Raw genomic sequence first — 120,987 nt, forward strand, 5'->3', positions numbered from 1 at the left:
GGGGAGCGACAACGCAACCCTGGAGCACGGGTAACGAGCCGGTCGGTGGGCAACGATCCGGGTTCCTCAAACCTGATGGATCAAAGTGGGAAGAACCCCAAGCATGGCCAGGAGGAAGATTGGCAGTTTATAGGGTCAACCGGCTGCGGGCGGCTCTGATGGATGGGCGGCGCACCCACTCGGCTAGCCCAGCGCCAGAGCCCGCCCTCTGGGAAAGCCAATGCCGGGGCAGGGAGGCGGATCTCCCCGAGCTCCCTTGGCCCGGTTCCTCCTCCCCTTCGCCAGCAGCTGCGCTTCGCCCGGGACTGGACCGAGTTAGAGTTGAGGCGCCGGAGGAGTAGCGCAGAGTGCGTGCGTCCCCCGCGGGGGGGTTTGTGCCCGCAGGCGGTGGGGAGCCGGGTAAGGCGGGGGCGCGGGGCGCTGCGCCTCACTGGGGCGGGCTGGCGGGGGACTGGCGGCGCTCAGCTGCCCCCAGGGCGGGGATGGGAGAGCAGCCGCCGTGCCTCCCAGCTACCCGGCCGAAGTACCCCGCGGTGTCGCTGCCGTGCCGCCACCTCTGGCGGCAGGGGCGCGGGCGGCACCGGGGGCAGTCCCGCGCTTAACCATCGCGCCACGGAGGGGAGCGGTGGGGAAAAATGGGGGGCGCCCGGGGGCAGCCCCGAAGGGGGGGGCAGGGGTATTTGGGGGAAGGGCCGGGTCTGCTCTAGCGCCTCCTATTTTAACTCCCTCCCTTCCCCGCCGGGCCCTCGGCTGTTGTTCTGCCCCGGTGCCTCCCCCACCCACCACCCTCGCAGCCCCCCCCCGCGGGTACCTCCCTCCCCTCCTCTCCCCTCCCCTGCCCGGCGCTCCGCGGCTCCCCTCCCGTATTGTTCGGCTGGGTCCCTCTAATGGCGGACAGGAGGCGGTAGTGCTGCTGGCCGACTGCAGGGGGGCAAACCCGAGACCAGGGGCAACTGCCGCGCCAGCGGGCAGGGAGCGCGGACGCTCGCCCGGCGCCGGGGCCGTGCCGCTGAGGGCCCCGCGGCCCCTCCGGGCGCCGGTTCAGGGCTGATAGGGCAAGTTCGCAGGTAATACTCGCTGTTCCCCGCCGTGGGTGCCACCGCTGCCCTGTCCCCCACACTCGCGGTGAAAGCCCCCAGTGTGGCGGCGCCCGCGAAGGGCTCCTTGTCCCTCCTTCTTTCAGCGGGGACAAGCTGCGTGGGTGTGCCGTGAGGTGTACCCCACCGCCCTCGGCGAGGGCAGTGGATTTATTTGTTTGTTTATTTATTTATTTATTTGAAAGATTGCGATTAAAGGGAAGTGGTGAGTGATGCAGGCAGTACCTGCCCTGGCCAGGCGATGGAAACGCTCCTTGGGGGCGCTGCCTGATCCTCGCTGCCCCGTGTTAACCCCGTGTCTTTCCCTTAGGCTCCAGCCCAGTTTGGTGCAGCCTTGGCAGCGACCAACAAGGCGAGGGAGCTCCATTGTGAGTGCTATTTGTGTATCTGTTTCTGCCTTGGCTAGACCTGCTTCCAGCGAGCTTCAACCATTTCCCCCGCCCCGTATTCTCCGGGGGCAGGGGTGAAATGAGGTCCCTCCAGGGATGGGTGGGGAAATTCCTGGGATCAGTAGCTGCTGCCCTGGGGCGAAGCCCCAGTAATGGCTGTGAGGCGGCTCCTCCTCGCGGAGTGGGCGCTGCTGCTGCAGACACCGCTCCTGCAATACCAACTCCGGCAGGCAGAGACGGGCTGCTGCCGCTGCTCACGTTACCCGGCTCGGGAGGGAGGAGGAGGAGGGCATATTTCGGGTGCCCTCTAGAGTTCTGGAGCGTGTATGAAAATCCGTGACAAGACACCTTCAGCCATCTTGAATTTTCTCCCCCCCCATTGCTCGAATCACGTGTCCCCCGTATCATCTCGAAGCTAAGAAGAGGCATGGGAGGTTTAAAATCACCCAGCAGTTGCGATGGAGAAGCGCGCTCCATCGTCTCTTTGTGCATTCACACTGGTTCTCTACACCCGTAGATTTGTTTGGGTGGTTTTGTTGGGTTCCTTGGCTGGGCTTCTGAGCAATCCGCTTTGTCCCTTCCCCAGGAAGCTAGAGGACACTGGGGAAACCCACAGGTTCCCAATAGCGAGCATTTTTGGTGTTTTGTTTGTGTGGGATTTTCAGAGCAGATTTTGATCTCTGTTGGGTGCTAGGTTGGCTTAAGGAGATGCTTGTTGCCAATCCCTGTGGGTACGGCTAGGACGTAACTTGACTCTCTTTCCTGCCCTTGTCAATACTGGGGCTGTTTTTGAGCTGCGTGGGGGATTCCGGGATCGCCAGGTAGCGCAGGGAAGGAGCGGGCGAGGCTGCGGGCGCCCGGGAGAGGCTCGGAGCTGCCGCGGCGGGCCCGGGCGCGGTGCGCGGCCTGCGCCGCCAGAGGCGCCGGCGGGCAGCGCGGCGGCTCCGCTGGGAACGTGCAGCCCGAGAACAAAACAAAAAGGCAGCGCCTCTCTCGCCTTCTGGGTCTCTCGCTTGGGTGCAGCGCGGATTCAGCTGGTGCGGTCTTCCCCACCACTCGTATCTTGAATTTTTTTCCCACTCTCTGTTTCTCTCCCTTGCTGCTTTACGTGGTAGATTTTCCAGATTTGCAGAGCTTGCAACTTTCTTTGTCACTTTTTTGGTGGCTATACAAAGAATGAGTGGTTCGCTGCAAACCTCACTGCTTAGGATGAGGCCATCAGATCTGTATTTGTTCTGGGCATCTAAAATTACGGACCACATCAAAGACTTGTAAGAGTTTACATGGCACGTTTTCTTTAATAAAGTCGTCTGTTGCAATCCTTCACTTGCTACAGCAGTTAAACATTTTTAATTGTAATTTTTTAACTCTTACCAAATCTTGAATGCAAGACTACCATCTAACTTTACTTCTGATTCATTCATTATGCATTCCAGTCTAACAGCTGTTCTGTTTATTTCTGATGATCCTTCATGTCAAAAAAAGTTACTTCTAGGAGCAATCAAGGGAAATGACGCTTTGGAAGGAGGGAGACTGTTCTGTACTGGTGCTAGTTCAACAAAAATTATTGCAGCTTTGTGTGGCTGCTTATGAGAAGATGAGAATACTGCCAAGAACGGCCATATAGCTAAGATTCAGTAGGTCTTTGTAAGACTTAGTAAATGTCTTGCACAAAAGCATCCTGGTAGGTGTCACATTGTCCTCCTCCAGCTGTGAGGATGGTGGTACAGCCTTCTTATGGCATGTGGTAGGACCATGCTGTTCTGGGAGGGAATGTATGTGGTGCTTACTGCTGCAAGGTCATCTCTAGCAACCAGACTCATCAGCCATGTTATTTGGTGGTTAAACTAAGTAACTTGTTTTAATAGAAGTCTCTCTTAATTAGAGCAATAAATTCACTTTATTATCTACTAAATTGGCTTTACATTGTTGTTAATAATCCTCTTTGACTTCAAATATATGATTGCATTCTACTGTTGCTTACCCTGTAATAACATGCTAAGAGGGATTTGCATCAGCAAGAATGTCAAAGTGGCAGTGGAAAAATGAAAGCAAGTTTCTCTGTCTTTTGTAGAGCTTGTTCAAGTATGTACAGAGGGATGTGGTACAAAGCTGGTACAATGTCTTCCAGATTTTTGCTGGGGTTGTTTGGTTTGGGTTTTGGTTTTTTTGGTCCTGCAGAAGCGTGAATCGCCTTGTGGTGTTTGAGAAGTTTTCATTTTGGTTTTGAGGACTAAGTACAGAATTACTGAAGTTCTGTCACATTGTTTGAGTTTGTACTCAATTGATGTACCCTGCAACAAAAGCAGTATGGGGGTTCTGTTAAGAACTTGTATCGAGAATTGTTGCTAATGGAAAATTCACTGTTCATGGAGAACTGTTTATTTTTCCATTACAATTAATAATGAACTCAACCAATTTGTGGAAATGGATTGGAATTTGAAGTTCACAAGAGTTCAAAAGACTGCTCAGGTGTCCAGTGTGAGAAGTTTAAGGTAATACTTGCCTCATGAGGGCCTTAAAAGCCCCCTGTGTTGCAGTGGAGTTCTGTGTCCGCTGAAATTGTGTTCAACTCTAGAGCTGGAAGTGTTTTCTTCTCAACTTCTTAACTTGGTTTCAGTGGTTTAATCTTAGTAGTTGAATGCTCTTGTGGCTAAGTGCATTGCTTGCTTACACGTTAATGTTCAGACGAAGCTTAGCTTGTATTCCATATTTATAGCTTGCCCTATGTGCTGCTGGCTTTTATGGCTGGCAGTACATGCCAACTTGATGTATGAATAATTTACTCAATTTAGATGCTACTATTTACCTTCTTCATTTTGTACCAAGATTTGCAAGTTTGTCAGATAGTGTTTTGTACTTCTAAGAGAAATTTTTGGTAGAGGGAAGAAGTTGAGACTTCTGGAATGCAGTTGCATGTAATGGCCTCTTCAGCTGGGACTTTCACTGTATTGATTTTATATCATAGTTTTTCAGCTGCACAGTGAATTATCCCAGCTCTCCTGTGTTGCCCATGTTGTGTGTATTGGTGTAAATGCACTTTATTGGGACTATTCATCCTGCCACCTATTTTTGGAGAGAAGTGCTGATTCATGTCTGACTGTTCTCAGGTGTTTTTGTGGTTTCTAATGCGCAGTCAAGCTTTGCATCTTTGCTGTCATGTGAATCTCCATCCCTTACCCCCTGCTCAGATGGTTAAGCAGCATTCATTGCTGCTGTGGTTGGCTCCATTGAATACAATCCTGTGTGTGCCCAGGCGGCCCAGAAGGCCGATAGCATCCTGGCCTGGATCAGCCAGGTGTGGCCAGCAGGAGCAGGGCAGTGACCGTCCCCCTGTACCCAGCACTGCTGAGGCCACAGCTCCAATCCTGTGCTCAGTTCTGGGCCCCTCAGTGCCAGAGAGACATTGAGGGGCTGGAGCGTGTCCAGGGAAGGGCAACGGAGCTGGGGAAGGCTCTGGAGCACAAGTGCTGTGAGGGGCAGCTGAGGGAGCTGGGGGTGTTCAGCCTGGAGAGAAGGAGGCTCAGGGGGCCCTCATCACTCTCTGCAGCTGCCTGACAGGAGGGTGCAGCCAGGTGGGGGTTGGCCTGTTCTTCCTGGTTACAAGTGGCAGGATAAAAAGGCCTCAAGTTTCACCAGGGGAGGTGTACATTAGATGTTGGGGAATTTTTTTTTTCATTGGAAGGGTTGTCAAGCATAGAAGCATGCTGCCCAAGAAAGTGATGGAGTTGCCATCCCTGAAAGAAATTAGAAGATGTGTAAGTGTGAAACGTAGGGACATTGTTTAGTGGTGAACATGGTGATGCCAGTTCAATGGTTGGACTTGATCTCAAGTGTGTCTTCCAGCCTAAATTATTCTATGATTTCAATGTCACTTATTTATACTTAAATGATTTTGACAGTTGAAAACTTTTCCATGAACTTCCAGAAGTTATGAATTTTATATGTGGAACTTTTATGTGTAGAACTTTTATTTTCCACATGTTTTATATGTGGAAATTTTATTCTGTGGAACTCAGTGCCACTAGAGTTCAATAAGACACACACACACACAAAGAGTTTGATTATATGTGTGTGTTTAAGAGAACATCAGCAGTTGTAGTAGATGAGATCAGTGACTGTCCTTTATGGACAGGGTCCACTGAGGGTTTCTTATCCCTTTACCTGCACTATCTCTTGGACTAGACATGTCAATGATGAAAGTTATTTTCTTGATCTGGTTTGCTGTCAGAAGAAAATTATTTCAGTCAATGGTTATAATACAGATTTTATTAGTCCACATAAGTAAAATCTACAGAGATTGGTAATTTTGTCTTCTAGTGACAAGATTGCCACCAACATTTTTTCAAATTGCTCTTGATTCAGAGGGCATTTGCACTTCATAATTTGTTGTCAAGCTTAAATGCTTAATTTTTGTCCATGTTTCCTAAATTTTTTGGGATTAGCTTTACCATAATTTCTTTCTCTGCCCCTTTCTCACCATCAGCTATTGAGAGAATGATCTTGTAGGGATAGCAGAGACTCATTACAGAGGTGGGGTGCAGAAGCAAGTGGTCATTGATCTTAGCAGAGTAGCTGCAATACTGGTTTGAGACACTCAGGTGTTGTCAGTGCTCTGGCCAGCCATACTGAGTGTCAGTAGCACAAGAGGATTTGGGTTGGGTTTGTTTGGGTTTTTTAAGTTTGTCTGAGATGAGACTACTTAATGGTGTTTGCTGTCGTGCAAAACTATGTGTTTGGGTCTCTAAAAAATATAAGGTGTAATATGTTACTCCTTTGTTTAAAAGGTTTATGAACTTTATTGTACAGCTTCTTTAACCCTTACAAGACTATCAGAATCCTTCAGTTAGCATCACTGTAGTTTCCAAAGGCTGTAATAGCGACATTTGTGTCCCTAGTGCTGTACAGAAGTCTGTTCAGGCATAGTCCCTGCTCATCAACTTTACCCTCAACACATGCTAAGCAGGATGTCATCTCAGTTCCACCTTTCCCCCATGGAATAGTTTGTATAATAGCCATGTGTTCTTGGGCACATGCTGCCACATGGGCACTGATGGGGACAAAAGCTGCTTAGACATTTGAACCAGAGCTACTGATGTAACTTCTGCTGGGCCAGATCATTAGGAGAGATGAGTGGCATTATGGAAGTTTGTGTTGTGTTTGTGTTGGTTTCTGCATCTAGTTTCCTCTAATCTTTTACTGTGAAAGATGGTATTGAAGAAGATAGAAAATCATGCACATAGAATTGTATGGGTTATGACAAATTTTACTTATTGAGGGCTGCTTACTGCTCACAGTCAGTCCGAGGAACTTTTGGACTGACTGTGAGCTGTAAGCATGGACATCTTTGTTTTCCTCCTGCAGGCTTTTGTTGGAAGTGTACTGGCATCTTACCTTTCTTTAGGCTCTTCTGTGCAATGCAACCATACTGAACATTAGAAAAGTTAATTCATGTGCGTTAACTCATAATGCAGCTGTGCTTTTTTTACTTTTGCTTTTTGTTTTCCTCTCTCCTTGAAAGTAGCCTTGGTGAAAACCTTACTTCTTTTTGCAATTCCTTTTCCTTAGATCTGTGTAAGATCATTCCAGCTTGGTATTTACTCCTAGTACTACGTCAGATTTCTCTAAAAGACATTTTGTTCATCTCATTCATAAACTCAGCTGTCATGCCTGTATGGATGACCTTCAAGTCACACTCTCTTCGAGACTTGCTGCCCTCTAAACTAGCTAAATCTCTGCGTGTGCTTTTGGCTTCTCTTTGTGGATGTCTGACCTTTAGCGGGGGCTGCTATTGCAAAGGAAAACTCTCTGTGCTGTTGCTTGTAGACAGCAGTGTCATGAGATCTTTGGGTCTAGCCCTGGTTTTAGACACAGCACACACTCCTCTAAGAGAGACTGTAGATTTCTCCCACGTATTAAGTGGTGTCTTAACAGTTCATCAGCAATTAGGTGTTTGTTATTTAGTTGTGTTAAAAAATCACATGAGTACAAGATCATGCCTTTGACCTCTGTATCGTGTGGTAACAATTTTTCTTAACACATGTGATAAAAATGGTACTGCTCTGTTGATAGGAACTCAAAATCTTATACCAGAGTGCTTTCCTGAACTTCTCTTTTGACTATCCAGTCTTTTTGCCTTTTGCATTTTATGGTGGTAAAACCAAGGGGTTTTACTTACCTTTAATCTAATGTTGGGATTTAACTGTGAAGGGTACTATCTGTTTTTTGTTGTTAATGAGGTTGTAAGAGCTGTTTAGGAAGTGACATCATGGGCAGTTAAACAATTTCATTCATTCTCCTGTGATGCTCCTCATGCTTGGGGAAGTTCTGCATGTGCACCCTTACAAGCAAGCCAGTTGCAACCTGTTAATGCAAAAGAACCTGACTTTAGGAAATAAAGCCTACTGAAAACAAACCCCAACCACCACCTTTCCTGTCACCCTGGGACTCAAACACACCATCCTTAGAACAAGAGCTAATCATAACCATTGTTTATGGTGGTGCTGTTTCCTTGTATTCTCATTTTTGTCTCTCTCCATCTGTTGCCCCTTATGTTTAGATTGTTTGCTCTTTGAACAGTTTTACTCTATGTTTGCACAGTGGCTAGCATGATGTGGTCTACAGCTTTGGCTCCTGGGTGTCTGTGATAACAGTTGTGGTCTAGGGGTGTGGTATTGGTGTCTTTTTTTTCTTTTTGTGTGTGTGTATGGAGAAGGGAAGAAGACCTAGTGTTCTCTTTTACCTGAGCTAATGCCATCGTTTTGTTTGAGCAACAATTAATTGCTAATATACCAATCTGTAAGTGTTTAAGAATTCTTATTAAGCTGGCAGAATTTACCAGACATCTTTCGAGTTTATAACCAGTGCTTGCATATGTGCGTATTTGGGATTTTGTTTATTATAATAATTATTAGTAGTAGCAGTAGTTTTTCTTTTAAGGGTGGTTATGTTTTTTGGGAAAAAAAAAAGTAAATTCAGGAAATGTTTTGTTCTCATAGGTTCTCATTCCTCATTAAGGAAGCCAAGTAGTATCTAGAGGGGCCAAGCAAGAAGTCCTTTGTACTCCATGTAGTAAAAAAAGCAATCACAATTTGGAAATGAAGGAAAATGGAGAGCACAACAAAGGTGATTTGTTTTTTGCCAGAAGCAAAAGTTGAAAGTTGAATATTTGCCATCGTCACTGTGTTTGGCCATTGTTATGTATACTTCTATCCAAAGAATCAGCAAATAGAAATACTGAGATGGTCTGACTAATACTGTGTATAGTACAGTACTGATCTGAACTAAATTCAACTAAATTTGATTACTAAAAATACTTTTTTTAGTAATTTAAAAGAAGCATAACACAAGAAGATACACAAGAAATGTTTGGAGAACATACACAAGAATTACTTAAGAAGGTCTGTTCCTCAATAAAAGAGAATCGATTACAGTGTGACTTAATCCTGCTCTAGCAAAGATGGTGCACCCAATAACGTGGTAGATAAGTGAGTGTGCTTCCTTCATCTCCCTTTCCATCTCCAGTATTAAAGGCTGAATTTCTGAGTGTCAGTTATTGCCTAAGCAGTACAAAATCAAGCAGAAAACAGTGTGTAGCCTTTCAGCAGGTACAAGAAGGTGGAATAGCTTATTGAGGCATCACTTTCTTCTTCTTAGGCAAAAGTTCATAGAGGATTTGAAAAGCTCCCTGCTAGGAAAGTTAATAGTTTTTGGGTTTTTTTCCAAGGCTCAGACTATACTTCCAGTTGCATATGTGGACTCAAAAGATGAAATACTGGCTTAAGACAAATACTACTTTGTATATTTTTCATGGGTTTAAATTGAATGTATATATCCTTGGTTGTATGACCATTTAAACCAAACTAACTTAGGTTTGTCATTGTCCTTTCCTGTTTGTACCAACATCAGCCTTTTCTGGCTTTTTTGATTGTTTTATGTTTTTAATTTTGGGAGTCAATTTAGGTCCATGAATCATCACAATGAGATTTGGGGGTGAGCAGCTGTGTAGGTGTAGAGTATTTGCTCTGATTTTCTTTGTGTTTCCACTTTCTACCATCTTAGCTCCCATGATGGACTGGCTGTTAGAATCCTTAAACAGCTAGGGAGAAAGGAGAAAGTAATAGGAATTCAAAACCACAGTAGTCCTGTCCAGGACTGGATGTGGTTTGTAGTTGTGGAACCGTGGCCTTAACAAATACTGCATGCATCTTACTTAAAAATAAGACTACCTTTTACACTTTAGAACAGTTGGATAACCTGGAGTCTTGATTGCATAATGTAACTTGCAGCCAGCCAGCCAGTGCAGCTGTGAAAACCTATCATACTTGCCTTGCTGACCAGATCTATTCTTGCCTTGGATTCTGTTTCCCGTCAACCTTACCTCATATGGAGCTTTAACTGTTTTGTGGCTGGTTTTTTAGTTTGATTTTCTCCCACTTCTTTTTCTGTCTCATTTTGTTTTTGTGGTGATAAGTTTTTCTTTCTTTTGTTACACTGTAGCTTCATTGTCTGTTTACTTGGTCTTAGTCTACATGGGTTTCCCTCTTACATATAGCATATTTACTTAGTCTTTTAAATTCAGTTTTCTTTGTTCTGAATTACTTGATGCGTTGAATACTAATCACTGCAAGTAAATTTTGTTGAAGAAGCTTGTCCATACCAGGCCCAAAATACTAGGTTGTTAGCCAATACTTGATTATTTCTCAGGGATAAAAATTCTGTTTGAGGCTATTAGCTAATGCTGTTTATGCTAAAGGCAAAGAAAATGGCCTGTCTGCAAACTTGTTCATTTGCAGACTTTGGCATGACAGTTGTTCCTCTTTCTAAGCATATGCAAAAATAAAGTATTTTAGAAGCATTAGTCAAAAAGATTTGTGCAGTAAGGCACTGAGAAGTGGTGTGCCATTAGGCATGGTGGATGCTAGTTACCCACACAGAGCTACTTGTTCATGGGTTATACATGATATGAGTGTAGACTGAGTGCTAGTTTAAAATAAAAATTCAAAAATCACAACCAATTAAGAAGAAGCACTAATGAAGAACAGTGTTAAAAGTTTGTATTGTGAGTTAAAATTGTCTGCATTTCCAGAATGTTTGGGAATACTACAGTCTGGGCACTAATAGGATAGAAGACAGCTTTGGCTAGTTCTGGTGAGCAGCAAGTTAAACATGAGTAGTGCACCCTAGCAGGATGAATGTGAACAGAATACTGGATTGAAATCAGCAAGGTGGTAGCCAGCAGTTTAAAGAAAGTGATGGTTCTGCAGTGTCTTATACTGGGAGAACCCATCTACAGTGTTTAGTCTGGTTTTGGTTAGACTCTGTCCTAATGAAGACAGGGATGTTCTGGAGTAAGCCCGGTGTGAGACCAGGGTGATAGAACACATAACAAAGGAAAAGCTGAGAAAGAGAGGTGTGTTCAGTCCAAAGAGAAGGCTGAAGGGACAGGTTACTGCTGTTTTCAACTAATTAGTGGGAAAATAGAAGACAAAGCCAAGCTCTTCTCTGAGAAGAGCTTTTGGTAGAATAGCAGGTAATAGGCATGAGTAACAACAGGGGTAACAGTTGTGCATAGCTAAGATAATTAAACATTGGGAAATTCTTGCTGTTGAGATTTCTTTCTGGTCTCTAGTTACTTGTTCACATTTGGTTGGTTTATATATGATTGGCTGTACATCCAATTTTTTGTAATTTGACAAATTTGAAAGATTGTGTGCTATTTGTGCATACCAGGCTTTTTTTTTAAATGCTAGCAAAAGCTAGGGACTTCATAGATTTGAATTCTCAGTTACTCTTGGCTGCACATGGAGCAATGCAAATTAAGGCATGTTTTTGCAATGTGTGCTGTGAGCCACTGACACCAATGGCCTGTGTTCTATTGCTCAGACCTGACATCTAATTAAATTTACTGTTCCTGGATCTGTTTCTGATCTAGTCATTCAGTATTTGTTTTTCTTATTAAGTGTTGCATTTTTTTAAAGTTAAGATCCATCAAATGACAAGTTGACTCTTTTCATGCTGTATAAATTCCACTTTATTTTTCAGGATTTTACATGTCCTTTTCCTGTGTTCATGTCTCTGGCATAGTGTTTCTCTATTGTTTCTGTATTCCCTTTCCACTTAGCCATCTTTCAAGTCTGTTGCTGTGGTCTAGTGTTGCCTATTTTCTGGAAATAGACACATGTTTGGATAGAAGTAATGGATAAGCATTTTATTGCAGGTCCTTTGTTTTTCTGTTTTGTTTTACCTTTCCGTTCTATTTATAATAAAGGACATCCTTAAGCAGCATCTTACTGCATGAGTAGTAGATAAAATTTACTGTCTACCACATTGCACATAATGGCTTTTAAGGGTAGAAGTGGTGCTGTGCTCTTGCTGATCAGTGTGTTTCCAAGATTAAACAGCCATGAAATACATAGAAAGTGTGCAGATGAGGAGACACATGTCAGTGTGGCTGCCCTAAAACACTGTTGGTCAACTGTCTGATTTTGATTTGCCATGAATACCTATGCCAAGTGCTGCCCATTCTCTGAGTAGCCTTGAGAATTAGTGGTGCTTGTTTTGGATACCCCTTCATAGAATTAAGTTTGAAGTTGACTCTGTATTTTTGTTCTGTTTGTGCATGCAAGGAAGCATTTCTTAGCATTCATTGAGTAGGAAGACTCAAGGAAGAAGCTGTGTTAAGCAAAATTATTCAAATATTCCTGGAAGCATCAGTTGGAAAACAGATGTCAGCATTCACATTGAACAGTGGTGGCTGCAGTTCAATTAAGATGCTCAGAAGATATCACAGTTTGCATGCTTTTGGTAAGCTTTAGCTGTGTGTAAATAGTTAGTCTTGTGAATAAATCTAAAATTTACTGACTTGCTTCAAAATATTTCACTAAGTGGATCTTGCCCTTCTACTGTTCTTAGTTAGTGTCTCTAATGGATTACAGGTCTTTTAGGTCTTGCTTTTTTGTTGAATTCTCTGAAATCTGCGTGACAAACACATTTTGAGTCTTACATCATGACTTTTAGTAAGCTAATTTCTTCAATTCATACAAAAAATCTGAGAAAACAATTAAATTTGAAGCAGCTCCAAACCTACTGGAAAATAAATTCTGAAGTAGTGTCTCAAAACTGAAGTAATGAGATATACCAGGCTTTTGTAATGATGGTACTCAGATGAACAGGTAAATTAGATTTGTGAACCTAAACTTAGTATCCTGTTCCTGAAAGCTTTTACCCTTGTTCTGAAACACCAGCAATATAAATGGGTTTGTGTTAAATGTTATTCAGACACTTTCATGAGTTTGTGTAGTAATTTAAGATCCTTGTTTTACTTTGGTGTTGTGAATATTTGCACTTGAGGTTAGCCCAAAATATGCAAGTATTCCTGTTGAACTCATTACCATGATTTATGTGTGAAACTGGCAGATGAAATAGTTGAGTCATTGTGGCATTAATGTAATGTCTGAGGCTTGCTGAAAGCCTTGCTTGCTTCAAATACACAACTCAGTGTGGCCAGTGGATATACACGTTGTAAAATTCAGCCTGACCTGTTGTCACTGCTTGCTGTGTTGTCAGTGGGCACATGCATGTTGGATTGCTTTATGTGGTAGTTGCTATCAGGGTAGAGCATTTCTGTCTGTGGCCATCAGCTTGTCACGACTGTCCTGTCTGCTGAAATGATCTCTGTGCTGAAGTTAAGAGCTGTGGCACCAACATTGATATGTTCAGGCACAGCTGTAGTGTTCTTGCACAGAAATTTTTCATTTGGGGAACTGATTTGGCTGGAAAGGATTCCAGCAGGAAAGTCTCTTTTGTCTGGTAATGTGTGTGGTTGCAGAAACAGCTGTGACACATGATAGCATAGCAGTGAGGCTGTGGACCTGGTAACTAGGCAGACCTTCAGAAGTGTTTAAACTTTAGTTAGAGGTGTAAAAGTTAACTGTAAATCAGAGCTACCATGTGTCCAAGGCATATCTGAACATAAAAAGCTGATGGCTGAATACCCCTGAGCAAGGCTATAAGGAGGAAAAAAACCACAAACCAAAACAGCCTGTGTGTTGCCTGTGGTAAGAGTTTTATATCTGGTGACTCAGAAGGACCCTGCAACTGCTTTATATCTACCTTGGAGTTGTATTCACATAGGTAGGAGTCTCTTCATACACAGTATACATCATTTACTATGCCCAAATTGAGACTGTAGTGGTAGCATGCAGATTTAGCTTAAAGCTGGCTTAAATTACAGCCCTTTAAAAGTTTTTGGCTACTTGTGCTTTTCTAGCACTTTTCACTTCTTATATGTGGATATAGTTGGTTTACTAGTTTGCTTCAATTGCAGTGAAAAAGTGCTACTTTTAGGTGATTTTAATTGGTTTACTTTGTTTTTGGGGTGAACTGTGGCATACACATTCAGCCAGCCACTGGGTTGATGGTTCATACCCCAAGAAAGCTGTGGTGCATGGGTTGCATCTGGCTGTGTAGGGAATGAGTGTTCCTGAGCTGTAGCAAAACATTAAGCTGGAGAGCTTCTTGATAGCTGCTTTGTAGATTGTCTGTACTGAGCTTGTGATCATCAGACAAAAGCAAAGTCAAGTGATAAGTGATTTTCTGTAATAAGGAGAAGGACTTCAGAAACTAGCAGAATTAAGGAATTAATTGATATTATGATCAAATCAATGTCAGGGTCAGGAAGTGACCATTAGAACTGGATAGCCTCACAAGAACATCAGGACATGTTCAGTAAGGCTCAAACATTATAGCAAAATGTTGAAACCCAAGCCTCTGAAGTCAGCTTCAGAGCCATGGGCTGAAATTTAGATTTTGTGGGTAAATGGGTAGAGTTTCCATGAGGCTAGTGATATTTCTTTTGTATGTAAGAAGATTATTGTTGCTCTCCTATGTTAGGGTAATTGCTGTACTAGGCAGATAGACAATTGGGTAACTTGGTTGCAGCAGGGATGTGTAGGAATAGAAGCTTTTCAGTTAAAGGCTGATTTTTCTGCAGGTGTATTCTGGTTTTCAGCTGGCTGGCCAAAAGTTTTGTAGTTTCCTTTGAACCACTGTGTTTTAAGATATCAGTGCATTTATTTCATGTTTGCCCAATCCCTGTTTGAACTGGTTGCATTTCTAACCTCTGTAGCCTTCTACAGCAGCGACTCTCCCAATCAGCAAAATGTTTTCATGCACAATAGATGATTAAAGCTTCTTAATGATTTATTTGGCACCTTTTTGTTCTTGCAAAACACTGGGCAGCTCTTATCATCTGTATTTTTTTTTATTCTTTCAGATTTAGGATCTTCCTTGAGTTGTTTTCGTTTCAAAGAGAAGTATTTTCCATGAGTATAAATTGTTCATGTAACTCATCTGTTTCTCCCTTTCTCTGAAAAGTGATCTGAACATCTCACGATAAGCAAGATGCTGGTGAAGTATGTTTGTTTTGTAGTAACAAATGTGCTTTGTTTTATTTGTTTCTTTTTTTCCCCCTCTTTGGTTGTTGATGATTGAGTAGCTTTGATTTGAAAGAGTGAGAAGGTTGCAACTGGGATCTCAAATTATGCGTATTCTTTCCCCCTGTTCATTACCTTGCATTTATCACTGCTGATTTTTCCTGCCACAGTGCTTTACAATCAGTTCATGTTTTCAGCTGCTGTGAATAAGTTTCTATGATTAGGAAGCACTCATTTTGGGAGTCACTATCTCTTGGCTGACTTATATAGGTTGATCTGTGTCATTTTATTTTGGAATCCCTGTCATAACTTGGGGTTGTCTTTATTGTGGTAACAATGAACAACATATGATATTTTTCTCTTTAAATAATTGCAAATCCCCCAGAGAATATCTTCTCAAAATCTTTATTGTAGATAATTTCCACAGCAGTCTTCACTAAGTACAGTGTTTGAGTGCCTTTTGGAAGACTTCAGTGGGATATCCCTATTTAATCAGGGTTGGTCAAAAAGTATGTGAAGCCTTCAATAGATTTTGGCAGTAGTCCTGTGAGACATTACCTTTTCATTTCAAAATTTGTATTACTCTCCTCCCCTATGTTTGGTTTTTTTTGTGTATTTATTCAGTTGTAATTTCTATCAATTTATTTAGTGATAGAGATAGGACTGTAGTCTGAGTAATTGTTCTGCCTTCTGCTTAAGTAATTGGTTGCAGATACTGAAATAAAAAATTGCTGACTGCCTTTAGAAATCTTAAGTGACTTCCACATGGCCCTGGTGATTTGTTCTGAAATCCTCCTCTGTTAGCACTTTGATGCAACATTTTTCCTCTGACCTGACCCGTAGAAAGAGAGCTTAGATATGATCTTCCCTGATCTCTTCCTTACTGAACATCAGTGCAAAGAATTTATTCTGTGTTTTCTGGTTCGGGCTTCATGGATACTCTTTTACTTCAGGAAAATTTTACGGATGGTAAAATTGACAAGAATTGGGATTTTAGACAAACTGTTGCTCTGACATAGGTCTGTAGCCTGTTTCTAACCAAAAGGTGTATGAAATGTATATAAAACATCCCCCCAGTACAATTGCAGCACTTTTTTAGGTCAGGGACTTCCTGATAGTAGTCTCTGTTGGGTATTTAGAGTCTTTTTGGGCTGGTTCTATGCATAAACAGTGAGTTTTTTAAATGACCTTTGTGCTTTCAAGCTTTTTGTTCTAGCTGCTCCATTTCTTCTCCTCCCACCGAGGTTGTTCTTTCTGAAGCCAGATGTTGAAGTAATGAGGTTTTTTGTATTTGTTTTTATTCCCCTGGGAATTGAAATATGCTTTTCTGGAGTGCTGTCTGGATAATCACACCTTGAATGATGTTGTGTGGCCCAGAGTTAAACTAAGATTTGCTTTTTCTTCAGAGAGTTCTCTAGGTGGTTGAAGTTGACTGAGTTGTAAAAATTTTTCCCATCATTCGGTGGTGGGCTGATTTTACTTCCCCCCTGCCCTAGTTTGCACAGCAGTAGTTAAAAGTAGCTAAAACAGTAGTTAAGTAGTTAGGGTGAGTAATTATCTCACCATAGTGAGATAATGGGAATGAGAGTACTTTGCAGTCTCATGCTCATTATCTCACCTATGGTGTCACTGTTGAGTGGAAGTGATTGGTAGTATACCATTAATGGGCTGTTTCTTCTGCTTGGGATGTGGAATTTAAAAGTAGCCCAATACCTATTGAGGTAAATAATTTAGTTATGATACTGTGCTTTCCTAGCAGAAAGTAGTAATCTTTTGCCGAGGCAGATAATTCCCTTTCTTTTTGTTCCAGTATTTGTTTCTTAGGATACGGTCTCCTAAATTTTGTTTATCTGTTCACATCTGAAGATGTCTCAGTTATGCATTATTTCCAAAGTAGTCTTTCAAGTTTTCTTTTTTGTTTTTAGGCTTATAGCATTGATAGGGAAATGTGTACATGGTGCTCCTAGTTTGGATGTCTGTTTTGGTGGAACTGCAGTTTTAGCCAGATTTCAGTGACTCCTCTTGATTTCTGTGTTTTTGCACCAAGGGTGCACAACTGTGACTTTGATCTTCTGTCACCTTCATTCCATATGTTATTAATGGCACTTGGTAAAGGCATTTAAATTCCAGTTTCTGCTTTTGTTAAAGCAGAGTTGATGGGTTTTTTTGAGGTACTGGTACACCTCACCTGGGTTTCTGCAATTCGTGGTAACTTTAACTCTCTTATCATTCATCAGTGGAGTTGACTCTACAAGTATTACTTAAGTGTTTTAAGAGCTGTTGTAGTTGTCATCATTCTGAAGAAGTGCCTACATTTTGTCTCTTATTTCTTCCAGAAATTAAGCCTCGAACAAAGCAATGGAATCGTAATTGATTTCAGCGTGAAGACTTTTAATAGGTGAGTGATGTAGCTTAAATTAAGAGGGACACACAAGGCCTGGTTCAAGGCTGTTGAATTTTGGTAGTGCTTCTGTTTCTGTCCAGATGTGATTTTGGTGTCTATGTACCACAACAAAGCCTTGAGCTTGTTCTTCAGCAGTATTGAAAATGTATTTTCTGCAAACTAAGTTTCGCTATTTTGTGGGTTGTTTTCTTGTTGTTGTTGGTTGGTTGGAATTTTTTGTTTGAGGCGTTTGTTTGTTGGTTTTTTTATGAATTACTGGTTTTGTTGTTGTTGAGTTGGGGTTTTGTTTTGTTGGTTGGGGTTTTTTCTGTTTCAGTTTAGTTTTTTCCCCCTAAATCTCAGCAATTTGTCCAGTGATCAGTCTAACAAATCTCATGAGTTTCTAATAATTGTATTTCTGTTGTAAAGCATCTTTTGCTGTTGCCTGTTTTGAGGTATGAGTTTTTCCCAGTTTTCCATTCTAAACTTTTTTTAAGTCACTTTTTTTTTGGGTAATTTTTCATTTAGAATTACTGACTGTGACATTGACTACGTGGTTTTTATGTTTCTCCTTGCTGTTCTACTTTCAGAAAACAAGCAATCTCATTTTGCACATTTTATGGGTAATTTTGTTGTTGGGAGGTGGGAGTTATTTGCAGGGAAATATATGCAGATTTTGCTTATGACTTTACACTAGTAGTTAAACACAAATTTTTATTTTTTTAATACTTAGCAGTACACCTCATTAAAACCTAGGAGCTTTGTGGACAAAGTAAATAGATTTAGGCAAAAAGATACGTGTTTTGAGTCTTAACTTTGCATGTACTGTTATACAGCCCAAGTCTGTCTTTCTGCTAAGGATTTGTGAAAATAGGAATCACAAAGGTTGAGTCAGGCCTAGGGTGTAGTCTTGGCATGGTGTCATTTTTTCCCTGCTCACATCTGTTCGAGTATGTTTGAAACTTTATTAGAAGCTTTATGGGCTTGTGGTGCTTTTGTCCTTGTAGAAAAAGAAAATATATAGAATAAACCTGTGAAAGTTTAAAAATTAAATTAATTCTTTTCAGCAAAATCTGAGATGCAGAAAAATCTAACTTTAAGTTATTCAGCCCTAGAGGAAAAAGTAAAAGTGAAAGAGAATATTGGATTAAATTAATTTTCAGTGTAACTGACTGATTTCCAGAGATGCACATGCCAACTACATTGATAATACAGTTTTCTTGGTAAGAAACCTTTCATTCCAATTCAGTGTTCCCTTTATTGTGGTTCAAATGCTATTACATCATGGCATTTGTCTGTGAGGCTGACATAGGAAGGAATTTAAAGGTGGTCGCCTGCCTCTCCTCTAGGATTAGTCTGGCTCACAGATTTACTGTTTGGTCCTGGTCCTGCCCTCCCTGCTCCTGCTCAGTTGATGGTCAGCAGGGCTTGAGTAGTGCAAATGTGTAGAAGAATATTTGAGCTTTATTCCTCTGGGCATTTTTACTGTTGGGGGTTTTAAGGGCTGTCCTCAAACAGTAGATAACTACACAAGTTGATGCTCTGTCTTTTAAAAATGCTGCCAAGTCTGGAAAACCTAATGACTGTTATAAAACCTGAAGAATAAATAGATGCTTGAACTTTGAACATTTTCAGTCTCTTGTGAGTGATCACATGTGTTAATACAGGCTACGGATGCCTGAATCTGTGCAAAGTATCACTGCAGTGCATATATACAAGTTGAAGAATATTAGCAGTGTAAGGTTTATATTGCATTGTAGGCCTGATTTTTATGTCCTGTAGTTTTCCTTTTATATTTTAATTTTAGCTTAGTGTATTCTGCTACAGGCAGCAAGGAGGTTGACACAATAAAAATGAAGGAAGTGTAGCTGCCAAGATTTTTTTTCTCAGTTGCTTAGTTTACTTGAATAATTTATTTCCTTAGTATTCTATTACAGATATACTTCTTAATTCTAATGTTTGATTACTCAGTTGCAGTTATGTATGTCTGTCTCTTACCAAACATTGCATATTTTTCCCCTCTATAAAGCCTTCTGGATGTGTAATGTGACAGAGTAGAAGATCTCAGAGTACTGTTGCTGCTTTATTCACAGCAGGGATTGAATAGACTCACTTTCTCCCTTAGTGGAGGATCATGGTGCTAAAGTCAGGTTTGAACTTAAACTGTAAATTTAGAAGAAAGTTGGTGTAAGGAACATAGCTGGCAGATGATGCTTGAGATGAGGAAATAGTTTTGGGTAGCTAATGTTTGTTTTAACCCTGTTTCAGACCACAGTACTTTTGTGAAAGGCAGCAAGTTGGTACAAGAGCAGTTTCCCCACAGGAAAGAAAATAAAAGTGCTTGGAGCAACTTATTAAGGTAAACAGATTGCAGTGGATTTCTGGATGGGTAAGTATAGATGAGCAGGATATTTCTACTTCTTGTATTTACCTTCCTGTAATAAAGGTTTTATAAAAAAGCACAGATAGCTGCTTCTAACCTTCCACACAAACTCAGTGATGTCACAGATCGGTGTTTACTCCAAGACATACCCAAATTATAATTATGTCTGTATTTTTCTTATAGTATTGTATCAAGATCAGTTTAAGTTACTGATCTTTAGTACAGATGTCTTTTAGAGCCATCCTAGGTCTTTTAGCTTTGATTATATCCAGGTTGACTTTTATATTTTTTAATTCATGGTTGAATTGACATTAATGAAGAACAGATTCCCCAAACTGAACAATTACTAAAAGCAAACAGATCTCCCCAGGCAAAGTAGCTGTTGGGAAGTAGCCTGAATAAACACTGCTTACTCTACAAAGTCACTGAAAGTTGCAGGAGCATGAGGTAATAAGTCAGGACTTCAAATGAGCTGCCAGTCTGTAGTGGCTACAAATGAGAGGTTGCTGTCCCCTTTCTGCTGCTCAATAATGTATCTGTTTTTGTCACATGCAAGGGTTTCCTATATATCTCTTCCTTACTTCTTTGTTCCAATCATCTTGTGGCCCCTAAGGAGCTTTGGCACTGTGGGGTTGGGGGAAAATCAGTTGAATGTCAAAGTTGTTAACGTTCCTAATAGGGCCAGAATTTAATAGGAATTCACTTTTTCTTTCTGTGTACCTAACTCTTGACCTTGCTTTGCCGTCTAGCAAATGCAGTGCTAGAAGATAATTGCTTGCATACATGGGGTGGGAAAGGGACTTGAGAGATTGGGATCATTTAATAAATAGCACTGAAAATTCTGTTTCCTGTGTGTAAAAGTATTGATAAAACATTGTGATGTGTAGCGATTGCATATTTTTTGCTAGTCTAGGATTAGGAAGTAAATGGATGTTAAGACATTAAAAAAGGAGCATAGAAAAACTTAATTTTTCTTCATATTATCTCAGGAAGAAAATAAAATCTGGAACTATTAATTCAGTAGTTATTTTTAAGAACTGTTACTGGAAAGTAGTATCTTACTCTGAAGTTGGATGTGTTCTTTTCTTGCTTTGTGTTTTTCTTCAAACAGCAGATCTGGAATGGACACGAGTCCTCTGGGAGGATTAGACTTGTCTGAAAATACTCCTAGTCTGCTAGGGAATACCACCATGGCAGCAGGTCTTGCAAATGTAGGAAATACATTTGGAGGGCCACCAAGTTCTTTAGTTTCTAGACCTAATAAATTCCAAAACTCGCCTATAGAAGATGATGATGATGTAGTTTTTATCGAGCCTATACAACCTCCGCAAAATTCTACGTCGCTGGTGGCAGACCAAAGGAACGCTGCATTTACGTCATCTAAAAATGAAGAACTTAAAGGAAGTGATTGCAAAATGCTTCCATCTCCAAAAGACTTAAATTCTCGAAAGGGGAGTATAAGTGAGACTATTATTATTGACGATGAAGAAGATATTGAAACAAATCAAGGACAAGAGAAGAATGCTTCCAGTTTTACTGAACGAAGACTTCCAGACTGTAAAAATAGAACCAACGAAATGGAATTCTCACCTTCCAGTTTTTCAAGAAGTAAGGTAAATTCAGGGATAGGTAATAGTGGTATAACCACAGAACCAGACTCAGAAATTCAGATTGCTAATGTTACTACATTAGAAAGAGGTGCTATGAGATCTGTCAGTGTCGGTCGTTTAGAAAATGATGGTGACGGGCGTGACATGAACCTAATGATTACACATGTAACGTCACTGCACAATGCCAGCTTGGGAGATGTATCTAACGGACTACAGTCAGATAATTTTGGTGTTAATTTGCAAACATACACCCCATCTTTGACTTCACAGACCAAGACTGGTGTAGGACCTTTCAATCCTGGTAGAATGAACGTGGCTGGAGATGTATTTCAAAATGGAGAATCTGTGACTCATCATAATCCTGGTAAGTTGCAATTTTGAATTTTTCCTTAAAGGCTGAAAATAAGTTGTGAAATAAATTGATTATAGAAGTTTTGATTTAAGTATTTTTGGCAGTGGCACTGCTTAGTCTTTTAGCTTAATATGTATGAAGGATCTTGATTCCCTTCATGCCCGTCACTACCTTATCTGTGACTAGAATAAAATAGGCTCAGTGGCATAATACATTAGGAAACATGCCTTCACCAAAAGGATTATTAAGTAATGGAACAGGCTGCCCAAGAAAGTGATCTCAAACCCTGGAGATACTTAAAAGGGGTGTAGATGTGACACTCAGGGGCACAGTTTAGTGGGAGTGCTGGGTTAATGGTTGGATTTGATGATCTTGGGCATCTTCTCCAACCTAAATGAATCTGTGATTATATATGTGGTTTGGAAGATTTCTTCTGGATCAGTGTTAGTCTATTTTCCTTGAGTAGGTACCTCTTCTGTATATGAAGCAGTAGGTGTATAACAGAGACACTTGTGTCCTACACATTAATTTAGAGTCTGATGTCCCCAGTAGGCATTGGCATACCTATGATAGAATGGTTTGGATTGGAATGGACATTTAAAGATCAGCTTATCCAACCACCCTGCCGTGGCAGGGACAGCTTTCCTTGCTCAAAGGAAAGGTTGCTCAAAGCCCCATCCAACCTGGCCTGGAACACTCACAGATGGGGCATCCATAGCTTCTCTGGATAACCTGTTCCTGTGTCTTGCCACCTTTATTGTAAAAGAATTGTCAGCTCTGTCTCACGACCAATATAAACGTACCCTCTTTCAGTTTAAAGGTACTGCCTCTTGTCCTGTTACTCCAGTTCTTGTTAACAAATCTCAGTGCTTCTTTTTCTGTAACCCTGCTTTATATGCAGACCATACTGCAATATGGTCTCCCCAACCTTCTCTTCAGACAGAGCAACTCCCAACTCTTTGCTTTTCTTCACAGGAGAGGTGTTCAAGCCTTCTGTCACTTCTTGTAACCCCCTTCTGTGCTTGCTTTCTGTCTTGTACAGGGGACCTCAGAGCTAGATGCAGTATTTTGCAGGTGGGCTCTCAGCAGAGCAGAGGGACAGAATCACCACAGACCAGGATATGAGTGACTTTTTGGTCTGTAAGCACAGGTTGCTGGCTTATGTCTGGTTTTATATCTATTGGTCCCCCACAGTCCTCCTCCACAGGGCTGCCCTCAATCCATTCAGCCCCCAGTTTGTATTGGCATTGAAGATTGCCCTGGCTGACCTTGCACTTGGCCTTGTTGGGCTTGGAGTTTTCCATGGGCTCATTCATCCAGGCTGTCAAGATCCCTCTGGATGGCATACTGTCCCCTCTGGCTTATCAATTGCACCACTCAGCTTGGTGTTCACAGCAAACCTGCCGAGAGTCTGCTTAATCTCACTCTCTGTGTTGTTGAAAAAAAACCTAAATAATATCAGTCCCAGTACAGACCTTGGAGGACACCACTTGTTACTGTGTTACTGGTTCCCACTTGGACATTGAGCCATGAACTGTAATTCTTGGGGTGCAGCCATCCAGCTAATTCTTTATCCATGAGATATATATGTCTCCAATTCAGCAGCAAGAACATTGTGGGGTGACCATATCAAAGGTCTTGGGAGAGGTCCAGGTAGATGAAGTCCATGTAGATGTGCTTTGGAGTAGAGCTTTTGTTTCTCTCAATGGAATCTAGTTTTTGTGCTTCAGAAATGCTCCAGAGAAAGAGCCAACACCTAACAAATTGAGGATGCAGTTTACAATTGCCCTGATGTGAACCAGGTGTTAATCCAACTGTGTGTAGCTCAGTGTGTTTCAAAAGCTGTAAACCTGTGTAAAACTTCAGTACTGACTTCTTTCCCACCTCTGCCCCAAGATGTGGGAAAGAATTCTTTTCAGCTTTTTAAAAAAAATAATTTTTGCCAGATGACTCTGTAATAAAATGGTATGAATGACAGGAAAGGATAATTTTATAGCGCTTTAGAGCAAGAATGAGTAAGAAGGAAGGAGACCAGCCTGAAAAGCCATAGCAGTAACATGTGGTTGAACATGGCACTGTATAGTCACATAAACTTGGCCATTACAGAATTGCAGGTAGGAGCTTGAAGGATGAAGACATAAGGCAGTGAGGTATGAAAGCTCACCATGAATTAACTAAGGAAGTGTGATACACCTCAGTTCAAGGACATGAAAATTGGATTTTTCAGATCCTTTATAGAGAACTTTAAACAAAGGAGGTAGAATGGCTGAGAAGTGAGATGTGAAGAAAAGGCATAATATAAAATGGGTATCTATGAAGCTGGAATATGGAAAAAGTAAAAGAAAAAAAAAGTCAAGGTCTTCTGATGCTTTTCTTGTATGTTTATGGAAGGGAAAATGCAACAAAATATCAAGGGAGGCTATCTGAGGCCTTAAGAAAATAAGGAATAATTGAAATAACCTTAAAGAGATATTATTACCTACTTTAATTAGGTATTAGTCGTGTTGAATGTTTCAAACTGAAATGAGTGGCAAACTCAAGTTTTCATGACTGGCAGTGGAGCACTACTGTAGCTGTATTGCACATGCTGTGTATTCCTGATAAGATAGGCAATGTGCTTTCACTTGAAATCTAAAAGAAAAGAATGTTTTGAGGTATTAAGGTGCTGCCAGGATAATAGTATATTTGAAGTAGTAGAAGTACAGAAAAGTTTAAAGAGGGCACTTAATTCTGAGCACTCTGGTAGCTTGTCTTAGTTTGTCAGTAAGGATATTCATGCCTTCAAAGGTAAACACCTTTAACACTTTTAAGACAAATGTGTTTTGTTTTGTGTCCTTTTCCCTTCACCTTTTCCTTCCAGCTCTTCTGTTCACTCTCAAGCACTACAACAGGTAAATTTCTAGATTGTCTTAAATGGCTGAGTAGTAGGACATTCTTGACAGCTAAAAAGTCACACCTGAAAATTATCTTTTACCTTCTAAGGAATGTATGTTGTTTCTTGTACTAACAAGTGTTCTTGGAACTTTGTCCCTAAATGGATTTTAAAGCTATGCATCAGAATATGTTGTTAATAGAATCCTTTGGGGAAAGAAAGAAATGCAGAAAACAGGAGGAAAGGGTTCCTTTTATTTAATAAACAATTATGGACCAAAATAATGTCTCTTAAGGTGTGGGCAGTTGCTCTAGTCTGTAAGTTAATGTTTACGTTATTTGAAGTCATAGAATTTAAAATTATCTGTCTTACGTTTGGGTATTAGTTGTATTAACACTCCAGAAATACTCTCAATCACTCCAGTAAAACATTCAATGCTAGGTAAGTCCCAAGGGCTGCCACAGTGTTTGGTATAACTATTGAAAAATTGTGCAAATGGTTTTTATCATGCAAAGTTGTTTTTTTCAGTTTTAATTCAGTCTTCAGAAGGTAAACATTTCGAAATTCTCATGATAATCACTTTAAATGAAAGCTCAAATTCCAGAGAAAAGCCTAGAAATGACATTTTGTTGGGGGATTTCTTTTCCCCCCCAGAGCTGTATCTTCTGCTTCAGACCAAGATACAGAGCATGTAATTTAACATATGATCTTCATAGATGTATTTCTTTCAGAAAAATGTCTTGCTTACATTCTTGTTATAGGAGTTACTTATGCTACAAAAGATTGGGCAAAGATGACTTTGTTCCATGGTAGTTTATTTTCCAAATAAGACGGATTAAAAACTAGTGGAGTCTGAAACATGGGGACATGGATCTGGTACTGCCAGAACTTAACAAAATACCATTTTCTAGGTTCACTGATTTCTACTGTGGAAGTTGTTTCTCTCATGACTTTGGATGTTCACTGCTATACAGTATAGTTCTCTTGCTGCAGGCTGGACTAGGAGCCAGTTCTAGGGTGTATCATGGAGGCTGGACACATTATGCTTGTTAAACCTTTCAAACAAAATAACTAATGAAAATTTTGGATCTAAATTTGCAGAGTTTGTCTCAAACATTGGTGTAGAAATTCTGTGTTGTCTGTGGGTCTCTTTTTTTTTAATTGCAGTTGTTTTGTTTGAAGATAAGATTGCCAGCTTGCAGACTCAGTGCAAGTGAATTGAAATCTGCAAAACCTGTCACTAGATGTAGGATGGGAGCATCCTGAAATTTGTTCATGTTCTGAAACTTTGTAGAAATGGAGAGTGGTACCATCAAACAGGATTTTTTACATTAAACCTGAAATTAAAATATCTTCTGTGGTCATTCCCACAGGCAAATGAATTTATGATGATACTTCTGTGAATACTATTCTGTACATGCATATGTGTCTCTTGATTTACTTTTATATTTGGGTTTTTTGTCTTGAAGATTCTTGGATATCCCAGTCAGCTTCCTTTCCTAGGAATCAGAAGCAACCAGGTGTGGATTCCTTGTCACCTGTAGCATCCCTTCCTAAGCAAATTTTCCAGCCTTCTCCCCAGCAACAGCCTTCTAAGCAGGTTAAAGTCACGTGTGCAAACTGCAAAAAGCCTTTACAGAAGGGACAGACTGCCTATCAGCGGAAAGGATCAGCTCACCTTTTCTGCTCCACTACCTGCCTCTCTTCGTTTTCACACAAACCCACTCCAAAGAAACTTTGTGTCATGTGCAGAAAGTGAGTTTTTTATTTTGTTTTGCTCTAGCACCTACATTCAGTACTTTTAAGATTCTTGCATGTGCGTGAGAATTGTTCCATTAATTATATAAAATCTGATTATATAAATGCTTTATATAGTGTTGCTTTAGTGTTTGGAAATGTTGAATTCTCTGTGTCTAACAAAATAATACCAGCTTTTGAATTCAGAGTATGGGACATTATTTTATTGAAAGCCAAGACAGTAAAAATAGCTGATTTTTTTTTTAAGGTAAGGTGTCCAAGTTGTGCCATACTTTGTGACAAGATATACTTCATATATGAAGTCCTTTCTGAAAAATGGACCGTGTGTTGTGTAGAAAGCACTCATTTTGATAGATGAAGATGTAAAATCAAGAGACCTTAAAAGGATGACACAGTCATACTTGCAAGAAGCTGGAAGAAACTTGGGAGCTCTTCCACTCTTGGTTATAGGGGGATAGGAAAAGCCTTAGGTTTTCCCCGTAAGTGGGTAGTATAGAGGGAGTAAAAAGCATAGCTAGAAGTGGCTTATTTTTAATTGCTCGGTAGGTTTGACTTGCAGTTTTTCTTAATTTGCCAGACTTGAAATTGCCAAAGAGAGACCTTCTGTAGTTGTGTTGTTGTAATGTTAAGTATATAGACTGGCTGTACTCTTACTTTCAGTGTACTGTTAAATGAGCTTTTTGCACTTTTTCATATTCGCAGTCTGGTACATGCTGCAGTGACACTGGTTAAAGGATGAATTTTTGCTGAACTAAAGAAGGCTTGCAATAAAGATTGCCTTTGCTAGTGTGTGCTCCTGAGAGCTCAATCACAGATTTAAACTAGTAAAAAAATCTTTTACATTACTGTCCAGTGTGCTGGATTAATGACTGCCATTGGGATGCAAGCTATTGGTCTTTTTTCTCCTTGGCACTCAGTAAAAATAAGCTATAGAAAACATTGATATCCTGCATACTCATACTATGGTACCCTGAAAACCTAGAAAATGTAAGATATTCTAGGTTTTTTAAAAAAATCTGTGTTAAAAGCTCAAATTCTCTGAACCCTTCCCTCTACAGGGCTAGTTAAAAATAATGCTTCTTCTGTTGGCTTGTTACGTGTTTATACACTATTATTTTTTTTTAGACATAATCTGGTGTCTACCATATTCAGCTAGCTGCGTGATCTGTAAAGATGAAGATTAGAAAAATCTTCTCTGTCTGAAATCACGGCTAAACCCATGCTCCTTTGCCACTTTGGAGATAATTGAGCTGTGTATTGCAAGAGTCTATGTACAAAACTGCCCTAAATGAAAAGGCTTTATTTTTGAATGATGAGGAAAACACCTTATTTCTAGCTTTTGAGATTAAAGAAAATCTTTCTGAAGTCACCTTTGACAGTTTTTGAAGTGATGTTAGTCTTAGTATGTGCACTAAATTGTTCCTCTTTGCACTGTTCCTCTGTATAACTCAATAAGGAAAGTCAAAATTCTTAGGTATTTTATTATAAATCCCTTTTCTTGTATTCCTCTAAAGTCTTCTGCAACTACATAAATAGCAAGCTCCACAGGGCAGAAGCTCTGCCTTTGTTTTGCAGAAGAGGGATGATGGCAATCCCTGACACAAATCTTAGTTTTCCAAAGGGTAAGCCAAACTCTGCTGGCTTCCCCTTGATGGGAGAAGGCAAGCTTGCAAGTGTTGATATCAGGGCTGTACAAGTGACTTTTCAAGGAAGTATCTAGGGAAACATACCTTTTCCCTGTTTTCCCAGTGGTTTTTACTCATCTTGGTTTTAAAACTTATAGGTATGAGTGAGTGGGGCATGTGTTTTCCAACTGGTGATCCAGATGTGCACAATAATTGTTCTTATATATTCTACCCAGTAGCATTTCCTATATGTCAATAATAGATTTTAGATTTTTGTGGGTTTTTTACTTAGAAGGCAAAGGAGGAGGCTTTTATTTCCTCTCCTTACTTCTTGTAATATATGATGTGTATTGGTTTGGGACAGTGTAAGTCTGTTGGTTAGAACAAGGTTTGTTCAATTTCAAATTACTTTTATTGGTGGTTGGTTTTCTGGTTTAAGGTGTTAAATTGGCACAATTCCATGGACAGCTGCATGAACTGCTCAGATGCTTTGGAACTTTTTAAAGGAATGATGGAATTAACTTTTGTAAATTTTGAATGATAGAACTTCTAGGCACATTTGTGGTAGAGTTCTAAGCTTTTTGGTTGTTTATAAGTTTCAAAATATGAAAAAACAACTTTCTTCCTCTCATCCTGTCCTGAGATTAATACTGAAAATACCTACAAACAAAATTTCCTGCTTTTTATTATAAATCTGAATTTTTTGTATGAAACTTACATACAGCTTTTTTGTAAAAGGAAAAGCCATTGTAAAATAGCTAGCTCAAATTTGCTGTGTTAGTTTTTTGGAAAACACTGAGTTTGCCATAACTACATCTAATGGTGCATTGATACTACTTAGTTCTAGAATAATTTAATGGGAAAAAATAACTCAAAGCTAAAGAAAAACATAAAGGTTTACACAGTATAGACTTAGTTACAATAGTTGTAAAAATATCATCAAACTTGGTATTCATTTTGTGGCTAGCAACTGTACACTAAAGAAACTGTTTTGAAATGTAAACCTTGAAAGGAAGAATGGCTCTTACAACATGTGAAGTGTTCCTGTTTATAGAAGTCAAAACATAAGCACTTGTATTTTTTATTTATTTATTTATTTCAGAGATATAACAACAATGAAAGGTACCATTGTTGCTCAAGTAGATTCAAGTGAGTCTTTCCAGGAGTTTTGCAGTACATCATGTTTATCCTTCTATGAAGATAAACAGAATCCCTCAAAAGGAGCCTTGAATAAATCAAGATGCACGATCTGTGGTAAACTAACTGAGGTCTGGTTGACTGTTTTTTGTCTTTCTCAGTAATGACATATTAATACCTTATATTCTGAAATATGAATACTGAAAATAAGAAAATGTAAAATCTTGAGGATTTTGAGATACTAAAATATGCAGGTTTAATATTCACAAAGAGCAGCTGAAGGAAGAAAGTATTCCAAGAGCTTGATATTTGTTTGAGAAACTTGAACTGCCTTTTGCTGATAATGTGTTCTATTAGGCATAGAATCTTGTAATTATAACCCAGATCTCTAACATAAAAGAATTGCTGATGGGAAAATGTCAAGATCCACTGTATTACCTATTTTTTTTCTGTATGTTTTGAAAGGTAATGCAGATGGTTTTAGAGATCTGTAGAATATGTGTCATTTTAAATTCTCATGAATATATGTATTTATTCTTGATGTCTTCTTGATTAGTGAGCTCAGCATAGTTCAGGCTACTGCTTTACACAGCATAATGTCTGGCCAATCCTCATATGCCAGGTTTTTCCATTTTATAAAACTTGCATAAATTGGCCTGCTCTCATATGCAATTTCCACACCCATGCCTCTGGGCTAAAGTGTAGATGAGTCTAAGAGTGTTTTCATAGTACGTTGGAGACAACAGAAACATCTCTTTCTGTTTGTGTATTTCATTGTCATTTCAAGGTTTTAAGTAGTGAGATGGTTATTTAAATGTAAGACTTCTAGCCAGTCTGTTAGTTTCAGGCAACTTTGTGCTTGTCTAGTGATAGAAAACTTTTTTGTTTTTATGTTTTAGATTCGTCACGAAGTTAGCTTTAAAAATATGACTCATAAGCTGTGCAGTGACCATTGCTTCAATAGATACAGGATGGCAAATGGTTTGATAATGAATTGCTGTGAGCATTGTGGGGAGTACTTGCCCAGCAAAGGAGCTGGAAACAATGTCCTTACTATTGATGGTCAGCAGAAAAGATTCTGCTGTCAGAACTGCGTTGGTGAATACAAGCAGGTAATGACTTCTTTACCTATAAATTAAAGTTAAATAACCATTAATTGTTCTTAAGTTTATCCTGGTACTAAGAGCATGGATTTACTTGTCCTAAGAAGACATAAATAACGAAGACTTACAAAAATTAAATTAATTCCAGTGAGAAGAAACTATCTGCAGTGGACCTTTTACTACTATATCTTTTTGATGGTGCTGTAATAGTGATACATATTTGTTCTTAATGAAAGTACAGTTGAAATTAAATTTTCTTAATAATTTCAGGTTTCTTCTGTTGGTGGTATCTGAATTATATTAATAGCAAGCACACCACACAGGCTTTACTGGTCCTTAAGTTATGGGGGTTTTTTATATAAAAGCTCACTTGGATGCAGTTTTGAAACATTAAAAATTACTCAGAGCGTAACAGATTGGTCAGTGCTCTGAGAAGACTCTAACTGGTTACAGTTAGGCTGTGTGCTTGCAGTATGTCTCATCTCCATTGTACAGCACAGGATTCAGAAAATTATTGTCCTCCTTCCATGTGTCAAATTTCATGCTTTCATTTTATTTATTCGGTTTGTTTTTCATTTATTTTTAAGACTGTTAAGATAGCAGTAATTGTGTTCAAATATAAAGCCAAATCAAGAAGTCTGATGCTGATGTCTTTTATATTTTGCAGAGCCAGCTTAGCTCTGATCTGCTGCTAATGCTGGCTAGAAAGTTTAAATGTTAATCACAGTATTTATAGTATAATAGGATAGCTCTGAAATATTAAATATTTCAGTGGAGGAAATAGAATATGGGGATTTTGGGGGTGTTATTTTTTGGGTTCTTCTGATTGGTATGTTCTGCTTTGGGGTTACAGGGGAAGTGTTCTGACAGGGCTCTTTTGCTAGAAAATTTATGTTTCTGATTTTGAAATTCACACTTGAATATGTGAGTGGCCACTGTGCTGCACATTGCTCAGGGCTCATTCTTCATCTCTTCCCATTTTTAAGAAACCAGTGGTCCAAGAGAAGAGGCATTGCAGTGCTGTGTTGTAAAGTTCATTAATGTTGCATCACGTGTGCTTGTATTTTCTCACTGGACACTGAGCTCTGGTGCTTTTGGGGATGGCTTTTCCTGTGTATGTGCTGTATTGAGAAGAGCAAAGCTGGAAATGTGTAAACAGCCTCATTGGAAACATAACATAAGCATTATTTTTTTGCCACAGCTGTACCAAAAGGGACAGGATAGGTTTGCAAGCTACTAAAAACATAGGCATGCCCAGGAACCATGGAAAGACTTGAAGAAACGTTGAATACTGTCTCTTGAAGAAACAGAAATGCAGGAGATTAACTTTGAACGTGAAACATTCCCCCACAACCAGTATAACTTACACTGCACATGGAATTATGAAATGAACATGGAATTTTGAGGTTAAATGATGTTTGTATTTTAATGACAGAATATACTGTATTTGTTCACAAATTCTTGTATTGTGTGTTTAGATATGTATTTGAGAATGAGAAGAATATGGGTAGCAGGTTGTATGTTCTAGTTTAATTTGGGGAGGAGGAGTAGTTTTGAGTACCAAGGATCTTCACAAGTAGTGTCAAGTTGGTGCATTATTGTGAGAACCTTTAAAGTTGAGACACGTTGTTTTGGTTCGTTCACTTCTGACAGCAGATTTTATGCAAGCAAGTTCTTAATTCCTTTATCAAAAGAAGTGGTACTGTACAACTATAATAGGCTGTGAGAACGTTAATTTGAGTGCTCGTGTGCGTCTGTTTTGGAATGGTGATTAAGTGTAATTCTTAACTGGTAGATTTCAAATATTAATGGAGTGTGAGGAGTTTGGAGTATTATTAAGAGAAGCTCTTATGGGAGAATCCCATATGACCAGCCAGGTGCCTTTCTGTTATGAAGTAACTACACCAGTGGATAAGGGAAGGACTATAGATATTGTTTATCTGGACTTTTGTAAAGCCTTTGACATGGTTCCCCACAATATTCTTCTCTCCAGCTTCGAGAGTGATGGATTCAACAGGTGGACTGTTAGGTGGACTAGGAATTGGTTGGATGGCTGCATCCAGAGGGTAGTGGTCAATGATTCAGAGTCCTGCTAAACGCTGGTGACAAGTGGTGTCCCTCAGGGGTCCATATTTGGACAGGTGTTATTTCATTAAGGAGTGGACAAAGGCACCAAGCGCATCTACAGCAATTTGCAAATGACACCAAGCTGAGGGTGCAGTGACACACCTGAATGACAGGATGCCCTCCAGAGGGACTGGACAAGCTTGAAGTGAGTCCGTGGGAATCTCAGCCAAAGGCTTCACAGAAGTCCAGATAAAGCACAAACACCAAGTACAAGGTGCTGCACCTGGGTTGGGGCATCCCCCAATGTCAACACAGGCTGGAGATGAACAGAGAGAGAGCAGCCCTGCTGAGAAGGACCTGGGGGTGCTGATGGATGAGAGGCTGGCCATGAGCTGTCAGTGTGCTCCCACAGCCCAGAGAGCCAAACGTGTCCTGGGCTGCATCCAGTGTGGGCAGCAGGGCCAGGGAGGGGATTCTGCCCCTCTGCTCTGCTCAGAGCCACCTGCAGGGCTGTATCACCTCTGGGGCACCAGCACAGGGAGGACAGGGACCTGCTGGAGTTGGTACAGAGAAGGGGCACTGGGATGATCAGTGGGAGGGAGAGCCTCTCCTGTGAGGAAGAACTGAGGGAGTTGGAGTTGTTCAGTCTGGAAAAGAGAAGGCTTCAGGGTGACCTAATGGTGAGCTTCCAGGAACTGAAGGGAACTTAGAGGAATGATGGAACAAGACTATTTACAAGAGCACATAGTGATGGGATAAGGGGAAATGGGTTTAGATTTAAAGAGAGGAGGTTTAGATTAGATAGTAGGGAAAAAAAGTTTTGCTGTAAATGTAGTGAGGCACTGGAACAGGTTGCCCAGGGAAACTATGGGTGTTCTGTCCTTGGGAGTATCCAAGGCCAAGTGGAATGGGGCCCTGAGCAGCCTAGTGCAGTGGAAGGTGTCCCTGACTGTGGCAGAGGGGATTGGAACTGGATGATCTTCTCAACCCCCCCTAGACCATCCTGTTGTTCTATGAGTATATGAAAGTCAAACTATACAAGTGGAAGTTCTTCTAGTATTTGTTGTGGGTGTCTGAAGTTGCTCAGGACACAAATACTTGAGAATATTTAGTTGATGTAATATTTAGGTTTGAAGTTGGTTTAGGAATTTTTTGCTAAGTATGTTTAAGGAGTTGTTTTTTTAGAAAGGTTTAAAAAAGACTGGAAAATGTCACTGACAACACACTGGGCTGCAATTGGTAAATTATGGGTTGTTTCATTCAGTTATAACAGTGTTTCCTTAGAAATTAGTAGATCTTGCTTTAAAGGAGAACTGCTGAAGGAGACATTTTGGGAGAGTCATTATTGCATACTGAAATAAACTTCATGAAAGAAATAATACAGAATAAGTTAATGTCATTTGATTCCAGCATTGTGTTGTATTACTGTGTGTCACATAAGAGTTTTAGCAAATGTTTTCTTACAAACAGCTGTACAATAAATAGGTCTTACTGGTATGAGCTTTGTATTAAGCAGTTTATATTGTAAATGTCATACACCTATCAATATTGGTATATATTTGTAGTAGTAATAAATGAAAACTCCTTATTACTTGTACCTATCTATATACTTAATCACAATTTTAAAAAATAAATATTACACTGATTTGAACACATAATTTTTCAATAACTCATCATGGACTTTTTTTTCTTCTTTTCTTGGAATGAAAAAATTAAACTTGTGGGCAATAAAAATTATAATGGCTTTCAGAATGACAGGTAATTGGATTACTGCAGGTGATCCATCTGCTGCAAAGTGTGTCTTTGCTCTGCTTTAGGCTGTTCCGGGCAGTAAGAAAAAATGTTATTCCTGGGATGGAGTAGAATTTTTCTCAAATGTCCTAAGTCACCTTTCAAGGTGATGGATGCACTTATCTTCCTATGTACCAATTTCAGAACATGGTTTAAAAATGATGCATACATAATCTTTAATATTGCATTATGAGTCTTGATTTTCTGAGAGGTCATTGTTGTTTTTTCTTTCCTAAAATTTAAAGTAATTGCAGATCTTGGGTGCCTTTTAAAAAGTTATGAAATACAAATAATAATTTCTAAAATTATTTTAAAATAAAAAATTGGCATAACTAATGCTCACTATAGTTACATGCAAGAGCAAGTTAATTTCTCTGTGATACAAAAGCCATGTGTGAAGGCAGCGAAGTGCAAGTCAAAAAAATGAAACAATGATAAAATAATTTCTCAAAAAAAAGGTGTGACAATCTGGATAAAATGTGAAAACAAAGCTCTCATTGGAAGTATTTAAATTTTTTAAAACCTGAAGATGACAATTACTGCTAGATTGTACACTCTGACACTTTTGCACTGAGGTTCAGACTCTTCACATGTAGAGGGTCAAGAGGAACTTTAATAATGACCCTAAACAAAATGGAAAAAAACCCAAACAAACCACACTAGAAGAGAAGGAAATTATATCTGAACAGGAACTCACTAAAATGGTCTATTATTTTGCAGATACTGAAGTACCTTATTTCTTTGAGCAGATATTTTCTATAGTTAAAATGAAAGTATAAGTATTTATAAAATTACTGTAATGATTTATTTGAAAATGATGTGTGTGGTAAATTGGAAGTGACCTCAAGTATAGCTGTCATAAAGGTGTTAACCTCAGGCAGCACATACCCAGGTTGCTTCAGTATTTTTGTTTCTGCTACTGTTGCATGTTTTCTGTCTCCACAAAATTACTTAACTTCCTTTCCAAAGTAATTCCCATGTTTGTGTCCTGGTTTGCTGGATTTTGGTACAGGCTTGACAGCCTTGTTTTAAGAAACAAGTGGACTGTTTCTGTAAATTTATAATTTAGCTTGTGCGGCCAACCATGCCTTTTAATCTTGAGCTTTCCAACTAAGCTAGAGCAATGTCTGTGTTTGCTTTTAAAAATATTTTGCTTCCTTGCCTGATCAGTCCACGGTGCTCTTGATTCTACCAAGTATTTAATGCCTTCCTAGTTAAAAATGTTCATTTACCTTGTCTACTGTGCTTCTGTAACTAAAATTCTTCTTAGAATGTGACCTGGGATTTGCTTGCTTTGGGCGCTTCTTAAAGTGATGGTCTTTATCCATTGCCAAAAAGGAGGGGGAGGAGGGTAAGGTGGGTGGGAAAGCAGCTTTAGCTATTTCTTCATAGGCTTTTTGATAGCTCTGGACTGAAGTGAGGCTTAATGAATGTAAGCCAAATGAGAGTTTTTCTAGTTGGAGAGGATGCTTGCAGTGCCTTTTCATTTAGCGAAAAAATCTTTCATTACTGCATAAAAGTGCATTTGGTTACTTCTTGATTAGATGAAGACATACTACTGAACTTGCTTCAGGAATAACAAGGCTATGCTGTGCCCCTAAGTTATTCACTTACAAGCAATAGAAAAAAACACCCTAGGCAGTTATGCTTCCTTGTTCAGTTTCTGCTCCTTGCCAAGGAACTGCTTTTGTGAAACTCTTAAAACTCATTTGTCTATTTTATCTCTTTGCAGGGTTTTAAGAGCCTTCCCTGTATACAATAATATGCATGTCAGTTCTGCAGCCAACAATTAATTGCTTGCATAGAGTTTGTACTTAGCCTCATAATGTGTCTTGTTATCTACTGGTATAAATGCTGTGATAGAATGTCCTGCCACTTAGCACTTCAGTGAAGCATCTAGGGTTTTCAACTTTGTCCTGTCCCGTGCAGTGTCGAGGTTTTTTTTCTGTGCTTCTTTGCTGTTAAGACAGAGTGTCCTTCCTGTCTTCCTTTTTATCTTGGTAGTACAATGAACTACAAAATCTACCACTTCCTGTTGTTTTTACTGTTTTATAAACTCTAATTTCCAAGTGTCTGTTTCAAGAGTAAGTACTCTTGACAGAATCAGTAATTGTTAGAATTGAACAGCCCACTTACATTGAAATGTTAAAAATACTGACTTAGTTTTTTTTAATTTTGGTCACTTTTAAAGAGAAGTTCTGTGGTTTCAGCCAGATCAAACTGGTGTAATAGTGGAGTTTCTTCATCATATAGTAAACCACTTCTGTTAGGTTCAGGTAATACTCAGTTTGGTATTAAGTAATCTCTGATCATACTGTTGTCTCATACTGTGCACACTTCTACAAATGGATATGGCTAGATGCTGTTTGTCCCATCTAACATGGTTAAAAGACCAAAGTCTTTATCAACCAAGGAATAATCATTTCTTCTTTCTTCCTGCTTAGTGATATGGGGAGCTTTTTTGAGACCTCTTGGTATTTATGACCCCAAGTGTCCTGCATCTCTGATGCAAACTGACTCTTAGAAACTATCCTGTTCTGCCTTCTCTTTTACTGTTTATTCACTCCTGCTTTCTGGGACCATTTATTTTGCCATTTTTTCTTTAAAAGTCTTGTCTTCCAACTGTAGAATTTGCTGCTGTTCAGTAAAAATTGTGGTACCAGATTCCTTAGACACCTGAATATAGTTCATCATAACTGTTAAGAATACTATTATGTAGCTATTTTAGAGGATAAAAATAGATGGGTCCATCAGAAATGTTAAAATGGCTTTGTAGTTCTGAAGAAGGCTACATAGCCTCTCAAATGTGAGCTGTGATTTGTGTGGGAGCACTGGAGCTTCCTGGAAAGAGGAAGCAAGGACATTGCATGACTAGGTATCATAGTTATGGTGGATATAACCACATCCATGCACTGGTGTACCTGGGGTAATTACCTGTGTGGGGTTGGGGGAAAGAGTGAAAAGGCAGGACAGAAGCAGCTGAAACATTCAGTTAATGTAGAAGTAACTTGCTTTTTGAGGCAGGTGTTTTCAGCTCTGCCTTTCTCAGAGACAGGAAGACAAGTGTCTTGAGTGTGGGATCAAAACCAGCAAAAAGAGCACTGGCAGTTGGGGATGCCAGGGAAAAGTACTGGACAAGTTATCGATGGTTTGCAGAGTTCAGCTGATGGAATGTAAACATAACTCACTTGGTGTTCAAGGCCCACAAAAGCAATTGCTTCATCTTTTCCTCTGAGGACTTGGGCACATGCTTTTGAGGAAGAGTTTACACTTGTTACTCTTGGGGGAGGGATGATTTGGATGCAATATTTTAAGAGAAAATAAATTATACAATGTCTTCTTTCTTTGCTGGTACAGATTCTACTGATATCTGGTTCTTTTCTTGGACATGCATGTTGCCTCAGGTTCCATCAAACCATCCTTTCAAATGAATCTGAAGTAGTCTAGCTGCTATTTTCTCAATGACCTTTCTGAGGGATCTCAGTTATCATAAAATTCCATGTAGCAAATGCATCTGCTTTTCTACTTATAGAAAATGCTGTTTTCTTTTTCCTTTTCTGTTTGAATACAGGCATACTAAGTTTCTGTCCTGGAATCTCTTGGTGTTTTTCTTCATTCTAATCCAAACCTCTTATTCTGCTACCCGGGAGGTTTGCCTGGATTGAGAAGTATTTAACAATGTGTTTTCCCATGGAGTTTTGACTACAAAGGATTTTCTTTAACTGGAAGCAAATCTTAGGGCTGCTACATAGCATTGTGGCAATCAGCTGCTGTTCTGGTATTTTCTGGCCCTTGCATGGGAGAAGCTGTAGCAAGAATGCTCTCTTACACCTTGGCATATCCTTCATCATGCTCTCTTAGCCTTGCCAAGGCAGACAAAGCAGATGATACTGCTCTTTTTTAGTCAAGAATAAAAGTGTCTAGCACAGATGCCTAGATTCAAGGCAGTCGTAGCTTTATTGAAGTACTGTTGCAGCCAGAAGGTTGAAGAACAGAGACTCTCGTTAGTCCCAGTTACAAGCAGAAATGAGGCTTCTGATATGCTGTGAACTTATGGTATTGGTCTGACATTTGTTTTGGAGCTTGATCTTTATTCTTTGTATGGTACATGCAGCAAGAGCTCTAGACTTCAGCTTACATGATCCTTTTCAGTAAGATGTAAAGGAAGGTCAAGATTCCTTCTAAAATCATAGTTGCTGATAGTAGCAAGAACAAAAATTCCTCAGAAACCTTTTAAGTGAATTTTTTTCCCAGGAATTAGTATTTTTGTTGAAACAATTCTTTCAGTTCTGGAATATGCCACGTTCATCTGCTTTGTCTTGCATTTGGATAGCTGCTTCTGCAGTTGCCCATTTGAGTTGAACACTATCCTAGTGAATGGAAAAATATATCTACAACTCATGACTTGCAAGAGTTTTCATACCACATTGTTTAATGTCTGGTATCTCTCATGAGATACCTATCATGAAATAGACTTTTTGGAGTTAAGTCTCTAAGGATATATGAACAAGTCATGAAAGAATGAGTGAGTTTAGGATCAAATACAGTGAGAAGAATTTTCAGACTTCTTCATCAGCCATGGACTTTATGCTTTGGAAGAGGTCAAACATGCAATAAGATCTAGCCAAAATTAGGTCATCTCAATGCAGAAACTAGGTGTAGTAGTGAAGGAGAGATGTAGTCAGACTACTGTGCATCAGGCTTTCCCTCAGAGGACACCGAGCCTTTTATTAGCTTGACATTTTGCTTCTGGATTAGCTTCGTTTATTTATACTTAGTAGCTTAGATACAGTTTTCCTTACTAATTTGATTGTGTTTTAACTTCAGTTTTTCTTGAAATCACAGTCCTCAAATGTCCATGTTTTCATAGGATGCTGTAGGTAGATGTGAATTTGCAATGCTTGATACTTTCTCTTGCAGATTGGTTTTGTGTTAATTTCACCGTTGAAGGAAACTTGAAACTGAAGCTAGTTTGAATTTGCAGGTTTTGTCAAGAGGCAGGAGCACAAGATGAAGCTAATACTTGATCTGAAATGGAAGCTAATTGCCCAGAAAGCAGCTTTGGAGAAAAGACTTGGGCATCCCAGTGGAGAAGCTGAACTGGGGTTAGGAGTGTGCCCTTGCAGGAAAGATGGCCAGCTGGGTCCTGGGTTGTCTCATAAAATTCCTGACTTCTGGAGGTCATCTTGTCCACCCCTAGCTCAAACATGGTCACCTGGAGCAGGTCCTCCAGGAACACATCCATATAAGTTTTTTAGTGTCTCCAAGGATATTTGCAAGAATACAGCCAGCAGGACAGGGGAGGTGATCTTTGTGGGCCACCCCTCTATCCTTCTGCTCTTGAGACTTCATCTAGAGTACAGTGGGCAGTTTTGGGTTTGACAGAATGAAAGGCATTGTCATGCTGGTGGGAGTTCTGTGGAGGGCTACCAAGATGCTTAGATGGCTGGAGAACCTGACTTGGTAGGACAGGCTCAGGAGAGGTTGCTTTGTTCAAGCCTGAGAATTATGAAGGGGGATGAGTTATCTAATGGGAGGAGACAGAGGAAGACAAAGTTGAACTCTTAACAAGAGACACAACTTGAAAACAAGGAGAAACTTACTTAGATAAAGAAAAATGTGGTTTGTTTTTGTTTTTTGTTGTGGGGGTTTTTTTTAGTTGGTTGATTGGTTGTTGGTAGTGGGTTTTTTGGTTTTTTTGGGTTTTTTTTTTCTTGGGCATGTGTTTTGTTTTGTTTTTTCCTCTCCTATAAGGATGGTGAAATCCTCCTGAGGGGTTTTGGGAGTGTTTGTCCTTGGAGATGGTCAGATTTGACTGGACAAGATCCTGGGCAAACACCTCTGGACCTGCTTTGAGCAGGAGGCTGCATTTCACCTCAGGAGGTCTCCTGCAGTCTATATGACTCTCTGATTTTCTTCTTCTGAAACAAAGAAGGAAGCAGTGATTTTTAAAACAAAGCCTCAGGAGTTTTGCGTTATTTGTTCCCTCTTTGCTTAGTTACCAGTGAAGATTTTGGTATTTTGTTCTGGTTTTCCTCTGCCGGTGAAGATCTTTTTGCATCCTGCTGTGAAGTATCAACAACATTGATACAATTATAAGTTTTCCTTCATTTCTTTTCTAAACACCCACTTCTCCTTGAGGATAATTAAAATATTAAGTGTGCACTGTAGTAAGAACCTGAGAAAGCTGTAATGGTTCTGATTAGGGATTGAAACTCCTGCAGTGACGTAAGTGGGCATAAACGGAAGAGTAAGACCAGGGCAGGAACTTGGAATATTTTCCTCTGAGCATTCTCTTGGCTTCTGACTCTCTAAGGTCAGGGCATCCCTTGAAATTCATGTGATGTTCCTGTATGCTATTTTTGGCAAATCTCTTTAATTAGTGCTTGTCCAGTCTCCTTGTGAACACATACAAACAGTTCTTGTATCCATGACTCTCTTTGGAAAGAGGTTCTGCTGACCTGCTATTTGTCACGTGAAGAAATGTCTCCTGTTTATTTTCAAATTTCTGTTGATATTAATGTGATTTTTTTTTTTTGTAGTTTTTAATATTGGAAAATACACTGAGCAGTTGATCCATCGTGCCCCACGTAATACCATTTTTGGTTCTGTCATTATTCTCCTGAGCTATCTTGTTTCCAGGCCAAAAATCCTTACCTCGTAAGAATGCTCTTTGACCCTCTGTGTTTCCTCTCCTTAATTTTAGTGTATCTTCTCTTTGTTTGTGGCAGCTAGAAAGATGCTTTGAGAGAAAGGATTCTCAAATGTTACTTTTTCTGCAGAATGAAGTTAATACTGCAGATTCTTAGAGATGAAAGAGATTATGTTGGGAAGAATTTGAGAGTAGAAATGTAGGTTAGCTGAGAAATTTGATAGTCTCATCTGGAAATTTCACACTTATGAACAGAATAAAAATTCTTGGTTTGCATTATGAGTATTCAAAAACATTAGAGATACAGTGAAGCTCTCTGTTGATGTTGTCAGTGGAGGAAGTTGTTGGGTTAGACTCTTAAAAAAATAAATGTTTGAGATACATGTATAGCACTGATTGAATACTTTCAGGTATGCATTAATCTTTCTTTAATAATAGTGTGGTCCTCCCTGGGTTTTTTAAAATTATTTTAATGTTTGAACTTGGAAGTTTAGAGAGTGCTGGAAGGATAATAAAAATGCAAGAAAAATGTTTCGCTTGAGGGAGATGATGATTACAATGTTTTGGGAGCAATACATTTAAAGAAGGGTTGGACCTTCTAATTTTCTTTTTTCCCAACATGTCCTGTCTTCTTCACTTGTGTAACAATATGTTTAAATTTCTAATAATGTAGAAATGTTCTAATATTCTTTTTAGTTGTTATTACAAGAATAAAATGACAGCTTTGTTACTACATATTATTTTGCTCTTACCCACAGAATCTTCTGCATAGTTGGCATGTTGTGTGGAAATTCTTAGTCTTTGTAGTCTTGATAGACTAGATCTAGGTTTTCTAGGTTATTACTAGATAGAAATAATTTTTTTTCTTGCTTTTAAATCTAAAGAGATGGGGTGAAGTCAGTAAGTAACTCCTGTATTTAGAAGATGTATGAAATTCGGAAGTGATTGACCTGCTGTTGCACTGTTTTTTCTATGCATGATCCTTTTTTGATATCACATAAATGAGGAGGTATTTGAGATGATAGTTAGCAAAAGCTATTTCTGCTTTCAAGGAATTTTTGTTGTAACACGTAGTTTACTGACACAATGAATTTTTTTCTGATTATGCTCTGATCAGTTTATGATAAATTCATTTATTAAAACTTATACTTTTGTCTTGCTGTCTCTTGAAATCACTGTAGCCTCTGTTGGATTTCTCTTTTGGATATGGGACTTGTGAAAGCTTCATTTGCCTGTGTGTTGTTTTCTGATCATATTGCTGAATGCTCTTAGTTATTTGCCAGCATATTTGCATCAATGCTTCTAGGTTTACATTTTGGGTTGTTCTGTGGCTCCCAAGGCTATTTGTGCAAGCAGATTTTTTTGTGGTGGTTGTTCATTAAGTATGTTCCAAGGAATCCTTTGTAAGTTGTAGCCTCCTCCTGTATTACTAGCAATATAACTCAGAGGTTTCTGGATGCCCTGCTTTTGTTTATTAGCCTGCCAGAGGAGCTGAATGTATAGCAGCAGAAGAGTTCCAGCTCACTGAACAATATAACTGCTACATTTTGGTCTTGCTACTAAGTGTGAATTTTGCCAATTTTAGGAAGATAATGATGTCCTGAGTAACTTGCTTAAAGGCAAATGGAAAAAAATTAAAATAGGAAGGAAGTATCCTAGAGTTGTATTTTATACCTTCTTCTAGGTAGGAGTTTGGTATCTTGACAGGTACTCCTTTCTGGAGGAAATCCCCAGCAAAGGTTTCATCAAAACAGCATGTGGAAATTGTGAACTTGTGTGGGAATTTTACTGAACTCTGCAAGGTGCTACATCCGATTTTGTGTCACAGGCATGTGTGGATTTGCATGTTTTTGTATGGATGCTCTTAGAATAGGAAAGATGACATTATAAACCCAAAAATTTCATCTCTAGTTGTCTGTAAGATTGGATTTAACTGGTTTTCAAATTTAACTACTGAAAAATAGGAAGAGCAAAGATATCCTCTGAAGCTTCTCTCACTTGAACAAAGGGGAGCACCTATGAAACATGCTTTGTCTTTCCTTCTCCTTTCCATCCTTGAGAATAGGGAAAGAGGGAGAGAGAGTGCTAAAATAATTTCTTTGGAAGGGAAGATATCTTAAGTGCTTAAGTGACAATTTTCTAATACTTAGTAAGGTGAGAGTCTGTCTAGTAGGTGGCCCATCATGTTTGGTGAGGAATTTACTCCATCACTGTCAAAACCATGATACTATTTCTATGGGCAGAGAAGGTGTCTAGATATTTTTCCTGAAACCTGCTTTATCATGCTTGAGATATTTGCCTAACACTGGCATATGTAATACATGTAGCACATCAGAATTACTGATTTTGTATGTTGACTGTGTCATTGGTATTCCTGCTCTGTGGAGCTTTTTCTGTGCTTTTTATAGAACGTTTGTTCCGTTCTGTGGAAAATTGCTGATGAACTGACTGCTGTGTTGAGAGATGTCAAAATCGAGTCTGTTATCAGGTTCATGGAGTCACACTTGAGCATAGAACCTCTGCAGTGTGTTCCTCCTGCTTGGAGGATTGGGGATAGAATTTTTTCCTCCCTAGAGTTTGTTTATTCTTCATATTCATAACTTTGCTGTGCAGGTGGCTGCACAATGGAGCAGATTGCCCAGAGAAGTTATGGAGTCTCCCTCACTGGAGATATTCATGAACCATCTGGGATGTAATCCTGTGCCAGGTGCTCTGGGAAGACCCTGCTTGAACAGGGAGGTTGGACCAAAAGGAGTCTTTTCTAAGCTTACCCATTCCATGGATCACATTAGCCATGCCAGATTCCTGTTACTTTCCTTACAACCACTGTCCCATCAACAAGGAGAGGGGAATAGAGTTCTTTGAAACTCTTCAATTCAGCACAACTTGTTGCACACTCTTTCCACAGTTCAGTTTGCAGATGGTGGGATTTGGGATGGAATTGGGATGTTTTGGTTGGTTAGAGTTTTTTGAAGGGTGTGTGTGTATGTGTGTGTCTTTACACAGAAGGTTATTTTTAGCTAGCTTTTTCCCAGGAGTAAAAGTCACAACTTGAGTGCTGATTGCTCTTGAGGGTATGATCAGGAGAGTTAATATAGGAGGGATCTGATGAGAGAGCAGATGACAGAAATAAAACTTATAATTTGTTTTGGTTTTTGGTTTTAGACTATAATTTAAGTTAAAAGCCAGCATAGTTTTAACTAATGCATTGTTTTGCTTTGTTTTATGTTTTAGAAGTGTGGCCAATTAACATCTTGTACTGGCTGCAGAGCTCAGTGCAGGTTTTTTGACATGACTCAGTGCATAGGACCTAATGGATATATGGAGCCATACTGCTCAACTGTATGCATGAACACACACAAATCAAAATATGCAAAATCACAAAGTAAGTGGAAAGGATGATGGGTTTTCATCACTGCTAAGAGTAGACTTTTTTAAAATTTGAACACTGGGGGTGGGTGCATTTGTTTTACAGTTATAGTCTCTGCAGATGTGACTTTATTGTTTTTAACTTCATTTTAAAAAACCCAAAACATCTTCTGTTGAACACCAGTAAATGAACCCATGAGGATTTATTTTCCTCACTGGGCTTTTTTTTGTGATGTTGGAAAGAATTTTCAACTGTCTTAAGGCTTCCTGTGAAAAAAATGCTGAAGCATAATGTGCTCTGCTGTGTCACAGGCTGGTAGTGCAGGTTTTTGGCATGTGAATTCATATTCTCTGAATTCTCATATTAATCCCACCCTGGATTTTTTTTCAGTCAAGCAGGAGATGGATAAGAACGGAGATAGTTATAATGCATATAGATATTCTCTAGGTAAAGTTTTTGATCCAGTAAATAATTCAAAACATGTTTTCTTCAGTATGCAAAGCAGATCTCAACTTGAAGTTGAAAATGCTCCAGTGAATTTTACGGAAGAAGGTGTTTTCATATTTAGTACTGATCTTTAGTGAAAGAGTTTATCCAAACTTCTGTAATTTTTTTTTGCTTTGTGTGACTTGTAGAAACTGACTGGAAAACAGACTTTAATCTTAGTTTTCTGCATTGAAAAACCAAAAAGGGCTCACCTGTAATACTCTTTTTTTCCTTTTATTTTGTGTTTATTTTGTTTGTAAACTGCGTTTTTCTTTTAGGTATGGAAATTATTTGCCACTTTTGTAAGCGAAACTCATTACCTCAATATCAAGCCACAATGCCTGATGGAAAACTGTACAACTTTTGCAGTTCCAGTTGTGTAGCTAAATTTCAGGTTAGCTGTTGTGTTAAATCTTTTCCTCCCTAAATATTTGTGTGCCTGTGTTGGTGTTAAGTATTTGAATATTAAGCTAACTTGCTTGTGTATACATGCTTGAGAGTTACAATTAACATTGCAGGTGCTCCTGGCTCATAACATTTTCTTTGATCAAAAGGCTGTTTCATAATAACACTAGCTGCTGTCTTAAGCTTATAAAAACGTACCAATTTCTGCTTTATATTGTTAGAAAGCACAAAGCTGTATCACTGCTCATCTTCCTTTTTCCACCTTAGCACCTAAGCCTCTTTATAGACGTGAGCCTTGCTGTTTTACATTGAAGGTCAACAAATTTAGCTTCTTTTGTACTAAACCAAATAACAAAATTCTCATATTGCATGTAGAACTAACAAAGGTTTGCCATGGAGAAAAGTGATTCCTTCTGAAATGGAAGATTAGAGCCTCAACCATTTTATTTATGGACAATACCAGCTGTTTAAATTGTGACCCAAAACTTGGGGGGGGGGGTTGCTAGGCTAATGACATGCACTCTGGATGGTGCTGCTCTGCTTGTTGAAAGTGTCATATTTTCAGCATGAATCAAGGTTAAAGCATAAGTGAAATGTTTCATAGCCATTAATCTCTTGGTGATCAAAGGATATTTTAAAAGAATATGTTTCAATTTTTGTATGTAAAAGCATTTTTCCCAGATTTACACAGGATAATTGATAATTGCTTCCTCATGTGTTGCTGAAGAATTACACCCACACAGGGTTTTCCCATTTGTCATTGAACTTTGCTGTTTTCTGTCAACTGGACAGCAAATTGGTCTTTCAATTGCTTCTTTAATATACCGTGGGTAGGACCTCTGTCATGTAGCCATGTTCTGTTTCCATCATAACCAGTTTGGTAGGTGTCTGTCAGTGGAACTGATTAACAGAATCCCTGTGTATTGTTAGTATGTGATGACAGACTGTAATACTCAGTGCAAACTCATCTAACATCTATTTTATTGTACGTGATTTTACAATCGGTTGCATCCCCAAGAACTCTCAGAACAAATCCAGCCAGGGAATGACAAATTCAACCTGGCCCTTCTTGGATTTGCACATAAGTCAGCATTAAGCAACATTATTGAACTGCCAGATCATGTAATGCTGGCTGTGGGTTCGTGGTCTTACTGAGTCCTTGTGCTCATGCTTCTGTTGCAGTCTCAGTGCTGCACGTAGATGATCTCCTGTCAGGGCTGTAGTGAAATTTAACTGAAGCAGCCTTGCAGTCTGTGAGTTCTCAGTAAGGACCAAGAATGAGTAGGTTGTTATTTGCTCACAGTTACCACCATTGTTGGATTTTAACTTTTCATAGCTTTTGTATAGTCACTGTGTAAAAAAATAGAATGTATTCACCATGAGGCTAGAGTTGAATGTATGAGAACAGCTTCTTTGTTCTGTTCATTTGGTATTTAGGTGGAAAGGATGGTATACCACAATGTGAGCACTGTTAGTGTTCCCTTGAGGCTTCTCTTGTACCTAAGTGACACGTATGGTATTGAACCTAAATTGAAAAAATGGTCAATTTACTATGGTGCTCCATATTTTTCAGTGTTAATGGAGATTTTAGTTTTCTGGCTTCATATTCATCCCCTTTTGCTGCTTTGCCTGCTCTTCCTAGACTTTTTTCTTTAAGGGTTGTCCTTCACAAAACAGAATAAATGCTATCTCAGGCCTGTCTTTCTTCCCTTCTGCAGAGGTTTTAGTCCTTTTGGTTTACAAATGGGTACGTTTGTTTTACAGAACTTCAGGATTGATTACAATTGTGTCTTACAAATAACCTTTTGTTTCTAGCTAGTTGTTCTTTTAATGGATTGAAATATTGGGAAGATTCAGCTGAGCTGCATGTTGTACAGTGTATGTCCATATCTGCATTCTCCTTTGAGCAGCCTCTAAGAGCATTTAGTCTTGTAAGAAAGAGAGTAAAAGAGAGATAACAGCCTGCTTTATGTGTTTTTGTTTGGTAGTTGGTGGTAGAGCAGTGGGACTGAATCTTGTCTTCCACACTCTGTCTTGGAGGTTGTTAATGCAGAGTTAAAGATGGAACTGTTCCCAAGGTGTTTTGTTTTAAACCAGTATTGATACTGGTACCTTTACTGGGTCAGTTGAAGATCTTGCTGTTAAGGGAAAAATAAACTATTGATTATTTATTGTGAACATGGAGGCAGAGTTAGCAGCTGTGTAAATGTCTGACAGTACAAGCTGTCTGGCAAAACACAAGTCTGTACAAAATTTGTGCTCAAGTTTTAGTTGGTTTGGGCTTTGTTTCCAGTTTGTGGATGTATTTGGAGAATTGTGGGACCGGTATGGGTAAGAATTACAAGTACAATAGTTTTTATCAGGTTACTCTCCCTGGTTATTCACTAATGCTGTTCTCTTACACCATTGTGATGGTGCCTGGAAGTGTTCTTGGCTATATATGTTGCATGTCTCTTATACATATGTGTGCACACAGACAAATACTCTTCTAAGTTTGTTAATAATAAAAATATGCCTTCCATGCATAAGCTGGAAAGTCTGTGTGTGCATGAGTGCAGGGGAAAAGTTTATTTCCTTCCCTATTTAATTTAGTTCCATTGATTATGCTTGTGGAACAGTCCTAATGAATGACAGCGTGTAGAAGATTTCTCCTAAGTGCTTCTCTCATGTGCATTAAGAAAAACTTGATTCTTTCAAAGCTTTGAGGTTTTTTTTTCTCAGCTGGAAAAAACACCTAACCTCAGTTTGGCTGCCTACTAGCTCTTCACATGTACACTTGTGTACAGAAATGTTTCCACAATTTGATTTCATGTTGCTGTGAGCAAGGATAACCTTCTGTCACATAAGCTGCAGGGGCAGGGCAGAAGCTGTGCAGCTGTGGTGGCCTGCTCAGAGGATCCTGGGCTGTGCCTGCCCAGTGTTCATCATTAAACTGGCAGCTTAGAGCAGTTTGAGCTGGTTGCATTGAAGGCTGAAGAGGGCTTGACAATGGTTTTTTTGCTTTGCTTGCACTTCTCATGCTTTTGTTATTCAGGGCAGGCTCTCAAAAGAACAAACATAGGTACATAATTTCAAAGATGTCTTTGATACAACACAACATAGATAAAGCTTTGTGTTCAGGGTGACTGGTGAAAGATTTTAATGAATTTATCATCTTTTTTTCTTTTATTATTCCTTATGTGTAATTATGCCCCCAAATAATTCCTGAGGGTACTTTAAGTACCTTGTAAGTTAGAAGTAAAGCAAGATGGTGAAAATATTGCATGCATGTCATCTTGGCTCAAAATATAATGCAGAAGCAGTCTTTAATTGTAAGCAGAATAACTGAAACTTCAAAGAGGCATACAAAACAATGTTTTCATTAACTTGATTTAAAAACCATCTTCTGGTTGGTTTAGAACTTTCAGCAATATAAATTCAGTTCTTTACAGATTTTTCCAGAAAAATATTTAGTTAACCAGAGGACCTCATGATAAAAAGAATTGATTTTGGTTTTTTTTTTTAGAAGTAATAATGTTTAATAACTTACATTTGGTTAATCTATAGTTATGCGTAAGTTTCCTTTAAAACAAATACTAATTTGAAATAGTCTCAGTCTTTGTTGTTCTCACTTCTCTAGCTTTTTGTTATTTTTCAATTATCAGCTCCCTAGATTTTGTGAGTCTGAGTTTCTGCCTCAGTAAACAGTAATGGAAAGAAATAAAAGAAGGTAACTGTGGCATACCTCAGAAAATAACTGAAAACTATGTTTTACTTTTAACTTACAGCCCTCACAATAGGGTGGTTGGGTCCCACCTTTAAAAATAACTGCAGATGTGAAAGATAAGGATTGCTTTTCATTTGATGACCATTTAGTATATTTTATCTTCATTCCTCCCTCTGTCTTCAGTGTTTCTGTACAAGTTGTCACATCTGCTAGTTCTTTGCACCTCCTTCATTCCTGAGCTGGAGATGCTGGGTATTCCTGAGTTCTTCTCATTTTCAATGAGAGCTTCTAGGGCTTCCATAAGCACAGAGCAGCATGTGTCAAGCATGGTGTTTGCTCTGTGAGGACACCTGCAGAAGCAGAAGTGCGCAGATTGGACCTTGCAGTTAAACGTGCCTTTGTGGCTCTCATGTTTTTGCAAGTCTTCAGCTATTTAGAGCAGCCAAAGTGAAGCAAACCTTGCTGAGCCACAGGGACATTTGCTGGGTATAATGGGAGAAATGTGGCAATATTGTGTGTAGGCATCAGAAAAAAGTTGTTGTAGACGTTATATATATAAAAAGTTGTTACAGGCTGATGGGCCATTGAGTAAAGGTGTCATCTTTCTGCTGCCTGGCAGTTGGGTCTCAGGTCCTGCCTGTGATTGTGGAATATGCATGACTACTTAATGTCTGCAGACTCTTGACACAGAGTTAATGCATCTGCATAAAATGATACTGTTTGCACTGCCAGCTGGCACTCAGCAGTAGCAGCCCACATAGATCAGGATTTATATCAGCAACAAGTCTCAACCTAGTTTTAATTTATTTTTTAGTGTAGGTGAACCCTTACTAACATGAGAGCCTGAAGAAAAGTATCCTGTAACAGAAATGTTTTGAATTTTCACAGTTACACAGTGGAGAGGTAGTAACAAATCTATCTGAAGAGAATTTGTCTTTAAATATATTTGTTCTCTTGCAAATAGTGTGGGAAAGTTTGTTGAGAAGACAGATGTAAGAAGGTTGTCCTGGATTCAAGTGTCTGTGATTCCTGCTGATTCAGATCTTTGTCTTGAACATCACATCTATAATACACCAATAGTTCTTGCTTATTTAGGGAATTTGCAAAAAACACTCTATTCTGTTGGCACATATAAGACATACCGAAAGATACAGGTACTGTATAATTGAGTTCTTTTATCTACTGATTGCTGCAGAAATGCACTTAAGAAATTTCTCAATTACAGAATTAAATTCTCATACTACATATGCAGTCTTTAGTTTTTTTTCTCAGTTTTAAACCCCTGGATTGTTTTGGGGGTGGTTGTGTGAATAATTGCATCTTCCTGCCATGGGATTGAGACTACTTAGGACTGTTAGCTAGTTTATTCTTAAACTGAGTTGATGTGAGGTTTCTCACTGAAAGCCTTTTACTTTACTAGTTGTATTTTCAAGTGATATGCTTACATAAGATGTTGATAATCTGCCTTAGTGAGGTTTGGCTTTGAAAACATTTGTTTGTTGGTCTCTACTGTCACCAAAACAGTACAAGCTGTGAAATGTTTTTATCTGAAAGTGTGTTTTGTGATTAACAAAAGCATTCAGTTTGGGGATATTTTGTTGTTTATTTTTTCAAAAAATGTGTTAACCCTTAAATAAAAGGCATAGGAAAGGTAAGGTAAAAAAATATGACTTAAAGTAATTATGGTGGAAGTAAGGGTAATGATTCAAAGTTGAGAAATCTGAGATGACATGGGAAAAGGAATTAAGGTAAAGAACCAACCTGCTGTGCTTTTGCCAGAAATGTTCTTGAGTTTATAAATAAACTCCTGAATTCTCAAAACACTGTAAGCTTAATTGAAAAAAACCCACATTTTAAAAGTAACTTGTTTTTCTTAGTGATGTATGTATATATATTTATGTTTTTCAGACGCTCAGTGTTCAGTCTTCAACAAATGGTCAGTTCGTCTCTCCCAGTGATATTCAGTTGAAATGTAATTATTGCAAAAGTTCTTTTTGTTCAAAACCAGAAGTACTGGAATGGGAGGTAAGGGGGATGTTGGTGTTATTCTTAGATTGATGATGTGTTTTAAAAGTTTAAACTTAGAACTTTAATACAGTTTTTCTAGCTATTTTATAAAGTATTGAAGTTTCTTTTAAAAAGCTCAGTTAAAATCTACCTGGTTCTGTAGAATATAATTTAATTTCAGTATGGATAAAAGCAGAAGTCTTTGTTCATAAATAATATCTGTGTAATTTTAAAAAACGTATTTTCTCAGATGAGCTGTAAGTCTGGAATCTGCTTTCATTGTAGATATGAAATACCATTACTACACTTCTTTATGAACTGGAGAAGTATCTAAAGAGGATATGCTGAGATTGAGTGGCATATTTTCTGTTCAGTGTTTTCATGTGAAATTATGAGTATTTGTAGCACTGTCAGCTTAATTGGGATTTCCAAATTTTTAGCATTAGAAGTCACACTCTAATTATGTGTTCGCAATTCATTTTACTTTATAAATTGTCTTAATGGCCACTATTATTTCAAGTTGTACTAGTTAGACCTTAAGATTTTATCCATTAACCTTATTCATGATGCTTTGCAACTTTTGCATTTAGAACAAAGTGTATCAGTTCTGCAGCAGAGCATGTTCTGATGATTATAAGAAACTGCACTGCATAGTTACATACTGTGAATACTGTCAGGAAGAGAAAACGCTCCATGAAACAGTGAATTTCTCTGGTATCAAAAGACCCTTTTGCAGTGAAGGTATGTATGTGTTTGGTTTTTTCCTGAGGTATTGGTTATTCTACTGCAGTTTACTTACTTTGTTTATATGTTAAGATTCAAGGTTACAACTCATTCTGTTGTACTTGAGGGTGAACTAGAAGTCTCCTCATTACTGTTATTGAAGTCATTGTAGCTGGTGTTATTAGTGCAGGTACTTTTTAATTTATCTGATCTGCCTTTAGAGCTTTTCTAAACCACTTAGTCTAGGTTAAGGGTTAGCACTTTTCAGAGTGTATGTGTGTGTAACTACATACACCTTTATGCCCATTGCATACATACATATGCACAAAAAATTACACATTCTTTTTTAAAAATGTATGCAGTAGTGCATACACAACATTACCTGCACTGATGAACGCCAAGCTTTCTCTTTGATAGCAGTTACTAAATTTAGTATAACAGTAGGAGTTCTATGTTGGCTTAGAATGGATACTTAAGCAATAACTTGAATGATGCCTATTGCTGTGTGTTGATTACTGTCACTACAGTTTGCTAGACTAATTACTTGAATTCTCAAAACGAAAACAAAGTAAAAGGGAATTCCATGGGCCTAGGTTTCTTCTAAGTTGCATTAAAGCATGGTTTCAATAAAAAATAGAAAAACAGATTTTTAACAAGGACCTATCCTTTCCACTTCTGGTGAGCTCTCCTTTGATACTGGTGTTTAATCATGATCTTAGAAGTTTAACTACAAGTTTGGATGACCTGTTATTCACAAATATGGTGAATATGTTTTTCTTTAGTTACAACAACAACACTTCCAATGTCATTTGATAAGACCTCTGTGGAAGATTTCTACTTGCTGGCAGATTAAATAGTAGATATGAGAGTTTACTTGCAGGAGGATCCTGTTAAGCTGGGAAGGGTTGGAATGCAGGGCTGAAGGCAATCTTCCCTCCATGCCATTCCCTTAGAGCTCAGGACTCTGAAGTCTTTTGTTTTTGAACAATGGAGTGTGTTGTTCTGAACTGGAAAGTGATAGCTGGAGAGTAAAAAACATACACATGAAGGCCCAGCCTTACAGTGTATCAGTGCATTGCTTAGCAACCTCTAGCTAGAAATTGTTTCTGTAAATGAAACAATTCCATAGAATACATTCAAACAAGAGCAAGATACTTTTCTGAAGATTAAAATATGTTTCTATTACTGTCAATATTTATTACTCCTTCAGTTTAAAGCCAGGTGGCTGTCACAAGGAAATGAGTAGGATTCATAATGCCACCTATGCCATTACTACTTCTGTATGAGTAGTAATGGCATAGGTGGCTTGAAGTAAGTGAGGACTTGTGTTTCCTATGGGAAAATTTGAGGAAGAAAAGATATAAAAACTCTGTCTCCTGTTTAAATAGAGATACTGAGTGGGAGGAATATGTTGCCAGGTGTATCAGTGCGGGTCTTGAGTTTGCAGGTGCTGAACTGCCAGCTCGAGGGTAAATACCACATTTGTGATGGTGAACGTGCAAAATGTTACCATAAAGAAAAGGTTTATCAGCTTGCTGCTGAACCACTGAGTAATAGAGAGAAGATAGTCAAAAGCACCATTAAGTAGATCATAACTTGAATAAATACAGTGTATACCTCCCAGCTGTAGCTGAGGTCTACTTTGTGATGCATATGACAAAGAGCTGTATGTGTTCCTCTTGCAAATAAACCAATGACCTGGACAGAAATTCTGAAGGAGCTATTGACCATTTATTTTGAAGGAAAACCATCAGTTGTCATCAATGGCAGCAGAAACAGTACAATCCAAGAATGAATCTTGCTTAAATCTGATGTGGGAAGGACAGGGCCAGGACTTTTGGTGGACTTTTGGAGGTCAACAAATAGAAGTTCCATCATCAGATGTGATAGATTTTTTCCTTCTTTTCCAGGCACCTAAATATCACTGGTTTGTCCTTAATTTCAAAGTCTTTTTCCAGATATATGTCCAACTGTTTGTAAGATAACAAAACCAGTACAAGTACCAAATGTTTTTTGGATGTGGAGGCCATTCCAGTTTTGATATTGCACATTGTTCAAGGAACCTCACCAACACAGATTATTTTTTTGAGCATGCAATTATTCTTCATCAGAAGACAATGTATCACAGTTTGAGAAGGAATAGCCAGAGGTACTCAGTCACAAAAGTTGCTGGCATTTTTGGAAGAAATTGAACCCTCAAGGGAAAATGTGGAGAATTTTCAAGGGAGTGTTTGTAAAAGGCTCCTAGATAAATTCAGAAATTAAACACATGTTGAAATTTCTGCAAGTGTACTTACTTGTTCACCTTTGTGCAGACTGATGGGAAAGCATATATAAGATCAACCACAAATATCCCTTGACTGCTTACAGCTGCCCAGCTGGAGTACTGAAGATGTCATTTCTCCCATTCTTCATACCTGAAGGGTTTTTTCACACATGCATATTCATATATATTTACACACAAACCCTGGCACCCACATTAAAGTCTCTTGGATCAGTATTTCTGTGTGGTTTTATTCCAGCTCTGGTTCTTTATATGTTTCTCTTGAGACACTTCAAAATCTGTGCAGGAGGTAGCTGAAACCTCCATAATAATAAGGTGTGATTAGAACTGATCTAGGGTTTGTGCTGAAGACGGTTATTAATTTCCTTCATGCAGTATAAGATGGTTTTTGTCCAAAAATTGGATGCTATGTGGAAAATGAACAACCCTAACAGAGTAGATGAAAGAGTTTAATCTGTTCCACTGGTGCTGAGGCTGTCCTGGTGTTTTGCCACTAGAATGCTGCATTCCAAAATATCTATGTCTAAATTGAATGTGTATTATGTATGCTAAAGTAAGAAGTAGCTTGTGGATTTTTATGTATGTGTAGTTGCAGGAGTGACAATTGAGGATAGGCTGTACAAGTTTTTAATCCTGAGGAAATCTTCAAATTACTGTGTTTGGGATATTTTGGGAGTGGTTTTTTCTTTGTTTGTTTTTTGTAATACATCTTCCTTCTGAGAGTCTGGGAGAGCAAGTCAGTCTTTGGCAATCCAGCAATGAAACTATTTTATGACGAGTATCACCATAATTTTATTTTATTTGTAGACTTATTTAATTCATCTTTCCAGTAGAACTAAGTGCTATGACTTAAACAACACAGGCATAATAATTTTATAATGCAAATTTTAATAACACTGATTCATATGTGGTTGTCTTCTTCTGGGAGGGAGAAGGTCATTAAGCTGTTGGAGTAGCTCAGTTATCTCATGCTTGGGAATTCCTTTCAGATGGATAATACAGATAAAAGACAGCAATTAGCAACTGTACTATCACCCTGATAGCCTGCTAGTAAATATCTGGGAATTATGGTTTCTACAAATGAAACTCAATGCAGACATTGAGTTTTCTCTGAAAACACCTCTGATGTTTCATTTTAAGAGGTTATCTCTAAGTAGAGATAACCTTTTAAAATACTGTAGAGTCAACAAGTGGAAAAATAAATTTAGGAAATTAAGTAATTTTACCTTCTTCTAGGAAAGGTTCCATTAAAGCACTGTCAATTTTAGAGTGAGATTTTCCCAACCAGTACTGCACAGTGGACTGTTTGTGAAAGTATACTATTAAATGATAAGCTGATTAATTTTTAGATTTATATGAAAATACTACAGATACTGAGATACTGAGATAGCTTAAACACAGGTGTGTTAAGTTTTGTAGAGGTTCTTACATTCCAGTGTTTCACAATCAGTTAGGATACTACCTGATATTTATAGCAATTCCTCTTGTTATTAGAAACAGGAAAAAGTTATGTAAAAACTGATGTGTGATATGAAGTGTTGCTGAGACTTAGTTAGAGTTGCTGGGCTTCTGTGGTGGATGGGCTGAGGAAGAGTTGGTGCTGTGTCCCTGCCGTGCTGAGCTGCTGTGTCCCCCTAGACAAGGGGAGTTGCCATCAACCCTGTATGAATCTCTTCGTTCCTGATGTTTGGTCTCATTATTTTTAAAGTGAGAGCTATAGAAACTCTCAAACACAGCTTTTTTAATAGTTTACATTAGCAACTGTCTTTTTTAGAGGCACCAATGCTGCTTTTGAAAATAAATTGTACAGAATTTGGGCTCGCGTACAGAAATTTTTGAAGACAGTGTGAAATCACCCTTTTACACACTCTAGGATTTGTGCTTCACAGAGCTCTTATGGCCCTTTCAACAGGTCTTGATGGAGGCCTGCCATGTTGAAATAATTTGCTCTTGCTACGGTGCCTAGTTTGGTTTTGCTCATGACCACTTCTTCTGGCAGTGTCCCTCCTGAGATAAATTCTAACCTGAAATGTCACTTTCCTTGTGGCTTTCATTTAAAGCTTTATTTGGAGCTGAGTTGGGATATCGTGGCAAAAAGGGGCAAGTAAAAAGCAGAACACATCTTAAATACTGCAAAATGCGTGATCTGTAAAAATACTCATTCGCAACTGCAGGGGTCATGTTGTTACTGCAGGAGGATATTCCTTTCCTGCAAACTGGGTTAGTGGAAAAGTAGAAGTGAATGTTGGAGGTATTCAGAGATTCCTGGGCCTGAGACACTCTGACATCCTTAGTCTGCTGTGGACAGAAGTTAGAATGGGACGTTCCTGGCATCTCGTTGAGCCATGGCAGTTGTCTTTATGGAACTCTGGTGGCACAGAGGCCATGGTTGTGGCCATGACTGTTCAGGCCTTGTCGTCTGATTAAGTAGTCTGGTTTTAAATCTTTGAGCCACAGATGAGTGTCCCAAACAAATTTTGTTACTGTAAAAGCTAAAATAATATTTTTTGCTTATAGAAATGAATTAAGGTAAAAGAGACAGCATATTCTATTCTGACAAGTCCCTTAGGAGATATTTAACAGGCTCCTTTGCTACAGAAGCACCAAGTGAAGGTTTTTGGCTGTGCTGAAAGAAAGCAAAGTTCTGCACCTCCTAGACAAACACATGGAAGAGTTGGACATTTGGTTCTTGTGGTATTCCACTCGTGGAAGAGTCTCAGTGTAGATGTGGTTTCCAGTTAGTGCTTCTTGGGTGCATCTCTTTTGAAATTACTGGACAGTTTGAACTTGTTAACCTGGATTTTGATATTTCTTACAGTATTCTTGTAGCTGAGAAATGGAAAGGTATATGCTTTGGAGGAGATTGTTTATCTTCCATTCCCTTTGTAGAGGGAGAACATTGATAGTGTTAAACTAATATAATTTAAAATTTCCGTACAGATATTGAGTCTTGAAATTTTTGTTTTTCTTTGTGGAGAGATAATTGGTAACATGGTATAGAATATCAAGTGAAATCCTGTGCATTGTTCAACGCCAGTGGTCCTTGTTAGATTTTCATTCTTCAGTGTTAATTCCACTGTTGTGTCTTTTTTTAAAGAGGTTTGATATAGTTCTTTGAGCAAAGACAGCATTGAGTGGTGCAGATAAGGGGTGATGCAATTTAATGTGCTGAGATTATGAATACAAGAAGAAGAAAGATGTTTCTTATTAATGTGAAAGAATTATTAACCTGAAAAGATTTAAGAATAAGCAAAACATGAGTAACTGGATTGGAGTAGGAGGGAGGAGAATGGAAGGAGATAGTACCTAATATCAGGAAATAGTAGGATAAGCTGAAGTTGTATAAGGTTGGATTGAATAATAATAAAAGGTTCCTGAGGTGAAGACAAGGAAGGAAGGGGTATACACAACTTCTCTTCTCACAGAAGAGGATAGGGTCTACTTTAATAGTAATCCAAGCAGGACCCAGAATTTGGATACATTGCTTCTGTTTTCCTAAAAATAATAATGTTTGTTATGAATCCAGAGACAGCAGGTGATAGCAGTGTGGGTATGGAAGAGGTTTTGCATTCAAATCAGTACAGAGGGAGATGGAGCAGAAAAATCTGGAAGGAACATAGCTCCAGAAAGCTTCCAAGATGTAGCTTGTGATGCTGAAGGCCTGTTGTTATTCTTCTCTAGAACAGGTAACAATTGGAGTTACTACAAGATGAGAGAAAAACAAGTTTTGAGTGTTACTTGAAGGACAAAGGTAGTTTAGTAAGGGCAGGATTTCAGAGGTAAAAACAGAATTCTTTTAGGGTGGAACAATTACTTTTTATAAAATATATTAGTCCCTGTGGTAGAAAGGGTTTGGTGTTGAGGACTCAGGATTATTTCTAGTTCAGCATTTCTTTTTACACAGCTACTTGATGTAGAAATGTACTGAACTTCCTGTAATTCAGGTAGGTGCTGCTGGTAGAGTTAAGACCATGTTCTTAGTAGCTTGCTTGCACTGAGTCTGCAGTCAGTCAAGTGAAGCAGGGTTTTCTGCTGTGGGCAACTCTGCTGGGATGAACCTGGCAGAGATCTTGGATCTGCCAAGAGAAAGGAGGTTCTCTTAACCTGGAACTTCCCTGTGTAAAGGTTTTGAGGAACTGCCTGGATGCTTTCTTGTCAGCAATCTTCTCTTGTATGTGTTCAGATCATTTCTTTCTCTACCATTTATGTGGGGGACCAAAATTCAGGGCTCCTAAGATACAGCTTTTGTGTTGGGTTTTGCTTGGAAGCCAGAATTCTAATAGTGTAATTAAGGATATGGTAAGTTAGCAGATTCTCACCTACTTGGTTTTTGTTTGCTTCAGATTTTGAGTTGGAGATACTTCTAAAATGGTCCTTAGTGGTCTTTCTGAGACAGCCAACTTGTGAGATGGTGTTAGAATTTTAATAAAGACCGTAGTTAATGGCTGATGTAGCTTGAGCCAGATAACCTGTGCTTATAATTTCTTTCAAAGTAAGAGCTGTTTTCTCTCCAAGGCACTTTAAAACAGTAGAGGTTTTTATCTGATCACACTGTAACTTGTGGGTCTGGTGTTGTAGCAGAAATCTTGAGGAACTTACCTGAGTAAAGTCAGATGTCTTTGTTCAAAATGTTGGGACTGTCAGCTGTCTGTTTTAGGCAGGCTTATACTCATGAACCCCAAGTCCCCAGGGGAGTTAGGCTGAACAACCCCTTAGGATTTTAGTGTTTATATTAGAAAGGTCAGACATTCAGTGCTTTTTGTATTGCTCATTCACAGTGTGCTGTAAATCAAAGCCATCTTCATGGTCACATCTACAAGGCCAGCATGGTTATTACTGTTATGTTGATTGAGAATTTCTCTTGTGCAAGAGAAGACCAAATTGTTGGAGCTTAGAATCTGTTTTGCCAAAGTCAAATACTTTTATTCATACAAACAGTCTTACTCTTTCAGTCAAAACCATAGCATTGTAATAAAAACATATATGCTGGACCGCAGGCTACCAAGGACCTCAGAAAGGCATTTCGGCTTCTCTTTCTTTGAAGTCACAAGATCTTGAAGCTGAGCTAGTATTTCCCTGGCCCCATAGATTAAGTTACCTATTATAAATACATAAAAGAGTTTCAGACAAATCTGTAGAATTTTGCTCATGATGTTGCAAAAGAAAGAATTTGTAAAGATTCTACTTTAGCAAGTTTCATTGTTCTAAGAATCTACTCAACATCCAAAACCAGGTTTTTTATCTTCTGTAGAGGCCTCCAGCAAGAAGACCTGCAGTCAGTGATCTATAAAAAAACCCCATGCTTTCCAGGCATTTAGGTCTTAAGGGCTGGAATTTTTTACTTTTGTTTCCCCTTATTTAATGGTCACTGATAATTTTCCACAAGTCACAGAGATGTGGGAGATGTTTGACTGTAGAGTGGAAAATTTCTTACCTGATAACTTTTAAGAATAAAATAGCTGCATCATCTTCAACTTTACTTCCTGTAGTTCAGCAACCAAGAAAAATGTTTATTTTTTCCATTCCTTTTTGAAAACTATTTAGCCAGATGGACATAGGTTGTCTGGTTGGTAGTAGAAGAGTGTTTCTAAGTCTGTAGTTTTGAAAGTGTGATGCAGCATTGGGTGGCTCTTCTAAGAGACCACTGAAGAGGAGGATTGTGGGGCTACGATATCTCTGAAATTTTAAAGAAGTGGAAAGAATATGATGCTCCATGCAATAATGAGAGATACAGCCAACAGGAGAAAATACTGGCAAGAAATTTTGCTTTTAATTGGTACTTTTAACTAATAGCTTGCACACACTGTTATCTTTAAGATTGTCATTTCCTTCAAAGCAATGTATTTAAAAGTCCAAATCGTTTGCACTCTAAGGATGGTTTCTGGATATGGCACTTTCCATCTGTGCTAGTAATTTTTTTATTCTGTTGTTGAAGAACTTAAAAGAAAAAACCCAAAGAACAAACAAAAAAACAACCCCAACAAAAACACTTTAAACCAAATTACCTACAGTGTCTTATTTGTACAATCTTCTATAAATGTCTTGTTTTGACATTACTAGCAAATTTAATTTGTTAGCAAAGCTTGTTGCATTACAAGTTTAAGTTCCTCAATAACCTTTTGTTTTTGGAAGATTGAGTCTGCTGCATTTTCCATTTGCATTCTTGTGCTTTTAGTGATTTAAAAATAGTATCTCAGTTTCACACATATTAATTCTGCCCTAATAGACAATAGCAGAAGTCACAAAATTTAAATTACTGAATACATTATAGTATTTTTATATTCTATATGGCAGAGGAAGTACAGCTTGTATCTTACATACTGAGTTTCATAACTTACCACAGGTACAGAAGTCTGCATATGTTAAATTACATACACATATCGTAGCAGAGTGGACACTTGGAAAACTTGAGTTCTCATCTTTGGTGGTGCTGTGATATTTGGTAGATCATAAAAACAGGTGCAGTTTCTTAGTTAAAGGTCTGTGTAAATGTTACCTTGTCCCTCCAGTGTTCAATATAGAGAGTTACTTCATCTTCTCAGTCTGTTATCTCCTGTAAAATTGGGACAATTACAGAGGTATACAGTATATGATTTGGGCATCAGCTGGAATAGGCACTGGATTTGAGGTGATTTAAATACAATATATTCTGAAAATAGCCTATATAATAGCTACAATATTAATCTTTTAATGCATTTAATATGGTAGAATGTCTTTCTAAGTTGCTTGAGGGAGGATCAGATTATGCAAAAATATAGCTGTCATTATTGCAACCTTGAAAGTATGACTGCGTAGTATATGAAAAAAACAAAACCAAAAAAACCCCACCAAAAATCAAACCAACACAAAATAACCAACCAAAACCAAAATAACCAGCATCTCCACCCCACCCCAATGTGGAAAAAAAATTATAAATATTAATTGCATATAAACTCTTCTCAAATTTCATGTGTAATTTCCTGTCATTGCATAACTCTCACTATTGACCATTTCTTGCTTTATTGTTACATTTTTAAAGAAATCCCTTAGTTCTGAGGTCATCTTATACATATTAGTGTTCTTAAATATTAATGAGTTATTTTAAGTGGTTTGTTGCATTAATATAAATAAAGGTAGTAATAAAATTTAAGTTGATCCATGAAGATAGGTATTTATTTCATAGATGGCATTGTCTGGATCTCTAGCATTTTGAGGATGTGTAACTGAGCAATGTAACTCCAAGTCAATGTTTTTGCATGGGTCTATATTAAAAGAAAATTATGTATTTTTTTTCCTGACTGTTTATTCAGGGATTTGATAGAAAAAAAATCAGCATAGGGTTTTGAAAAAGATGAAGGCATCACAGGAAACCATAGAGTTGTGTAGGAAAGGTATTTGGGTAAAAATGTCTTGAAATATAGTCTTACTGTGCAACCTCAATTTGTCTGAAGCCCTAGTTGTTAGCTGCTGTTGTATTGACTTAATTTTCAATATTTAGCTCTTAACTGTGATATCTCTTTGTGAAAGTTACTTTGTTCCTAATGTTTAAAATCTGTTTCCAGGCTGCAAGCTGCTATATAAACAAGACTTTGCAAGACGGTTAGGACTGAGATGTGTTACTTGTAATTACTGCTCACAGCTGTGCAAAAAGGGAGCAACTAAGGAACTTGATGGTGTAGTGAGAGATTTCTGCAGTGAAGAGTGCTGTAAAAAATTTCAGGACTGGTACTACAAGGCAAGTAACTCAGAATTTTTGACGAGAGCTCCACAATTAAAAAAACCAAAAATGCACATGTGAGGATATCTCAAGGACTGTGCAGCAAATATGGCTTACTTCAGCAAAGCATTTGCTATAGAATAAGCAAATGTATTAATCTCATAATTTCATTTTTTGTAGATCTTAGAGCAGCATTTCTATCATCTGATTTTATTAATTCGTTTGGCAAGGAAGTCTTGAGTTACAGAAAATAAAAAAATTAGTATGTATATTGTTACTTTGCAATTCCAATTTTTTCTCAGTTAATGCCACATTTTTCTTGTCAAAACTTCTTTAATGTGTATTCAGAATGTTGCAAACACTGTTAGTAGCAGCTGGATACCTTGAGTTCACTGACATTAGCAGAGTTTTTCTTGTTCCTGTTTTTGCCTCCTTTTTTGCCTTTTCCCTTCTCTCACAGTTTGAACTGCAGAGGCTTTGATTGTTCAGTATTTCCCAGTGGAAAGGATGCCAAAGGAAAAAGCAAGACCAAATGGATTTCTAATAACAGTTTAAATCAAACAGATAGCATCTATTTCTAAGTCTCTGGAAGCTTAACTGCCTTGTGAAGCACCAGCAAAGACTTCACAATAAGAGTTTTTTTGTTTACATTTTTTGAAAGGAAAAGATGAAATTGGACTGGGTTTAACCTGCGATTAGTGCCATGGATAAAATATTTGATGTCTGGTGTGAACGTCCTGGAAAGCTACACTGATAATTTCAAAACAAGAACTACACTGTGGATGCAATTGCAAAAAAGACAGTACAAAATTCATCACCGTACCAAAACTCTGCACACAGCCTGGAAGGCAGTAAAAAACTTGAAGTGTTAGAGGGCTAGATACAAGTCCTGTAATTCAAGATGATCTACCTACCATAAAAGAACTGAATATGAAGAAATATCTGATATTTTGGAATGTCTGGTTCCAGAAATGTTACAGCCACACACTGTAAATTCTTTATTTTGAGTAATGTATGTAGGGTCTTATTTGACATTCCTAAAAGAAAACTTCTGAAGACAACAATGTGTTTCTTTTGTCTCACATGTAAATAGGGTGACAGAGCTTGGCTGCAAAGTTCTTAACTGAAATACTAACTTCATACAGTCATATTTAATCTATCTATATGCCTTAAAACATAGGGTGTGAGATTAAATTTTTCACTGTGAAAGAAGTGCCTTCTGGTAGAGAACTTAAATCTTTGGTGTGCTTTAGAAATCTTTTGATGATTCAGCAAAGAATATAGTCTGGAGGCGTGCGTACCAAACTACTTTAATGTACCTAAGCTTCTGTGGAAGCTTGTGCTGTGATTCAGCTTTGAGAACCACTTGAAAACTTGGGCTTCACATTATCCTGATTCATGGGATAAGGTAATAACTGGCCCATGAAGTCTGCATAAATGCTATTGGTACTGTGTCACAGCAAAGTTAGATCTGATGTCATAAAAAGGCAATTTAAACAGATTTGCTGGTAACTTTTGACATTTGATAATGTTGATGTGTTAGATACTTCTACTTTTTGAATGTTACACTTGCTAGTGTAACTGGGGTTCCAATTAAGAATTATTAATTGTAATTTTTTTCAAGTGCTTCTTAAAGCCTTAATGCAATTGAGTTTTGGTTAAAAAAGCTTGAGATTTATTACATGGGAAAGACATATAATAGGTTTTGGGAAATTGTGTCTTTTGCTAAAATTCTCTTTTTTATTTCTTTGCATCCTTGCTGATAACTTCTCCCACTTTATGGAAGTTACTCCAGATGCCTTAGGTCTGGTAGTGCATTGTTAGCTCAATATTCTTACATAGCCAAAATAGACAATGATCAAAACATGGGAAGACAGAATAGATAAGGACCATTCTTTGAATTTGTACTTCATTAGCTGTTTTGTCTGTTAGCTTCTTAAAAGAATAGTTACATATGTATGAGCTTTGTCTCATTTTGCAATGTCCAGTGTTATTTTGGAGTTTCAATGAATGTATACATGAAGAGAATAAGTAGCAATAACTCAGTAATGTTTTAACACCATCATTGTGTTCATTAAACAAGTGTTTGTCTCCATCTTCTTTGTCTACTTTTTTTTATAGACACATCTTTCTCATGTAGTATTATCTGGAAAACATTGTAACCTTTTAAAATAATCAAGTATTGTGGGAGCACTTCTCTGAATGCCACAATTCTCTTCTCAGAAAGCCCAAAGAAGTTAGCATAGTAGAAACACAACAACTTATGTAGAAGTATTAAAAGTTCATTAGACTTACCTAGGTAACAGTCATTTAAACCTAATATGAGGCAGTGAAATGTAAAAGAATAGTTTTAGTCCTGATTTAGTTGTTGGACAACAGCTGCACTTGGTGCCAAGTTCTGAGGAAATTTCTACTCTTTGGTTCCATGCACCTCTAAGCCAAGAGGCAAAGTTGTAGGTGTCTTGAGGTTAGCTCTCTAAGTTTTTAGAGCTCCTCCTGTAAAATTACAGGCAATGGTTTGGATGTTAATCCAGAAAATGCCTGGGAAACGTCAGTATAAATCTTTAGGTAGCCTGATGTTTGATGACAGTTTCAATCATTTAATTAATTAGAGCATTGAAATTACCTTTAAAAAGAGTATACAGTTCTGAGAACAGCACAGAAATCTGTTTCTTTAAATACACACTGAGAAACATTGGTGACAGGACTGCAGCTGAAGTACTGTCTGGTTCTCCACTGTAGCCTCACAGGTCACACGAGGCCACAGTGGAGAATTGATCAGACTCAGCGTGTGCAGTGATGGCTCTGTGTTCAGTGGGGGTCAGGTGTCTGCAGCAAAGAGGAAGGAGGAGGTGGGGAACTACAGTCTGAGGCAAGGAAAAGTCACTGTGGCTGGTGAGCTCAGCAAAGATTGTCAGCTGTGGTAGAATTTGAAAGTGGAGCTAGCATTAATCGAAATGGTAAAGACAGCAAGACAGCCTTGTGGAATTTCTGTTGTTGGAATTCAGCCGTTCTCTGGTTAGACATCTCAGCCTCCAATAAGTACTCTTTCAGAACAGCTGATCTTCTTTTATACTCACTCTCAGGGAACAGCTTTTGCTTCCTGTTTACTGCAATTGAAGCTGGAATAGACAGCTAAGATTAGGTGAAGTTAATAGCAGTCCACACCATTGGAGAACATTAGGAACAGTTGATGGAGGAATTAAAAATGTAAGTAAAAGCCCCACATATATAAATTTTATTCTTTAACTCAAATTTGGGGCAAACATTAGTGATTTACACTAATCACCATGCCCATTTGAACAAGTTGAAGTAATGGGAAAAGAAATGTACCAAAAAGCAGTTAGGAGTGGCAAAAGACTTGTGCCGTGCAAGCACAGCAAGCAGAGAGGGGCTTTTTGGAACACAGAGATAAGCAGACTTGAGGCAGGTATTTTGGAGATTCAATTAACATTTAGTGCTACTATCCCAGGTGAAAACAAATGAAAAGGGGAAGAAAGAAAAAATCATGAAATATCCCGAAAATCTTTAATTCATTTTCACTTTCAATAAATTTGATGGTCAGGGAAGTGGGTGAGCAAACAGCAGGAAACTTCAGTGCATGGAATGGTGTATAAAATTGACTGTAAACAGAATTATGGAAACAGTAGAATTCAAGTGTAGTAAATGTAGAGATGAGAAGTGAAGCATCACTATAAAAGAATCCCATGTTTCCTGAGGAGTAGTAATTTCCATGCAGAAGCAAACCGATTTTTTTTTAACCTAAAGAATTTAGTAGAAGCCTAGGAGAGACAATAATATGCTTTTTCAAAATGAAAAAGGAAACCAGGGGAGGGAGAGAACAGTTGCAGGAATGAGGCAATCACAGAATAGTTGGGTTGGAAGGGACCTTTATGAGGCTGAGTAGTCCCAACACATCTGCAATGAGCAGGGACTTCTTCAATGAGATCAGGTTGCTTGGAGTCCCATCCCACCTGACCTTAAAAGTTTACCTATCTATAACCTCTCTCGGCAATGTGTTCCAGTGTTTCACCCTCATTCTGAAAAACTTCTTTCTTCTATCTAGTCTAAGTTGACCCTTTTTATATCTAATCTTAAGCTGACCCTCCAATTTTAAACCATTTCTCCCTATCCTATCACAACAGACCCTGCTGTAGGAAGGCTGTAGTTGCTGGATTTGACAAGATTTGACCCCTTTTTCTTTCTTTGAAGGAGAGAAAAGTGAGCAGAAAGTGGTGCTTTGATAGTCAAGCAGCGTGCAGCAGGTCAGAATAGATGGGCTTTTCTGTACGTGAGTCAGCTGTCATTCTTAATCAGTGTTAGGTGGGTTTGAGATTTAAATTTAGAGTGAATTGTACCTTTTTTTTTTCCCTACTGGTATTTCAGTCTTTTGGTGGCTTTGGAAGTTGCACCTGCCTTAAAGGTGTGAATTCACAGCTTTCCTGAACTGATGAAATCTACAGTGTTTTGGCAACGTTCTATCTACATATATTTTATCTTCTTCCCCACTCCCTTGTAAGAATAAACCTTACTTGCTCTTTTGTCCCACTGAGGTGATCTGCAAAAGGAACTGTGGATCAGCATCAGTGGAAAGTCCAAGTGACAAATGTAATAAAAATTGAGAGAGGATGGGGATATGCAGTGCTGTAAGGCCTCTGACCTTGTGTGCTTTACAGGTGCATAAGCACTGCTGCTGCTACCTGCACAGAGACGAGAAATACCCGTTCTTCCAGGGCCACCTGATGCTTAGTGTGAGGTGATCTTGAAGCTGCAGCTTCAATTGCTCCCAATTTAAGCTGTTTGTACTGTTAGAAAAGAGCCTCTCTATGTATCATCTTTAAATACTTGAAAATTACAACTGAGAGCCTAATTTCTTACACTGCTAGGGTATGGTATTACACTGTTCAAATACAGAGAAGAAATGAAACATTTAATTATTTTTAAAATTGGAACTAATTGGCCTGTTCATACTTTTTTGGAGCCACAAAAACTACAGTTGGACTTTGTTTTGTTTTGTTTTGTTTTGTTTTTTTGAGCCATCAGAGCCTCGTGCATAACTGCAATGTTGTGTATGGTTTTATGTATTAATGTTTTATGTTGCATATATTATAACGTCCCTCTTCCTCTCCTGGCTATATTCTTAGATTGACTTACTTTGGATTCCTGAGCATCTTTAAAGTTTTTAATTTTTTAATGTCTGCTTTAGGATAGAGGTTGCGGACAATACCAAGGCAAGCTGTAGTGCTTACTGGAAGATGTGAAATTGAGGCTGCCACTGTTCAGATAGTAATTTATAGCATGGCAGATGAAATGCAGTAGAATCTATTCTGGAGAAGAACATTGCCTTAGTAATGCCTCATTAAATTAACATGCAAGTTCATGAAGGATATATTACTTAAATGTTTGAGTTTCCAAGTTACATGCTAACTAAATTTTGGGGGAGTCCTCTTTTTTTTTGAGAGCAAATGTTGTTTATAAATCATAGAGAAACTTGGATGAACTAAAGAATTGGAATTTAAAATTGTTGCCAAACTACTAAAGTAATGGAAATATAAAAAACATTTATGCTAATTTGATACCTGGAGAAGTGATTCTTTTGGTGACTTTTAAAAACTTTTGATTCTTCTTTAAAACAAACATAAAAAGCCTGCCAGATCTTGAAAGTAGAAAAAATGGCTTGTGTTTGTCCTCAGTTCAATAGAGTCATTAAGGAGCCTAACACTTTCTGCTTTTGTTTTGCAGAATGCTTCAATGAAATTAATTAAAATGCACAAAATTCTTTTTTTGATGACTCTTTAAAAGTGAGCTTTTTTTTTTTTACATAGTGACAAATGACTAAAGCAAAGCAGATTTATTCTGGGTGCTAACCCCCAGTAAACAGTTGAAAGGGAAGGGAGCTCAACTGTTGTTCATGAGCGAGACTTACCTGTATGGTGGTACTGAATCGTCAGTACTCCTAAAATGCAGCATTGTAAAATGTAGCAATAATTTTTTTCCCAAGGCCTGTTTAAAAATGTGGAATCTCCTTTGCCTTAAGGCTGTTCGGTGTGACTGTTGTAAGTCGCAAGGAGCCCTGAAGGAGAAGGTGCAGTGGCGCGGCGAGATGAAGCATTTCTGCGATCAGCACTGCCTGCTCCGCTTCTACTGCCAGCAGAACGAGCCCAACCTGGCCACCCAGAAAGGGCCTGAGAACCTGCACTATGGTAGGTGCTGCTTCAGGGCTGCACAGGTGCCAAGCCAGAAGCTTCCTTTCAATGAAAAATTGAAAGCTGCATGAGTTATTTATTTGTTGTAATAAATTGTGTTAGGTGTTATCTTTTTCTGTGTTATCATCAGAGCTGTTGTCAGCTGTTATCATTGAGCTGCTCTGGGTTAAGTGTAATTTTAGTGCTGTATCGTCGTGGGAAGAGAAGATGTTTTCCTCTTTTGTTGTGCTCCAGTTTGTCATTATTTGCTCTGTGGAAACATTTCTCAAAATGCCTTTTGGTCACAGAGAACAGATGCACTAGGAATGAAAAAAAAGAAATTAATTAAATGGAATGAAAGGAAAATAAGTGAAATGGAAGTGAAAATACAATGAAAGTATCTAGATATGAGGAATACATTGCTTTTTTTCCCTTTCTGTTGGCAGTAGGTACTGTGTAAATTTGCTCAAGGACATGCAATACATGTTTGTGTGGTTTAAGTGGGAAGTCAGGCAGAGTTCAAATAAACCAGCCTTTAAATTAATGCAATTATACCAGCTCAGCTACTTTGTATAGCCATTTTCATACTTGAATGTTTTGGTGTTTACTTTTCTGAAAGAGGCTGTATTCACATCTGACTAGAGCATTGATTTATCATTTGCCTTTGTGTGAGGCTCAGTACTGGAGTGTTGAGGGAGTTCAGTAGGGAGATGTGCATGAAGGAAAAGTCTTGTGTGCAGTTCTCACCTGCAATATGGTTCTAATGAGTTCTCTTGATTTAATGTTATATTGATGACAGGTGTTATCTTGAGCTGCTTACTGAAATTTGCTTTGATTGTGAAAAAGGAAAAAAAATTCTAAAAATGTTTCCTTGTACTTTTAGATCAGGGCTGTCAAACTCCCCGGACAAAAATGACAGTAAGTACATATATTTAACACACTCTTATATCTAACTCTGTCTCTCTGACTCTCTCTCTCTCTCTGTATATATACAAAACATAATGAGGTGTACTTAAAATGTGAGATCCCAGTGAATTAGAGGGATGCTATTAAAAACCAAAAATCAGTGTCTTTGAATGATCCTAAGCTAAATTTATAAAGCTTTTTGGTCTTTTTCACATCTGTAGGTGAAATAAAAAATTCAAATATTCATACTTTCTTTTCAGTGTCTTCTGGGAAACTAAATCATCAACCATGTGTTTTACATCTATAGTGCATATAAATGTTGCTTAAAAGTTGATCAACACACTATGTGTCTTATTCGTGTGTTTAGACTAACTAGTGTATTTATTGAGTATAGAAAAGGAAGAGAATTTCACTGTCCTGTTGGAATATTAAGGTGGTAGCTCAGCTTTAAAAAGCTGAAAATAAATCTTCAGTTCTTAAATTTTATCCTTCCCAAGAGAAGAATTCTCCAGGTGCTCAAGATCTGATTGACTTTGTTACAGAGTAGGGAAGCAGAGCCTTTTGCAGGATCACTGTCTGGAAGGGTGGGGATCATCAGTGGAGCAGCAACCTTCATCATTCTGAGTTACAGTTTTTCTCTACTTGTCAAAAATACTACTATTAATATTATTTTCTGTTAGCTTAGTGCATTTTGTTTGAAACTTAGTTTTGTTTTGATTTGTTTTTTGCATGGAAGGTCTGAGAGAATTGCCTTTTAAATGCAAATAGGCTTTAAAGATAAATCTTAGATGTAAGTGAAAAAGTGAAAGTTTTTGATGACAATATAAATACATGTATGAGAAACAGAAAATTGCTTAGGTAACTAGAGACATCAGACAAGCTAAGCTGTCATGTTAAAAACTTTCAGTATTTTATGGTTAATGATGTTAATTCAGTGATGTAAAGATCATGTCAAAGCTATGTGTGATACAGTATTTTTTAAATACATTTTAGGGAGTGTACACCTGGTAGAGCATTTTGCTTTTCTTGGGACTGGGCTTTCTTTCCCTATCTAAATGGACATATGGGGGTAGTCTTCCTATATATGACCAAATAAAACTGAAAGTTTGTTTCTCAAATCAGGTTCTAAAAGAGGTACAAAAACCATGTCTGGAACAAGAGGGATTTTTACCTCTTGACCATAAGATGCAGTTTGAACCTTCTAGGATGTTCCCAGGTTACTTATTGTCACTGTTGCAGAGCCAGCAGGGGGAGCTCGAAGCTCATACTTTAGGTAATAAAAAAGCATTCAGAGAATTTTTATTCAGAAAATAGTCATCTTTGAACTGTGGCATAATTCAAGAAGATCTAAAGTTTGTGCATGCTGCTCATAATGAACTTTTTTACAGCTAAAATTATTTTTTATGTTATAAAATTGCTTAAATGGCACTTTCACTTAAAGAAGCACGTTTTAAAAAGTGTTTACCGTACCTTCAATTAGAAAAAAAAAAGGAAAATGAGCCAGAAGTCCTAGCCCTCCTCTCATGATCCTGGGGCAGTGGTAGCTCAGTACTAGGAATGTAGAATAGCTTGCAATTTTAGAGTAATAGTTGGTGCTGCTTTGTTATGTTTCTGTGAGCTGCTTCTTCGGTATCTCGTTTATGAAAAGTATCAGCTGATACATTAACACAAGAACTTTGTGTTGGAATCAGTGTGGTCCAAAGCACCTTCTCTTATTTGCTTGTCTGCAGGGCTCAGCTCCACCACCTTCTCCAACACCTAACAGAGAAATGAAGAACAAGGCAGTTCTTTGCAAGCCTTTGACAATGACAAAAGCCACGTACTGTAAACCTCATATGCAGGCAAAATCTTGTCAGACAGGTAACTCCTGAACTGTGCCAGAACTAATTTCCTCATTGCAGCTTTTTCTTAACTATTACTGTCTTTTAACATATTGCAAATATTCTGATTTTTTTCTCACTAAATGGCAGGTGTAAAATATATTTAAATACCTGGCAGTATTTGCCTTTTTCCTTTTTCTCTTAATAGAAGATGAGTGGAAGAAAGAGTATGTCCCAGTGCCTATTCCTGTACCAGTCTACGTTCCGGTGCCTATGAATATGTACAGTCAAAATGTTCCTATTCCTACCACGGTTCCTGTTCCTGTAAGTGAGACTTCAGCTTCATTTTAAAATTGGCATCTCTTCATGTGCTTGTATGGGACCACCTTGTGCTGGTTGTTCTCTTCTTGGTCCATCTAAAGGATTGCAGGGTGCTGCAGGGCTATTTATTGAAAAAGCATTGGATTCCCTGATTGTTCTTTAGGACCTGCCTGTCTGCTTCCAGTGTGAACACTTTGTGCCACTGGGATTTTTAGGAACAGTTCTGAGTGATACTGCTGAATATGCTGAATAAGCCTTTAGCAGCAAGGTTTGTTCTTGTAATAAGGAAACTGAAAAGGTTGTGTTGGGAATGGATGGCAGAGTGGGATAAACAGCGGGAAAAAACAAGCCACTAAAACAAGATGCTGATTTGTTCAAACTGTTGGTCTGAGGTTACAATCAGACAAGTTTGAAATTCCAAAGACCCTTCTGTTCTTTCTTTGACCAGCTTTTTGTCTTTTTTTTTTTTCCTGTGTCCTTTCCCGCTGTCCCTTCTGTTCCTAGCTCCTTCATGTTGGGTTTTTAACCTGTCAGCACTTTTTGTTAGTTCACACTAGAGTGACTTGTTTCTAATCTGTATCAACTCTGTCTTTCAGAAGAAGAGTATAGATTTTTTTTTGGTTGTTGGTTGCTTTATTGTGGCATTTTTTCTTTTCTAATTATCTCTGCCTCCCTGTCTGCACAGGTGCCAGTTCCAGTTTTTTTGCCCACTACTCTGGATAGCACTGAGAAAATCCTTGCAGCAATAGAAGAGCTGAGGGGAAAAGTGCCTGGAGATCCTCTGGAAGCTGAGCTACTGAACTTGTCTGGGGTGGTACCTGAACATGTTGGAAAAGCTGAAGCTTCTGATGTGGCCAGTGAGTTTCCTGATGAGTTTTTGACTGTTTGGAATGCTGGGGGATGTCTGTGACTAGAATGATTTGGTTTGGTTTTTTATTTTAGGGAAAGTTTGAGTACAACAGTGCAGTCATTGAAGTCTAATATGAAGTTGTATTGTACTTTAATGTCAGATGGCAGCTAAGTACCACACAGCCACTCACTCAGTTCCCTCATTCCTGGTGGGGAAGAGACTTGGGAAAAAAAGTAAACCTTGTGAGTCAAGAACAGTTTAATAATTGAAACAAAAATAAATATATTACTAAATATACTCATAAATATACAACTAAAAGAGGGGAGAGGGAAGAATAAAACACAAGAAGGCTAAGTGATGCACCATACAGGTGCTCTCCACCCACTGACCCAGCCTGTTCTTGAGCAGCAATTGGTGGTTCCCAGCCAACTTCCCCAGTTACATACTGAGCACTGTGTGTCCAACACCCCTTTGGACACTTCAGCTCAACTGTTCTGGACATGCTTCCTTTCAGCTTCTTGTGCATTCTGGCAAAACCTGGGAAACTGAAAAGCCCATGATTTAGAGTAAGCACTACTGGGCAACAACCAACACATTATTCTCATAATAAAAATTTATATCCGAAGATCCCACATACTTTCTACTTTGTAGTTTTAGTTTCTCAGTGCCCATGTCTGTTTGCTCTTCTTTCCTGGCTCTGCTTGCCCAACTCTTCAAGTCTTTCCTGTGTCTTTCCAGGAAAATTTGCCTTCACTCAGATGAAATTTTGAAGGTTTTTTCCAAGCTCTTTCAACAGATTTCTGAAAGGTTGTTGACAAATTACATGCATTTAGACTTTGTGCCTCGTTATGTAGGAGGCCAGTGGAGCTGCAGTCCTGGGAGGCTTACTGTATTCTGATCTGTTCTTCTACTAAAACTGCACATTTCTGGTAGCACTGCAAGGTTGTCATTTTCAGTTTCTTGCTGTCTTTTGTGAAGTACAGCTAGCTAAATGAGCAGATGTATGGGATCAGAGCTTGCTCACTTACAGAGGACTGAATTTGGAGCAATCGGTGTTTGCCAGAAGCTGGAGAGAGTTCCAGCTTTGTTTCTCCCTTTCTGCATGCCTTATTTGAGAAACAGATCCTACAGAAGCAGAATTGAAAGTCTGTTCTGTTGTGACAGGATCAGGTAGGAAAATAGACAGCTAGTTTTGGCAAGATTGTTTGAGTTCTGGGATTGGTTGATAAGATCCTGGTTCACCAGTATTTGATTTCCTATACATGTGCTTTGCTGACTCACCTTCATGGAGAAGAACAATGGGCTAGTAAGTATGTTTTATGTTTGAAGGAAATCAGGTTGGAAAAGTAAATACAAGATACCAAGAACAAGAAAATGTAGGATGGTAATGAGCAGAACAATCAGTTTTAGAACAACTCAGCTTCTAAAGTTGTAGATCTGCTCCATTTGGCTAATCCATGTGTTGGTTAAAATAATGATTTTTTTTTTCCTTTTGTTTTAAACAGGTGTGATAGTTGACTCAAATCTCCTAAACTCAGAGTCACGGACAAGTTTGCCTGATGTTCCATATGAGCCAGACCTTGATATTGAAATAGACTTTCCAAGAGGTAATTCTTCTGTGATTTTAATAAATACTGTGACACTTTGGGCAGCCCTTGTACCTTGTTTAATCATCCTTTCAGAGGAGCTTTATTTGGTTGCAGGATCCACCTGACTCACTGACTACTGTTAGGTAAAACTTTGCCATGCCTTTGGGGGCATGGATGGGGGACTTCTGAATTAGTTCTTCCATCTTTCTAAATACAGTATTTGAAACAATGCAAAGAAAAGGGCAAGTTAACCATTCACAGAGAACTTGGGTGCATTATTTGTTTTGAGCATGGATTTAGGAGAGTTGTTTTGAAGGCTCAAGGACTCAGATGGCATGTGTCATGGAAAACATAATGAATGAATTCTTCAATTTCCAGGTATTTTCATGGTTTAGAGAAATTACTAAGGAGTCAACTTCCCACTCAAGTTTGTTAGAAAATTGGCAGGCAAGTTGGCGTGCTACACACCACTTGTGTTACCTTTCAATATCTTGGTAATGTCCATATCAACATTTGAAGTGGTAGCATTATTTGAATTAGCAGGAAAAAATCACTGCTTTGGGACCTTTCTTGAAAGAAACTCTTGATGCTATCTAGTACAATTTCTACCAGTCTACAGAATGCATAGAACAGTGTCTGTTTCCTTACACCATACCCCAGCCAATCCAAGATCCAAGAAAGCTTCTGGCTGTAGTTACTGTCCCTCTTTCAGAGCTTCTGTTGGACACAAGACACTCATACCTCAGCTGGGCAGGTTTTCTAGGAGCTGACAGGCTCCTTTTGTGCTGAAGACTACTTCTGTCTGCAGTAGATGTCCAGTTTTCTCTATGCCTAATTTAAAGACAAAGCCTGGGGATTAGGCTGACCTTAATCTTGGGAACTTCACCAGTCAGATGCATACTGGGTTTCTAACCCTCTTTTTAAGTGAGGCTGGGTGCATGAGAAAGAAAAACCATAGAAGAAAAGAAATAAGCAAGTTGGAGTAGTAAGTAGCAGCAGTTTGTAAGAGGCATTGATTACATTGAAGTGCTTCTGAGATAAGATTCTTGGTGGTATCAGGAGCAGGACTGCTTTTGAGTCTGGGGCAGAGTTCTGAAATCTCTGCATGTAAGTGGTATTTCATCTGCTCCAGTTGGAAAGCTGTCTTGAGAAATAAGGTGGTGAAATCAGATTATCAGAAGAGTGTTCAATTTTGAGTGAAAACATTCTTTGATGGCTAAATGAGGGATGAACCATCTTCAATAAAGTAAATGAAGGTGGGACTTGGAACACTACATCCATTCATATGTTGTCTCATTCCTCCCTGAAATAGAGTCCTCAATCCTACCTGAAATGTTAAATAAACAGTATTTTGAGTATTGCCATACATCTGCTTGCCAAACTGAACTGTAATATCCATCATGAGCTAGACCTCTACCACTTGTATAAGTCTAGACTAAACCAGTTTCACTGAAGGAGTTTGCCTTCTGATTCTTAGTGTTTTAAACCAAGTGTGATGTGCTACAAAAAAATAACAAAACATGTATAGAAATCATCTAAATTCATGAACAAAACTAAGTTAATTTGTATTTTTTCCAGTCAAAGCTGCTCATTCTCACCATACCTAAGAATTTTTGATACCAAAGACAGCCTGGGCAGAAAACATTATGTAAGAGTGTACAGTAAGAAATTCCACCTTTGCAACTTCAGATAATACTTGAAATGTTGAGCATTGCATACTCTGAAACCTACTTTGAAATAAACTATTTGACAGCTTTGTCTTAGTTTGAATATAAAAATAGGTTTGTTTTGTCTTACCAAAATCCAGTATTTGGTTGTTTATTTGTGTGCCTTTGTGGCATGCATAAAAATAAACTCCTTATGTTAGGGCACACCAATATAGGTAATTGGTTTTTTTCAAAGCAATGTTATTTAAAGGACATTTAGAAATAAGTTTCTGTTAATGTATTTTCAGCAACTGAGGAGCTGGATACAGAAAATGAGTTTTTGTTACCTCCTGTTTTTGGTGAAGAATATGAGGAACAGCCCAGGCCTCGGTCCAAAAAGAAGGTAATTTTTTCATGGTATTAAAAATATCAAGAAAAGCACAAAAAATTATGTAGGAAAAAATATCCTTTTTATTCTTTTTCTGATAATGATTTACAGCGTGTTACTATCTACTCATACCTAATATCCTGTTTTTATGACATACATTAATACATTTAAAATAATAAAATTTTTTCAGTGGTATGTCTGTTGCAGATAACTGTTGGATTTGATAGGAGTGTGATTTGTAAATTCTGATCCTGTTTTTGCTTCACAGTGGCAGAACTGTTATGGAATGTGCCACTGTGTATACACCTACAGTATTCTTAGCAATCCTGTTTTACCTTCTACTTTGAACAAAGGGGTCTTGGTTTAGTTTGGTGGTAAAATAGAAAAACATTGGCATTACCAACGTTTATAATGGGAGCCATACCATATAAAAGAGTTTAAAATTTTTTTTATTTGCTTGTAATTTTCCTAGATTTTATTTTTAGCCAATCTTAGTTTAGACATTGGATACAAATTAGCCATAGTCTTATATTTAGAAGGACACTACCAAGAAATAGTTTCCTATGCCTGGCACAAAGCTGAAATGGTTTTGTTCCAATAATTGCAGTAGATATTGCAGCTTTAAAAAAAACCAGCCAAGTTCTACTAAAGCTTTCTGATAATAAATGGGTCTTTCTAATATCAAATCTGGAGTAAAATAATATTTTTAAAATATTAGTAAAAATAGTAGTAAAAAATATTTTAAAAAATAGCTTTTGCTATTATGCACTGGATATTATCACATATGCACTGCTAGGCATGCTTTAATCTGGATCCAGTGCTGCCTTTTCCATGGGCAAAGGGTTCATTTGAGGAGTGGAGCCTTGTGACACAGATCTGTCACATCTTCAGCTCCCTGTGCATGGACACGCTGGAGTTGTGTGTGAAGTGCAGTGTGCCCTTTGGCCTGCAGCTGGCTGTGCCAGGTGCTGTGTCCCTGCTGGTGTCCCTGCTGTGTCCCTGCTGGTGGCCTTACCCTGTGTGTTGCCGTGGCAGGGAGTGAAGAGGAAAGCCGTGTCGGAGTACCAGGCGCACGATGACAGCTCCGAGAACTCCGAGTGCAGCTTTCCCTTCAAATACGCCTACGGGGTGAACGCCTGGAAGCACTGGGTGAAGTCCCGCCACACAGACCAACAGCCTCCGGAGCTAGAGGAGCTGAAATCAAGTAAGTATTGCCAAAAATCTGCCATCCACTTCTGACCTGCTAGGGATTCTGACCTGCTTTTTGTGTGATTCTCAGCTGGAATTTTTGATCGAATTTTTCTCATGTCCCTCATGTTTCCAACATGACTGAGATTATTTTACCACAGAGTTGCCAAACTTTTTTTCTTCTAGTCTTTTCTGTTTGGTTCAAAATGCTGGGTCACACTTCTCGTGAAAGCTAGGACAGCACCTTCTTAGCTATTCTGATTTTCTGCGACTATTTTAATTTTTTGTTTGCATCCTATTTTTCTTCATATTCTAACTCACTTCAGGGCTCACACTGTTTCTGGGCTTCTAAATGGCAAAGGAGGGACATCCTCCTACTCTTTGTCCTTAAGGAGATCTTTCTCTGAGGCTGGATTACCTGGCTGTGGAGCTCTGGCACAAGGTGGCCTTTGATCCCCTGGAGCCATGCTGCTCTTTCTGCAGCTCTCCTCTCTGTACACATTTGTACTATATGGGAAAAGGGGAATTGTTACTCCTGCTGTTCTTCAGCTCCCACATGCATCTCAGCACCCTTGTGTTGTGCTCTTGGGTCTTTGGAAACGGCTGTTTCCCTGAAGGTGCCCCTCTACACCACTGGCTTCACTTCAGCATCTTGGGCTGCCTCTGTGTCATCCTGAGCTGTGCATGACAGTACATTTATTAGCAGGTGTTACTGCATTTGGTTAACTAGACCTTACTGTGGGAGCCTTGATTGTTTTACTACAGACCTAACATTTTAACTGCTTAGTACATTTTAGTCTCATTCATTGGTTAATGGAGAGGACATCAAGCCAGATTCCCAGTTTCCAGTCAAAAAGTACCCCATCCCACCTTCACTGTGTGACAATTCTGTTGTATAATGTAGCATTTCTTCTCTATTTTACAGTAAAGTCTGTGAAATTAAAGGAAGATCTATTATCACATACTTCAGCTGAGTTAAACTATGGGTTGACACATTTTGTCAATGAAATTCGAAGGCCTAATGGAGAGAACTATGCACCTGACAGCATCTATTATCTGTGTCTTGGAATTCAGGAGGTTAGTAGAGGCTGTAGAGATGGGAAATGGAGCTGCTGATTTGACTGTAACCCATTTCAGTAGAAGAGTGGAGATAACATGGATTTACTGGCTAGGAGCTACCCTTTATACATGGCTGTGATCAGGCTGCTGTTATAATCATGTTGTAGAGAGCTGTCTATGTAGGAAATGAGTTTGCAGTCTCATCCTGAAAGCTCAAACACACATGGGTATATTGTAAAAATTTTAAGCTTCTTGCTGGGTTAAAGCAAGTAATTAACCCAGTCAAAAACTACATAGTCTTCTCAAATGCTGTGCTTCATTTTGTTTGCTAAAGATGTCCAGTGTAAAACCAGAATGAAACAAGGCATGACCTCTAGGCCTTTGACTAATTCAGTTCCTTAGCATATAGAGGAAACAACCTAAATTAAGTGTCTTTTGGGGGAGGGTCTGATTTACTGGGTATTGCAGAATGTGGCCAGGCAGGATAGAGTGCAGGAAACTCTGCTGTGTTGGCTGTCCTACACTCAGCAAGATGGGAAGGAGTCAGGTTGGATGTAGTGGATGTGAAGGCAGTAACCTATTGCTAGGTACTTAGAGAAGCTGTTCCACAGCTGATTTTTTAAGCAGGGAAGGCTGTCTTAATTTTTGCTACATAAGGCAAAACATAGGCAAAATAAGCAGTGTTCAGAGCTGAGAACACAGAAAATTTCATTCAAATTAAAAGGCAATAGAAGGTGTATATGATGTGTAAAGCAAGCTGCTCACAGGGTTTGCAGTTCTACTTAAACTCTTCCATACTTGAGGCAGAGGACTTGAATCAAGTAACAATTTTTAAAATTGAAATGTTTTAAAAATAAGTCATAAAGTAGTAATTTTCCTGTGTTGCAAGTATGCAAAAATAAAGAGTTAGTTGCTACCTTTGCCTTATTGTTGAAACTTGAGAAGCAAACATTGATTTTAGTCAGTGGCTTTTTAGTCAATATTGCTACAAGGTGTGTTTCAAATTCAGCTAGCTTTCTACTTCTGCACTTGCATGATACACTGTCTCTCTGTACCTTTCTGTTGAATTGAAAATACTCATCTTAAGCAGATAAACAGTACACAGAGGGAAGTATGTGTTTAATAATGGAACTCAAACAGTATTTTTTAATCTTTCTCTTTGTACCTATGACATTGTCTATTTTGTCAGTCATGAAAGCTACTTGTGTATAAAATATCTTCTTTTCAGCTCTTCAGAACCATAGTTTGTGTGGCAGCCACAATTATCATGAGGCCTAATACACATACACAGTGCTGGAACATTAGTGAAGCAACATGTGGTCATTTTACTGCCTATATTTCATGTCCAGGATTTCATTCAGGCAGTGTGAACAGCCCTGATTTGTTGGCCAGACTGGTAGGAAGATGTGCTGTGTTCTGATGAGTTTGCATTTCACAAAGGCAGACAGCAAGTGAGGGACGGAAACATGTGCTGTGCAGGGCTGCAGCCATCATCTGTGTGCAAATGGCAAATATTTGGGGGCAAATATTACCAACCCTTCTGAAGAAACATGTTTAAGCAAGCTAGTGGCACACTAAATATTGTACAGTTGTAACAATGCACAATGAAACTCCATTGCCTTCTAGAATTTGCTTGGTCCTTTCCACCAGACAACCCCAACCCTGAAAGAGAATAAATTGTGTGCTACTGCATCAAAGGTATTGGCTTTGTGGAACTTGGAAGGAGCTCAGAGCAATGAAATTATGCCATTTAGGGATACAGTTGGGCCAAATATCATTAATATTTTGCTATCTTAGAGTAAATTTTCTCTTCAAAGGAAGAGGATGTAGGAACCATAGGCTAGTAAAAAAGTACATTCCCCTTCCCCCAGCATTACTGCACTCATTTTGGCTAAATACTCAGTTTGGAGCTTTTCCTCATGGATAGAATGTGGTTTGAGCCCAGGAGTCTTCAAGTCCTAAGTTGATTGTTTTGTTTTTTGAGTTTGTAAACCAGCTTTTTCTAAAAGGAAGCACTGTAAAATCTGTTCCAGGAAACCAGTCCCTGAGTCAGATGGTGCAGTTTCTCAGTTCAGGGTAATGTACAGCTGAAATTGTTCTACTTTCAGACAGAAGTGGTTCACTAATGGTTTTGATAGCTCTAAAGTAGTGATCCTGAAGGATAACACACTTAGAATTGAAGGCTGCTGCATGGTCAAGCAGGCATCTAGTGGAGATGGTTCATCTAGAGGAAGGTGTTAGTCTGCAGAGCTCCTTTGTTGCATCATGGCCTTCATTCTTGGTCCCTAATTGGGATTTGGTTTGGGATTTTTTTCTTGTTTTTTGTATGCCTGGTAATGGGGTTGTTTGGGCAGGCTGCCAGAGTTTGGCAGATGTTTGTCTGAAGGTCAGACAAACAAAATCGCTGTGCACGGTGATTCAGCCTGTTGTCCTCCACTGTGGGATTCAGAGGCACATCCAGTTCCTTGCCATGCACTGCAGTCACAGCAGAGCTCATCTCAGCTGGGAGTGGCTTGTGCTCATGCTGCCCCTGTAGGGTTTGTAGAGCAGCAGGGCACGGTGATTTGGGAATGAAGGTTTGCAGGTTTGGGTGGTAGGTTGGAGTCTGCCCTGCTGCACAACATCCTTCTACAGACCCTCTGGTGCTCAGGGGAGCTTCAGGCTTCAGCTGGGGATGCCAGGGTTTAGTCAACACTTAGTCTGAACCAGGAAGAAGTATTTTTAGTTGAGTTCTCACAGGCTTATGTGTGGATTGGTTTTGAACCAGTTTTCAGTCTTCATTTTCACTGCCAGCATTCAGTGTGAGTGTTTAATGCAAACCAGAGAGAAATATGTGGTGGAAAAATGTGCCAGGGAATGGAAAGGAGAAGCCATGAAGCTTACAGTGAGCTTTATTATCTGGCTTGGGATTGCTTTATGAAATCAAAACTGGTGTACATAGAAACAAGCACATGTGAGGGCATATTGTGCTTTGAGGAGTTAGTTAAACTTGCCATATAAAATAGTTACCTACATGAAAATGTTGAAAACCTGTAGGAAGTGTATTCATTCATTTGCCCCTATTATAAAATTAAGTGCAAAGATAAGGAGGCTAGGATGTACTGAACCATAATCACCTATCAGTGTTGTGGTTAATGTGATTTCAAGCATGGTGTTTCAAGAAATAGGTGTCATTTCCAGAAGCAAATGCGTTTTTTGTCTGTCACTTTTATTGTATTCACCAACAGGCATGTTCTTGCAAAGATAACGCTGAAGTGGGAAATTTAAGAAGGCAATCCTCCCTTTCTTAGAAATGTCTCAGAGATTATAATGTCAAACAGTAGTCCTCAGCCATTAATTCTTGGTAAAGGTTCAAAAGAATTTTTGTCTGTAAGGTCAAGAGGGTAAGATAATTAGATTGCAGAATAGGCCAGTGCCTTGCACCATCCTATCATCTTTCTTGTATTGCTGTATATTATTATCACAAATACATGGATGGGTTTTTTCTCCCACTTTTGTATTGAAGATGGTTTTGTTACTGCCTGGAGTTCATATTTAAAAGAGCAGATTCTTGCTAAATGTGGGTTGGTTTTGGGTATTTTTGAAGGCCTAGGTGTAGGAAAGGATAAATTAGTAGTTTGTAGTTTGGGGTTTTTTTAATGACTCCCCATTCACTGATATAATGTTGCACACAGGAAATCTTGGGGAAAAATATTAGTTGTAATTAAACTATTTCATTTCTAACTGGATTCATATCCACTTAGAAATTTACAACATAGAATTATATTGGAACTAACTGTTACCCGTTAGATATTGGAAAGGCGGCATAGCTTTATTTTTAGATGCTGCTTTTCAGTACAACGCTTGCACAGTTATGAAAAAAAGAAAACCCTGTAGCACAGGAGTTGTTCTAATCTGGAATTGTAAACACTGTGTCTCTCTCTTTTCTGTAGTATTTATATAGGAGTAATCGGAAAGACAACATATTTATTGATCCCATCTACCAGACGTTTGAACAGGAACTAAATAAAATCCTTCGAAGCTGGCAGCCAAGCATACTTCCAGATGGTAATTTTCTTTTTGGTCATGTATGATTTTCATCTCTTAAAAGTTATGTATTCTTAAGCGTGCATATATATATATATATATATATATATATATATATATATATGTTGATATATGTTATGCGTTGCAATAGCAGGTGATGAAGAATTACAAACATGTCTTCTAAGATTTAATTTAAAACTCTACCTGTTTTTATTTGTCTTGTTTCTGAGTAATCCATGCTACAAGAGTTGTTTTTGCCACTCACTTAAAAATTACTACCCATCTTTAGGAGAGAAAGTTAAAAAAGCTCTTTGACCTGTAGTTTTTACCAGAGCTGAACTTATTTTTTTGCCCATTTTTTCCCCCAGATGGAAGCAGGCAGGCAGGTGCTGCGCTATGTGTAGGTAGGGCTAACAATTGATGTATTTTAGAATTTCTCACCTGGATTAGGAGGACTCTGCTGGGAGAGAGCCCTCCTAATCCAGATGGCTCTCACAGCCCAGAGAACCTCTGTGTTGGGCCCTTCTTGCATCCTGTTATGGTCCAGGAATGCTTTCCAAGTGAGATATCTATTAGTAATAAGAAGGAAGAAGGTACAGTGTTTGGAGGCCTTAACATGAGCAGAATAAAATGAACTCAAAAATATGCCTTTTATGATGGAATTAAGGTTAGTCCATTGAACATTAATTTCTGTGAAACAGCGTGAGAGAGCTGCATGTCAGAAATACTGTTGTAACTAAACAGAAATGTGCTCTCTCTGAAATTGCCTGTACTGAGATTTCCCATTGACTGTCTCAGTGAGTGTCTTTAATAGGTGGGTTTGGGGAGTGTGGACATGAAAATAAATAAAAATAAATAAGTTTATCAGCAGCTTCTGTCATGATAATTTTGTTGCATTTCATAGTTAAAAAAACTTGATTTTTTTTTTTACGTTGACAGTTCATGGGCTGATCCATTGTGTTTTCTCTACTATTCTTTCTTTCCAAGGATCAATATTCTCTCGAGTTGAAGAAGATTACCTTTGGAGGATTAAACAGCTAGGATCACATTCACCTGTTGCTCTTTTGAATACTCTGTTCTACTTTAACACTAAATATTTCGGCCTGAAAACAGTGGAGCAGCATTTAAGACTTTCTTTTGGCACTGTTTTTAGACAGTGGAAGAAAAATCCACTAACAATGGAAAGCAAAGCTTGTCTTCGATATCAAGTGTCTTCCCTGTGCAGAGCTGACAATGAAGGTACTAAGGCATTTCAAAATTGGTATTGCAGGAGCATCCACATGGCTCTGAGGAGGGACATCTGGGCACCTGGCCAGGAGCCAGAGCTCTGCCTTTGCATAGCAAGTCTAGCAGCTCTCAGCTCCCAGAACTCTGATTGGAGTGTGTGGTCCATGGGGACTCAGGGTCTCTGAGTTGATTTGAGCCCACTGGTCTCCATGTGAAATGCTGTGACTTTGCTGTAGTTGTGGATGGCATTTCCAGTTTGCACATTTGCACAGTTGTGGTGATCCACCTTGTGCTACTTGGTGGGCTGCTTATGGGGAATTTTACTGAAGAATGTAAAATAACTTCAAGTTATAGCTTAGATGTTGTTCATTTTCTTCTTAAAGATAAAATTGCTACTGGAAAAAGGAAACATGAAGATGATGTGCCAGTATTTGAACAAATTGAAAACACATCTGATCCAGCTAGATGCCCTGTGAAAATGTTTGAATGCTATCTGTCTAAAAGGTAAGTGTGATACAGGCTAATACTGACAGGGTCTAGAGTAAACCAGCTCCAGAAAGGAACTGTTTTGATGCAACATGAAATGTGCTCAAGCAAAGGGAATGGATTGAAATCTTCTGAAAAATATCTAAATGAAATCTCCACTTTTGTATCTGGACATTAAGTGTGGGAGCAGGGGAGTATTTCAGTGTTAATTGTCAAGGGCTCCATCTGGGAATAACAGTACAATTCAATTTTCTTACCTGGGAATACCAACCATCTCTGCAGAGAATTGCCAGCAAGGGTTCTGGTGGGTTTTGCTACTGAGAGGTTTGTTTGTTAGGTCCCCATCTCTTCACTAAGAACTGGGTTAAGACAATGGATTTGCTTCATTATGAGCTATCAGGCATCTGAAATGTAGATGCTTTTGAGGTACCCAGTGTGGAAGCATGTTTGAAATACTTTGTAGGAAAATGACTACTGGCAGTAATCCAGTATGTAGAACAAGCTTGTTTCCATCCAATCCCTACAATTAATTGTGCAGGAAGGAAGGAAGCAGAATTTATTACATGAAAAAAAAAGTTTAGGCAACTCTTAAAAAAATTAATTTACTAGCTAAGTGTTTTGGAAGCTTGAAAACAAGATTTCTTGGAAAGTACTTTTCCTTAACTGCAAGAGCCATTCAAGTGACTGTTTTTAATGTTTTGTTTAGCTCTAAGGGAAATGAGGGCAAATGATACCAAAGAAAGAAAATCACCTGGTATATACAAGACAGTAAATTAAGTATGAGACCCAATGTGTGTTAGGAAACAGCATTATGGTCTGAAAGGTGAAGAAGGAGCTCACACACAGCATCAGCAAAGTACAAGCACGTGATGCTATAGAGAGAAACAAGTAAAAAAGAGGTTGTGGTCTGTTAATGCAACCACCTGTTTTTCAAAAACTCAGTTGATCCTGGTTGTTGCAGGGGGATTTGGCCTTCACTTTCTCTACTTTCATGATTTGGGGAGGATTTGTCATTAAAAAGTCAAAGCTGGATTTTTGGACTGAGTTACACAATCACTGGGGGAGAGACCAAATAATTTTTTTTCTTTAGGAGGAACATCTCAACTTTGTGAGAAAAGAATGCTCTTAAACCCATTTGGAGCATCAGTTATGGTGTGGTGTCAAGCCATGCTGTCTTGCAGATGTTGGTCACCATTGTTAACTAAAACAGCATACTCTTTCTCCTGGTTATGCTACTTAATTTTGTTGAAATATTTTAAATGGAATATTTAACACTGTAAAAACTATTGTAAAATTTTAGGTAATGCCAACTGTTTGAAATATACTTGGCAACCAGTGGACAGCTGTATAGTTGGAATTTCAGGATTTTTTCATTCACAGCTATGAAGGACTGTATTATTGTCTCATTATAGTCTCAAACTGCACTTGGGGGGGGTTTAGGTTGGACATTAGAGAGGAATTTCTCCACAGAAAGGGTAAGTAGACATGGGAATGGGCTGCCCAGGAGGTTGCTGGAGGTGCTTAAGGAAAGACTGGATATGGCATTCAGTGCCATGGTCTGGTTGACATGGAGGTGTTGGATCACAGATTGGACTCGATGATCCCAGAAGTCTTTTCCAACCTGATTGATTCTGTGATTCTGTGGTTGCTTGTTCCTATAAAAATACTGTTGTTTCAAGCAAGTAGGAAGGAGGTTAAAATATTTCAATTAGTAGACTATTTTAAACAATCATATTTTACTTCTTAATCTGATTTACATGAGAACAAAACAATCTGATAATCACACCAGCAGGTGAAGAGCAACACCTGAAATCTTACCAAGCAATTTGGGAAGGTGAGCTGGTGAAAATCCTTTTTTTTACTGAAGAAACATGAAATATAGTTGACTCCTGAAGTCTGCAGTATTTGTGAAGGAGGGAGCTTGAGTCATCACTTGCTCATCCAGAACTGAAAATTCTTTTCTGAGACTTGCCTAAATGGATGAGCTAGGATTTCCTGAAAGGAGTCTTCTCTAGTGTCTTAGAGGATGTCTCTGAGCTGCATGTAATTCTATAATATAGCAGCTAAGGAATTAAGGGATTAAGATTTCTAACAACCCATCTTTTAAATAAAACAGGAGGAGGAGAGATTTTAGCTGCTTATACTTCTCTGCATCTCAGAACTACCATCCTTGGCTTTTCAAGGGAACCCCAGGCTTTACATTAAGAGGTAGCCACATCAGCCAACAATTGTGTGAGCAATTATTGATGTAATTGGTGTAATTAGTGTTGGGTCTCTTTGCAAATCATGGAGAGTACTTTCTGGTTTAGCAAGACCTGGATGTGCGGGTTTTTGAAGAGTCTGTGATCTCTTGCATGCTTGCTGAGTCCCAGGCATCTGGGGCTCTGCAGATGTGGGACTGGCTGGGTTTGGGCCAGATCAGGCAAGGTGTGGCCCAAACTCCTTCTATCAACAAGACCACATTTCTCATTATTCTTTTTGTTTTGGTTGGTTTGGGATTTTTTTGGTAACTTGCCTAGGTGCAGTTAGAATTGTGTTTGTGCAAGATTTTGGAGCTGCCAATGTCCTGTTTTGTCCTGTGAGGCTGTTTCTAACCCGCTGTGTTTTCCTCCTGGTAGCCCACAGAATCTGAACCAGAGGACAGACATGTTCTATCTGCAGCCAGAGTGCTCGGTGTCGGCAGAGAGCCCCATCTGGTACACTGCCACCTCGCTGGACCGCAACACTTTGGAAAACATGCTCGTACGGGTTCTTTTAGTAAAAGATATTTATGATAAAGACAATTATGAACTGGACGAAGACATAGATTAAAACAAACTTCCAAAAACTGTCAAAGACAACAAACAGCATTAGATATAGTCATGCTGCTAGACCTTTACTATGGAAAACATTTCAAGTTTACCCTTTGTTTTATGAGTTTTGTAGCAGTGTGTACCCTCACCTGGGTATTACCATGTAAATAGTTTGTGAGTGGAAGTCTCCATTATTCTGCATAGTGGTTTTAGGATACATAACAAACACATTTCAGATTCTTTTTTTATTATTTATTTGATTAGGTATGTTTGTAACTTTTTACATTGCAAAATATGAATGAGAATGTGCCATGTGTAATTTTTTTTCCCCTCGTAGTAAGATACATCCATGTTGCACAACTCTGCTGTTGGAAGCTCCCTTGGAGGAGGCTCTTTTAATGGCTTCTGAAACCAGATGGTTGTGTATGGGTAGCACTACTAAAGTTTAGAACTTGCTGTGTCTTTCAGAATTTTTAAATGAATTGTAAACTAATAGGTTTTTTACTTTTTAGTTACTGAAGCCTTATAAGGTTATGTAGAGAGATTCCATCTTATGTACCAAAAATAGACAAAAGAGAATGCTGTCAATATTGGTGTACTGTAATGTGAATCTATTCTGGTGAAAACACTTTTTTGTTGCCCTTATTAAAACCTTAGTGTCCTTTCGTTATTTGTGACTCTCTCTCAATTGCCCATACAAATAAAATATATATGTAAAAATAAGTGAATATAAGCTTAGAGCATGTGGTCATCAAGACACGTTATTTTGTAAAAAGGAAAACTAAAACCAAAAGCCCCTCAAAAAAAAAAAAAAGAAAAAGGAAAAAAAAGAGATGTCTGATGACAATGCTGTATAATCCTTTTTTCATCTTTACTTTTCCAATCATAAATGCCAGTACCTCATATTAATGTAAATTTGTCCTTTGTAGCCTTATAGAAAGGGGTTCTATTCCATATTACATGAAGTAATATGGTATGCTAAATTTTTAACTTGTTTGTCCTTGCATTGCTGTATTTAAATACAGTCAATACTTGACTATGGGTGGAAAGATTCTTTTAACTAATGCCTCCACTCAAAAGCCATATGAGATGTGAAGTTGCAACAAGTCGAAAGATGATTTTTCTTGAAAAAAAATCCTTTCATTTGCTCTATATCCTTTCCTTGTGCTTACTTTACTTAAGTAGTCTGATTTCCAGATACATGTTTAACTGCTTAAGTTCTGTTACTTGCTCTTATTTAACTAATACAAACAATATGGTGGTTCAAGCAATGGTTTTGCTGTTGTACTGAAAAAAATGTAGTAGAGTATTCTACTATAAAGTACTCATAAGCTTAAGTCTCTCCTAAATGGCATTAATTATCTGTTGAGAGGAATCATCTACTAAAGGAGAAACTTTCTATGTATATATATATTACCACCTGAGGATTTATTTCTTGCAAGGGCTGCATGGCTTTTTCCTTTTCCTTAGCTTAAAAGAATGCACATAAGGATGCATCTTTCTATATAGATAAATAAAGCTTCAGTTGTTTTGTTTTGTTAAACAAGTTCATTTAAATTTCTGCTATTCTGGTGTGTCTGTGAGTATGTATTAATTTTAGATATACCACTATTTTAAATGGAGATGGAAATGTACATGTTTAATTTTTCATTTCTTTCTGGTGGCATTACCCTTCCTGTGAAGTCAAGAAATACAACACAGCACCAGTGAGTAGATCACCAACAGCTTCAATGCACCTTTCCCTTTGTGAGTGGATACTTGAGAGCTTTGTTCATTAACACCTGTTTTTTTCAAACAGCAGCCATAGAACATGCCCATGACACATAAAAGGGATGAAATCAGGAACTGGAGTCATTGTTTTGTTCTGGTCTCTCCTGCTTTTTTAACACCTGACTTGACCACAAATTAAATTTACATAAGGGGATCATTACTAATGACCTGTGTTAAATGAAATTTGAAATATTGCATTTAAACATAACTTTTAAGTGTTTTGATAAATAGCAGTAAGGATCACTTGCAGCCCCTTCTCTATAGTTCAGACTTCAGGGACTTCAGCAGAGGTTTCAATTGCTTGCTGATTATAACTGTGTTTAATGACAAACACACTTTTGTAAAACTGCAAACCTTTAATGTGAAGCTAAAAGTTAAGTATATGTGTTGAGTGTTTTGTCTTCAGCACGACTTTTAAATTCTTGTTCTCAAAATCAGATTACAGCTATTTCTTAAATAGTAAGGTCAGTCTTTAGTATGGCATGTTGAACAATCTGTAGGCATTTTCAGCACCAGGAGGAAATAATTAATACTTCTTAAATTTTATCAGAAACCACATTATTGTTGTAAAATTCCTTCCATTTTCTAACCAAGATTGATCTGCCATCACTAAAAATAACCAAGTTGGGTTTTGAAATAAACATTTTTACACGTAGATCCATGTTGGAAATGTAAAGATGGTTGTTAAGAAAATAACTTTTATTCCAGAAGATGGAGCTATTCCATCATCAGCAATAATGTTTTTTGAGTGGTTCATGTGTTCAGATTGAACGTTGTAAACTGCAGAGATATTGCAGTCAAGTCTGCATCATGCTTCGATGTATGCATTTTATTCCTAAATTTGAATGGTGATGCAAAATGCAATAAAATACCTTAGTTCTGAAAAAATAAAGATATGCAATTTTATAGTAATTAGGAGTTCAGGGCAAATCCTTTTTTTTTCCTTTGGCAGAACTGTCAGCAGCTGGAGTAGAATAAGGTTGATGTCAAGGAATTTTATGCTGCGCAGGACAAAATACGATGCTGTGTTCTACACAGGCTTTCAGGTGGGGATGTGTCTAAGAAACCTGCCCTCACTTTCCTCCTTAAGAGGGTTTGGAGTGGCACCCTGGCTGTTGAGGGCATGCCTGTGAGCTCTGGCAGAGATCATCTGAGAAATGCAGTGTGGGGACTGCACCCCTCTGTCCACACACAGCCCTGCGCCCCAGTCCTGGCAGGGTTTTCTTAACTTCTCCACTTGTGCCAACATCTGCTCTGCATCTCCTTGCTGTCAGATCAAATTTGGAACAATTCCCAGGTGAAGTTGTGGCCTTAAGACACTAAGAAAGTTAGATAGCAGCAGTAAGAAAATCACATAGCAAATATAGTTCAGTGTGAGAAACAGTGAAAAATTGATGCAATTTTCAGAAAATAAATTTACTTTGATAGTCATCTTTTTTATCTGTGACTGTGTTCAGTCAATGAGAATCATGCAGCTTTTTGTGATTAGGGAACTAAGCGTCAATTACAGCAGTTGATTTTTATTGAACAAAAGGTTGTTGTGAAATAATTTCGGTGTTTACAATATTAATTACCTTTAAAGTACTCACAGTGGGACTCTGCAGTGCAGCAAAATTTATTTTCTTAGTACCTGTGACTCTGTCCTATGAGAGGCTGTGTAAATAGGTGGGGAACACAGGAGAGGCAGTCCATAAACCTTGCAGTCCCACAAGGAAGGTGGTGTGTGAGATGGAAGAGAAAAGACATGAGTAGTGGTAGGAAAATCTATCCCATACCCATTTTTGCTGACCTTTTTTATTATATAGGAGAGAGTTTTTCTGTTCCACTTTCCCATTTTGTCTGTTATGGTTAGGAACAGCAGTTAAATATTTTAATTTCCATTTTTTTTTAACATCCACTCTTCAATTCTTTGCAGTCACGTTGTGCATTATATAATACACATTATGTGCAGGACTGAGTATGTGGCAGAGTAAGTGGAGTGGGAGTTTAAATTACTGAGATGTAAGAGGGTGTTTGGCCATTAAAGGTGAAATGAGTCTCTGGATTATAATACCAAGGGTCAGTTATGTTTTGGAAGCGTTGATTTTGAAGTGTTGAAACCCAAAACCTCAGCACACGAGCCACAGCACTTGGGACCAGCATGTGATGGGGCCTGGGCTTTGAAACCCAGGCTGGTGTTTGTGAATGTGACACAGGGAAACAGGGCACAAAAGGGTGACTGTGCCCACTTTGAACAACTACCAGAGTTTAAAAGTTGCAGGTTTAAGATGTACTTTCTGATGAGGCCTTCTGAGCTTCTGACACCTGGTACAACTTCCTGCATAGCCTGGCTCAAAGCTTTTCAGCCATTCCTGCACGCATAGTGGATGTGGAAAAGAGGTAGGTATGTAAAGGGGTTTAGTGTGGTGAGTTTTATTTTTGGGAAATTGGTGTGTTGGTGTTTCCAAATACATATATCTGGAAAATTGTTTCCTCACCCAAGAACTGGTTATCTTCATAGAATAAAGCTACTGATACAGCAGTCATGCATGACACATTTGCAATTGCATAATCTGAGTAGGGAAGAATAGCTCTGTGTTGTGTCCCAGGTACTGGTGAGGTATTCCAGCACTTCTGCTGATTGTTTCATGACATGTTTTTCTATCTCCAGTATGCTTCCCCCCCACCCCCCCTTCCTTTATTTGTGTTTGGTTTGGTTTTGCTTGATGTGTGAAATGAAAGAAGAAAATCTCTGAAGATAACAGAGTTCTTGGAAAAATCCTTCAAGAACTCCATCAGCCATTTCCTCTGTTGCTGGCAGGAGGATGTGAGAGGTGGCTGCTGGCAAGGAGCCACAGAGTAGCCCTCTTATTTGTCACAGCTATGACATGAGTGCCCAGACTCTGCTAATCCCCTCATGAAGCATGGTTTTACCTGGGCAAACCAGTGTTAGTGCCAGTCTGGAACACTTCTGAGCAGAGCAATTTCTGCAGATGTTCACAAAAACCAAATAGAGAAAAAAAATTAGGAGATCCAACTCAACTTTGATTTCTTACTCAACTACGTTTTCAAATCCCAGAGATGTGAGTATGAATGAGGAGTGAACATGATCTGAGTTCTACTTTCTCTGAGATGTGGCATTTCCTGGAGAGGTGGCCTGTGGCACTTGCTGAGGGCCATTCCTGGCTGCCACCCTGCCTTGGGGCAGGGGACAATGGCAAGGCAGCAGCAAAGCTGCTGTTCACCTTCCTGACGTGAGAGCTGAAACCTTCCTAGAATTGTTCCCCAGGTTTAAATCTTTACTTGGCCCAAATGACTGAGAGTTTGACAGAAGTACAGATACTGAAAATATGTGTCCCTCTGTCACTGGGTGCCTACAGCTGTGCAGGAGGTGAAAGTTTTGGAAGACAAAGCCCATGGATGCCAAGCTGGAGAGGCAGTAGGTTGGACTTGAAAGGTCTGGAAAGAGCAAAACCTAATACTAAACCAGCTCCTTCTTTGAGTTATGCCTTATGAGTTATCCTGGTTTCAGTTTGTATATGAAAAAAAAAATTAAAATTTTGTTTTGGTGGCTAGATCTTTCCCCAAGCAGGAGCAGGCTGCTTTGGTTTCTCTCAGAAGAACTCCTCGAGGATGGGTCTTCTGCCCACTACAAGGAGAGTTGGGGTTATTAGCATCTTCTTCCTTTCTTTATGTATTTGTTGATTTATTTATTGAAATAATTGTTCCTGGTTCACAGTCACAGAAGAGGGAAGTGTTCAAAGCATTGGTGGGTTGTGTCCTCCATGATGGGCTTAGATACTTGTAAGTACCTACTGTATTTTGTTTTTATACTAAAATTCTCATTCATAAAACATGAAACCTCTGTGTCCTTTTAGGCACAGGAATAGAAACATCTTTGTCATCTGCGTAATTTAAACTGTTGACATTTCATTTGTGCCAAAACACTGGAAATGCTTTACCAGTTTAAAAAACGAACAATTATTTTATTTCTTAGTATGTTAGCTGAATAAGTCATGAAGATTGCTTCCAGGCATGAAGGTTATTTCTACTTTCAGCATGCATTATACAATAGGTGTATTGTATAATGTACAAGGCAATATGTCTAGTATTTGCATTTCTAGTCTTTAATTAACATTTTTTAAAATGCCCTACTTGGAAGTGAAGCGAGAGCTTTTCAACTCAGGATAAATCTGTGTCACTAAGACAAAGGAAGGGGCTCACCATCATTGCAAAATCATCAGCCTCGGTACCTCTGGAAAAAAATTAATTCCAAAAATCTTCCCTCCTCATTATATCTTAAAATATCTTCTGTTTATCTTTTCTCCAGCCCCATATGTGACATCCACATTAGTATGCAATAATTCTATTGTGGTAATAAAAGAATAACTACAGGAAGATATATAATCTGATTTCTGTTAACTTAAGAAATAAAGCTTTTTTTGTTCCTTTTTTCCCCTCTGATGAATTCTGGCTGTGTATCAGTGACCAACAGGAATTAAAGGTGAAAGTTGTAAAACACAGTAAATAAGAAAATACAGGTTTGAAAGAGGACAGGAAGAAGAGCAGTCTTTGTCCCTAATGTCAGCTGACAGAGCTGAAAAGGCCTTTGAATTCCCTAGCAGTGTCCATTCTGTTGAGGTTGGTTGCAGGATAGGAGCCCTTTAGCACCTTTAGCAGTGGACAGACTTGTTCATATACATGTTCCTGTATCTTGGGCAGCTCCTGCTGGAGCAGACATCTCTGAGGACCTTCAGGCAGGAAGTATTTCTTACAGTAAAATTCCACCTCATCCCCAGGGGTGTTGTCCAACATGTATTTTGGAGTATTTTGAAAAACTGTCCTCACTCTCAAGGGAGAACATTCTTATCTTTATCCTTGGTGTCTTATCAAGATACAATGTGGTTTCTTCTCCAGCTTCAAGTGGAGAATCCCCCAAAGTAAGGGAGGAGGAGGCTCAAAGTAACTCCTGACATAACTGAATCTCCAGAGCCACAGGCCAGTGGTGAGTTAAGTCTCAGCTGCCAGAACAAGAGAGAATGGTGTGCAATAGCAGGGATGGTGCTAATGATGCTGAGGTCATGTGTTTGATCTTTGTATGGGCCAGTCACTTAGGAGCTGGACTCCATGATCCTTGTGGGTCCCTTTCAACTCAGAATGTTCTGTGATTCTTAAATTCTTTGGTGGCTCTGCAGTCAGTTTAACAAGGGGCCAGAATTAGTGCTGCAGTTATTGAGCTTACTAAGGACCTGGGCACAGCAAAGGTGTGAAAAGGATTTTCTGGAGCAAGGCTGAACAATGTGGACTACTTGAGCTCAGTAGGGAGGAAGTGAATAGCAAGAGATGTTAGAACAAACTGTTAAGCAAAAGAAATAAAAATCAGCAAGAAGAGCAATGCCTCCTTCAGAGTATTTTGTTACTGTGCAGAAATCCATTGGGATGGGATCTCAGGAAAAACGCTAGTGAGTCTCCTATATAAAGGTGGATGTACTTTTGCATCAGAATTTGCACCATGACAGAAATTTTGTATAGTTTCTTTTTCTTTTTTAAATGTCAGAAAGTGACAGTTAGTTAGTTAGTTAGTTAGTTAGTTAGTTAGTTTGTTTGTTTGTTTGTTTGTTTGAAGCAAATATTCTGCCTCCTTCTACTCCTTCAGCAGCATCCTGGGACAGATTTCTGCAGGGCAGGAAGAAGCAGGTGAGCAAAAAGAGCCTCAGGGAAACAAGATTGTCTATGAGTTGTTTTGTGCTCAGCCTTCCCAAAGGCAGAGAGAAGGGGATTCCTGAGTTAAGGGGGAGTTGTGTCTTGCTGCTGTCATCTTCTGAGATGAAAATTACCAGGAGGAAGAAAATTTCTCAGTGCTGTTGTCATCCTCCATGTACCAGAGATGCACCACTGGGGGCTGCATTTGGTCTGGTGGAGGAGGCTGGGGGCTGAGGTGCTGATGCCAGATGTGCCTGTCCTGGGAAACACCAGCCCAGTTTAGTGTTTGCTCTGGTGTTTGGCTGCTCCTTTTCATTCTCACTAACAGAGTCATTCCCATGTTCTGCTGGAAATGTCCTGGTCCCAAGGGGTGAAGCAGTGGCAGCTGCACCAGTCATGCCTGAGAGCTCCTGATGTCCATGCCTCTGGCAGAACCCTGCCAGCTTCCCTAGCTGTGGGGTTCCTGGCACACCCCAGGAGTGCATGGGAGGGACAGGGAATTCGGCATAAGCTGGCTCATTTGAATGCAGCTCTACAAACTCTGCTGCAACCTGGTTTTGTGTGATTCGCAACTTCCCAGGGGCAATCAGCATTCAGCTTCCCAAATTGTATCTGTTAGAAAATGCAGGTACCAGGGAGAGTCCTAGCAAACCTTTAAGGGCTGAGGTTCTTTTCCTTTGAAAAGGTTTTGAAGATGAGCATTTATAGCCCATACTTTCTGGTTCATGACAGTTTTTGCTAGAGGAATCCATAGATCCAAACCTCCTGTTTCAGGAAGGTAGCCAACACAGGAGTGAAGGCCTTTGAAACTGGCTCTGGAAGTTGAGACCATGACTGTAGCAAGTCATGGTTTGGACTCTGTAAACGGTCCTGTTGTTTCCCTGTGTGAGGTTACGAAAGGTGAAGAATTACCAGGGTCAAAGAGAGGACTTAACCCAGGATGCTCTGCAAGGTCCCTGGTAATTGGGTCCAGTTCAAGAAAACCCACAGTTTTCATCAGGACAATATTTCAGCTTCTGAGGAAAACCTTATTTAGGTCCATCAGGGAGATCAGGCACAGAAAACCAATCTTTTCATGCATCCTTTTCAGCTCATGAGCAACTGGGTTTGTATCCATCTCTGGGGTCCTCAGCACAGGAAAGGCATGGACCTGTTGAAGCAAATCCAGAGAAGAACTACAGAGATGCTCAGGGCTGGACCACTTCTCCTTTGAGGAAAGACTGAGAGAGCTGAGGTTGCTCAGCCTGGAGAAGAGAAAGCTTTTAAGGAGGGTGTAAAGAAGCTTATTAGAAAGCTGCAAACAAATTTTTTTTAGCAGGGCCTGCAGTGATTGGACAAGGAGAATGTTTTTAATTTAAGAGAGAGTAGATTCAGTCTAGATGTAAGGAAGACATTATTATGAGGGTGGTGAAACACTGGGACAGGTTATCCCAGAGAGGTGGTTGATAGCTCATTGCTGAAAAGTTTCACAGCCAGGTTAGGTGGAGCTCTGAGCAACCAAACTATTCCATGGTTCTCTGATTCTAAGCAGTTTCTCCCACTGGGATCACAATTGTTAGTGAATTCTGAGCATGTATAATACACCTGAGACAAATCAGCTTTTTTTCTTTTAACAAAAAATAGTATTTTCAAACAAAGCATTTTGTGTAAAAATTGCATTTTTCCCCAATGCCAAACAGTATTTCTTAAATACAGAAATGCTGATGTCTTCTAGCCTTTCCAAGCTGTATCACCTGCTGCTGAGAGGTCCTGACCCAGTGGTGGCTGCAGGAAAGGGGAGTAGCGACAATGGCTTCCATGAGCTTTGTGCATAGATCTGCAGGCATAGTACAGTGATTCTGTTTCTTAGTTACAGTGAGAATTAAATCAGCTTTTTTCCCTGTAATAGGGAACATTAACACTAACTGCTGTAGTCACTGCCAGGTTTGACTTCCATATGTCTTGAGTTAGAAGTTTGTCTGTCATCTTCACGGAACAAACAATATATGTCAGCAGGCAGATAGCTTATAGAATGCTACCCCATAATTTGTAGTCATTTTCATCATAATTTTCAGTTGTTCAGAGTTCCAAGTGCTGTGAAAGGATCTCACTGGCAGTGCCAGCCAAGTTAGCTGGTGGTGCATGAGGCAAGGCAGAGCACAGTGCAGCCATTGCTGTTTCTCACTGAGGCAAAAAAGCATTAAAAGACAAATGATATATCAGAGCTTTTAGTAAAATATATGCTCTTCCAACAGAAGACAATTGTGTGAAGTTTTTTTGACAGAGCTGGTGTTGCTGACAAGACCAGAGCCTTTTTATGCCATTGTGTGGGGTGTCTGGGCCGGTCACGTGGGGCCAGCGCCCAACAAAGCCCACAGCACATCCCTGACACCCCTCACAATGAAAGCTTGGTGTAACCACATTTTTGTTAACTCTCTGGAAACTCAGGAACATGGACAATGCAGCTCCCAGAGAGATTCATATTAAAGGGAAATGAGAGGTAATAATTATGTAGTGCTGTTAACAAGCAAAAGATTTGAAGAAAAAAATCAATTTCATTTAAGAATGATGAGGACAATGATGATCTAATTCAACCCTGTTACTTTCCTGGACTTTACTTTCAGTGCTGCTGCTTTCCAGGCACATTGATGTGCTATGATAAAGCAGGGCAAGGCAAAGCCAGTGTAACCAGATAAATTCAAACAAAAATATATGATTAAAAAGCAGTGGGAAGGTGGTGGGAATTTTACACTGCACGTTTTTCTTTCTAATTTGACAGACAAGAGAGAAATGAAGTGAGGCAGCAGAGCACAGCAGGCCTGCAGCCACCACAGCCACAGGTGTGGAGGAGGGATGACCCAAGCAGCAGTGATTCCATCAGTGAGTCCCTCAGCATGGAAGGAGAGGTGTTGGGAGCCCAAGTCCACCTGGAGACCACTGGGTGCATGGGGATCACTCCACCTAACTCGCACACCCAGCAGCCTCATGGACCAGGTTATAGTCATGAAACCAACACATATTCTCTAAATTTCTATTGCATATTCATTACATTTCCTGATAACATCCATAAATGCTAATTATATCTGTGGAGTTATTTGGATATGAGGATGGGTCTCTTGAGGGTCTTTGGTGGTTATTTGGGAACATCCCATTCCCTAAATTTCCTTTTCATGGTTCCAGATCTTCTAATGAATCTTTTCTCCTTGAGAGTATCTCAAATATGTGGTCAGGTCATGATGTACTTTTCTTATCAGTTTTTGCTTTGGCACACTATCTTTGTTTTCCAGACTAAGTCATCTGGCAATGCATATTAATCACTGATATAGGTAAATAAGGAAGCTGTAACTGGCACAGGACTTATTAGTCGCAGATGTAGGGAGTTAATACAAAGCCACATTAATCTCTGGCATTTGTACTAAGCACTATATGGTACAAAAATAAGCATTAACCACGGATATAGGGATCAAACACTATTGTGCTAAAGTTAAAAGAGTTTTCCAACATTTTCCCCCACTGCTGCAGAGACTCCTTTTTAGAGAAATATAACTTGTTTGGTACCACTGTCATGGAGGGTTGTTGGAGGATTATTCCTGTGTAGATGGCCAAATCTTGTCTGGTTGTTGTCACAGCCCAAATGAGCTTGAGTTTTCTGAACTGGCTGCACTGTGGCTTTCCTGCATGGCTGTGAGCAAACAAAATCAAAACCAGAAAACCAAAGTAACAAAATTCCCCTTGGTCACCTGGCTGCTACAGAGGATGAGGAGGTTGGACAGGACAGTAAGTACTCCCTGTAAGTGCTGGAAATGATCATTTACCTATTTAACTATTTGACTATTGCTTCTGCTGAATAAATTCTGGTTCTGTAATAACATTGCACCAGTGGAGTATGGATTCTGGAAGCAACAGCAGATCTCTGTGGTGGCCAGCAAAAGGATCTGGGTTTGGTGGGCAGGTTCCTTTCCCATGGGAAGGGAACCTCTGATAGTGGCAGGAATGGTCACACTGATTCCTACACCAGACCCTGTTCACGTTACCCTAAGTGTGCTCCAGGGCCCAGGTGGGAGCAAAATGGGACAGCAGCTGACTGCCCAAAGGGACTGGATCCAGGCAGGAGGAGAGCTGAGCTGAAAGAGAACTGTGGAAACTATGCAAAGGCAGCATAACATCAGCCACGCTGGAAGATTAAAAGAGATCCACCATAAGGCAGTCCTGAAAAATGAACTTTAGAAGATATAATGAAAAATATGTTAAACAATGGGGAAAAAAGTCTCTGGCAGGATAACCAGTCTCTGCAAAAATGAGCAGAGAAGATTTTGTTTAAATTTGAAAACCTGAGCAATGTCCCTCATGGGAGATGTAGAACACTTTGGACTGTGGGATGTCTCATGTGGTTTTTCTGTGTACAAAGGGAGTTTGTGCACAACATTTTTGAGGGCTATGAGTGATTCAGGGAAAGCCTGAGCCTACCTTGCTTTTGCCAAGTGAAAAAGAGGCCACTAGGACAGACTATCTCTTTATCACAGAAGAAAACATGAGCAATTGAGAGAGGAGCAGTAGGCTGAGGAGTGGGGTTTTAAAATGAAGAAACTGAGGTGCTGTGATTCAGATTGATTGGGATTTTTTCCCTCAGGAAGGGGAACTGCTATTTGGTGGACACTGGCCATCACTGAGCCCCTGAATTTCAGCAAAGCTGGAGAAGATTTGGTTCAGAAGATGAGTTAAACTGGCTGAACCAAATGTGTGGCTCAGAAAGGTGCAGATGGATGCCCAGAAGCAGGGTACAAGGGCAGGGGGATGTTTGCTGCCTCACCACTGTGCCACACCATGTACTCAGCCTACAGCTTTCATTCAGACCTGCTGCTGTAAGGCTATTCTAAATATGCTAAAAACAAACAAACAAACAAAACAAAAACAAAAACCAACAAAAACAAACAAACAAAAACAAATAAAAACCCAAAAAACAACAACAACAAAAAAAACCCACCAAACCAAAACAACAAGACAAAATCCCTAGCCCTGAGGCATCAGGAAAACAGTGCCCACAGTGCCCCAGGCCAGCCACATCTCAAGCAGGTTTGCCATGGAGAGGTGGGTGGCAGAGTCCATAAGAAAAGCAGTCCATGAGAAAACATGACAAATAATGATAACTTGAAAAGTTACCATTGAAAGTTATCATTATTTCAAAAGTTATCATTATTTCACTTGATAAATGAAAGTAGCAGAGAAGCAGAAATGTCCAAGCTAAACCCCAGGCTGGGATCTCTTTTGAGCTTGGGCTTCCTCACCATATTTCCATCTGGAAGCTCCTGGTGCCACACAAGGCAAACAGGCTGTGGCACCAATCCTGTGGGCTGGAGGTGAACCCTCCTTCCCTGTGCCACAGCAGGGAGAGCTGCCAGCCCTCCAGCAGCAGCAGCAGCAGCAGCAGCAGCAGCCTCCCTGCCCCTGTGCCCTGCCCAGGAGCCCTCAGCACACACCTGCCCATGGTTCACATCTAAACTGTTTCCTCAGCTTCAGACAGCACCTTGCTGCCTTTTATTTTCATGTTGGTTTGATATGCAGTTCTCTTGAAAGACAGCAAAAAGAAAGAGCAAGACCAAGAAAGGTCTGGTTTGGTTGTTCATATCACTCAATAAAGACATGACAACTATTTTCATGTTGATATCAGCATTCCATCTGTAACAGAATTGACCCATGAAGGTGCATTTCTGCTTTATGATATCTTGATTTGTTTCCTAAGCAGTACATCAATGCTGCATTACCTATTGCAAACCTAGACAGAAAGATCTAATGAGTAACCTTAAACCTATTGATATTTATCCTCATCATACTTTACCAATGTGCCAAGAAAAATAATAAGCACCCCTAAACAGTGATAGTGCATAAAGCATGAAGCTGATACTATATTAAATCAGGTTGTCTTCAGTGGTGTCCTGTAGTTCTGTGAAAGAAAGTTCTTGCTCACTGGTTTAGCTGGTCACTTTATTTTAAACACATCAGGACTTTTTTTGGGAAGATGGAGATTTCTATCGAGCGGCGTTGGCCAGACTCCAGATTTCTTCTATTCACTGAGAGCTATAACAGCACTGAACACATAGCTGGGAGTGTGAAAGCAATGTTCACTCCTGCATTTTTGCTTCTGTTCAGTCCTCTTGTCCTTTTAGACAGCACAATAGAAGTGCTGCAGTAAGCAGGGTCAAGTAGGATATGCCAGTGAGAAATGTTAAAATGAGACTATAGGCTGCGATTATGGGCTCTAATGTGCAATGAATCCTCTTTAATCACATGATATGAACTAATGTCACCACTTATTATAAAACAACAAAGTGTTCAGCTACAGGAGGAATAGAATGGATGACAACTGCATTTTTCAGTGTTTTGTTTAAGCAAGTACAGTGTGATCTTTTTAGATAACCAGGAAAAACTGAAGTTAAAATAAGTGCAAGTATTTCCAGATGGTTTTGGTTAAAACAAATGTCTTTTTAAAGTTAAGTCAAGATGTGTTTCTAAAAATGTAAATACAAAAATTAACTGCAGTTCTATTCTAAAATAATTTCTAATGATTATTTAAATACAGCGTTTTTAAGCAATAGACTTTGTTTCATGGCAAAATGTTGGAGGAAAAGTCTGAAAATACTGTCAATTTTGACACATCTTCAATTGACGATCCCTGATTCCAGGTACATATATTACAAAATATTTCTGGTGTTCAAGACAGCCAAAAAGAATTGTACCTGAAGAGAGCACTGTGAGGCATCCCAGGGCCTCATCACCACTCAGAAATCATGATTACCAAAGTGGAGGCCAGTTTGCCCAGCCACCTCAGATCTTTTGCTCCAGATCATAGAGCTGATTTGCTGACTGTATCCTGCTTTGCATGGCTAATTTAATTTTCAGTTCATTTCTTCCCCAGTTTAATTTACAGGACTAGGAAAAGTGAGTAGCTCCTGGCAGAGGGTAGTGGGAGTATCAGTGGGAAGCACTCTTTTAACTCAAATGCCCAGCAGCCAGGTAAACTTCTTTGGTAATAAAGGTGGGGCCAGAATCTCTCTGGATGGCCTTTTGGACTGTTTGGAAGTCCTGACAGGAAGCACAGAAGCATTGCTATGATTTCCTGTGCATTCTGCCACCCTAAACCAGGCTGTCATGCCTCCCCTCTGCACTGCACAGCCCTGATTCCTCAGCTTCCTGGAGCAGCAATCTGCACTGCTCACCTCCTCACCCTGCTCCCTAATAATCAGAATTTAACTGAATGTCCCTATAAAGCTACTGATTGTCCCCAGGACTGCCCTCTCATGACCCTGTGTATCACTGGAACCTCAGCACCAGGACATTATTGGTTTCACAGGTTTAAAGTGCATTGATTAAGACAAAAAAAATGGCAAAAAAAATCTTTGTGACTTGTATTGTAAAATAGTTTTGTAAGAAATGGTTTAGAATTTGTAAGAAATGTGAACCAGGAGATTTAAATTTGGAAGAGGTGTACCATGGTGCAGTGTCTTATGGGGAACAACACTGCAGGGACAAAGTGCAAGAGTTTCTTCCTTTTCCAGAGCTTCAGGTTCACAAATAAGAACATGTCACCATTCCTGCACTAACCTTTCTTGCATGTGACTGCATTTTTGGTTTTTGAAAGAAAGCTCTGCCTACTATTGTCTGCCTTTGCTGTTACGGGATCTTTGCTGATAGATGACAAAAGCATTGTCAGAGATTGTCCTGTTCCACAGCCTTTCACAGAGTCACAGAAAAGTTTGAAGTCACCTCCAGAGACCATCTGGTTCAACCCCCTCCTCCAGCCCAGCCACCTAGAGCTGTTTGCCCAAAACCATGCCCAGATGACTGTTGAGAATCTCCACATGATGGAAACCTCATAACCCCTCTCAGCAGCCTGTGTCAGTGCTCCATCACCCTCACAGTAAAAAAAAAACATTTCCCAATGTTCAGAGAAAACTTCCTGTGTTTCATTTTGTGCCTGTTGCCTCTTTTGTCCCTGGGAAGACTCTGGCTCCATCTGCTTTGTACTGTCTCTTTTGGTATTCATATATATCGATAAAACCCCTTAGAGCCTTCTCCAGGCAGAGCAGTCCCAGCTCTCTCAGCCCTCCCTCCCAGAAGAGATGTTTCCATCCCTCCATGATCTTTGTGGCCCCCTGTTGGACTCTCTCCAGTACCTCCACATCTCTCTTGTGCTGGGCTGCCCAGCACTGCACTCAGCACTGCAGGTGTGGCCTCACCAGCACTGAGTGGAGGGAAAGGATCCCCTCCTGTGACCTGCTGGCAGTGCAGCCCAGGATTACATCAGAGTTCCTTGCTGCTCCACTGCTGGCTCCTGTTCAACCTGCTGTCTACCAGCATCCCCAGGTCTTTTTCTCCCAAACTGCTTTCCAGCTCTCTGGTCCCCAGTGTATGCTGGTACCTGGGGTTCTCCCTCCCCAGGTGCAGTGCTCGGCAATTCTTCTTGTTGAACTTCATGAGGTTCTTGCTGGCCTGTTTCTCCAGCCTGTCAAGGTTCTTCTGGATGGCAGAAAGACCAGAGGTTTATCAGCCACTTCTCCCAGTTTGGTGTGATCTGCAAACCTGAGAGTACACTGTGCTCCACCACCCAGATCACTAATGGAAGTGTTAGAAAGGTACACCCCACTGTTGTTCTCTGCTCACACCACTCGTTATTTGCCTCCAGCTAGATTTTCTCCCACTGCTCACCACCCTCTGGGTCCAGCCAGAGCAGTTCAGGCAATTTGCAATCCACCTCACTGTCTGCAGATCCAGACAGTGTTGGAAACCCTACCGAAGTCTAGGTAGGCAGCATCCACTGCTCTGTGCCCCTCCCAACAAGCCGCTCATCATAAAGTTTGTCAAGTGGTCAAACACGACTTCCCCTTGAAGCTATTGATCTTCTGGTTGCAGCAGACAAGGTGGACAGACATCCTCAGAAAGTTTTCTTTTTTCTTTCTTACATGCTTCTGCTGACTCTTGCTATTCCAAACCTGTTGAAGAGCTATAAATAAACCAAATCATGGGTGTTCTGCAGCACCGCCTTTCTTGTCAAGTGAAGCGTAAGACTGACAAAGTCAGTCTTAATTATGAGTAACACAGCTGCACCTCAGCATCCTCTCACATTCAAGTTTTACAAATGCACATTAAGAGAATTATAAATTCGAGGCTTTTCTAACATGAGAAAAAACAAAACATGAGAGAGAAAAGGATGGAAAAAAGCAGGAATTTTGCAGCAAAAGACACTGAATTGCTCAAGTCGTGTTGGACAGGGAGCCAGCAGCAAAGCTAGAGCCTAAACCTGTGTCTGAACCTTTCTCTAGTTCCACAACCATAAAATCATTCTTTTGTTGATTAAATATGGAAAATTTCCTCTAAGTTCTTGATGTCTTTTATGCTGACTACAATCAAATACCTTTAAGAGTATATTTACAAAGTTTGCAGCTAATTAACATTCATGTGTGCCAGAATTCACAGAGTTAGCATGGGAAGTTAGCATGGGAAATCTCTGAAATCCAAGAGAACTACTACCCTCCCTGGAGACAGGAAAGTGCAGGCAGGATGTCTATGGTAAAACAGGAGTTACAGAGAAGATGGACACAGATCTGGCTGCACATCAGAAAATCTGTAGCTCTGCAGCCAGGAAATATGATTCACATGTCAGCTATGTATCATTTTTCTTTTTCATACAGGCTTTTTCTTGATGGAGACCCCTTTCTGCCTTTATTTCATGAATACCTGGCAAGAGCATGGTGCAACATGCTGTGCTTGAGGAACAAGCCTGCAAAAAGCATGGATGGAATGAAGAATGTGGCTGCTGGTTGCTGTGCCCACAGCAGTTTCTCTGCTTCATTGGTTTCTGCCTCCTTTACAGTGATGACAGCAATAGGAGTTCAAAAGGTGCCTTCAGATCAGAAACATTTACACACAACCCTGCTAGAAGGAAAGGGAAATTAAGGTCAACACGAAAGGAATACTACTCTGTGTTCCCAGAAATCACGTCCACAGTTTCCCATATCCTGGAGTTACGTGATTTACTGCTGAACTAAAGACAATACTGCTAGAACATTGCAATACAGTGCCCCATCTAAATGGTCAACATGGACATTTTTTTGTGTTTGAAAACACAGATTTGGAAAGACCTAAAGGAGCTAAAGGAAATATCAGTCAGGGACAAAAAAATTTCCCTGAACAACCAAAAATTAGAGCAGAACAACAGTTTGTTCTTCATTGGGTAATCAGCATGCAACATTTTATTTCTGCAAAGTTCCCAGGTGAATTAATGTCCAAGGCAGCTGTTGCCCTCTGAAGCTGAAGGATGGGAAATGTCAGAGGACATCTGGTGGTTTACCCTCTTTACCTCCTCAAGAGCAAGAATTTTGTTTTCACATGAGTAGAAGTTTACAAACCCAGATACTCCATGGGGAACCAAAAAGGGCTGTCTTGATCATTCAGCAGCTGGCACCATTTTGCCTCAGCACAGGCTCCTCAGAGAAAAGCACTTACTGCCCTAGGTAGCTTCACATGATGTCCTTACAGTGACCATCACATCCAGCTGGCTTGCTCTTGGCAACTCTATTCTGCTGATGTTGGGTGGGGACATTGTGTGATATCAGTGTCTTTTAAACCTCTGACCTTGGTAAAACAGGGATTAACAAAAGCAGTGTGAACAGTTTAAATGGCAGGAATGATGCCTGCAGAGCCTCATAACTAAGGCAAAGCACTAAAACTGCAATCACTCCATAACAAGCGAACAAACCAGCCAGAAAAGTGAATTATTTATTCAATAAAATGGCCTTAGAAAAGGATTGCTCCTATTTCTCTTAAAGGATACCTTATATGGGAGCTGGGTGGGTTGGATACCCTTTAAGAGAGCATGGTGCCCATGGCTCAGCAACCCTGGGAAATGCCTGATACCTCTGTCCTAGGTTAGGAAAGCACTTGCCAGAGGAAAAGACAGGAGAAATGAAGAGTTTGTCATGCCCTGGGGAATCAAAGGACTGAGGAGTAAATCACTGTCTGGAAATACACTGTCTGCCATTGGCTGCTGGATGAGCCTGCTTGAATGGGATGGACCAGCTGAGTGGCACTTTGGCAACCAGCACTGGATGGGATGTGTTCCACCCTGCACACAGGAATTTGGGCTGTGGGAGTCAGACATGTCACCTGAGGACTAGACTTTCGTATGTTTGTGCCCTGAAACAGGTTTGTCTGTTGTAGCTGGGCCTTTAGAAAGCTGCTTGCCATCTCCCAGACCAGTCATCCTCTGCATTTGATGAACCGCTCTGGGCTTTGCTGTCAACTGTTCCTGGACTTCTGAGTGAGCCCTTTGGGAGCCAGAGCAGATGTGATCAGCTCTCTGGGGAGGCAGGAGTAAAGCACACGAAATTTCCAGGAAAGGGGCTATTGTTGTTCCTTGCTGTTTTCTGAGAAAAGTAGCAGCCCATATGGGACCATAGACACACAAAACCTTAAATATCAGATAGATATGACGGTATTTCTGAGGTGTGAGAAGAAGAACAACACAGACTTATGCTTTGTGTACATGGAAAAGCCAGGAAGGACCAGAACTAGAGAGAATAATTACTTTTCCCAGCAGAGGAAAGTTAGTTCAGGCCTCCAGCAGGAAGGTTCTTCTGAAATTCAGAATAATTCTTTATTTTCTTGGCAATTACTGTAAAGCATGAGAAACAACAGGAGAAATCCAGTGTGTGGAAACATATCTTTTGGCTGTATTTTAAAAGCAGTTTTACTCCTTTGGCATACAGCTTTTCAGTTTGATCCTGGTAGAAATGTGAGAAAGCCTTTAAAACTTCTGGATCAAACTGGAAAGCTATTTTCCACCTTAAGGATAATTCACCAATGTCTGCTAACCCTGTTCAACATGTGCTACTAGAACAATGTTCACCATATATGCCTTCCTCACGGTTATATCCCTTTTTGAAACTTCCTATAAGGGAGCATCTGCAGGGGAGGAGGTGTTATAATTTTAGAAAGACCTTACAGATAGCTGGATTTTTAAACACACAGGACATGCAGACAACTTGCCAAAAAAGAATCAGAAGCAGGGACTTTGCATCTCACACATTTTTGCCATGTTGAGTCATTTCACACTAAATTAATTCTTCCTGAAATTATCTGGCTTTGTGGGGCTTATACAAATAAAAATTATTGAAAATTTAATTGAAGTTCAAATACTACTAGCAAATGAAGTTTTTCTCTTGTTTTTTATCTTCTTGGCAAAGCAAACCCAGTGGTATCGATAATAAAATCTCTGACAGGATGGATCCCCCACAAAAGCTTAATAGATTATTAAATTTAAAAATATGTTGATCATGGCAGGGCTGGAGACTCAGTTGCCTGCTTGCAATATTCTGACTCCCTTTTCTGACCACAGGGTCATATTTTTCTGAGTGGGGGTTGTTGAAGTGACTCTGACATGCCTCCACTTAGGCTGGGGCAGGATGTAGGCACAGAAATCTTACAACAGCTCTGTGAGGCCTTGTGTGCTTTGCTAAGCAAAAATTAATTTAGGGACTTGTTTGGGGATTGTCATAGAGTGTATTTAAAAAAAAAAAAAAGAAAAACAGAAAAAAAGCCAACTGAGAAGCTGAAATGTACCAACAGTTTAGGAAAAGGAGGCTAGATTTATTTTCTCAGAAAACACTTCTGTATTGTAGCTTTCTTTTTTCGTCACTTCTTTTGTCTAAGACAGCAATAACCTGTTCCATCTTAAAGTATCTTCCTGGTAGCAGAAATCCTGTGTACAGACTATGAACAAAAAGATTGTGGTGTTGATGTTTAAGTAAATTAGTCCAAAGGTCCAAATGCCGGACAGCCCTAATGATGTTGTTTGCTTTGTCTCTAGCAGTTTTAGGCATTTATTTTGCAACCTGCCTGAGGCCAATGTAGTAAACACAATAGTGTTAAATGAGATTTAGGTATGAAAATGATAAAATGGTACAACATCCTCCCTTTTATCTCATTTGAATATTTTTTTATTTTCTCCAAAAATAAAGCTGAAAGAAACAGCTCCTCTTCTGGGCAGTAACCACAACATAACTTCCAAACCTCACGTGCTGGCATCCAATTTGTCATCTATTCTGTCTTTATATCTCTCATTGCATCTGTCCTGGGTTGACTATATGATGCTTTTATCCCCAATCGTCTCATTCTGTTTATGTTGAATAATAATAAGTTTTGCACCTTTAAGAGTGTTCCAGAGAGTGAAGGGGGGCAGAGAAGAAGCGTGCAGTTTGTTTTATGACACTGCACTCACTCCTACACATTCCTGCTCCTGACTGTGTTGTCTGCAGACAGACAGCAGGACAGAGCTTTTCTTTTGCTTTTTAGTTAGTGTTAGCTAGCTGAGGCAAAGAAGTTCCCTGGACTGTTTTTTGCCTTTTTCTTTGGACCTCTTGAAACTGCTCTGGACTGAACACCCAGGAGAGCACCGGCAGCTGCAGCTGTGGCCCACTGGGCCGGGCCTGGCCTGCGACAATTCCAGCACCGGAGGGACCGATCAGAGACTGAGTGAGCTGCTGCTTGAACCCGGGGTTTTCTCAGTTTGTCATCTCTTTTAGAGTGGCAAGGGGTCTCATTGTTTTGATACTGTTTTGGTCTTATTGTTTAATAAACAGTTTTTTTCCACCTTTCTCCAAGGAGGTATTTTTTCCTCCCGGAGCAACTGGGGGGGGAGGGGCCGACTGGATCTGTTTTTCCCACCGGAGCTCCTTTGGGGGATTCTTCCCCAAATTTGCTCTAAACCTGGACAGCATCTTTTCAGTGTCTTTGCACCTCTTGGTCTTTGCATTATTCATCCTTGCATCCCTCAGCCTCTCTTGGTGCTCTGGTTTAACATCAGCCTGTAGCTGCAGCGCACCCATCAGATCTGTGCAGGACCTACTCCTGGTTTGTTCTGGGACAAATCATCTCCAATCCCCTCTGTGTGGCACAGCATCAAAGGAAACATATTTTACCATCTGAATCCAGTGACAAAATAACTTCCCAACAAGATACTAAAACATTTCAGCTCTCTTTCTATTAACCATTTTCCCTCTAGTGTTCTGTCAAAGCTTAAAGTTGCTGTCTACTGGGAACAGCAATTTGATGATGCTTAAGCCTTCTTCAGCATCCAGAAGCATCCTCTTCCACTCACACCAGTTCAGAGTACTTCCTCTCAAGTGCCAGCATAAAGAGGAGAGTGAGTGAAGGACTGAGTGTTGCTGCACTTTCAGTGCTTGACCTCATTGCCAGCATTGTCAACAAGTTGTCAACATCTGCTCAGGATGGGGGAGACGAACAGCTGGGCACCAATTCTGTTGCTGCAGCCTAGACAGAGTCACCTCCACAGCCCAGAGGCGCCAGTCCCCCAGTGCCGTCCTGTTCAAGGTCTAGTTCTTGTCCAAGACTACTCCAAAGCACTTGTTCTCCACTTTCTGAGATCCTCCAAAACCAGATGACCATCTGCAATTGCTTTCTGAAACTAACTGTAGGAAGATATTTCCCACTGAAAGATTCTGGGGCGGCGTTAATAGGATCTAAAAGAAAGGTTAAGAATGCAGAATCAATTAAACATTATAAAAATAGTTGTCTTGATCTTGAAATACGTTTTCAGCAGTAACCCCCTCAGACATGACCATCAGCTCCTTCTGCCTGTGTTAGTTGTCCCCATTTCATGAAGCCATTGTGCTTGGATTTTGTGTCAGACATAGCAATTCCTCAAAAATATGACCTCCCTTCTTGACAGATCCCACAAAATGCAGTCTTTCAAAATGTGGGAAGTTTCTTGCTGCTGTCTGGTGCATGAAACAACAGTTAGGACAGATAACCAGTAACACTGAGTTTCCTTCTCAGGATGGACAAAAAGAGCCTGGAAAAGCACAACTTTGTCTCTCAGCTCCTTTTGCCATGTGGTACCATCTCCCTCAGCCACATTTTGGTGCTTTCTTTGTTACGTGGAACATCTATTGCTCATGGCAGATCTTCAAATTGTTCCTCAGTTTGGGTCTTCTCTCTAAAATTACCCTGGCTTGTTTCTTAGGGACTTGTTGATATAAAATTCATATGAAAGATGACTCTGTTAATTGTCATGGAATGATATGGCACACTTCAAGATGTCTTTAGCTAGTTCTTGAAGCTATAGACACATGGCAGACATTTCTAGAGCTGTAGTGAGGGATGAAGTGATACACAGAACCAGCAGCGTCATGATTAGAAATAATTTTTTCATAGGCTATCTTCTACAAGACTTGCCCATCATATTTAATTTGCTAAATCACATTTGCTTATTTGAAAGATTGTACATTTGCATATAAAAGCAAGCTTATACTAATTACCACGGCCCATTCTTAAAAGTTTAGTGTCCTTTCCCAGGACTGAAAGTATCTCTGTACAACATAAAGCTTCTCATCTACAGATGTGAAAGCATTTCTTAAAGCAGATGAATGCCATGGGTCCCTTTTGCAGATGGGGTAAGGGAGGTGCTCGGCAGTGACAGGATTCCCTCAAGGTTAACATGAAGGCCTTGCTAAGGGAACTGAGGCTTCACAGCTGCTGGATTGACACTGAGCACCAAGCACTAAAATACTGGGGAATCATTTTGGAGGAAAGTCAGTATAAAGGTAAGGAACTGCACTTACTTCATAAGAAGGGCAGCGAGCACCAAAGCTTGCCTGCAGTGTGAACCTAGTCTTGGCAGGAGGTCATTTTTAGAAAAGGGTAATCCAGCCAGAGCAGTAACCTTCAGAAACCTTGGGCTGACATATGCCAACAGTTTGTCATTCCTCGCCATAGGATGTGAACCCAGACATACAGAAATATGTTCAGTCAAGTCAACAATCAGTTGGATTTTTGGTACTCAGAATGTGCTTTTCTGGCTTGCTGTCCTGTACTTTGCAGTCTTTCTTTAAAGAGAGCAGCTGAGCTTGCAGGAGAAAGGGCCATGAAGCTGATTATGCTTCCACTTCAGTGTGTCACTCACGCCTGCCCTGAGCAGCACAGTGATAACACAGCATTCCATACAGAAGGGAAAATAGCTGCTCCATGACCCCTCCACATTTTATATTTAACCCTTTAGCTCTCCTCTTTGGGGTTATCCATGTTTGATGCATACATAAGGACAGCTGGTAAATTGCACTTTGACACTAATAGACAGAATTTCACTTCTTACATGTAAAAATTAGATATCTTAGCCTGGAAAGCAGAGCTTGAAAAATTCAATTGACTAGTGACCAAAAGACCATCCCACCAGGTAAATCCTGGATAGAGGGCTCTGTCTTCATCATCAAAGAAGAATAAAACCCTGGTGAGGAGAGCAGCTGGAACTCCCTGTAGGAAAAAGTTTTCATTCTTTGCCAGTAGCTGAAAACCATTAAATACAAGCAAGTTCCCTGTGCATATCACAGGCAGTAATTCATTATTTTTTCTACTACAAAATGTCTGCAAGCCAAGCATGGATGTATTCTCTAAGTCTGCCCCTTCTGGTCCACGGAGGCAGTAAGATACTGTTCCATGATCAGTGAGGGGGAAAATGCAGAAAGAGCTAGAGCTAGAAGAAAATCTGGCCAGAGACACTGTGGAACAGGGGCTCAGGGCAATGGGGCTCCTTCTGCAGGCAGATAAGCATCCTGAAGTGAGCAGACTCCAGTATATGGAGATGTGTCAACACTGTTGGCTGCAGCAGAATGCAGGGATGGCTCAGAGAATTAAATAAAATAACCTAAAGATCAGGACCAGAACAACAGTCAGTTCAAGGACTCAGTGTTTAATGAAAGTTTTCATTCAGAGGAAAAAAAAATTCTGAGCCATGAAGAAGGCAAAACATGCTTTCAGTCTGCCATGTCTAGGTGATACTAGCCAATCTATCAGGAGAAAATATTTATTTTTACAGGCAAAGTGCTCTGTTTGTCCTTGGAATCTGTCCCAGAACCCAACAGCTTTCTATGTCTGGATCTCCTCCTCACGTGTGTTTATCTGTGAGCTACTTAATATGCATGGCCCTGCTTCATTTTTCATGACTGGCCTTACAGTGTGCAACCCTGTACCTTTTAAGCACCTTTCAAGTTTACACCTTTTAAGACAATTATCTTTCAAACTATATTTTAATTGTATCTCAAGAAAATGCCCATGAAATTCTTAGAATTATGCTAAGGGAAGGTTGACAGTAGCATTAAACTAGATCACATTTACATGAGGGCTAGTTCTAGAAAAAGGCTGAGTAGCACCTGCTTCTATATGAAACTAATCTCTCAATTTTCTAAATAACTCATACTTTCAAGCTGATGAGCAGATTTAAAGCAGAAGAAGCTGGAGATAGTTTAGAAGCAGAAATCAACATTGACTTTTACCAGAAATGTGGAAGACTTACTAGCAATGTAAGCAGAGGTTAAGGGAAAGCAAAAGAACTTCAGAAAGAAAGATGACACAACATTCCAAAGCCAGAATGGCTCCTGAGGGTCTGAAGAGTGTAAGCAGGAAGGAACAATTTCGGATTTTGGCCAGGAAGAGGGCATTAAAGGCAGCTTGATGTGTGTGGTGAGTTAGCAGTAGGGAAAGAAGACAGAGGAGAGAAAGGCAAGAGTGGGACAAAAAAAACCCAAAAAGAAACAAAACAAAACAAAAAAAAAACCAAAAAAACCCAAAACAAAACAAAAAAAACCACCCCACAACAATTACAGGATCAAATTCTGAACTGCAGTGATTGAACTTCAAAGTACAGGAAGGTGGGTGGCAGACATCAAAGCAGAGACCCAAAGGTTTTCTTTTTTTTTAGAGGCTGGAATATGCTAAAGCTTGTTGTGTATGGGGAAAGAGCTGGATGATAGGCAAACAGCACAAGGGAATGGGTTGAGATGGAGCGAGGAATAATAAGAAATTGGGCAGGAGAGGGCAGGAGATGACAGGAGACCATACGTGCAAATGGAGTTACTAGAAGGAGAGAGCAGAAGACAAATTACATTTTTGCTGGCTGTTCAGCAGAGAAAGGAGAAATATAAGCTTGATAATGGGGGAAGTTGTGGGGGGTGTAAATTGGGGGAATAATTCTGCAGGGACTGGTTAGATCCTTCGTGAGGAAAAGTATCTGATGGAAGGATAGTTAGAGAAGTGAGCCAAAAGACTCATGGAAAGGGGAGATGTTTATCTGGAAGAATGTGGAGTTATAAAGGGCAGCACAGGGGAGTGTTGCAGCTGACAGTGACATTTTTAGAGATGAACTGAGTGCTACAGAGACAGCAGGAGAAGGTGGGGAAGAGATGGACACATGAGAAAATAGTGAGGATCAGTGTCAGGCAGAAAGGACAGAAATAGGATGGCTATGGTGCTTACCAGCATAAATAGAGAAAGATGTGAAGGTGAAGGTAGAAGAGCAGCAGGCAAGGGAAGAATTGTAAAGGGATGAGACTGCAGAGTATGTGCGGACAGGAAAGGGAGGAGAAAGAGGCACAGAGTTACAGCAAGAGGCAAAAAGAATAGCCTAGATAAGGTTTCTAAAGAAGTCTGTCAGTGTGACATTTTCAGCTGTTCTTGTGAAGCCAGGAGCAGTGACCTCTGCCTCTGGAGGCACTGAGCAGGCTGGGAACATCCTTGGATGTGATGACGTGATCCTCCAAGGGCTCCTCAGCAGCCTCACACAGAATCTCAGTCCAGCCCCAGTACTGGTTGCTTCTCTTAAATGAGCCCTTCTTTATTCTCTTAACACAATATCAAATTTTGGGAAAACTAAACCTGTAAAAGCCCTTCTGCACTGCATAAAGCAATCTTTAAATTAAAATGTTCCTTTGCAAATATAAAAATGGGGGTCAATTTTACAACATGTAGTTTGGTTAAATTTTAAATTGATTAATTAAGGGCCAAGACTGAGAAATAAATTCCCTTTGTCTGAACATTAGATTTAATAATGAATTCTTCAGCAATTATGTAGATCCCTTCAGCAATTATGTAGATCCCATCTCATTCCAGGATGCCAAGGAGTAAAGGCACCAAAGAAAAAAGGTTTAGCAGTGCAAAGGCCACAGTGTTTATCACCCTGGGACCTTTCGTCCTCTTTCCAGATCGAGGACACTGTGTTTGCCCAATGGCCTCAGTGCCACTGCCAGCACCCAGAACCAGCACCAAGGCTAAAGAGTCCACAAACTCAATCTTCAGAAGGCTCTGACATTCCATTAGGTGAACAGCAAACTAACTCTGACCCCACAGCCAGGGGCACCAGAACTTCCCACGATCTCTGGACAGCAAGAGATCTCCTGGTTTTAATGGATTTTTCCCCCTTAATGGATTTCTGCATAACTAGCAACTGCAGTCAGTAAAAGCAGGCCCCCAAGCTTTATGGCATGTTGTCTCTGTCCTTGACAGACAGGCCTTTTCCATTGAAGAGAATATTCCCAAAGTATGTACCCTCTTCAGCAGACCCTGGTCATTGCCCAGCCAAGCCCTAAATATGTCGGACAGTATTGTTGAGAATTCCCAAGAATCATTAGTATTTTAACTCCTGCCTAAACTCCAGGCTGTCACAGTAGCCATGCAAGAGAAAATCTGCCAAGCTGCTGTTGTGGCAGAGGCTGGAATGCAGCTCAATCCAAACATGTCAGTGTAGTGAGTCCATTAACCTGACTGCGAGCAGGGTTGCAAATTGCAAGAAAATATTGTCTGGCATTGCAAAGATGAGACTAACCCTTAAGCAAGATTGTCTCAGGGTGCTGAAAGGTTAGTGGTATTAAAAAAAAAAAAAGAGCGTGAGCAAGTTGCTTGGACAGCTCTGCTGGACCACAGACACTATGGCTGCAGCTCTAATCATACAAAAATCATCATAAACCGCAACTTTTTAACTCTGAGAAAGGCTAACTTCCTTTCTCTCTGCCATTAACAGTTGCCCTGAGATCCCTAGTTATTTATAAACCATGCTGCTGTAGGAAACCCTATAAATATCCAGAGCGATAAGCATGCCCTTATTATTCTTTGAGTGGACAACTAGGTAAAAATGGAAATCACCCTTGGCCTACTGGAACTTCTGCAGCCACATCCTCTGTCCCCACCCCACCAAGCTAAAAGCAGCACTGCCAGCTCAGGACTTGACCTCACCATCACAGTCTACACCTCAATCTTTGTATCTGATAGGGTGACAACTGGGTATCTGATCACCACACATAGTCTATGTATCCGAGAGGAGATGCAGGACATTTGACAGACAATGCAGGAAAATGGACAATGCACAGCATAGAAGATTATATTCTTCAAAGTGCAAAGATTATTGCTAGGAACAGCACAAATAGGTCCAAATCTGGCCCTAGCCATGACACAAAACATCTATAAAAGCTCAGTTTTCCACAGGAGTATTTGTTGTGTACTTTTTCTAGTGTACATTTGCAATGCTTTCACATCACAAAAAAAAAAAGTTTACACTTTTCTGAGCTCACTTGTTTTTGACCTCTTCTTGCTGCTGAAGTTTTTTTAAAGGTCTATTTCAAGTCTACCTGAGAATGAATGAGAAATCTAACTCTGTTCCAGTACAGAGCTCATATCATATCTCTCTGAGTGCTCACTGCCAGGCTGCAGATGACCCGGGGAATACCATCTCAACGAGGAAAATGAGGGCAAATTGCTTGATTTTATGTGAGCACCAGCAAGGCCACACCTGAAGTGCTGTGTCCAGTTTCACAGCTCTCAGCTCCAGAGGAATGTGGAGAAACTGAGAAGGCAGAGCAAGGGCCAGTAAAGATGATCAGGGCCTGAAGTCCTAAAGAGAGGCTGCAGGAGATGAGTTTATTTAGTTTGGTGAAGGGAAGGCTGAAGGAGGATGTAAAGGGAATGTAAAACTGGTTGTAAGGGGGTTACAAACACAATGAAGTCAAACTCTTCTTGGTCAGGGCAGATGATGGCATAAAAAGTAGCAAAAACATGAAGAAGCAAAAGGCATTTATGCAACTGTGACACATAGTGACTGCCTAAAACATTCAGCACAAGTGTTCCTCTAGTAGAGCGTGAACAGACAACTCCACAAACACAGTGTGCACTGTTGGCTGAGGGACTTAGCAGCTGTAGCAATGTCTGGTATCATAACACTTGTAACTGAAAACTATACAAAATTCAAGCCGGAAACCAGAAAAAAATTAATGTTACATTAACTTATTGAAAGCTGAATTAATACTTTCTGGATCTGATTTGATTTACTCTTCACACTCCTTGACTACTTCTATTATTTATGAGTTTTCTTCCATAAAAGCATTTAAATCCCTTTTGAATTAAAGGAACAACTGAAAGAAAAACTGAAACATTTCTGAACTGGTGAAACTGTTTCTTTCTCTCTATTTTGTTATAAGACTATTTCTAAGGGAACAAAAGAGTTAAGGCATAAATCGTGTCTGACAGCCATAATGTCACTTTGTAGCTAGAGGGAACATTCCTGCTGTCACTAAAATACCGCCGATGTAGCCAATTGAACAAAAATGGTACTGTCTAAACAAACTCAGCACACAATGGTTAGTTCCTAACTTCAGAGGTTCAGCAGACCAACTGTGCTCCAGACAATGCTGAGTTTGTTTAAAGTGTAATACATTTAGTTGTGCATGCTTATATATGAGTTATTGTAAAGTTGCTTCAGGCTAAATTCATTGCTGCAACACCACTGAAATGAATGTACTTACAACAGAGATTAACTTGGCCCATTATGTACTAAACTTGCAGATCTTTCTTTCTTTAAAAAAAAAGAACTATTCTTTTTGCAATTGATCTTATTCACTGCAGTCATTCAAACACAAAGAAAGTCTTATCTGTGTTACCCCGGTGTGGTGGAGTTATACTGGATTTACGTTGTTGCAACTGAGAGAATTCTTTCAGCTGAAAATAAAGACAGCTGCCCAAATTATATGCAGATCACTGCACTTCTCCTATACACCTAAAAACTTGTAATGCACATTTCAGTGTTATGCATGACTTGCTACAGCAGCTGTAGGGAAAAGGAATTCCTGATACACAAAACTTTGTTAGAAAGCTAAGTCATGGCTTTAGCTGTAAGAGATTTCAACATCTAAGCAAATACATTTAAGCTTTTCCATTATGCATGGACAGAAGCAGTCCATGCTCTCTCCAACTTATGGGGTAGCAATAGAATTATTTTGCCACCAGGATCATCTACAGAGATGGCACTTCAGCATTCTGAGTATGAAAACTGGGTTTGAACTAAAGGGTGGAGGAATAAGATTCAAAATAACTAGGTGTCTAAAACAAAACAATAAATGAAATTACTGAGGCATTTTATATGGTGTCATCTTACACAGGAAGACAAGAATTTTTTCCTAGTCTTAAGGAAGTTCTGAACCTGGATTTAGCCCCACAGCTTGCATAAGTCAGGAGCAACCTGTGCTGGCAGAAGGACTGATGCTGCCTGCTGCAAGGAGAATGGCAAGGAGGCAGCCCAAAGGCAGGCTCTTGCAGCTCCACCTACAGCCACAGATATGCTGAAAAGAGGCTCCACTCCAGTAAACAATAAAGAGCAGAGATTTTAAAAATACATCCTGAAAGTCAGATAGAATTCTCATGTAGGCCACTGCAAGAGGCTTGTGCAGACTGCATCCTTCTCTGTGCTACAAAATCCCAAAACACTGCAGTCACTAGTACAGCCCCATTCACAGATAAATGTAAATGCAGGCATTATTTTGTAGACTCCTGGTCAAGAATTTTGCTCTCAAAGCATTGAGCTGCACCACTTTAATTGAATACAGAGTTTAAAAGACTACAGAATGTAGAAATTCCAGAGAATCAGCCATGTGTGTTTCTGGTATCCCAGCCAGCCTGGCTTTGCTGCAGGTTTTTCTCCCATAATGAAAACGATTCTTTCCCTTAGAGTATCCATAATCCAAACACAGTGAGTTTGCTTAGGCAAAACCTCCTTAACTGCTTACTTCTGCACTTTGTGCAGAATTTATATAGCAAACCCCACTACATAAGACATGCAAAGCAAACAGTAGGTTCCTCTGTGGGGCAGGATAGTTCAACCATAATTATCCCTTAGTCTCTGCTCAAAAGACCACAACATGCCTTAAAGCCAAAATCTTCAGAAAGTTTAATCTTCTCAGACAGGAGAGTAAGATATATGATAGCTGCTAATTGTTTGCTCTTCCTTTTTAGTTTTCATTAAATTGAGTATAGACATAGAATTTATATTTTCACATGGAAAGTAAAGGTTTTATTTCACTGTATTCCATCAATTCACTGACTTTGGTGGATCCTGTGCAAACACAAGAAGAATGGATCTCAACGAAAAATGTATTGTCTTTCTGAGAGTCTGAACTTGTGAAGCCCTTTCTATTTAAAAAAAAATCCCTAGAAACCATAGGAACTCTTTAAAAAACTATGTCTCATGCTACTTAGAAATGCAAAGGTCTGGACATTTTAATTTATTTTATCATACTTTCATGGGACAAATAAATGGTGAAGAACTTCAACTTTTTTTTTCCCTCAGGAGGCAACATCTAAGACTACAGAGATCTGTCTAAAAAAAGGTTAGAGATGGCTACGCTAGTGATGCAAACACAGTGAGCCTGGGCACTTCTTTGTGACCTTGGTGTCAGTCTGCTCATTGCCACTGTCCATGGCACCAGGAACCTCAACTACATCTGTAGCCACTGTCATAAACACTCCCTTAAAAACAAGGTGTGGCAAAAGCCCACACATTGAATATTGTTCTCCATGAACTAAACAAAGTTCTGACATGCACTGTACTACTGCTAGTGACTCAAAGATACATAGACCACATACTGCAAAAAAACAAACAAAAGGAGGTGACTACCACCTAGGACAGTGTTTTGTTGCTATGTACCACTAATCTCTCCTTAAAAATGAAAACAAACCTTGCTCAATGAAGAACAGCTGGTGCAATCCAACTGTCCTACTAATGCATCAACAGTAATTAATGATACCTGTAATTCTGGCATAACATCACACACCTGCACCTGCTAAGAAGTGTACTTCCTCAAACACCCTGTCTTCCTGATCTACGACACTCTGAGTAAAACAGTCTTTCCTAGATCATCTTTATGAGAAAGCTCTCTTCAGTTTGTGGGTTTGGATAAGCATCTGCTTACTCTATTTTCTGCTGAAAATAGGCACAAAGACAATTAGACTTGATGCACATCCAGTTGCCAATAGTGATCAAAATGTCAGAGCTATTAAGATCTCACTATCTGACATCTGTTTCCTTGAGAGGCAACATGTATTGCCTTCATTCCTATTCCAGCTACAGTGTGGGGAAACACTGATGGTGTTAGTTAAAGCCCATTCTTAGTGGAACCACAGTGAAAATATTTGCTAAAGCCCAGCTGATTGTTCCTGTGCCAAATCCCTGGGAACAGCAGCAGCAGTACAGGAGTGTGTGGAATGCTGCTCATTTGGCTTTCAGCACAACTGTTCAGACACTTACTGGAGCAGGTTGGAGAGTTCCCCCCAGCACACCTCTTTTCATTGCTATCAGAATCTTCAGGGTGTCCTGACACAGCTGTGGATGAGGAGGGCACACTTCTCAGGCTTTCTCCAGAAGCTCACATGAAGCTACCTTGCTCAGTGTGGCAGCAAGAGGTACCCACACCATCACAAAGGCCTTCAGAGACCAAGAGTAGCAACACTTGTATCTCCTACTCCAGCCAGAAATTTTTAGAGACAGTGGATGGACAACAGGGTGACTTTGTCCCAAGGGAGGGAGAGTCCATGAGTAAGCAGTGTCTGCACTGTTGATGCTCTCAGCTCCCTTGGGAGTATCTGTCTGTTCCTCAAGTGACAAAATGGTGAATATGCATCTAAGTAGAAAGCCTGCCAGATATATTTGCAGCAAAAGGTGCTCTTGATCAGAGGCAAGTGAGTTATCAGCTAGTATAACCATACCACTTAATGCACTTCCTCAGTATATTACTGCTAAGCACAATCTTAGTACTACTCATATTACACACCTGACAGCCTGCTGTACCCCTGCCAGTCATCAGAGATAGTGAACAGTCTGGTTTACCATATGGATCCATCAGGTAAAGCAGAGACAGCACTGCCTGAGCACAAGGAGGCACCAAAAAAATAAGCTTCACTGTACTCCATGAGAGAGAAGCACGCAGTACTGCAGGGCAGAAACTATCTTGACCTGCCAGGTCCATGTAAGTGCTGCAGATAAAACAATGTTTTACAAAGCCTTCATACTTAACAGTTCTGGAAGACACACTTAGTCTTGCCTACATTGCTGCTGTCCACAAGTAAAACTTCTCAGAAATCTGGCCCTGGCCTCCTCATGGGCCTAGACAATGTTCAGACTGACTTGCCTTTAGCATATTGTACATTCTCAGTGCAGAATTGAGCTACACTTCTGTGTGCTGAACTGTGAACATTCCTAGAAGGGGGCGAATCAGCAAATTTCAAATGCAGTGGACAGCCCACATTACCCCCAGTAAGGACACACTTTCCCTGCACTAAAACCCTTCATGCATTTATAGGTAATAGTCTATTTATGGTTAAATCAAAGTTAGTGAGTCAGCACTGGGGGGAAGGTGGGAGTCACTGCCAATGGCACACTGCATGACATGAACAGTGACTCCTGTGTCAAGGCAGGAGCCAGGAGTGAAGCCTGGATTTGGTGGAAGGCAGAAGCAGACCTCCCACTGATGTCAAGGCAGTCAGCATTTCACCCTTGCACATGCTCAAGTGGGTCTTGCTCCCACATGTCTTCTGGACTGTGAACTTCCTTTGAAGCCACTGGGAGTTCTGCAGGGAGACAGGTTTCAGCATCCAGTTTTCCAAGAGATGCAGTTCAGTGAGCACTTCACATGATGAAGGAAAGCAGCAGTGTAAGTGATAAAGGGAGAGAGCTTACTCTTCTGTCTTACTCTTAGTATTTTAAAAGACCATCTACACAATCATGAAAATTTAATCTAGAAGAGACAATGCTGTGGTACAAAAAGTTTATTTAGTCACAATTTTGTAAACATATGAGGTAAATTAACGTTTACATCAACCTTCTTCTTACAGAATTTAATATACAAGGCACTTCTCTGAAGACAGTACTGTTTGCTGGTTTTATTGTTACTACAAGTTCCTGACTGCCCAGAAAACTTGCTATGTTTATTGTCAGATTCCGTCATGTAAAAGACAAACGTGGAAAGCAACAAGAAAGTTCTGAGTAAGTTTTCTTATGCATTAGAACCCTTTAACTGTGAGAAACAGTGGCAATGCAAATAGCAATGTACTCTCCACCTTAAAATATGCTCACACATTTTGCATAACTCTTCAAGAACTGAAAGCTCTAGAATTAGATTGGCATCTTACAGCAAACTTAAAATGCAAATCTACAATTTCTTTAAAACAGTGTTTTTAGTTTATGCAAAGAGTCCCATTGCCTTTAATGGTCTTATTTGCAAAAGTTAAAATAACTTGCATGAAATTGTATTTGCAGGCTCAGAACCATATTTTTGCCTAGAAAGCAAAACATTTAATTTATTTTTTGCAAAATCTTCTACAGTGTAAGAGTGCAGTGTTTATTCACAAGTACTTTGTTTGGAATTTTAAACCAGGCTGTAAATTTAGCTCGTAAAGGACATATGTCACAGCAAATTTTTGTCATTGAAGCTCTAAACACACAGGAAGGCATATGAACAAGAGTGAGCCTTAGTTTATTTGGCAATAATTGAATTCATGATGAAATTTTTTTCCCCCATTGTGTGCTCCCTATATATCCAATGCCCCTATTTTAATTACACAGAGAAAGCTGATATTATGCATCAGTGATCGGGTTAAATTTAATGGTACTGCCTTATGTCTGAAGAGTTCCTGTGTTATAGTAAGACATTTCTCTCATGTTTAACACATTGGCAGAGTCATTCTTTTACTTCTTATACAAATGTAAACTTAGAAAGCAGTTTATTTCATCCAAATGTGCAATCTGAAATCAAAAACTGAAAGTAAACTTCAGAAAATCAAAATTGCAAGAGCACACTTTTCAGAAGAATCAAAGTAAAACATTTTGAATTTTAAAAAAACCCAGCCTGTTCAAATCCATGGTGTTAGTATCTGTACAAAACAAAAAGACCTGGGGGCTCAACACTCTGCTCCTGCAGACTGCTGTCATCCACATGAACTCAGGGGAATACAACAGTTTGGAGCAGCTGAGGAGGTGGTCCCATGACTAACCAAAAAAGGACCTAAACAGTGATCTTATTTTTAAACCTTGCTTTTATTATTTTACTGATCCTACACTTATGTATTCATACCATAAAATAATCTTAAGAGCTGCAAAATGTCAGACATTTAATTCGCTCTAAATGCCTTGCTGAACAACAAATATACTGCAAAAGGAGTAGTACATCATACACCTGGTAACTTGTTCAAAGAGTATCTTTTTTCAGTTTTCTTTTCCATAGCTTACCTCAGCACATTTTTTAACTTCAAGTAAGAGAGAGAACAAGTCTTCCCACAATTACTCTACTCAAAGAGCAAAAATTAGTAGGTTTTTTTTCAGTCTGCTTAATATCAGGCATGATTCTGTTCTGACTTCTGCTTTTGTGATAACTTACCTACTGGTTTTGTATCTTAGCTGTGCACTTGAGGTCTTTCAGAATTGTGTTTGAACAGCCACATGACTGGGTTAAATCAGGGTATCGCCTGCTTCCAGTTCCCATGAAACTTTCTAATTAATTGACAGGAAAGAGTCAACAACTTAGAAATTAGCAGATAATTTTTGCCAATAGACTCCATTCTGCAAGTCAATGGATGTTTGTACAT

General features: G+C 39.5%; 1 protein-coding gene across 7 annotated transcripts; it reads left to right on the forward strand.

Moving 5' to 3' along the window:
• The first annotated feature begins 277 nt into the window (after positions 1-277).
• On the forward strand, positions 278-86,485 carry ZMYM2 (zinc finger MYM-type containing 2). Of its 7 annotated transcripts, XM_054272352.1 has the most exons (26): positions 278-399; positions 17,259-17,320; positions 19,574-19,694; positions 20,800-21,301; positions 21,569-21,662; positions 25,992-26,277; positions 29,008-29,173; positions 29,942-30,154; positions 43,890-44,040; positions 44,790-44,905; positions 50,531-50,647; positions 51,220-51,370; positions 61,178-61,350; positions 67,370-67,535; positions 68,401-68,435; positions 70,154-70,283; positions 70,452-70,567; positions 71,250-71,421; positions 72,920-73,021; positions 74,958-75,052; positions 76,073-76,241; positions 77,151-77,302; positions 81,217-81,331; positions 82,298-82,549; positions 82,921-83,041; positions 85,642-86,485. In XM_054272352.1, exons 4-26 carry the CDS (start codon positions 20,810-20,812, stop codon positions 85,832-85,834), a joined length of 3,777 nt encoding a protein of 1,258 aa, XP_054128327.1. In that variant the 5' UTR covers positions 278-399; positions 17,259-17,320; positions 19,574-19,694; positions 20,800-20,809; the 3' UTR covers positions 85,835-86,485. The 7 variants fall into 7 exon arrangements, with proteins under 7 accessions (XP_054128327.1, XP_054128322.1, XP_054128323.1 ...); XM_054272347.1 differs by having other exon boundaries at positions 20,800-21,662; XM_054272348.1 differs by having other exon boundaries at positions 20,803-21,662.
• The last annotated feature ends 34,502 nt before the right edge of the window (positions 86,486-120,987 follow it).

The sequence above is a fragment of the Melozone crissalis genome, unplaced genomic scaffold, assembly GCF_028551555.1.
Source record: "Melozone crissalis strain CALT ecotype California unplaced genomic scaffold, PUWL_Pcris_2 ptg000013l_1, whole genome shotgun sequence".
In the NCBI taxonomy this organism is placed as follows: domain Eukaryota; kingdom Metazoa; phylum Chordata; class Aves; order Passeriformes; family Passerellidae; genus Melozone; species Melozone crissalis.

What these genes read in the sequence shown, in the direction of transcription:
- ZMYM2 (XM_054272347.1), top strand. Translation starts at nt 20,810, where the DNA reads ATGGACACGAGTCCTCTGGGAGGATTAGACTTGTCTGAAAATACTCCT. An exon ending in CAGAAGTACTGGAATGGGAG is followed by an intron (nt 50,648 to 51,219) that starts GTAAGGGGGATG and finishes TTTTGCATTTAG; the next exon opens with AACAAAGTGTATCAGTTCTG. An exon ending in TGAAGCTTCTGATGTGGCCA is followed by an intron (nt 71,422 to 72,919) that starts GTGAGTTTCCTG and finishes TGTTTTAAACAG; the next exon opens with GTGTGATAGTTGACTCAAAT.